The 144179-nt window shown below is 44.7% G+C and overlaps 2 protein-coding genes across 12 annotated transcripts in view; one reads left to right on the top strand and one right to left on the bottom strand.

Moving 5' to 3' along the window:
• Nucleotides 1–28614, top strand: part of KIAA1217 (KIAA1217 ortholog) — a 750771-nt gene extending 722157 nt beyond the window's left edge. For 6 of the 11 annotated variants that reach the window (XM_056132179.1, XM_056132185.1, XM_056132171.1 and 3 more), the window contains 12 exons: nucleotides 46–221; nucleotides 6912–7042; nucleotides 8054–8201; nucleotides 9958–10357; nucleotides 11797–11980; nucleotides 14328–14491; nucleotides 16434–16595; nucleotides 19333–19452; nucleotides 23548–23625; nucleotides 23738–25309; nucleotides 25827–25949; nucleotides 26722–28614. In XM_056132179.1, coding sequence (XP_055988154.1) covers nucleotides 46–221; nucleotides 6912–7042; nucleotides 8054–8201; nucleotides 9958–10357; nucleotides 11797–11980; nucleotides 14328–14491; nucleotides 16434–16595; nucleotides 19333–19452; nucleotides 23548–23625; nucleotides 23738–25309; nucleotides 25827–25949; nucleotides 26722–27207 — 3744 coding nt within the window. In that variant the 3' untranslated portion in view covers nucleotides 27208–28614. Of the gene's footprint in view, nucleotides 1–45; nucleotides 222–6911; nucleotides 7043–8053; nucleotides 8202–9957; nucleotides 10358–11796; nucleotides 11981–14327; nucleotides 14492–16433; nucleotides 16596–19332; nucleotides 19453–23547; nucleotides 23626–23737; nucleotides 25310–25826; nucleotides 26176–26721 lie in introns of those variants that run through there. The other 5 variants (XM_056132215.1, XM_056132208.1, XM_056132172.1 and 2 more) reach the window with 4 other exon arrangements.
• A 13843-nt stretch (nucleotides 28615–42457) lies between these two features.
• On the bottom strand, nucleotides 42458–136798 carry ARHGAP21 (Rho GTPase activating protein 21). Its single transcript, XM_056132155.1, is given in 26 exon segments — nucleotides 42458–44562; nucleotides 44564–44860; nucleotides 48062–48093; nucleotides 50054–50159; nucleotides 50470–50511; nucleotides 50731–50856; nucleotides 53430–53519; nucleotides 53598–53671; nucleotides 54748–54826; nucleotides 54919–55074; nucleotides 55889–56031; nucleotides 58111–58247; nucleotides 58331–58395; nucleotides 61758–62042; nucleotides 63838–63963; nucleotides 66127–66163; nucleotides 69237–69339; nucleotides 69472–69630; nucleotides 74070–75939; nucleotides 77191–77220; nucleotides 83289–83343; nucleotides 86348–86426; nucleotides 87994–88086; nucleotides 106864–106888; nucleotides 111015–111194; nucleotides 136781–136798. Coding segments are annotated over 23 exon segments (5454 nt in total). The 5' UTR covers nucleotides 88061–88086; nucleotides 106864–106888; nucleotides 111015–111194; nucleotides 136781–136798; the 3' UTR covers nucleotides 42458–43266.
• Between the last annotated feature and the right edge of the window lie 7381 nt (nucleotides 136799–144179).

Raw genomic sequence — 144179 nt, 5'->3', positions numbered from 1 at the left:
CATTCTGCCACCACCCACTGAGGTCCACTTGCTTTTGTTCCACAGCTGCAGAACCAGGAGCTGCTGAGGGCAATGATGAAGAAGGCCGAGCTAGAAATCAGCAGCAAAGTGATAGAGACGATGAAGAGGCTGGAGGACCCGGTGCAGCGGCAGCGTGTGCTGGTGGAGCAGGACAGACAGAAATACCTGCACGAGGAGGAGAGGATCGTCAGGAAGCTGGGGTGAGTGCCAGGTTCAGGGCAAACAAGACTTGGCTGCCAGCAGTGAGCCTTTCCCTCCCTCTTTATTGAGCACTTGTTGTATACCTGGAAATCTGTGGCCCTTTAGTGCTTCTTCCAGCCCCTTATCCCATAGTCCCACAACCCTCGGGTCACCAAGCAAGTTCTATTCAAAGTTGGAGTGTCTTGGGGCGAAGAGAATATAGCGGGTAGGGGTCTTGCCTTGCGCATAGACAAACTGGGTTTGATCCCTAGCACCTTATATGGCCAGAAGTAAACCCAGAATACAGAGCCAACAGTAAGCCTCCAGCGCCATCAGATGTGCTTCAAATTTCAAAATAAAACAAAATTTTGAATAAGTTGGAGCATCTATAAGTGGAATAAATGAACTAAAGTCAGCAAGTAGACAGTCACCAGTGAAAATAAATCCTGAGATAGGGTCAACAGAACAGTGAACTGAGGCGGCAGAGGTAGAGTAGGGAACTTCCTGTCAGTGGTGGCCGGAATGGATATGCTGGTGGTGGGGGTGGTAAAGCCACCTTGCAAGGATAAAGCAGTAGTACAGACAGTGTTGTCAATCATAGTCACTCAATAAAATACTGTTTTTAAAGAGAGAAAATGTATGGAACCTTGGGAGCACTCAATAAATATTCGTGGCTCTTCACTTTTTTCATCAAATTAGAGCATAACAGAGTAAAGCATACAATGAAAAGGAGCAAAGAGGAAAACCAAGTGATAAATGGGTGCCTGCACTTCATTTTGGTAAAGGAATAGCCAAAACAACACCATGCCAAAAGGACCTCCCCATGTATTCAATTGTGGTTAGAATTCACTAAAGGATTTCGATGCTGTGTATGTGTCATCCAGAATGAAAAAAAGCTCCTGGGATCTGCTGTGAGTGCTTATTGAAAGTATCTGTCAAGTACTGCTCCTGAAAGGGCTGTTGAAGGGCTCCAAGAGTGCCAAGTCCTGGGGTGGGCCGTTTGTTATGGTTAGGTTTACTTTGTTATGCAATGAGGAGGCATCAGAGAACTGTTTCACCTCTTAATGAATAGTAAATTCAGTTGGTTCTTCTGATGTTTCTTGGAAAGCTTTAAAATCCCCAATCATAATTGTTAGGGAACCACTGGCCCATGGTTGCATTTAACAGAAGTCTCATGAGAGCTGGAGCAGTAGCACAGTGGGTAAGGCATTTGCCTTGCATGCGGCCAACCCAGTCAGCCCAGGTTCGATTCCTCCGCCCCTCTCGGAGAGCCCAGCAAGCTACCGAGAGTATGCTAAACACAGTAACAACAAGTCTCACAATGGAGACATTATCAGGCCCACTCGAGCAAATGGATGAACAACGGGAGGACAGTGCTACAGTGCTACAGTGCTTATGGTGTACAGTGATGGACGCCAAGGTCCCCCAAAGTGGCCAAGTTAGGATCAGTGTCACACTCCTCAGTAATTCAGAAGGGGAAAAGTCCATGGGACTTACTATTTTTACCTCCAAAAAATCAAGTTTGATACCTGTTCATTGATACCTGAAACAAAGCTTCTAAAATTGTATTTAGTTCATGCATTTGCAGATATTAATCATCCACCATGAAGTAATAAGATTGTTATTTGTCTGAGATGTTTTTGTGATAGCCCAGTTGTCTAAAACTAGGTTTCAAGAAGTGAAAGATACTCTTAAAATGCAGCTTTTTGGATCAAAGAGATGGAACCTGCTGGTTCAGATTCCTTTCCCCGGCAGGCGTCTGGGTGTCCCAGTAGACCCCAAGTTCCCTTCTGAGCACAGAGCCAGGAATCATCTCTGAGCACTGCAGGCTATGGCCCCCAAACCCAAAAACTTATAAGTAAAAATGAATCAAAATACTGCCTTTTACTAAGCATTTTGTAAGTTTTCTAGTTAAACCAGGAGGAAGCCATGCAATTCCCTTCCTTTAAAAGTTGTGTTGAGGGGCTGGAGCGGTAGGGCGTTTACCTTGCACACGGCCCACCCGGGTTTAATTCCCAGCATTCCATATGGTTCCCTGAGCACCGCCAAGAGTAATTCCTGTGTGCATGAGCCAGAAATAACCCCTGTGCATCTCCAGGTGTGATCCAAAAATAAAGAAAGAAAGAAAGAAAGAAAGAAAGAAAGAAAGAAAGTGGTGCTGATTGGTCAGCAGAAGTTAACTGTTGGGCCAGAGCAATAGTACAGCAGGTAGGGCATTCACCTTGCATTTGGCTTACCCGGGTTCAATCCCTGGCATCCCATATGGCCCCCTGAGCACTGTCAGGAATAATTCCTGAGTGCAGAGCCAGGAGTAACCCCTGAGCATCGCTGGGTGTGACCCAAAAGAAAAGCAAGAAATAAAAAAAGGTTAACAGTTGTTTCTCGCCCCTTCTTGAAACAACACCTTGAATTTTAGCGGTCACTGAGCCCAGTAATCTAGCATAGGAGTGTGATCTGATGGCTTGGGGAAGCACGACACATCAGCCAGAAGTGACCAGGCCCCACGTGGAGACTTCCGATGGCAAAACAGAGACTGAGTTTATGTGTCGCAGAAGACAGGTGACTTGTAGGGTCTCGGGAAATCCGCATACAGGTGAGATTGCCTCCTGGCCCAGGAACTGGCCTGAAATGACTTAGTCTTCAGACGCCTCCAGCCATCCACTGCGAAGCGACGCGTACATGGGAGGGTCTCAGGAATGCTGTCACTGCATTGAGGTGGTCTGGCAGGCAGCAGATTTTATCCACAGAGACCAAAGGGACAGTCGGGGGCAGGGTGAGGAAGGAGGTGGAGGAACTCAACAAACCAGCGAGTCTTGAAGAAGGAAGGTGCAGAAGGCGTGGGAAGTTAACTGTTGTTTACCTTTGTTAACTATTGTTGCAAGATCTAATTTTGTCTCGATTGGGGTGTACCCTCTGTGTAGGCAAGGTGCCTTCCGATCTTAGACTGTATTTGCATCCTGCTTGACGGTTTCATGCCTCTCTGGGCTGTGCTGAGATCAGAGCCCAGACATCTGGAGGTCTGTTTTTTCATGGAAGTGTCTGGGTCTAGCCCCCAGGAATTCAGGGTTTCACTGGATGGAGATTAGGAATATGGGTTTTACAAAGAAAGCTCCAGGGGAGAGTCTGAAGCCTCTTCACTTCAAAGAGTGGTTGCCCTGAGGACATCCCTGATGTGATTTTTCCGATCAAGGAACTAGTCCGAGCTGGACTCCAGATGGCCCCTCTAGTGATCCTGGGCCAGAGCAATGGAGGGAATGAGGCCGGCCTGGTGGAAAGCGGTTGAAAGCAACTGTTACTGTCCAGACAAAAATCATTAAGGCCTGAATTGAGCCATCAAAATAATGATAAGGAAATGCAGAGTGGCTCATGGGGTGTGAGATGGTACCTGATATGATAGACAGCTGAACATCTCTGGAAACTTAGGAACAGTTTGATTTTCCTGCCCACCCCTTCCCACTCTCCTTGCCTCCTCCCTAACACACGCCCATTCCACCCCTCCCCCCCCCATAAACATACACACTCAGGGAAATACCTTCCCTTCCAGTAGCCCACTCAAAGTGCAGAGATGACATTTGGGTCAGAACTAAGGAAACAAATCATTTTTCAGGGGACTAAGGATGTGGCTCAGTGGTTGAGGGAAAAAAAATAGATTGCATGATTGAGGTCCTTCCTCAGTTCAATCCCAAGCATGCAAAAATAAAACCAATCACTGTTCTTTGATGGGTTTCTATGTGGGGAAAAAAATGGTTGAATTTCTAGGATATATATATATAATATATATATAATATATATATATATATATATATGCAAACCCACTTCAACAAAGAGAGCAGCTTTACCTATAAACAGTAGCATCTGTGAATGGGTGAAGGGCTTCCCCAGAGCCAAGTTGATTGGTTAATATTGAAATTATGTTTCCACACCCAGGGTAGCTCCATGATCTCTTTTACATTTGGGGGTGTTTTGTTTTTGTTTGGCTTCAGGGACCACAGCTGGCAGTACTCAGGGCTTACTCCTGGATTTGTGCTCAAGGACTCTCCTGGTGTGCTCCAGGGACCATATGGGATCCTGGGTTCAAATGCGTGTCTACCACATGCAAGACAAATGCCCTCCCCACTATTCTATTGCCCTCTTTTACACCTTGAATAAAAAAAAAAATATTTTGTTTTTGTCTAAAGGCTTTCCTCATAGCAAATATCCTAAAGGTGTGACAGAAATTGATGGTGCTTGGTGCTGTCATCTCATATGTGTAGGTACCATGACTAACACAGGAGAAAAAAAACAACATATGACTTAATTTCAGTGTTCCCATGTGCAAAGCAGCGCAGTCTAAGAGGTCCATTGTGGAAACAAGAGGAAAATAGAACTTCAGGCAGACTGGTGTGGCTCCCTGGAGTATTCATTCATCGCGACTGTGTGAGGTTATGGGCTGTTAACGGAACCTCAATATTTGTGTCTCAGCACTGCCCTCAGAAAGACCTTAAATGGGCCAGAGTGATAGCACAGCAGGTAGGGCGTTTGCCCTGCATTCGGCCAACCTGAGTTCAATCCCCAGCATCCCATTTGGTCCCCCTAGCACCACTAGGAGTAATTCCTGATTGCAGAGCCAAGAGTAACCCCTGAACATCTCTGGGTATTACCCAAAAAGCAGGGGGGGGGAGATCAGATTACATGTCTACGTGTTAAAATAATTCTGTCTAGGGTGGGGAGCGGGGAGAGATCATTCAGTAGACTAAAGATTTGGGTTCAGTCTATCCCTGCTATTGCATGGTGACCCCAAGCACCTCCCGGACCAACCCCCACCCCACCCCTGGGCAGCCAGCTGCACCTCTGAACAAAACACAAGTTCCATTTGGTTATGAAATGGAAGAGTTTTCCGGCAAAGGGCCCCTAGTTGGAGTGTGAGGGTAGAACTCAGCCCTTCAACTCGAGGAAGTACCCCACCGTCTTTTGCAAATGTGGGTAGTCAGTGGACAGGGCTTTCTCATAGGGTTCTGGCATCACACCATTTTCCCTGAAGTGCTCTGAGGCAATTTGAGTCCATTTTTCATGACAGCAGGAATCACAGGGAGCCTGGGAGATGTCCCCAATAGAGGGAAGACCTGTTTGGCATAAGGGAGCCCTGAGTTCATGGTCCCCTGAACACCACTCACAAAAATAAGAGGGAAAATAAAAGAAAATCCTCCCCCCAAAGTCTATCATTTCGTGGAGATGGAAGGCTTTGCCATTTGCCCCCTAGTCCTTGTCGGATGTATGTTGCCCTGCCTGCACCACCTCTCCCACCAGCTGCCCTGCCAATCACAGCTGCATCCCGGGTCCCCTGGTGGAAGCTGCCAGCTGCATCCAGGTCCCCTGGTGAAGCATCCGAGTTGCCCAGCTCTGCAGACTCATTCCCCTGCACCTCCTCACTCCGCCTCCCTGGGCTGCTCCCGAGCACTAGCCTTGCTGGTGAAGCGTTTTCTGCTACTGCCCCCTAGTGGTCTTCTATCTCAGTTTTTTTCCTGTTTGTTGGATTGTTGGATTGAGATTGGGTTTTTTTTTTTCCTTTTCTCCTCCCTTCCTTCCTTTCTTCCTTCCTTCCAATTTTTTTTCTGGGGGGTGGGGGATGTGGGAATCCACACCCAGTAATCCTCAGGGGTTACTCCTGGCTCTGCACTCAGGGGACCATATGGGATGCTGGGGATCGAACCTGAATTGGTCGTGTGCAAGGCAAATGCTCTACCCACTGTACTATACCCCCCACAGCCCCTCTTTTCCTGTTTCTTTTGGAGGCTTTGACTAGGAGAAGGGATTGATCTTCGTCTCTGTGTATAAGATCTTTCTGGTTCTTTTGTAATGCGCGCACACACAGATCACACAGATGTGTGATCATTGCTTCTCTTGATCGCTTGAAGAAGAGAATCAGCCAGTCCTTAGAGGATACACAGAGAAGCAGAGCTTCTCTAGCAGGGCTTCACTCTGAGGCCCTCGGACATTTAACAGTGTCAAGCTGGGGGCTGGAGAGAGAGGGTAGGGGTAGGGCCTTGCCTGGGATGCGGCTTGAGCCCAGTTTGATCCCTTGGCAATGCAGGGTCACCCAAGAACCACCAGGAGAGGTCGAGATCAGGGACATCGATAAGTATCCTAGAGCAAAGAGGAGAGTGTCCTCCCAACCCCAGCTAAGAAGGGCCTAGCCCCAAAGGCCAGGTACAAGGCTGGGAAGCCTCAGGTGCTTGCCCCAATATGGTGAACGTTCTCTCCCTCTCTTTCTCCGTCTCTCTCTCCCTTCCCTTCCTCCCTCTGTCTCTCCTCTCTCTCTCTCCCCCTTTCTCCCCTCCTCTCTCTCCATCTTTCTCTCTTCCCTTCTCTTTCCCTCTCTTCTTCTCCCTCTCTCTCCCTCTCTCTTCCTCTCTCTCCCTCTCTCTCTCTTTCTTTCTCCCTCTCTCCTTCTCTCTCCCCCCCTCTCTCTTGCTCTCTTTCTCTCTCCCTCCTCCATCCTTTCACAATGCTCCACTTCTCCTCCTTGCTTGGGGGCCACTGAAGTGGGAACAGGTATACCATCTAACAGCCACTGGCCTCGCCCCCAACCCCCAGATTCCCCAGACAGTGCCCAGGCAGCTCGTCTTAGCTGTACTCCCACCATGGGGGTTGTGGAGGCGGGGGGGTTGATGGGGGCTTGGCTGTGGCATCCAAAGGCCCTGTCTTCACTGCGCCTGCTCTGCCCCCTGCAGCGAGCTGGAGGACTTCGTGGAGGACCTGAAGAAGGACTCAGCCTCGGCAGGCCGCACCGTCACCCTGAAGGACGTGGAGGACGGCGCCTGCCTCCTGCGGCAAGTCGGGGAGGCCGTGGCTGCCCTGAAAGGTGAGGGTCCCCGAAGGGTCTGCAGCACAGCCACGCAGGCGATTCCTCTCTCCTTTCTCCCTTCTTCCCATTCCTCTCTCCTCCCTTACCTCTTCCCTCTCTTTTTCCTTTCCCCTTCTTTGTCTCTTCCTCTCATCCCTCTCCTTCCTCCTTTCCTCCCTTCACCCTGTCCCTCTCTCCTCCCCTCACCCCTTTCCTTCCCTCACCCCTCCCCTTCCTTCTCTAATCCCTTCATCCTGTCCCTCTCTCCTCCCCACCCCTTCCCTCCCTCCTTCTATCTGTCCCTGTCTCCTCCCCTCACCCCTTCCCTCTTTTTCCCCCTCCCCTTCTCTGTGTCTTCCCCTCACCCCTCCCCTTCCTTCTCCTCCCTTCATCCTGTCCCTCTCTTCTACCCTCACCCCTTCCCTCTCCTCCCCTTATCCATTCCCTTTCTCCTCCCCCACCCCATCCCTCTCTCCTACCCTCACCTCTTCTATCCCTTCTCTTCTCCTTCCTTCCATCTTTCCTCGCTCCTTTCCCTTCTTCCTCCCTCTTCCCTTAGTCTTCTTTCTCTCCTCCCCCGTCCTTCCTTCCATTCCTCCTTCCGTCTTTCTTTACTCTTTTCCTCCTTCCCTTTCTCATTGAATAAAATCAGCCAGCAAATGATGGGGGAGGAAGGGAAGGCCTGTTGTTCAGAGGGAAAGCCGGAGCCTGCATGTGGCAGCCCAAGTTCCGTCCCCGGCCTCCCTCCACCAGAGAGAGCAAACTAGAGCAGAAGCTGGCCGGTGTTGAGCTGACATCCCCTCGGAAGCTGGGAGATTTCAGCCTGGAGGAGACTAATCAGCTCTTCTTGGGGCTGAAATACGTGGACCCCTGAACCAGCCCCAGGCACGACACCCCCCACCCTAGACAGGAAATGAGGCCCTGGGGAGTGGTGCCCCCACCCAGGGGCCTGGTGACAGCCCAGCAGTAGGGCAGGGCGGGGCAGCCAGCGGCCAGTTGGTCGGTCACTCCCTTGCCCATACCCCACAGGAGAGTTCCCGGCCCTGCAGAACCGCATGCGCGCCGTGCTGCGTATCGAAGTGGAGGCCGTGCGTTTCCTGAAGGAGGAGCCACACCGGCTGGACAGCCTCCTACAGCGAGTCCGGAGCATGACTGATGTGCTGACCACACTTCGGAGGTACCCAGGGGGCATGGGGGGAAGGGCCGGGGTGCGACTCTGGACTTCCAGACTCTTTTCTCCATATGCCTGGCTCTGGAGCCCCAGGCCAGACACACAGCGGCTCCTGCTGCTGCCTGCGAGCCCGGCCTCATTGCCATCTCTACTCTCCCGTTATAGCCCCATGCCAGGCCCCCCGCAGTCTCACCCCAGGGAGACGCCTGGGCACATCCTGAAATGAGTGGAAGCTGCCAACCTTTTTGTTTGTTTTGTTTTTGTTTCTATTTTTTGGGTCACACCCAGTGATGCACAGGGGCTACTCTTGGCTTTGCACTCAGGAATTACTCCTGGCGGTGCTCAGGGGACCATATGGGATACTGAGGATTGAACCTGAGTTGACCTTGTGCAAGGCAAACACCCTACCTGCTGTACTATTGCTCCAGCCCCGAAGCCACCAACATTCTGGTGTGAAAAAAAAACAATTATGCCAAGGTGATTCTTGTAGTAACATTTGAAGTTGCAGAATGTACCAGGATATGTCATGAGCTTCGGCTTCAAAGTCAGCTTCACTGACTTCATTAGAGGGAGACAAGTGGACGAACGCAAAACCTCTCTTGCATTCCCTACTGAGAAAATGCTGGAGCGCTTGCTAGTCCTTCTAGAAAGAAAACCTCCCCCAGGAGTGTTTGGGTTCTAGTCATCTGCCCACCTGAAAGGGGCACGGTGGATGAAAGGCTGAACAGAGTCAGTGGCTCATCCAAGGAAAGAAAGTTCCAGAACTCCATTGTCACAGTAAAAGCACTACCAGATATACATGCAGGATGTGGCTTGTCCTTGTGAATTCTGTCTTTGGAGACTTCTGGATTTCTTTCTGCGGAGTGGGCACTGAGCTGAAACTGCTGATGCCAACAGGAGTCTAAAGCCGAGGCTTGAGATGCCAACAGGGCAGGCCCTGAGATGCTTGTTTGAAAGATGGAAGCAGAGGCTAGGAGGTCAGTGGTGGAACTTGGAGAGGAAGCGTTTCCTGCAAACTGTAAGATTTGAACTTTTCTGATCCACCCCTGGGTGTCGGCACCCTCCTCAGCTTTATGTAGCCTCCTCTCCCTCAGGGGAAATTTATACAGCCACCAAAGTTAAGGACCAGAGTGATAGCACAGCAGGTTGGGCGCCTGCCTTGCTTGTAGCCCACCCAGGTTTGATTCCCGGGGCATCCCATATGGTTCCCCAAGCCTGCCAGGAGTGATTCCTGAGTTCAGAGCCAGGAAAGTGATTCCTTAGCACTGTGGGGTGTGACCCGACTACCAAATTATTTTTAAAAATTAATAAATAATAAATAAGAAGATAGCAGGGATTGAAGCTCTTGCCTTGCCTGTGGCTGACCCAGTTCCGTTCCTGGCACTGCATATGGTCCCCTCAGAGCATCACCCAGTGCATCATTAATTGTAGCCCCGGAAGCTTCGGGATGAGCAGTGGGAGGCGTGGCTCAGGTGGAGGCGTTATTGGTAGCAGGGCACAGCAGTGCTAGCTGGGATAGAATGGCAGCCTCTCCAGAAGGGCCAAGAAAGCGGTTGCCAAAGACCACCGGTGGGGGGGGGGGGGAGGGCGATCCCCGGGCCTTTGATTTTGCTATGGAAACTCGCCCCCGCTGAGCGGCTGCTGTGCCTTCCAGCATCTTTCCAGCTTGCAGCCAGACCTTGCCCGGCTGCGAGATGGCCCCGTCAGGGTGCCGTGGCCAGGCTGACAGGCTAACGCCAAGCTCTGCTCACTTCCCTCCCAGACACGTCACCGACGGGCTCTTGAAAGGCACCGACGCCGCTCAGGCTGCGCAGTACGTAGCGATGGAAAAGGCCACGGCCGCTGAGGTCCTGCGGAGCCAAGAAGACGCGCCTCCGGGCAGTGCCGGGGTCCCCGGGGACGTGAAGTCAGAGGTGGTGCCCCTGACGGTTCACCACGCGCAGAGCGCCCCGGTGGTCATGCAGCCCTCGCAGCTGTCGTCGGCGCTGCTGAACCCCACCCAGCACCTGCCCCCCGGGGTGCCCGGCGCTGCCCCCGCCAGCCCCCCGGCGGGCGCCCAGGACACAGCCTCATCCCCGCAGCTGCCGGTGAACGGTGCCACTGTGCAGCCCTTGTTCATCGAGGAGATCACCAGCACCAAGCACCGGGCTCTGTCCATAGAGGTAGCGTTCCCGTTCAGGTTGTCCACGCACGTGGAGAGGGTGTGACTCATCGCGCGCTTTGTTGCGAGAATTAAGAGGAGAGATCATAGTACATCAGACGGTTCTGAAGTCTGGGGAGGGGACCGGTTAGGAAGGAGTTGGGTCACACTTGGCCTTGTCCAGAGGCTCTTCTTAGCTCTATGGACAGGTGGTGCTCAGAAGCCCATTTGCAGTGCTGGGGATAGAACTAGTGCTGGCCGTGCATAAGCCAAAAGAACTGGGGGTGCTGCTGGGGTGGGCAGGGGGTGAGCAGGGATGGAGGGATGGGAGGACATTCCAGCATAGCTGCCACAAAGTCTAGGACCACAGGCAAAGCTCTGTCACCAGAACAGAAAGGAAATTAGGGGGGCTGGAGAGATAATACTGAAGGGCTGAAGGCTTTTTTGCCTTGCTTGCAGCCAGCCATGGCTCAATTCGTGGCACCACATGTGGTCCCTCAAGCACTACCAGAGCCACAAGTAATCCCTGGGCACTTCTGGATGTGACCCAAGCCTGCCCCCCTCCTTAAATAATTGAAAAGATCAGGCTGGCCAAAAAAAAAAAAACCCAAAAACGCTAATTTGGAGTGCTTAAGATCTAGTCCTGGGGCCTGGAGCTATTGCACAGTGGGTAGGGGGTTTGTCTTGCACGTGGCGTGACCGGGTTCAATTCCCAGCATCCCATATGGTCCCCTGAGCACTGCCAGGAATAATTCCTGAGTGCATGAACCAGGAGTAACCCCTGTGCATCTCCAGGTGTGACCCAAAAAAAAAAAAAACTAATCCTGGAAGTGGAAAATCTATTTTTCAGGTATCAGAGAAAGGTGGTAGATTGGACACCAATAATTAAAGGTTCCATTGGAGCAGGAGGAGATAGCTCAGTGGGCTGGAGCACAGGCTTTGCAAGTATGGTTGCCTGAGCACTGAGCCAGGAGTAGCCCAGAGTGCTACTGGATGTAACCTTGAAACTAAACAAAGCGGCAGCGGTAGGAAATGTATCTGGAAACAGCAATCAGAACTGAAAATGGAGGAGGAAGGTCTGGATTTTAGGGGATGGATGAGAATTTATAGCGGAAGTCTCCGAAGCCAAGAAGAGGGGTGTCGCAGTGGGAGGCCAGGACAAGTTTGCTTTTTGGTGGTCTGCATTTCATGGAATGCACAGGTTTTGTGCCAGATTTTTAAACCAGGGAGTTGAATGTGAACATTATGTTAGAATTTCTTTTTGAAAACCTGTGCTAATATTATTGGGGGGTGGGGGACACCAGTAATCCTGCTGTGAAACGTGACTTCTTACACCCCAGAGCTGGGCATCATTCCCCACCTTCAAGGTGTGTCATGCTGCCACCCAGTCTGACCTGAATTTTAGGGATCGGCATTTCCCTTGGGTTTTGAAACTTTTCTCCACTTGCTTTTTCCCTCCAGAAAGCAGAAAGGAAGTGGGAAGAGAAAAGGCAAAATCTGGAGCATTATAATGGGAAGGAGTTTGAGAAGCTCTTGGAAGAAGCTCAGGCCAACATCATGAAGTCTATTCCAAACCTGGAGATGCCGCCCGCCTCGGGTCCACAACCCAAGGGTGACACACCTGTGGACAGGCCAGAATTTTCAGGTGAGGTGCTCACCTGTCCCTGTCCTTGTCCTCCAGCCCCAGTATGGCAACCCACTCAGGTGCATGCTGGCTAATGGAATCTGTCTCTGGCCTTCAGAACCCTCCCCGTTCCCTTCCTCTCATTCCTGTGGTGTCCACACGATGGTACTCACACAGTGCCACAGTGTTTGCAGGGGGTCGACCTCGTTAGTGGTGGTGCTGGCACACATTCTGGGTATCGTGCTGATGCAGGAGCCCTGCAATGCTTGCTCCCTGACTCAGGACATACACATCTTTTTCGTCTTGCTAAAAAGGATGCATCTCATTAGCTGTGGTCGCTCACACACATGTAGCTGTGAGGTAGCCAGAAACCCCTTGTGGCCCCAGAATAACATGCAGTAGAGCTGCCAGGATGCTGCTCGGCACATCTAGTGGCCCCAGGGATTGAACTCGAAACCTGGTGCTTGTAAGGTTGGGACTCCCCACCACCAAGCTACTCCTCAGACACTCCTTTAAGAACTGAAATGAAGGGACTGGAGCAGTAGCTTGCCTTGTCCCCGCTAGGTGTGGTCCCTGAGTGCAGAGCCAGGAGGACCCCATGAGCAACCACCAGGTGTGGCCCAAAAACAAAATTTTTTTAAGAAAAAAAAGAATTAAAATTGAAAGAACAAGTCCTCAGGTGTTTCTGAACCTTAGTACTATATCTTTTGTTTTAGTTTTCCTTTGCCCATCCAGCAGTGCTCAAGGCTTACTCCTGGCACTGAGCTCAGGGATCATCCATCTCTGGCTGTCACTGCTGGGTCTGCCAGGTCCAAGGGCCCTCCCCACTGCACTCCGGCCCACAGCTTCTTAACTATAAGCATAGCAGCACACTCAGAAAATGGAAAAGGAAAAATAAACAAAAAAACAAGATTTCTGGATTTCCCAGTTTCTGCTTTTCCCATAGATTTATGACACTTCACAGCACCAGCTGGGACAATATGAGACCTGCATTTCAAATGAGAGTTCTTTCTTCTTACACTGTGGAAAGCAAATGCCATTTTATGAGCTCCCAGAGGGATATTAGATCATAAGGCAAAATTGCGTTGTTTAACGTAAAACCACAGTGTCATATATTTCATCGTTAACCATGGACGTTAAGTAGCTCAATGTCGACAACACTATGAAATAACTTTCAAAGAACTCAACCTACTAGATCTCCACTTACAAGCCTTGTGCTTGAGTCTACTCTTAAAAGTATACACAGAGATGTAATTTTGCGTGCAGCCCTGTGCCTAAGTCAGCAAGGCCATGTCTAGCAACCAGAATGAATAGGCAAAAGATTTCTCATCTTGATTTGCCTGTCGATCATGAAAGTGGGCATCATTTAGGGCCCCAGTGATATGCTACTCCCCAGTGTGTATCCCCCAGAGTTGGACTCAAACCACACACAGACTCAATTCTCAGTCCACCCACATCTGCCCAGAGAGGCAAGGGCCTGGGCAAGACAGCACCGGTGAAACCTGGAGCACTTCAGAGGGGCACAGGGATCTGGCACTCTGGCCTGCTCCTTCCACTCTCCCACTGATTTTTCTCAGCTAGCCCTTTGATGTTTACCACTGTCAATAAATAATCAAAACAAGATTCATTTGGAGCTGGAGTGATAGCGGATAGGGCGTTTGTCTGCCATGCAGCTGACCCGGGTTCAGTCCCTGATCCTCGTCTCATCTTTGAATTGCTGTCTCCTTTCATTAGCAGAAAACCTTACCCAAACGTAACCAGGACACCAAGACCACTTCTCCTGGCTTTGTTTTCTGTTCTCCTCTGCTTCCCCTATTCTCCCTCTGGCCCTTTCCAGGACAGATCTTACTGAAACTTACCCCACTCAAGTCCCTCCTGTTAACAGCAGCTTCCCGAGAGGCAGAAGAATCCTTTGTAGTCCCTCCGGGGACTCTATATTTGCCACTAAGTTCGGATCTTTCATCTCTTCAAGGAATAATCAGCTTTTTTAATTAATTCTTGGCATAGCAACAACATTTTAATAATAGCAACTAATGATTGCTTAAGCATGTTAAAAAGCGTGTCATGGCTTGAAATGCCTTTGCTCCATTTCCTCCTCAGTCTTTGCCACCTCCCAGAGGAGAGACTATTAATACAACATCCATTGAACAGATGAGAAAATGGAGGCTGAGAGGATCATGTGGTGCAGACGTTTTTCCTGGAAGTTCATGTCAATCTGAGGGCCGTTATTAGGCCTCAGGGTCTGTTGCAGGGCCTTTCCTCTGAAAGAAAGTGACGTTGAAATGATGGAGTGGGTAGGCGGGCACTGAACTTCCTAGATGTTATCTCAAAAGAGATGATTGTGTGCAATGGTGCCATGTTTTTTCAGAAGATTCTCCAAATTCAGAACAGGATTTGGACAAGTCTGGGGGTAAATCACCACCCCCTCCACCCCCACCCCCAAGACGGAGCTACCTGCCCGGAACAGGGCTCACCACCACAAGGTCCGGCGACGTGGTCTACACCAGCAGGAAGGAAGTGATCAGCACTAAGGTCTGGTGGGCTGTCCTAGTAAGCTGGGCTGTGGGTGGTGTCCGGTCCCCTGGGCAAGTCATCTCTTCTGATGTAGTCACTAACAAGCACTGCATCAGACAGTCAGACAAGGCAGTAGAGAGTAGACTAACACATTCACCAGGATGAGAAAATGCCAGCCGCTATTGGATTAGATGCCATACCCCAAGTTGGACCCTTCTCTGACTTGGCTGCAGCCAAAGTGAAATGCAGAGTGCAAGTCTCTTCCTCTGAGAGGTGTCAGACGATTGGAAACGATGGTGGGAGGGGAAGCCAAAGACAGACTTTCTGGTTGAGGTAAGGGAGATGAACTAAGAACAATTGTGCCACTTCACAGGAAGATGCTGGGTAAACTCAGGCTTCTGCTCGACTTGGCACATTTTCTCTTTTCCGTTCGGTTGTGGATACAATTTTCATGGCAATGTAGTTTGCCTGGCTGAAAGGCACTGAATCTGGAGGGATTACGAGAGGCTTAAAATTCTTTCTTCACTCACCAAACTGCCAATTGATAGAAACAAATCCAAACTGAATGTAAGAGGACCTTAGGGCCTTTCTCCTTGGTGGGATGTGCTTGGTAGCTGTCCCTGTTCCTGGGTAAGTGGGTGGTCACTGAACCACCCTTGGTGACCCAAGGGTCCCCTGGGTATATTAAAGACAAATTCACTGCCTCCCCAGCCAGTCAGTGGTGATGGATGAATGAAGGAATGGAGGCTACCAGGCTGGTTGGTGATCAGTGATCATTTATTCAAGTCTCACAGCATTATAGAGAAATCATGAAGATTTGGGGGTAGCGATTGCACATAGGTGTGGTAGAACATTATCATAACAACAAACAGATGTAAAGTCCTTTCTTCAGGGGAAATTCTTCTTGGAGATAACTCAAGGACAAAATCTAAATGGTTAGCACTTTAAATTCCTGCTTGGAGATCTGCCCAAGGGCAGAATTCCATCTAAGGATGTATTGCTTTCTCCTTTTCTTAGTATCCATTTAAACAGTCATCTTAATTTTACTTAATAATATTTCTAGTCATTTTGTATGGACACAGTAGAAGCTATATTAAGCTTAAAGGGTCGCTCTTCCTGGGGGCATCTTGTATGGACACAGTAGAAGCTATATTAAGCTTAAAGGGTCGCTCTTCCTGGGGACATCTTGGTATATATCCCAGACTAAAGTCTTCAGGCCTGGTTAGTCTTTCCTAACCCCAGCAGGGTCCTTATTCAGTCACTTCTTTTTAGGTCATGACAGTTTGTTCCATGACTGTGCTCTTAACTTATACTTTTTTATGGCACTTAGCCTGTCCCCTTACGGCTTGTCCTGAGTCCATCCGAATCCCTCACTGGGACCCTCCTTTTGGAGTGTTAGGAACTAAGGGCAACTGAGGCTTAAGTCAAGTAAATATGACAGATGTCCAGGAGTAAATATTTGAAGTCAATTTACTCCCATGTTAAAAAAGCATAGCATTAACTGTCTTCCTGTGTCTATACAAAAAGGACATTGCTCTAAAATAAACTGTAAAGAACATAAAGGAAAGAGAAGAACAATATATCACTTACATATACAAAATCTAGAACCCCCAGAAAAGTTTTTTTTCCCTCAGAATTTGACTTTACAAGTCACAGAGTCTGATTTGGGGATATAAGTGATTAACAGTTAGGAGGCAAAGAGCACAAAGGAGAGGTTAAAGATAAACACAGAGGATTGGGAGTGCCTGATGGAATTGGCATGCCTCGGGAGCACTGTGGTGGGAGTTGTGCAGTAAATCTAAGTTCCCTGCAGGGGGAGAGAGGACAAACTAATGTTATTTCTTAAATGCTTAGAACTGAAATCCACCAGGAAGCCATTCATCAGGCATGAGAATTGAACCTCATTTTTGCTGGGACCTGGAGGTGCTAAGCCTGTATATTGGGTTTGAATCTTCCACAGGTGAGCAGTGAAGAGGCTGGAGCAAGCCCACAGGCTAGAGCCACAAAATGCCCAACGGAGGAGCCTGCGTCAAATTGGACCCCACCGCCACCACCACCACCTGTTTCCTCAAAGGAGGATGAAGAAGATGAAGAAGGAGACAAAATCATGGCTGAACTGCAGGTTTGTGGCTGAGTGTGGCTTCCTGCTTCCCGCTCTGGGCTCCATGGCTGCATCTCTCGCACAGGCATTAATTAGAGCTGGCAGGAGCACCAGGGACCCTCGCCATGAACCATGCATCTTCTGGCCTTGGTCTCCGGTTGTCCAAGCTGGTGCTGGACTGAGCTCTCAGGGTGCCAATAGGACCAATAGGTCTGAAGGAGGATTGTTTGAGAACACATCCCAGGTGGATGCAGAAAATCAGTTCCAAGCTTTCCTAGTTCGGACTTGGCTAGGTTTGCTTGCCTTTCTTTGAATCTTAATCATTTCTGCTCTATTTCAGAACCAACTAAAGTGGGCATTAGAAATTGTGCCACTGGGGGTTGGAGCCATAGTACAGTGGGTAGGAAATTTGCCTTGCATGTGGCCAACCTGAGTTCAATCCTCCGTGTCCCATATGGTCGCTAAGCACTGCCAGGAATAACCCCTGAGCACTGCTGGGTGTGGTGTGACCCAAAAATAAAGAAAATCGTGCCACCATCTTTTCCTTTTAAGGTTTGATTAAAGTCCTTGAAGTGGCTGTTGTATTTGAAGACTTTAGGATTTCCAGTGGTTCTCATTTGGTGTTAGCATGATCTTTTCCCAAAGGCCCCTCTCACTAAGATCCTAGCATGTCAGGGCTGTTTGTTGGAGAGAGTTCTTCTCCTGACATATAGATGGGATGGGAACCATCTAATGTCACCTCTCCTCACACCCTACTACGATGTGTCTTGATACAACCCAGTTTTGTCCAACTGGGTGACAGACTATCAGATAACTCTAACCCTAAGTCTATGCAAGTCAGTCACTCATAATGTTCATAGTAAAAGTATTAACGTTTAGACTTGAGCATGGTCTTCCACTGGCTCTCTCAGTAAATGAATGTCTTTGTTCTGGCCACTTAGAGACCCACTGTTCGAAACTATCTCCCTTCATTGGAGTCTGAACTGCTGTGGTGCTCTTTTGACTGAAAGTCAAGGGCAGAGTACCTGGCTTCTTGTTCTCTTATAGTCAGCAGGGGAGTGAAGTTTTAACCAACCCTGTGAACTCACTGGCTAGGGGACACCCCACACCACCAGACAGACTTGCTGCATAGAAAGTTAACTGGTGGCCTGTGGCCAGGCTCTGCCTCACCAAGCAGTTGGGTTAGATACCTTCCCCTTACACACACACACACACACACACACACACACACACACACACACACTCCTGTGTGCTCTGGAATCTTAGTGGACACGACAAAGTGCCTAACTCATCCCTTATTAGAGTAAGCTGGGTAGCCCTGGGCATCTCCAGCTGAGAGCACTGGGGCTTTTCAGGGGCCTCACGGCAGGAGCTGGTGGGGCAGGAACGGGGCATATTCAAAGGGCAAGGATTGGAGTTATTTTTCCTGCCTGCTGGGTTCTTTCCAAATGGCAGCATTTGATATTAAGAAAATGAGGCAATTACTAGAGATTGTCTAAAAAAAAAAAGTGGTCTTTAATCCTTGTTGCACATCAGTATTACTTGGAGAGTGTTTTTTAAAAAGCCCACAGTGTAGCCAGAGAGAGAGAGAGAGAGAGAGAGAGAGAGAGAGAGAGAGAGAGAGAGAGAGAGAGAGAGCGCACAGTTGGTAAGGTACATGCCTTACATGCAGCTGACCGGAGTTTGATCCCCGGCATTCCACTTGATCTCCCAAGCACTACCAGGAGCAATACCTGAGAGCAGAGCCAGGAGTAACACTTAAGCATTTCCAGGTTAACCAAAAAAGTGAAAACATAAAACCAAAAGCCTGCAGCCTGGTGGTTCTGACAGTTATTCTCTGGGAAACAGCATTTTTTTACCTGGGTGATACATAGCTGAATTAAAATCACTGATTTCAATGAAGGGATTTGGATAATCAGTCTCTCTTGCTTTCATGGTTGTATTGTTACTCACCTTCAGCCCCGGTGCTGAGAACTGGCCTCCACATTCTGCCCAGGAGTCAGGCTTGGGCTCAGAGAATTAGGATCACAAGTTTTCAAAGCATATTTCTGGGGTTCAGGCAGCTGCTGGCCACACGGAATCACATGGGTATTCAAGTGCGCTGCACTGTTCTAAACCTCCAAACCCCATGAGCACACATACCCGTGCCCAAGATGAATCGGTAAGGATCACTTTTATTTTGTGGAGTCCATGTTTACAATGTCTTGCAACCCTCCCTGCCCCCTGTAATTTCAATAAAACTGTTTTAAAATGAAGAACAGGAGTTGGCGCCATAGAACAGTGGGCAGAGCACTTACCTTGTACATGGCCGACCTAGATTTAATCCCCTCCCTGGAACCTCATATGGTCCCCCAAGCCTGCCAGAAGTGATCTCTGAGTGCAGAGTCGGGAGCGAGCCCTGAGCACTGATGAGAATAGCCCCCCAAAAATAAATAAAATGAAGAACACAGAAAGCATCAAGTTTTCTACTCATGACTTAACTTACATAATGTTTGTTTTGAAAGGTCAAAGGGAGAGGCCCAATCCATGCAATGCAGGCACACCCAGAGGGGCCATCTAGGGCTCTGTGCATTTCACCTTGCGGAATTACCCACCCCCAGCCCCACCCCAATTCAGCCCCCAACCAACCAGGTGGACAAGGAACAGTTTTGGCGCTGCTTGTAGAACCAGATGGGTCTCTCCATCTCCACATTCTCTGTTGTCCCTCTTTTCTCGTTCCACTTGAAGCCCTGTTAACCTCAGTATTCTAATTCCGTAGGCCTTCCAGAAGTGTCCCCTTGTGGATGTAAATTCACACAGTCATGCGGAACAGTCCCGGGCTGACAGCCACCTTAAAGACCCTAGGCCGGGGGCGCCAGCCCCATCCAAGGAGAAGAAGGTAACGTGGCCACCGCCTGCCACGCGCTCGGACGTTCCTTCTTTCCTGGCTCTCACACTAACCCACTGTCACGCTGCCCCTCTCTGTCCTTTGTTCCCTCTGACTTTTTTTTTTTTAAACTAATGGAGAACAGTTTTAGGTTTGCTCAGAGATATCTGACTTGGGTTTCCAGTGGAAACTCTGTCCCTATGCACAATAGCATATGCAGGATTTGGGAAGCCTCTTCCCAAACTAAATAATACATATTGGCGGTGAGGGGGGTGAGTTCCAAAGAGCTGGAACTCATATTTTGCATGTTGGAGCCCAAGTTTGATCCCTAGCAGTGCAGATCACTGAGCACCCCAGGAATGGCCCACCAGATCCCCTACTCCATTCTCTAAAAAAAGGAAAGGAAAGGAAAGGAAAGGAAAGGAAAGGAAAGGAAAGGAAAGGAAAGGAAAGGAAAGGAAAGGGGAAGTGGAAAGGAGAAGTGAAAAGGAGAGGAGGGAGGAGAGGGGAGGGGAGGGGAGGGGAGGGGAGGGGAGGGGAGGGGAGGGGAGAAAAAAATACAAGAGCAAATATCTTGCAGGAGTTTTAATAGAGAAGGGGCCAGAATGATAATACTACAGGTGAGATCTTGCACACAGCCGATCCATGTGCAAGCCAGGAGTAAGCTCTGAGAACTGCTGGGTGTGTTCCCCTAAAAACAAAACAAAGAGTTTCTAGAACATCTGTAGGAAATGTGGAAAACCTTAGTAGTTCTAGCGGCTCTAAAGGAGGTGCACAGCAGAGCTGTATACTGCCACCACGTGGCTGCTCGTGGAAACACACGTGTCTTTGTACACATGCTCTACAAGGCCAAGCAGGCTAGGAGTTCAGAATGACAAATTCTCAAAAGCAAGCTCCCAGAGGCAGTTCAGTCTTGTTTTTAGTAAGGAGTACCTCGTACCATACACTGGATTCCACTCTGAATCAGTGTTTTCTGTCTTTATGTACTTCAGGGAAAGAACTTCACAATTAGATCTAGAGACTCTTTGAGGTGTGGATAGAGAGCCATCTTATTTGAATAAAAACCTGTGTCAAAATTTCAGAATGAGAAGCTTATTATAACCAAATCAAGCATAGTATGAATTTTAACCAGGAACTGGTATTCCAGAACTCCAAGTCTCTAGCTTTTCTTAAATACAGTCAAATAAACCCATGGCCACATAATTCAGTCACTGCTTCATCTGGGACCGCCACCCATGTATAGACTCAGCGAGGGGAACTCAGGATCTGCCATGGAACGATTCATGAATCCAATTACAATGTGACCAGATCTCTCTTTGTACCAGGGAAGAGAACGAAAGTGACAGTGATAAATCCCATGATGAAAACCTCCTCTTGGATTTGAGAGGAACCCAGAGGATTGGCAATACATTGCTTTTCCTGTGGAATTTCCTGGTATGACCTTTTTAATACCAGCTCCTGCCAGGCACATCCTGAGTGCTGAGGCATAATCAGAACAGTGTGTCTCCCTCCAAAGACCCTGCCACTGGCAACTCTGCAAAGATCTCTCTGAAATCCATCGTTGACTCGTTGAATTTTGCCATTGACTAGAAAGTCACATGAGATTTCTTGCCATATGGTAAGAGATTCCTGTCTCTTCAGTCTCATTTCTCTCAATATGGGGACATCAGATAATAGACTGGTCTGTATTGATAACCCAACAAGTCAACTAAACCCTACACATAGGTTGGGTTTAATTGTTTAAGTGGGGAGGCGGAGTTTACTAACATTTTCCTGGTCTATTTAACTTCTCAAGTTGAATGTTTTCTTAAAATGTTTGTCCTCATACCATGAAGCATAAATCTACTATTTTCATTCCTTCTTATCACTGGGTCCCCAATTTAGCCTTACTGTCCATGTTCATGCCACGGGTGCTTCGCCAACTGTTGAAACAATTCAAATCTCAGGGCCTATAAATTGATATGGATGAGGATGGATTCCTTTGAAGCAGTCTTGTTGAAGACTGTCTTTAACTTGTGAAATTACATGATGATTAGGACCTAGTTACCCTAGGTAAAGTTATAAACTTGTTTATTAAAGCAGTTTTTCCAGCCTCACAAGAAAATAAGAAAAATGTCAACTAAGTAAGTGAAACCTAAGACTGGCATCTTTTTTCATAGTGAATTTCTATCAGAGATCCTGTCATCCCATCCATTTTAAAACATTCAATGTTACACAGGGTAATATTTGAATTGTGTAGGGCCAGAGCAATAGTACAGCAGGTACGGAGCTTGCCTTGTACACAGCCCACCCAGGTTCAATCCATGGGATTCCATATGGTCCTCTGAGCACTGCCCGGAGTGGTTCCTGAATGCAGAGCCAGGAGTAACCCCTGAGCACCGCCTTGTGTGGCCACAAAACAAAACCCCATTTGAAATGTGTGACAGTGGGTATGGCAAAGACCCTGATGATTCCAGCATGTGCTGGCCTCAAACACCAATAGACAGGGCCTGCAGAACATCAGCGGGTAGATCTCTTTGGATTTTATGCCAATCCACTCTGATGTGAGTCAGTTCTTACTCCAGTCCTAGCAAGAGAGACAAACTACCATCTTTAGTGGAACCTCATTTATTTTTCCTTTAAAAACTTTGATATTTGTTTAATCTTCTAAACTTAAAATACCCCCAAAGAAATCATGTCACCCAACCTCAATAGCTGAATCCTTGTCCTCATAGGGCAGTGGGGGATGGGGGGTGTTCTTGGGGGAGGGGGGTGTCAAGGGAAGTTATATGAGAGGGGTTTGAGGGCTCACATGGCTTGCGTCTTGTGTGATATTTCCATGTGATTCATGCTGACTTGGTTGTTAGTGTGTAATTCCTTGAATGTGTACGAACATTCATTCCGTGTTGGACAGAAGCTGGGAATATTGCATTGGGTTGACATTGGCTGGGCCCAGCTGATCATGCTGTGTTAGGTTGTTACTGTTTCCACATCAGCATTCTGGAGATTGTGTCATTCCATGATGATCACCTCTTCCTCTTGGGTGTTTTGCAACTAGAAGGGCAGCAGTGTTGGTGAGGCATAGCTAGTATGGCCCAGCAGGATGTTAGGGCCAGTGCAGCACCTGGCCAGTGAAGGCCATGTTTCCATGGGAAGGCCTCTCCTCACAAGTTCTCACCAGGAGAGCCTCGCAAATGCATCTTTGTTCTGCCTCCAAGAATGTAGAGAAGAAAAGCCAAATGGTGTGGTAAAAGTCACCACGTTAGCCCAGATAGCTTGCTTTGTAAACACTCAGATGTGCTTCTGACTGTGTTATCACTCTGAATTTGGAATGGACTTAGTTGGAAGCTTCTAATAAGCTTGAAGATCATATTAGCTCGAAGGTCAATTTGAGACTTTTCTTGGCAAGAACAATTACAAATGGAAAGTGCATTTTCAATCTGTCATGGGTCAGGAAAAATTTATTTACATATATTTGTGTGTATACATGTGTGTTCACATATATATTTCTTCATTTCACAATAACTGCACTCAATACCTGCAGATATCCTTAGAGGACAATTTCCATAAAGGAAACAAACATAGGACTAAAAGAAATAGCTAGAAGAGATGTAAAAAGGCTTCTGGTCTAGTTTCTCAGTATATAAGCAAGAAAACTGAGGTCCAGAGAAGTGAAATTACTTCCCTTAAAGTCACCCAGTTGATTGGCAGTTCTGGATTAGATGCAGAAACCGCCTGCCTGCTGATACGCTGTCCTTTCTCAACGCCACACACCCCTTCTGGTTTGAGTGCACTTAAGTTCCCAGTCCAAAGTTGGAAAGAGGACGGATGGATGCAGAATCGGTCCTTTTACTTTCTCAGCTGCTCCCCCCGCACTACACACACAGAATCCGAAATGCTTGAATTCTTTTTCTAATTGAGATTTTCATCTTGTACAAACACAGGGCATTTTTGGAAGTTGGAGAACAAAGCAACCCCAGGTAAACAGAGCTGTAGGCTTTGGACTGTTGTGTAGCACATGTGCTTGGCTCGCATGTTCTGGAAGTATGATTACAGGAACACTTTAGTGCTAGTCCACTTTGGGGGTTGTGGTGGTGTTGGAGTAACATGTCCTACATATCCTACCAGAACTTGGAATTTTTCCATGAAGACGTACGGAAATCTGATGTTGAATATGAACATGGCTCCGGAATGGAATCCGGAAAGGTGAGTTGGCCAGATCTGTGTTTCCGGGGATCTGAGGTAGATACCTTGTCTTCCTCTGCAGGTCTGTATCTAACTCATGCGTGTGCTTTCCCTCCTCCACTGTCATTCTCAGGTTCCCCCGGGGACTCTCCCACCCAGTGCTCGTCCTGAGTGGGAAAGCAGAGGAGAGAACAGTCTCCCTGATACATCAAGGACAGCAGAATACAGAAGCGATAGCCTGATGAAGGAACATGCATTGCCCGATCCCATGCTCAGAGACAATAGAAACTCTTCCCAGAAAACTGGCCTCGGGGTCAACTCTGGGGGGAGTTCATTAGAAGAAACGAACCAAGGGCCAAAAGCCTCTGAGCTGCAGTCCCCTGCCGCCAACCCTGAGCATCAGAAGGTGAATTATGGGAAGACAAAGGAAAGGAATCAACAAGGAGAGGAACATACGGATTGGGGTCTCCTTCCCGTTCCCCCAAGATCCACCGAATTCAGTATTCCTGAGGTCAGCACTCAGGAGCCAGAGGCTCCCAAGGCTGAGCTGGGCCATGTTGTACTAAGACCCAAAGTGGCGAGGACAGCACCCATAGCCCCTGCCGAGGAAGGAGAATCCACAGCGGGTTCGCCCATGGAAGAAAACGCAGGCCCTGACAACATCGCCTTCATGATCACCAAAACTGCCGTCCAGGTCCTGTCCAGCGGGGAGGTACGAGATATAGTGAGCAGAAAGGGAGAAGATGTGCAGACCGTGAATATTGATGCCAAGAAAGCAACGGATTCCCCCCAGGGAGGGATAGAAAGTGAGGAGCCCGTCGTGTGCCTGGACAAGAAACCTGTGATCATCATCTTTGACGAGCCCATGGACATCCGGTCCGCATACAAGAGACTCTCCACCATATTCGAGGAATGCGATGAGGAATTAGAGAGAATGATGACAGAGGAGAAGATAGAGGAGGAAGAGGAGGAGGAAAACGGAGACACTGTTCAGAACAGCACTTCACCCTGCACTGGAAGGACAGTCACATCCGGCAGCCTTAGCTCTGGACAGCAGGCTGGGGGCCCATCAGCCCCCAGCTCACCTTCCAGTGAGCCCAGGGGTCAGGAAAGGAGTCAAACCCAGCCTCGAAAGTTCAGCGCAGGCGAGTCTCCGGGTTCAGAAACCAAGGATGACACCCCCGATGACCAGTTTGAAAGCCCCAAGAAGAAGTTCAAGTTCAAATTCCCCAAGAAACAGCTGGCCGCCCTCACGCAAGCCATCCGCACTGGAACCAAGACGGGGAAGAAGACATTGCAGGTGGTGGTCTACGAAGAGGAAGAAGAGGACGGCACCTTGAAGCAGCACAAAGAAGCCAAGCGCTTCGAAATAACTCGCTCTCAGCCTGAAGACAGCCCAAAACACACATCCAGGAGACTCGAGTCGCCCGGACCCGAGAGCGTGGCCCCGGTTTCCAGAACAGATGAAATCCGAAAGAACACCTACCGTACACTGGACAGCCTGGAGCAGACCATCAAACAATTGGAAAATACCATCAGCGAAATGAGTCCCAAAGTTCTAGTTGAGTCCTCCTGCCCTACCAGCAGAGATTCAGTGGCAAGCGCCTCCCCAGGAGTAGGGGAGACGGCTCCCCGCCCCATGCTAGTGCTCGATGCTCCCTCTGCCCCCTCGTCCCCCTCGTCCATACCGTCAGCTTCACGTAAGGTATCTTGACCAGGTGGAAAGTGAAAAGACCCACAGCTGCTTTCCTCAGTCTGCAATAATCACCATTCCCCCAGGGCCTTGTGATTACTTGCTTCCTTTAAGGTGGCTCTCGTTGTTGTTGTTTTTTATTTTTTTGGTCTGTTCCCCATGACTCCTTTCTCACACTTCCTCCCTCACCACCCAAACAACTCCCAGGTGTCTAACAGCTAATCAACTCTGCCGTGATTACCTCTGGTGCTGACTGGTGTGGGGCCAAGGCCAGGATGCTGGGTCAGCCACTGGCTGTTGACAAGATTGCTCTCATACATTAAAATCGGTCCAATCAGTAGTGGGGGGCAGTTCTTGTTCTGTTTGATTCTTTGAATTAACCCCGTGGTGTCTCCTGATGTCCGGCTCAAGGTCTGTCCTGCATGTCGGCCTGTGGCTTCTCACGCTGAGCTTCTCTCCGCACACAGGGCCCGCCTCAAGACCACCCCTAATACCTGCCTCCTCTTCTCTTCCCATGTTCTTCCCGCAGGGCTCGGGTGCCACCCCACAGACCAGCAGGATGCCGATCCCCATGAGCTCCAAGAGCAGACCCGGAAGCCTGGACAAGCCTGGCAAGCAGTCCAAACTGCAGGATCCACGCCAATACCGTCAGGTAGTTTTACCTTAAACCCGATTTTGGATGGACACTCTTGACGTTAAGAAGCAAGTCACTGACTTAATTTATACCAAATACTGTGTTTTCTTTGTAAGATACGGTTTCCATAGACATCCTGGATCCGGGGGGAGGGAGGGGGCATGAAGAAAATAAAAAAAAACTTTTGTTGAACTTTTCACCCCGCTCTTGCATGCTGGCAATAAAACATCTTTTTACTTTGTGACTCCAAATTTCAACGGTTAACCCATGGTGCCAGACCTGGCGGCTTTTCTCGGGTAAACATAGTGGTGCATCAGAATAGCTCGAGAAACGGAGACAGCCAGCCCAGCACTACTCCGAGAGTCGCCCAAGCAAACTAACATAGATGTTGAGCCCCTGCGCCTTAGAGGCCCGTTAACCTGCATCATGATGCCCCGGCCCCTAGTGACCCAGACGCATGGTCGACCCGGAAGCGGAATTGGGATGATGTGCCTGTTCCTCCTGGTTCTTTTCTGTTCTGTGCCTCCTCAGCTCTGACTGGACTCGGTGTGGGGCGGAAAGTGAGGCGGGCTGAGGTGGGGGCGGCGGCGGGGGGCGGGGGGTGGGAGGTGTTGTTCGACCAGCTCCTGGCCTGCTGCTCACCAGAACGTCTAGCTCAGACTCGGAACTGGTTCGGTGTGGTTTCTGTGTGCTGGATGGTTCTTGGAAGGGCGGTTGTTGCCAGAGCCTGTGGAAATGGATGGTGTCTGCAGCCCTCTGACGAACTGTCTCCCGCCATCTCTGTTCGCAGGCGAATGGAAGTGCTAAGAAAGCTGGTGGGGATTGTAAGCCTACTTTCCCCTCCTTACCTGCCTCTAAGATTCCAGCCCTTTCTCCCAGCTCGGGGAAAAGCAGTTCCCTGGCCCCTCCCGGTGGTGACAACGCTAACCCCCCTCCCGCGCCTGCTACTAAACCCGCCGTTGCTTCTAACCCTCTCAGCCCCCCCGCAGGACGGCCGGCGCCCTCCGCCTCCCTCATCCCCTCCGTCTCTAATGGCTCCTTGAAGTTTCAGAGCCCCCCTCACGCAGGTAAAGGCCACCACCCGTCCTTCTCACTGCAGACGCAAAACGGCCGAGCCGCGCCCCCCTCCGCTTCCGCCTCCCCGCCCTCCCCCGCCTCACCCACGGCCCCGAGCGGGGCCAAGAGCGTCAGGCCGCAGCCCCCGGGCCTCACCAGCTACAAGGCGCACAACGGAAGTTCCGGCAAGGCCCCGCCCACGGCCAAGGAGATCGCCTAGAGCCGCCCCTAGGCACCCGCCGGAAGTCCCGGCAAGGCCCCGCCCACGGCCGAGGAGACCGCCTAGAGCCGACCCCGTTAGGCCAAGCCGGAAGTTCAGTTGGGGGGGAGGGGAAGGAAGGGAGGTTGTTTCTTGGTTTTCTGCTTTTTAATGTTGTTGTTTTTTTAAGTCTTCAGCAACTGTGTTCACAAGAAAATGTAACCTATTGCTGTACTGTTTTCGGCTCCATGCTAAGATGTGCTGAGTATTGAATGAATAGATCTCAGTAAAGCTTGTGGTGGTTTTTTTTTTTTTTGGTTGTGTTTGTTTTACTTTATTGCCGTTGTAATGACATCACGTGCGCTGTCTAGCTAGATTCGATTCCTGTGCAATGAAGTAAGCTTGAAGCGTGGCGGAAGAGATACGCGTGCGGGAGAAAATGTACTGAGCATGTGAAACGTGTACGAGTCCAGAACTTGAGTATGTTTTTGTATAAAACTATTTTTCATTACGGAGACTAAGAACAGAGAAATACGCGAGTGCGACTATACGAATTGTAAAACAGATACTATAATATTTCCTTTTATTTTCGTGTTCTTTAGCTTTATTACAGATTTCTATTTTTGTCAGAACTTCATGGTTTCTTTCAATATCTTTTTTGCCAAAACATTTTGATACTATAGCATTGTACATTTGAACGTAGTGTGCTAGACTAAAAGAAAAGCCAATGAACTTCTACCATGCCACCACAGAGGCCTATGTAGAAGGCAATTTATCAAACTTATTGCACTGCCATAAAAAATTCTGTAATCATTTGCCAGCCCAAGCAATTTAGATTTTTTTGCTCATTTTTTTTCCAATTTTGTCATATTAGGAGTCTCTGGTTGTTTTCTCTACAGAATCCCTTTCCTTTGATTTCTGAGACCAGATAACCCACACTATTGCATTGTGGATTTTAAAATGTACACTTCTGTAAACTGGTAACCTTTTGTAAATATATAAATAGACAAAAAATATACTGTATGTGACCACACATAGAGTAGTTTTCCCACACCAAAGTTAATTTTTATGCATGCTTTAAAGAATATATCTTGGGATGGGCAAAGATGGGACTATCCGTACATTTTTAAAAAACAAGTTTGCACAGCTAGAGTGTTTTTGTAAATAAATGTATTTGTATAACACAGTCATGTAATATACAGAACTATAAGCAGAGACTTTGCAAAACTAAATAAAGGGCTGCATGCTGATTATTTTTTGTACCTTGTCACTATAACTACTCCCTGGTCATCAAACAAAAGGCAGTGGTTACCAGGCTATATGGTTATGCTCTGGGGGCTTTATAAGTAGCGGGTAACCAGACACAAACTATTGTCTGAAAACTCTGGGATGACTCCTAATAAATTCATTGCAAGTGTGGAATTCTCATGTAAGAGGTTGACTGTCTTCTCTCTAAATTACCATTTTTTAATTCTCCCCACCCCCAAAGAAACTCTAGGCATTGACTAGGTATTCTGAGGCCTCTTGATTTTCTCTTTCTTTCTCTTTCAACTGAAGTAGAAATAAAATAACCTTTATGATTAGAATGGTTTTTTGAATTCTCAGTTAAAAAAAATATATTGTCAGAGGAAAATATATGTGGGGCTGGGGAGATAACTCCAAGGATTGAAGCCACGTGCAGTTCCCAGGTCTGGCTCATGTGCACTGAGTGCAGTGGTATCCGCCCCCCCCCCCCCACACACACACACACAACAAAAACAGCCCTGGGGGAGCTCACACTCACATCCAGACCTTTATTTCCAGAGGAACAGGCCTGGCATATGGTGCAATGGTTAGAGTTTAAGCCTCACATGTGGGAGCCCTGCACTTTCCCTATCAGCTCTGGAAGAAATACAGAAGTCAGCAGGAAAATACCAATCCTGCCAGCTGACTACAGGAGCAACTGCAGGAAGCTGCTTATCATTCATTTTTGTTTTCAGATCATTTCTATTGGTGGTCTCCTGTAAAGTATAGATATTCTTAACATTTGTCACTGGTAGCCTGCATCTCGAAAGAACCACCCAAGCCTCAGGCAGCAGAGTTAGGAGAGGTGGCTACAGGGAGTGGCATTCGGGTCTCAAGGGTACAATATTGAATGTGTAGGAATTTGACCACCTTTAAGAGACTGCTTTCCTGAAGTTCTTAAAGGGACTGGGAGATAATACAGAGGCGTTGGTGCATGCAGCTCACTGGGTTTGTTCCTGAGCATCATCAGTTGTGACCCTAGAATAGCACATCCTCAGACCTTTGCACTGAACTGATAGCCTGATTGGCCATGAGTGACCAGTGGAGCCCCCAGACTTCTGAGCACCATTTGGGAGCCCTCCACCCCCACCATAAATTCCACAGACTGGGTGCTAAGCCACAGCCACAGAATTACGGTTATAAGAGGGGGTGCAGTGTGACCCCAAAACAAAGGAAGAATGAGGGTGCATTTTTAGACTTGGGAGACTGGACTCCCCAATCAACCCCACCCTGGCCAGCTGAGGAAAACTGGAACTGTTTACATGGGAGCCACAGGTCTAATCCCCAGTTCTGCATGGTCTACCCCCGCCACCATCACAGGATTACAAGAATTGGCACCAGCCCAGCACTCTAAAAACCAACCCCCTGAACAATGCTATGGTTGGCCTCTGAGTAGCAGTGGCCTTTGGTGGGGACCCCTGAGCACAGGGGCCAGGAATACCACTCTGCATCTCTGGGTGAGGCCCCAAAAGCCAAAGAAAAGTAAGAATGAAGGGGACAAACCCATACCTGGTAAGAGGAGAAGGTGCCAGACTCTGTCAGGGGACTTGTAGGCTGCCTGTGGGTGGGGATCCCTCTGGTTGCCTCTTTGAAAGAGATTCACACGGATCAAATATAATGGGGTGCTTTGCTCTGGGAACAAATACTCTCACCCAGCAGCGCCCGGAAGCAGAATAGGGACTAGGATCTGGACTCCTTTCTCCCAACCAGGGGAGCTAAAAGCAGAGAGAAATCAGCCCCAGGTCAACAGCTGCGCCCCTGGGAGCTATTTAAATGCTGCCCCTTTGCCCCGTGCATAGCCCCTAAAGGCATCTAAAGCTCTGGGCACAGGCTAGTCAAAGGGCGGCTCAGCCCAACTTTTCTTCGTGAAGCAGAAATGCCTCTAAGTGTGGGTGCTTCTAAACAGGTTTCTCAGTACCAGGTCCTTCTGGAAGGGTCTGGCAGCTCGTTGGAGGGCACAGTGTACCCACATGTACTAAATGCCAAAGTGGTCACCATAGCTTGTAGACAACTAAGAACTCCCTAGAATACCCACAGTTGCCTCTGTGGCATCAAACAATGAACCCAGACTTCACTGTTGAAAAAGTCTGGACAAACCCCAAAGGCAGAAGGGATCCAGCCTGGTTTAAGAATCTGATTTCTGCAAAGTTCAATGGAGATACTCCTTCACCTCTGGAAATCCAGACGTCCCAAGTACCCCAGTTTTACAAAAAGACTCCGAGGGGTCCATCGCAGGAACTTCTGCAAGCCAGGAATCACTGTTTTTCTGTGGAAACACAGAGTGGGGTGCTACTTCCAGGATCCCCTACAATCACCCCTTCCTAAATGCTGTGTTTTAGGAACGCCTGTTCACTTGCTGCCACTTGGTGGCCATTTCTGGAACTTCCTCTAAGTGACAACAATCCCAGCTCTTCACTTGTCTCTTAACTGCCTTCCTTTCAGCTTAGAAAAATAGCTGCAAATAAATCGAACACCAACACACACACAGCATCATCTTTGTCCCCAGGGCCCTTTTCAGTCACCGTCACCAGGCCCTAGAAAATGAATGCTCTCCGACAGGCATTAAGAGCCAGAGGAAGATGCCGACTTTAAACCAAGACACAAGTCTCCCTGGGGGTCGGAGGGAAGCACTATAATGGGAGGAATATGGTGGCACCCCCAAACCGCATCAGCTGAAGTCCTGCACCTAAGTTCCACAGTATGCGGAGAGAGATAGTGAAGGGTGCATGGCAAAGCCTTCAGGCTGAGATTATGTCCTTATAAGAAAGACGGCAGGGCTGAGAGAGGGGTTTAGGTTCCTGCCTTGGACCAGGTCAACCCTGGTTCCATTCTGAGCACCGCACTTAGTTCCCTGAGCACCACCAGGGGTCACTCCGAGCACAGAGCCAGGAGTAAGCTCTGATCTCTGCTGGATGTGCCACTTGCCATCCATACACACCCCAATACAAGAAAGAAAAGACACAGAAAGCAACCAGGGCATGAGCTCTGACTGAAATCCAACTTTTCAGGCACCAGGTTCCTGCGGCTCAGACACAGGTGAACCTCTAGTCTGCCATGGTGTTCCGGTCACCAAGCCAACCAAGATAAAAGCCAAGTGGGACCCCCTTTCCAGTTCTTGGTGGAAGTGGGCTTCCTGAGAGGCAGCCCTCTGCCCACTCACCACCCATTGTCTCTGTTCCCCCAAGAAGTAACTGTTTACATCTCTGAATTCCTGGAGGAAGTACTGCTGTCACACACACCCCAGGGGGCTTGGGGTAAATGTGGGGTGAAGAAGCTGTGGGAACTGAGGTAAGTACGGGATGATGAGCCTTGTCATTCTGAGGGGAGCAGCCTCAGCTCCCTCGGGTCTGTCAACAATCTACTGCTGCTGCCACCACCACCACCACACACACACACACACACACACACACACACACACCCTTTTATTGGGTGCAAACAGTGATCACCTGTGCAATTAATGTTCTGGGCCTGAGCTGAACCTCTGAACCCCAGTACGCACACTCCAGGGATGTTCAGACCAAACCCAGGAGCCTGGGAGCACACGCTCAGAGCACCCATCTTGCAAGGCTCAGGCTGAGTATTCAGTCACTGGTGCCAGCTCTGCTAGCTGGGTCCTGGACACGGCGGCACTGCACCACTCTCAGCCCCAGCAAGTATGGGCATGAGCTCCCAGTGCCCCATGGCTAGAATGTGAGTGGGCATGGCGGAAGGGGTGTTCCGCCTGGCCTGGGTCAAGACATCAGCAGCCAAGGGCAGGAGGGTGCAGGATGCTGGGGCTGGGGGGAGGTTAAGGGCCCCTCCTACCGACCCCCCTGCTTGGGACACTCCCTCTTCCAGGAACAACAGGGCCAGTAGGCCCACAGGGAGAGACCAGCGCCAGCTCACTCACTTGGGGGTATGGATGTCCCAGACATCCTGGCCTGTTCCCTTCCTAGTCTGTTTCAGTAAAAATGCCACCAGGGGGAACCCAGACTTCAGTCCTGGAGGCTGGGCCTGGAAGAAGGTGAATCTACTATGGGCACCTGGCACCTTCCTGTCCCCCGCATCCCTCACCTGGAACCTCCCTGGCCCCTACATTCCACACTTGGGCATCTTCCTGTCCCCCGGACCCTGCACTTGAGCACCTTCCTGTCCCCCACACCCGACACCTGGGCACCTTTCTGTCCCCTGCATCCCTCACCTGGCACCTTCCTGTCCCCTGCACCCTGCACCTGACACCTTCCTGACCCCCATACCCTGCACCTGGCCACCTTCCTGACCCCCCCCCATACCTCTTCTCTCTCTCTCCAGTGCTCCACAATTTAGTCTTTCAGACTTGTGTTTCTTCCTGTTCTTTTTTAACTGTAGCTCATCCAGGAAAATCAGGATGAGAGTTCAGAGCCCCAGGCCACATCAACATGTCAGCGGTCCCTGTAGCAAACCCCGTCTTCTCACAGAGGAAGACCCAGTAGCCATCCCAGAGTCCCAAGCTGCAGACATACCTGGCACCAGTGGACACTGGGGTTATTTCCGGCACACAGGGGACCTGAAGAGGGGACCCTCCATGCGAAGTTAGCATGCCAGCCCTTCTCACTATCTTCCCCACTCCGTCAAGTTTTCACTGAAGTGATGAGACAGTCATCAACTACAGGTTTATAAGCAGCTTTCTCAAAAAGCCGTTCTGAAAGGAAGAAATTTCCAGCCCCACCCCACTCCCTGCCTTCTCCTGAACATTTCCCAAAGTCCCAGAGAGTGATCGAAGTTGGGTGGGCATCTTGCCAAGGAGGCAGGGAGCAAGTGGCTTCATGGGGATCCCTGGATGGCAGGGGAGCAGGGGTTCCCATCTGCCCTTTGTCCAGAACACTCCTGTGTTCTGCAAAATGAAAATACCCTGTAGAGAAATAGTACTGCAGATTCGGTGTTTGCCTTGCCTGTGACCGATCCAGGCTGTATCCTGGGTACCCCATATGGTCCCCCAAGGCCTACCAGGGCTAATTCCTAAGTGCAGAGCCAAGAATCTTCCACCACTAGGTGTGGCCTGAAAACAAAAACATGTAAATATTCTGATAGCCCATGACTGACATTCAGGAGAAAAGAATCTTTGAAATCTATGGCCATCACCTGCTGAAAAGGCAACCAAGCACAGTTCCATCATTCTCTGCCATAGCAACACTGCATGCTTCTGGGGGAGGGAAGGAGGCAGGGAGGGAGGGAGGGAGAATGAAGGAAGGAAGGAAGGAAGGAAGGAAGGAAGGAAGGAAGGAAGGAAGGAAGGGAGAAAGGAAGGAAAGAAGGGAGGGAGAGAGAGAGGGATAGGGTACTGGCATTGCATGAGGCAGACCCAGGTTCAACCCCCAGCGTCCCACAGTGTCCCCCAAGTACCACCAAATGTGATCCCTGGGCATACAACTGGAAATAAGCCTGGAGCATTGCTGGGTATGACCCCAAAACAAAAACAACCAAAGGAACATTTGGGACCAGAGAGACAGCACAGAAGGTGAGGCACTTGTCTTCCATGCTGCTGGCCTGGGTTCAATCCCCACGGCCCCATATGGTCCGGAGTCCTGCCAGGAGTGAGCCCTGAGCACAGAGCCAGTTGTGCCCCAACAAAAACAACAACAACAAAAAGAAAATTTTGGTTTTTAAAAATTGATGACCAACTTTCTCAAACATTAGCTTCTGTCCAGTCCCCACACACACAATGCTTAAAGGGGAACAGGGATTTTCTTGATGCCACCCCCCAAGTTCTCAAGGGACCACTCTTCAGGGTGACAACATACCAGCCACCACCCCGGGCTCTTGGGACATCTCTGCTGTAACCTTTTCAGTTCTACTTGCTTCTAAGTGAATGTCACTGCACTATGCTGGGGACAAAGCTTGTTCTGGGTAGAAGCAAACAGTCCCCTCAAAGACTTGCGGGGTGTGCCACCAGCTGATGTGCAGGCTGGCACCCCCTTCCGGTTCCAGCCATCTGTGCTTGCTCTGCCACTCTGCTCTTAAGAGATATCAAGTGCAGTGAGTTACTGCTTGGAGTGGAGATAAACATGGAGCCCGAGCCGGTGCTGTTTGGCTTTGAGTAATTGAGGTTGTGTATCTTCTCTCCCTAGGAAACAATTTTTGATAGCAGGAGATGAAATTAGCTGGAACAGATCAAGGCCTTCTTCTGAGAGAGTTCCATAGTGCAGACATTTATTTCCAAATTTAGCTTTTTCCGAAGAAACATGGACTCTGCTTCTGAAAATGTCCCTGTGTTAGAGCTACTTAAGTCACATTTATGAAGGACACATGTCAGAGAAATTAACCGCGCTTAACACAATGATGCCACCTGTGGCTTACCCTTCACTGTGGCTGATTTAGTACAAATTGCAGCCCAGGTGTGAATGTTTTACCACGAAAGAGTTATGCCATGGGTCCTCCCCACTGCAAGCCCCCGACCCAGCAAATGGTCTTGTTTTGCAAAAGCCCTACATAGTTCTCTCTTTTCTCTAGAAGAACCTGTTATATCACAGTCCAGAATCTCCCATAATTAGTAGCTTGTTATTTATTTGGGGGTCACACAGAGGACTTACTCCTGCTCTCTACCTGGGGATCACTTATAGTGGGGCTTTAGGGAACCGTATGTGGTGCCAGGGATCGAACCCAGGTCAGCTGCATGTGAGGCAAGCACCCTACCTGTTAGACTACCTCTCCAGCACTACTGAGTAGATCTCTTATTCTGATGAATAAAAAGAACCATGATTTCTCTTTACTTTTGTAATCCTGGCTTATGAAGGGATAGAAACCCTTGGCTTTGTAAATTCTGAGTCTACGTTACTAAAACAGCTGGAAAAACTGGCACCAACTGGATGGACTCTAAACCTACCAGTAGTGAGGGACCTCAGAGAGCGTGTGAAGTGGTTGCGTGGCAAACCATGTCACTCCCCAGCCTCACCTAGGCGAAAAAACGAATAAATTGCTTTCTGCCTCAACGCCCACATCTATAAGAGGAAAGATCTTATAAGTCTCTGTCATCTGTCATTTGATAAAATAACTGTCACTGTCACTGTCCTCCCATTGTTCATTGATTTGCTTGAGCGGGCCCAGTAACATTGTGAGACTTGTTGTTACTGTGTGTGGCATACCGAATACGTCGTGGGTAGTTTGCCAGGCTTTGCCATGTGGGCGAGATACTCTCCGTAGCTTGCGTGTCTCTTCAAGAGGGGAAGAGGAATCGAACTCCGGTGGACCACCACAATAATAATAACAATGACGACGGCTGCAGCGACGGCTTAAACCAGAGAAATAATCTCACATATCCAAGCTGCTCTGGGGAAGGGTCCGGGAGCATCGGGGTGCAGGTTCCATCATCGAATCCACCTCTCCTAGTTCTCGTGCACCAGGATCTGCTCGTGAAAAAGGAAACGAGTTGCTGGGCGTTGCATAAACCACAAGCGCGTCCCTCAAATACAGGGCCGGGAGAAGTGCGGGGAGCAAGCAGGGCTCGGAATAGCTGGTGCCACTGGCCACTGTGCGACTGCACAGTGTGGAGGCACAGAAAACGCTCGTGACCGAGGCTGGCCAGCCGCTGCTGGCCTCCCCCGGCGCCTTGGCAGGCGCGCAGCTCTGCAGCTCAGCGGGATGCCCATGAACGTGCCGCCAGGGCTCCCTCTTCCGGCCTGGGGAGTTATGACATGGGAGAAAGCGTTTGCCCTCCGCCAGGCGCGCAGCGGCCCCATCACCGCTTGGAGCCTGGACCAGTGGGTTCCGTGTTATCAAATCCTCCAGTTTTTTTTTTTTTAAAGTGCGTTTTCATGTCTTCCTTTTTGTTCACTTTGAACACTCCCCGCGCCCCGCACCACCCCCAACACACACACACACACACACACACACACACCCCTAATGGCCACAGGCTAGTCATCAGTGCTCCAAGACCCAAGAGAGGAAAATAATTAGGTCAGCCTGCTGGCTGCAGAAAGTAATCAAGATCAGGGACTGGGAGGCCTCTCCTGAGCCTTAGGAGACCAAGTAACCCAGGGACAGACTTATTAAGGAGGTGCGTGGGCAGGAGAAGGCGCCTGAGCTGGGAGAGAGCGAGTGTTACTGTTTATGCCTCAAAATCCTTGGTGAAGAGTTGTTTGCTTGCCAGCGCTGAAGTGGGCTGAAGGAAGGGTAAGGTGCCTGTTACCCAATACTTAAACCATTTGTACTAGAAATCCAAGAGTTCATTAAAAGCACTCACATTTATTTATAAGGTTGCCCTATACTACATTAAGAAAGGTATGTTTACTCCAAGCTTGCTAAAGGATTTTATACATTTCTAATGAGCAATTATCGCCTTTTTATTGGTTAATATCACTTAGCAATCAATCACCACAAACTGGCTTTTAATTGATTTATTTTCTGATAATCCTACTTGCCATTCCATTAAGTATCACTGGAGCAAGTAATATGAAAGAAATTTTGTTATATTCCTGTCAAAGGGGCAGGCTGGGGGATGGGAAGGAACCTGGGAACTTTGTGAAGGGAGAGGGACACTGATGGTGGGATTGGTGGTGAATATTGTATGCCCAGGACTGTTCATTTTGAACAGCTTTATATTCAGAGTCTTCATAAAAATTAAAAGGAAAAGAAAAAACCCTCTCACATTTATGTTATGTATTTGACTGCGCGAAGCTACCTGGTTTGAATTTTTGTATGGGTTTTTGTACAGATCATTAATGGAAATAGAAAAGAAAGTGCTTGGGTATTTCCCATGCTAAAGAGCCAGGAGAAAGAAAAATTGGGACTATTAAATCAGACAGATGGCGACATTGCTTAAGGGAAACTTTAATAGACTTCTTCAAATCAATCCCCTTGGACAAAATGAACACATTACAAATTCAAAGCACTCTGACTCCTTGGAAAAATGAAATGAACATGTATGTATTTTGCAACAGAAACGCCTGCTGCCTGCATTACTAGGCTGTCATGTCTTGGTGGTCAAAATGAACCAGAAAAATGGAGTAAGCAGAAGTCACTGGTTGGCTTTAGTTACTGACAGATTTCTATCCTGTGTTTTTGTTTTGGGCTTGGGGCCACCCCCAGTGGTGCTCAGGGCTTATTCCTCCCTCTCACTGTAGGTAGTATGCAGAGGACAACCCCCAGTCTGTTGCAAGCAAAGCCAGCACCTTAATGCTCTGCCATCTAACAGCTGTTCTCTGATTCTTCAGATAAGGTTTCTTTCAGTTCTGCTTTGAGGGCAGGGTAAGGGGTTTGGGATGAAAACATCTGAAATATGCTGGTGGGAAAGTGTAATGGTGGTGGGATTGGTGTTTAAATATTAAATGTAAATCAATTATTGTAAACAACTTTATAAAAATAAACTTAAAAAAACGATTAGGTCTCTTCTGTGATTCTGCTGCAGAGGCATCTGTGACTAGGTATCTTACAATGAATTCTAAGCCACAGCAAATTGGACATCCAAATGCTGCTTCCTCTCCTCCTTATTCTCCAAAAAGCAACCTTTAGAAACAGAGAACATCATCAACTGTTTATATTTATTGACGTGTACCATAATGTTTAATTTTGGTAGCTTGTTTTAGGGTCACATCTATGGTACTTAGTGCTACTCCTGACTCTATGTTCAGGGGACCAGGTTTGATCCCCAACATGACCTGGTCCCTGAGCAGGAGCATGGACTTGGCCCACTGTTTATCTCCCCAGTCCTGTTAAATGTTCATCTTCTGTTCTGGCACAAACTTGACAGGATAAAATGATAAATCAAATATTCTGACTTGTGTAAATTCCCATGAACTCTAGAAGAAAGTCCTGATGTGTGCCAAAAAAAAAAAATCAATGAAAATGTTAAATATTTAAGTAAATCAGACCATTGATATCAACTACATAAAGCAACAACACACATGTCCTATTTGCAGAGTAAAAATAAAATTCTGGAAAATAACAACATATAAAACTACTGTCTCTATCCCCAAAATGACAGATTTTAATCACTGTGTAACCATGCCCTGTCAGGAAATTATAGCAATCCTACATTGGTAAGGTAGATACAAATCCAAGAGCAGAAACAGACAAAGACCAAAAATAAAAACAAGGAAGAAATAGTCATCCACTGAATTGCAGTGATAGGGATTCCTTATACGGGATTTGAAAGCTCAGTGACTAGGGGGCCGGCGTTCTGGGTCAGGGGCTTGGGTGGAGCCCACTACTGATCCCTCCTCTGTAGAAGGCCAACACTCCTGAGGTAGGGCTTCTAGGCCACCATCTTTTGGGTTTGGAAGGCAAGAACAGGCGAGTGAGACTGAAAAGAGCATGCATTATACCTATAAAGTATCTCTATAGATGGAAAAGTATCAGACCCAGAGGTGAGGATTTACACGTGGATATTCTTTCTTCTTTGTTGTTCTCTCTCCTGAGAGATGGGACCTCATGCCTCTCCTCTTACTTCCGATTCGACTTCTGTGCCTATTGGCTAACAGATAAGAAGTTCTGGGCTAGTGGGACTCCCTGCAAGCATCTCGGTGACATTGGTGCAGGTACGCTTTTCCAGTGGTCAGGGAGCGCCTAACAGGAAGGGGCAGAGGCAGCCCCCTGACCTCTGGCCCCCCGCATAGCTGTGAGCACTCATGAGAACCGGCACAAACCAAATCCCACTCTCCCAGCCCCACAGCCACGAAGGATCTGAGCTGTGACCCTGGGCGACTGCACTTGTTGAGAGCATACAGGAGCATGCAGCTTTAGAGGTGCTAGGGGATCTCTGAGTTGGTATCACCACTGAGTCACCTTCTGCAGTTGTCAACTTGTTTTATTTTTAACAGCTGGAATCAGGATTCTCATCCTCAAATGGAGATAAGAAATCCAAGTCTGTGGGGCAAAGGATAGCACTCAAAGAAACGGAGAGATGTGTGGCATGTTTGAGGACCAGTACTGCCTGGCCTCCAGCCACCACTGGGGATCCCAAGTGTTCACAACACAAAACAGACTTCCTTGGACTATTTCCCCCGACTTTTACCTGTTCTGTAATTAGAATGCTTAAATTAGAAGAGATTTGATGGAACTGATGAAAATCTCTAAATACCTGGGTTAGGGGTTGGAGAGATAGTAGAGATAGAGAGGGCAGGGGTCTTGCCTTGCATAAGGCTGACCTGGGTTCAAGCTCTGCCATCCCATATGGTTCCCTGAGCACTGCTAGGAGTAATTCCTGAGCACAGAGCCAAGATTAACCCTTGAGCAGGGCCAAGTGATCCCCAACACAAAAAGTTCCTCCCTGTAACTTAAATGTTATAAACAAGTATGACTTCAATTTAAAAAAAAAACCTAATGTGAACATTATTACACAATTCACTATCACTATCACCCTATTGTTCATCGATTTGCTCGAGCAGGCGCCAGTAACGTCTCCATTCATCCCTGTCACGTAACAGTAACAAGATTATCCCAAGAAATATCTGAATTTATAGAGAGCAGGCAAGAAATTTCACGAACTGGGAAAACACATCCATGCCCAAAGCCTAATGTTGGCTAATTTATGCAAAACCCAGAAGGTAGCACATGTGGTACTGTGGTACTTTACTTTGTTCTGTCGGTAGATTTTCATAACCGTCATCTTGAATCTTCTCAAACATAAAGGTTTACAGACATTGCTGGTGTTCTGTGAAGGCGTTCCTCAGAAACTCTACAGCCCATCTGGTTGCTGACTGAATCCCTATCTTCACATCTGATCCCTCCTCCAGAACTGCTTTAAGATGGGAAGGCAGGAGCACATCTCCGAAAACTTCAAGCCTCTCCTTGCCAGCGGCTAAGCTCCTGTCTCTAAGATCCCTTTCTTGCTCTCCTCTCAGCTTTCATAGCAGGGGTACTGGCAAGCCCATGGAGCAGATGTCCTTCCCCCGTCCCTAGCCCCCCACATCTGTTCCTCTTCACTTAGTTTCTAAACAGCAGCTGAGATGCCTATATGACAACCAGCACCCACTGCTGGCTGCTGGCACAGAACAGACTGCAAAAGCATCCCTGCTGGCTTTCTGTACCTCACCACAGGGAGTGGCAAGGGCGAGCTTCTTGTTATCTTCATTTCTGTCTCTAGAATTTCATATACAAAACCCTCAGCAATGACTACCAGAAGAGAAAGAAATGCCACTGTCTAAATGGCCCATCAGCACCTTAAACTGAATCCAATTCAGAAACAAATAAAGCTTATTCTTGGGCCAGAGAGATAGCTTGGTGGCCTGCATGAGCACCTAAGTACTCTGGGGCAACTTCCAAACACCAAGGCAGGGGTAGCCCCCAGCACCACTGGATGAGACCCCCCAAAAAATGGCAGACATAATAATAATTTACTCTCTTGCACATTTGTAAACGTGCACATTCAAAATTCAAATGCACATTCAAAATTCACAAAGAAGTTTACACATAAGCTTACTCTTTTACTCTAAATAAGTTTACACATTAAGTTTAAACTGGATAAAAACAAAAACAAAAACAAAAACAAACTGGATTCAACAAAAAGTTATCATACAATGAAGTTAATACCTTAAAGTTAGCATAAACTAGAGCCAGGCCCGCGCGAGAGTACAGATAGGGCACTTACCTTGCATGCAGCTGCTCCAGCTTCAACCCCTGGTATCCCTTATGGTCTTTGGGACCCCCACCAGGAGTGACTCCTGAGTGCAGTAAGGAGTACGCCCTGAGTACTACTGTCCCACTGGTGTGGCCCAAAAACAACAACAGAAATAACGAAGACAGATGAAGTACCAAAAGAACAGAAAAGTTTGAAAAAATTCGATCAAGTAAACATGATACAAGAAAACAGAAATGAAGGAACTGGAATTATCTGGGCCTCTTGAAGCTTCTTTTTCCACATGTAAAAGTATTGGGTTTTGTTTGGAGGATCTCACTTGTGAGAGCCCGAGAGCACCTTCCAGGGGTGGTTCTGCAGCTTTGGGAACCACTGATCACAAGCTGCCACAACGGAAACCCTGGGTGACAGCCCTCACACTGTGTCCCTAGGCCTCTGTAGTCTTTTGGTGATTTGGGTACACAGGTTCATAAACGCAGAAGTTACCCAGATGTACTGTGAATTTTCTCTTAAGAACTGTAAAAGAGAAATAATAATACACAGGTTTTTCTAGCAATGAAACTGCCAGGCGAACTAAAGCATATACTCGTTTGGAATTTTACTAAGAATCATACATCAATTTAGAAAATCCCAACCATGAACAGCAAAACCATTCCTGGTAGATCACTGGTGACTCTGCATCCTCATAAAAAGACCTGGCAATTTCACTTATCACTTATATTTTTGTAAGTCACTTCCCTATTGTTCTAGATGGTACCGATTTACAAATCCCATGAAATCATGTTTTTGAATATAAAGTCATGTATGCAGAAGTTACCCAGATGTACTGTGAATTTTCTCTTAAGAACTGTAAAAGAGAAATAATACAATATTCCTATAGAAAATTTATATTTCAATAGAAATATCCCTATAAAATTGAGTTTGACAGGGAGAGTGACTGCATCGGGACGTTTTTAAGGTCCCCTAAGTCTTTTAACATTGTAAGATTTAAAGTATTGTTTGTGAGAACCCTTATTTTTGTGAGCGCCTATAGTGTTCAGGGTATCTGAAACGGAGGCTGAGTCTCTCACATGCCAAGCCTGTACTCCAACCCTCTACTCTCTGCGCCATCTTCCTGGTCCCTAACACATGTCCACTTTTACATAGCTAGGAAGGATAGAGGTACTTTGACATTCAAATTTATGTTCTTTTCACTCAGCTGAGTGAACACGTGTTACTTTATCTGAGAGTTAACTATTACCCCTATGAAGATGTTGACAGTAGCTCTCTGCCTGCTGTGGCAGAGAGACTGAGATGGAGAAGGAGAGGGAGAGGGAGGGAGACAGAGACAGAGACAGAGACAGAGACAGAGACAGAGACAGAGAGAGAGAATATGTAGAGCAGGCAATCTGTTGGTCAGGAACAAGGATTTTAAGAAGGTAACATGCAAACCTATCTTCAAATAAGCTCCAGGCCATGCCAAGTTCACCCAAACAATTTTATTTCCAGTGTTTAATTGGGTATGCACAGAGGCAAGACACAGGTTTGGATTCATTATGTCCTCATGCAGAATTAGATTCTTCTCGAGGAAGAAGCAGTCCCGCCAAGTTGCTATCTACATACCTATGTTACAAGAGTTCTATCAAATCTGGTATCTGAAGAAAAGATACACATATAATACGGTCATTTAAGTTATGTATTTTACAGAAAGATTAAAAATTCAAGTCACACAAAACTCAAAAATGTATTAAAAGTTGGAATATAAAACGCAGAGGTTGACTTGGAATGACTCAAAGAATGGAAGTTCTGTATCTGTCTGTGTTAAAACTGGCAAACTGGTGTGGAATTTGTTACCAATAAAAGGCCTTCATTCATTCCATGGAAGATATCTAATTTTAACAATATGGCACCCTAAAAAACCAAATGTGTTTTCAATGATGAGGCACTTTTGTTAGTGATGAAACCCAATGGACAGAGTTCCTGCACACTAATGCCAGCTAGTAATGGTCAGGAATTCTGGGAATATGCTATGTAAGTTGCAACAAATACCTTGCTCATTTGTTTACAACTATCCAATATATTTTTAAATATATATTTATATATATATATTTATATATGTTCCTCTGGCTGTAGGAATGCACTGTAAACCTATTTCACAGTGCAAAAGGATGAAACCAGCCCAAATGAAGGCTGCATAATAACAATTCTGGTACAAGAAAATATTTACAGAGTTACGGCGACATGTAACAGTAGCTTCTGCTGTGCTCGCGCGGACCCGCCGGTGGGGGTTAAAGACAGGGGTGGAAGCGGGCGGGGCTGCCTGGGGCTTCCGACGACAGTTTGTGAAGGGGGCCCGGGGCCGCGGGGCCGGCGCTGGGAAAGCTCTCTCCGTTCACCTGCTCGGGGGACTGCGGGGGCGGCCGGGGAGTGGGCTCCAGCGGGCTGGGGGGGCTGCCCGCGGGGGACGGAGGCGTCTCGGGGCCGGCGCGGCTGAGGTCGGACGCGCTGGTGCGCAGCCGCTCGCGCGCCAGCCAGTCGGCGATGCTCAGGTCCTGCGCCGAGCACTTGGGCTTGAGCCGGGTGACGGCCGACAGCTCGGGCTCGCGCTCGCCGCCCGCCTCGGCCGCTCGCCATAAGCCCAGCACGCTGAGCTCGGCCGCGTCGCGGTGGCCCCCGAGCGTGTGGCGCCGCTTGATGTTCTTCCTGCGCGCCGGCTCGGCGCCCGCCTTCGGGCCACCCATCCCGCCGAACATGTCGTCGGCGGCGGGTGCGCGGGGCCTGAGTTTCAAGCGGTCGGCGATCTTGGTCCGCCACGTGGGCTCGGGCCGCTCGGCGTCGGCGCGGGCGGGCGACAGGCTGCCGGTGGAGCGGCCCTTCTTCATCACGTCCAGCACGCGCGCCAGCCCCGCCGCCTCGCGCTCGCCGCCCAGCACGCCGCCGCCGTCGGACTTGAGGCGCGCCGATTTCTTGCGCGACAGCGTGTCGCACTCGATGAGCTTGTGCGAGCTGAAGGGCTGCCGGCGGCCCTCGAGGCTGGGCGTCAGGCTGCCCTCGGTGCCGCTCACCTCGCTGCCCTCCGAGTCGCGGCGGCCGGCCTTGGGGACGCCCCCGCGGGCCGCGCCGCCGCCGCCGCCGCCGCTGGAGAACACGGGGAAGTCGCTCTCGCTGTCCGTCTCCACGGCGCGGCCCTCGCTGATGAGCTCGCTGCGCTCGTCGTCCGCCTCGTCGCCGCGGCTCTCGGCCACCGACTGCACCTCGGGGCTCAGGCGACTCGAGTCGAGGCTGGCCGCGTAGGCGGTGGACGACGTGGTGGAGTAGTCGGAGGTGATGGTGCTCACCTGCGCCAGGAAGTCGCCGCCACCGCCGCTGCTGCCAGGCTGCGCGCCCTCGGGGCTGCTGCCAGCCTTCCGCGGCACGCACCGGCCCAGCGACGCCTGCGAGGAGGTGCTGAGCAGGGTGCCCGAGTCCGAGCCCGTCTCGTCGCAGGCGGGGGGCCGGGGCGCCCCTCGGGCCCTCGAGCCATCCTTCAGGGTGGCCAGGCGGCTGCTCAGGGTGGGGGACTTGTGTTTGGGGGCGCGCGGGGGTGGCAGGCTCGTCGGGGCGCCGGGACCCCTTCTCCTCCTTGGCGCCCTCCTTGGGCCCGGCCGCGGGCCGCGCCTTCCTGCCAGTGGCCGCCTCGCCCTCCTTCTTAGCCTCTTCCTTCACGTCGCCGTGGCCCTGCTCCGGGTTTTCCTTCTTGTAAAAGACATTGTCCAGTTCATCTTCGGAGCTGCTGGGCTGAGCTTTCTCTTTGGGCTTTTTCCTCTTGCGGCTGGCGGCTGCGAAGATGGAGGACACGAGCAGCTCCCGGCTATACTGATCCTTCCCCGAGCCCCAGGAACCCTGCGGAGCGAGCAGAGAGAGCGGCTTAGAACACGGCCTCTTGCCCACCCCCAACTGGCACCCGGGCAAGTCACTGTCCGAAGGGCCCGTCTCCTTCCTACTGGGCGGGGGTGCTGCAGGCCGGGTCAGGGCACAGTTTGGCGCTCAGGGCCCCCCTCTCCTGACTCGGGTTCAATTTCCGTCTCCACTGATTTTCCCTGTTCCTGCCTTGCGCTTGCTCACATAAGTGTGAGGTCCCTCTGGAGGGGGCGTTAAGTGTGGAGTAAGGTGCTTGCCTTCCACGCTGCGCACCTGGGTTTGATTCCTGGCACCACAGATGGTCTTCAGAGTACCACCAGGAGTGATCCCTGAGCACAGAATTAGGAGTCAGCCCTGAGCACTACCAGGTGTCCCCTTCCCCTAGTATCCCCTTCAAAACATTCCTACGTCTTTGAACACAATACAGTGACTCAGGCTAGCTGGTATTTTATGCTTCCAAGCTTACTTCAATTTTTTTTTTTTTTTTTTTTTTTGCTTTTTTGGTCACACACAGCAATGCACAGGGGTTACTCCTGGCTTTGCACTCAGGGATTACCCCTGGCGATGCTGGGAGACCATATCGGATGCTGGGAACCAAACCCGGGTGGGTCACTTGCAAGGAAAACACCCCTACCTGCTGTACTATTGCTCCAGCTCCTGACTTCAAATCTTTTATCCCAATACCATACCCATCACCAGTGGGCCTGCCTCCCTCCGCATCAGATACAGATGTTGGGAGAGGTACTCTCAGATCTTCCGTTCAATATGGGGCTTGCCTTCCCTCAATCAGGCTGCTGATGTCTTTACCAAGTAGTGCTGAGGAGGTAGTGGGGACGTGGGCACGGGCGCCTCCCAATGCGCCCCACTTCTCCCACTTGAAGTGGGAGACCCTGCAATGCCAGGGCGACTAGGGCACCCAGCGGGCTCCCGGCCTCCTGGCCGCTACCATTAGGTGCGGGGGTGGGTCACACTTGGGGTGGCTGCATGCGAGACTCTGCTATTTCTCTGGCAAGGTAATGGCAACATTTGAATAGCAAACAATTCAAACAAGGTCATGTCCGTGAAAGAAAAGTGCTGGGAAGTGTGATGGCAGCTTTTTGTTGCTTCTGTGTGAAAGAACACTGCTTCAGTATGGGGCTTAGTGCTTAGGGAGTGGTGGGGGCAGGGGTAAATACTGACTTGAGGTTTACCAGGTGCCATGTTAGACAGGCAGGCAGGCAGGCAGGCAGGAAGTATGCTAAGTGTAAGAGCAAGAAGCATTATTTCTCTGCTGCCATAAAAATTCTAAATATCCTAACACTGTCATGCTGAACCCTCAAAAAATAAACTTTAAAAAGTAAAAAAATTTAGGGCTGGAGCACACGGCCAACCCAGATTCGATTCTCAGCATCCCATATGGTCCTCTGAGCACTGCCAGGAGTAAACCCTATGCATCGCCAGGTGTGACCCGAAAGAAAAAAAAAAAAAAAGCTCTGATTCAGATGCCAGAGAGCTAGAACAGAGGTAAGGCACTTGCACACAGGTGGTCCCAGTTCCATCACTGGCCCCTGCACATGGTCCCTTGAGCAGCACCAGGAATGATCCCTGAGCCCCAGTCCTGAGTGCCATCAGGTGTGGTCCAATCCCCCATGACCTCCCCAAGGCGAAATCTGCCAACACATGTTAGAGTAAATGACTACCATGTTTGAGAAAATTTACTGTTGATTTAACTTAAACTCTATTTTAATTGAGTTATTTGGATATTCATCATATTACAGGCAAGTAAAAACACAATAATTAAGAGGAAGGTGCTATACAAAGTTGAGAAACATGTATCTCGTAGAGAGAAGGAGGGAGCTTCAAACATGGCTGCCTGATCTAAAAATCTTATCTTCTGCCAAAAGAAGATGGAAACTGTTTTGGATTAATGAATTCTACAGAGACATGACAACTAAATGCAAGGTGTGACCCCGATAGCATCCTGTAAAAGAAAAAAAAATTCGAATAAAGAACATCACTGGGACAATTGGCTAACCCTGTGTAAACTCTGTATATGTAATGCTGAATTGTTCTTACTTTATTTTCTATAATTACACTGTAATGAAGAGAATGTTCTTGCGCTCCAGAGGTATATGATGAAGCAGAGAATGTGTTAACATGTCTACAAGTAACCCTCAACTTATTAAAAAATTGTACACCAGACTTGCCAAAGGATGAAATATTTTTTAAATATTGAAAAAATTTGTACTGTCATTCCAGTAGCTTTTCTGTAGTTTTGAAATTTTTCAAAATAAAAAGTTGGAATAAAAAGACTGAAAGTTGCAGTACTAGTGACAGTAAAGAATAAATGATTTAAATATTTCGCAATGTGTTGAAAATAATTATAATTCTATTCAACCCAATTATCCTCTTTCATATATGTGGAATTCATGTCTGCCCACCAAACACTGTAATGGTTTAAGAAATTTGTTGACAATTCTACTTGTTTCTGCCTTAAATTTTGGACAAGCTCAATAAAAGAACTTCCTAATTGTTACCCAAAACTGTATGCTTCCTTTGGTGGTCAAGAGAACATAAGTTATGTAAGTTATATTTGTCACATATGACACATATCTCTATACATATATCTATGTACACATTTTATAAAATTATATCAAATACTGGGGCCGAAGTGATAGTATAGTGGGTAGGGGCTTGCCTTGCACATGGCTGACTCGGGTTCAACATCCGGTACCACATATGGCTCCCAAATACCACTAGGAGTGATCCCTGAGTGCAGAGACAGGAGTAAGCCCTGAGCACTGCTGGATGTGGCCCCCCAAAGGAAAAAAAAGCCAAATATTGATAAAAGATCAGTGATACTTCTTGATGTATCGAGGTGTTTGGGAACTCCCATACAAGGAGAAGGGATGGATGAGCAGCTCGGCCGCGTGCTTCTCTTAAAGACAGAATATGCACACAGACTCCTAACACTCCCCACGTGGGAGCAGGTCAGAAAGTTTCCCCATACTTGTCTGTATCGTGCTAAGCTACGCTGACAGAAACAGAACATTCTGACTCCAGCAATCTTCTACCAGATTCTACTATTCTCTCCCATTATTAGACTCCGTGGCCCTGTGACGCATTTGTATCCTGGTGACACTCAGCACCCTCCAAGCAATTCCCCAATAAGAATTTTTTAGGAAATTGTTTGAAACGATTTACCTTAGATTTTGTTGAGTCACTAGTAGCTGAATCTGTGAGGAGTGAAGCAGAATATGGTCAGAATCAATGAGTCTTGCCTGCGTTCAACAAACAATGCAAAACTTATGGAAAAGACAGGCACAGAACAAAATGGGAAAGCAAACTCAAACAAAACGAGAGAACACAGTGGATAGTCAGAGCTCACAAAGATGCAAGCCGCACCACAGAAAGCCACCGCCATGAAAAGATGCTGTGAATTGTAGGCAGAACCAGCTCAATGACAGGAATGGCAAAGGAGCCCTGTGCTAACCAAAACAGAAAGACTAGTGTTTAGTAGATTTTCTACAGGAAGTCTAGCAATGGAAAAGCTTGAAGACCTTGTAAAGATTTGTACTAGGTACCACATCCTGTATCTGAAACTGATACACAATGTAGAACTTTGAAACAAAAATTATTGGCTGCCCTTTCTACAAATTGAGACTGTAAGTGTAGCCTCATTGATTTTTGTCAGACCATCAAATGTCAATTTTATCAGCACACACAGTGCGGAGGGATGTGCAAGAGACATTAGCATAACCCCGCTTCCAGGTCTCTTCGGTTTTGGAAGAAATCGTGTTGATCACTGCGCTTGAGACCCCAGGTTCATGATCTGGGCAGGCAGGGATCATTTTGGCTAGTTTGGTTGCATTGCTACCAGTTTGGCAATTAGCTATTAACAAAAGCTTTTATGGAAATGAAAAAATGGAGACCATAATTTTACTGTCTGGCAAAAAACTCAGATTATACAATTAAAAAGAGGGTAGGAAGGGGCTAGCACCGGTCAGAGTAGTACCAATTTTGAAATTTTAGCTTGCCACTTCAGGGAAATTTTGAGTTTCAAAATTAGTGAGCTGAGCCCCGTGCCACGCCCCTTTCAACACATGGCTAAAATGCTGTATGACTTTAAGAACTGGTAGACCATACCATGCTATTTCTCCTCACGGTCTGCTTCAGAAATAACAAGAAACAGCAGAGAAACTTTTAAGAAAGTAGTATTGATCTGTTCACAATAATCTTACGAGAAAAAAATGTACACCACAGATCAACTCGGTTGGCATTTACAGGAATCGGGGGTTTCTGCAGACAAGGCAGCTGCAGTGTGGACAGCAGTCCTCCTTCTTCCTACAGTTCCAGCTGTCCATCAGGGACACCACGGAATCCACTAGCGACATTACCGTGTGATAGACTCCGCCCACTTCGCCTGTTCAACATCAGTATAGAGTGGCCAGTATCAGTTAAGTGCGGAGCAAACCCTTTAAGTCTAAAACAGGAACTCGAGACAAAGGGAGAGCATCGTGTGCAACAACATGCTACGTTAGTGCAACTATTCGGCCGGAGGAGACTGGCGTCGAGCGCGCTTTTGAAACCCAACACTTCACCGAACGTTAGGGTGGCTAAGGAAGAGAAAAAAACATCAAATCGAATGCCTTTTACTGTGACAGCTAGAGTGACGAAGAATATACTGCATTGAAGAAAAGGGGGCACACGAATGCTTCAGCACACCCAACTCTGAGGCTTGGCGACAGAGCCCTTGGCTCTGAATGAGCGTGACTCATACAGTCTAGAACATTCTTTCTGCCATCACAGCAACCACATACTCAGCAGCATAGATCTGTTTTACCTTGTGATGACTATATTACATGAAAACTGTGAGTCAAAAAAAAAAAGAGGGGGGAGGGGGAAGAAAAGAAAAAGAACAAAACGGTGGTATGCATGCTCATTTCCCTCTTATGTCCGTTCTGACAAGCATTACGACTCCATGCACTGCCAATGGCATTACAGTCACTGGAAGATAATTAAGATCAATCAGAAAAGAAAGATTTGGTTTTGTTCTTTATTAGTAGAAAGGGGGATAGGGGGAAGGAAAGGAAAATAATCACAGTGAATTGTTACTTAGGATTGAACTGATTGGCTCTTCCACATTTTAGGAAATAGCAGTTAGCCTGGTGGTGAGGCTGTCCGGGAAAGCGTTACCTGACACATCTCCAGGGGAGACTCCTGTCCTTCCAATGTTGGTGAGTAAATGATCTATGTTTGGCACTGGCTGCGAGTCTACCGTGCTTTCCTCCTGCACTGCTGTCTATGGTTAATAAACAAAGATCTCTTCATCATCTCTTCACAGATACTTTCTTCAAAATTCAAACAACATTTAGTAACAGACACAGTACTGAGCCGAGCGCATGTCCTTCATTTTCTGCTTTACAATGTTGGCATAGCTGACTACAAAATAGGCAGCATACTCATGTATTTCCATTAGCTCAGAAATGGAGCTGCTCTGGCCCTGCTTCCAGGGTGCCGAGAGCGTGCAAAGCAGGAGATTGGCATTACTGCAGCACCAGGTTTTCAGGTCCCAAAGAAAACCACAAGGAATGCCGACCCCCAATACTTACAAGAGGTTCTTCTGCCCCTTCTTCTGTGAAAAACCAGTCATGCTAAAATTTAAAATAAAAACAAAGGTGAAACAAGGAAAAAAGTAACTCCCCCTCTATGTATTCTGGAGGATAGTACAGAAAAAGAAAAAGAAAAAGAAAAAAAAAAAGGTCATTTTCTTTGAAAAAAAAAAAAAGACATTTTAAAGCCTGATTCTATTCTACAAGTCATTAGCTGTCGAGGCAGATGAACCTCCTTGCTGCGCTGCAGCTGGAACTTACGTGCTGGATCAGTGTCTCGACGATCTTGTACTGGTCAGGCATGTGAGTGACCATGTGGGTCATGTTATCTTCCGATGTTCGAACCAGAGTGGGACCAAACACAATTGCCAAGTTTCTTGGTTCCATCTGCAACAAAGGATGACATCGCAAACGCTCATTGTATGATACCACCTGGCCCCACCAGGGCGCAGCTACTGAGTGGACAGAATGAGCTTAGTTTTTTTTTTTTGTTTTTATTTTTTGTCTCTGCAGTAACCTCCGAAAACTAGGAACTAAAGGCAGGTTCTTAAGCTTGAAGCAGTCTGTTTTCTGTCTTCTTCAGAAAACCCAAATTAATATTTTAAAAAGCAGTACAAGCAATGTCAGAAAATCATCATTTTGCGGTCTCTAGCGGTAGAATGGATTTAAGTACCAATCACCAGTGACCGATTAAAAGAAGTTCCCACTATGAAGTATGGACAACACACAGATGTTTCATCAGTGACTTAAATCCCTGCAGGGACCGAGACTCCAGCCAAGAGGGACAGCATGTCCTTGTATGCAGATCTGGGTTAGACCCCTGGGACCACCCCAAAGAAATAAAAGACCCCTACAGGAAGACATTTCTTTACATCAGGGAAAATGGGCATGAAATATGAGTCAGCAGAAGAAATAACAAAATGTTGGTATGTTTGAAAGTAATACTTAGTAAAAATAATTTTTTTTTTAATGTGAAGGCTAAAACAAGCTCCTCACCCCAAGAAAATGTTTGTTTTCACTATATACCACTTGGTACATTTTGTATTCTTATTTGGGGGCACAACTGGTGGTGCTCAGGGACCACACGGTGCTAGAGGTTAAACTGGGCATTTAGAACTATCGCACTGACCCCATTAAAGATGTTCTAAACTGCTGTATCATTTATGAATGATATTTATACAAAGGGGCTGGAGCGATAGCACAGTGGTAGGACATTTGCCTTGCACGCGGCCAATACGAACAACCCGAGTTCAATTCCTCCACCCCTCCCAGAGAGCCTGGCAAGCTACTGAGAGTATCTTGCCCGCACAGCAAAGCCTGGCAAGCTCCCTGTGACATATTTGATATGCCAAACACAGTAACAATGCAGTCAACATGGCCGATCCGAGTTCGATTCCTCCGCCCCTCTCGGAGAATCCGGCAAGCTACCGAGAGTATCTCGCCCGCACGGCAGAGCCTGGCAAGCTCCCCGTGACGTATTCGATATGCCAGACACAGTAACAACAACGTCTCCAAGAGACATTACTGGGCCCGCTCGAGCAAATGGAGGAGTTACCGGGCCTGCTCGAGCAAATCGATGAACAATGGGAGGACAGTGCTACAGTGCTATTTATTCAAAACAATATTACAGGGGCTGGAGTGATAGCACAGGAGATAGGGCATTTGCCTAGCACTCAGCTGACCCAGTCAGCTGACCCGGGTTCGATTCCCAGCATCCCATATGGTCCGAGCACCACAAGGAGTAATTCCTGAGTGCAGAACCAGGAGTAACCCCTATGCAGCACCAGGTATGACACTCAAAAAGCAAAACAAAAAACAAACAAACAAACAAAAAACGTAACAAAAACACAAACAATGTTACGTATTTGAAAAATAAAGAAAATTTCAATCTTTTCCATTTTTGTTGTTGTTGTTGTTATTGTTAAAAACATTAATTTAAATGTTTTTCCTGGGGGTGTGTGTTTTGAGGTGGTGATGCTTGGGGAGTCACATGGTGCCAGGGACCTGACCCTGACTCTTGGCATGCAAAGCATGTGCCCAGCCCTCTGAGCCACCTCTCCTGCCTGAAAATATTTTTTTTGTTTTGAGGCCACATCCAGCACGGCACACTCAGGCTGTGCTCAGGGACCACTCCTAGCAGGGCTCTGGGGACCAAACCAGGTCTGGAGTGTGCAAGGAAGAGCTTTACCTGATGTACTATGGTCTCTCTGGTCCTGGATATGTCTTTTTAAAATAGCGACACTTAAATGTTTTGGTATCTTTTACTTTTAAGAGTGCCTGTCAGGGCCTGAAAAATAGTACATCGGGAAGGGTGCTTGCTCTGCACACAGCACACTCTGATTTGGTTTTTGTGTTTTGGCTTTTTGGGTCACACCTTGTAACGCTCAGGGGTTACTCCTGGCTCTGCACTCAGGAATTACGCCTAGCAGTGCTTAGGGGACCATATGGGACACTGGGAATCGAAACTGGGTTGTCTGCGTGCAAGGCAAACACCCTACCCACTGTACTATCGCTCCAGCCCCCACACACCAATTTGATTCCTGACATCGCATCCCACATGGTCCCTCAAGCACTGCCAGGAATGATTCCTGAATGCAGAGCCAGGAATAACCCCTGAGCAATGCTGGGGAGACAGGGAAGGGGAGGGGAAGAGGGAGAGGGAGAGAGAGGGGGGAAGGAGAGGGGGGGAGAGAGAGAGAGAGAGAGAGAGAGAGAGAGAGAGAGAGAGAGAGAAAAGAAAACAGAGGTAAAGAGAGGGAGGGAGAGGGAGAGAGAGGGAGAGAGGAGAGAGACAGAGAGAATGACTGTCAGAGGGTCTGGTGAGCTAATATGATGCATGCTAAAACTTTTGAATTTAACTGCTGAATTGAACTGTTTTTGACTATTTGGCATAAAATCACGAAGGTTACCTTTGTCAACTAAGACTGCTTAAAAGACATTTCAATATGAACTTTACATACCTTATTTTTTTCAGAATTTTCTGCTACTGTCTTCAGATGAGCCGAAAGAAATTTAAGGGTTTCATAATGATGTTCAGGCAAATCATGGATCTGAAACATATTATTTTCATGACAGGTTTATATGCTGAATTTAATTGCACCTCCAGAAATTTAAAAAATAATACCTACTAGTCTCTTCAATGTTCTCAGACGGTCCAGAGGGTCTTCCTTCCGATTGGCTTCAATGAAATCAGCATATTTATCTGACAATAATAAGGAGCAATATCACAAACTCACCTCAATTGTTGAGTCTATATCCCTAACACTGCTGCAGTTTTAAAATACTCATGCATTTCATTAACAAACAGAACATTGCTTAAAATGCGATTTTTCTGAGAATACTATTCTACATTGTTTTCCTCCCCATCTCCCCTACCTCTCAAAATATAGTATAGGGTCTTACAGAACACCTGAATATCTAGTTTGGCTGAAAAATGTTTTCCTGCTAAATGAACCCCATGATGCATATCTAAACACTTGTTAAATGAAAGCAAACACAAGCAGGCTTTTTCATGTGCATTGCCACAGATTCAATCCAGGGCTTTACACATCCAAGGCATGTTCTCTATTGTTAAGAGCCTCATCCAACTAAACGGTACAAAAACCCATACAAAAACTCAAACCAGGTAGCTTCTCACAGGTCAAACACAAAACATAAATGTGAGTGGGCTTTTTTTTCCTTTGGGGTCACACCTGGTGATGCTCTAGGGACCATATGGGATGCTGGGAATCGAACCCGGGTCAGCCGCGTGCAAGGCAAACACCCTACCCGCTGTGCTATCACTTCAGCCCCCAAACAATACATTTTTGTGTGTTTTGGGGGTCACAGGTGGAGGTGTCAGGAGCTATTTTAGGTAGGTGCTCGGAGTCATACTTGGCAGTGCTATGGGAACCTTGAGGGATTAGCGACTGAGCCTAGAGCTGGTAAAATCCAAGCATGAGCTCCAGCCCATTGTATCTTTCACCATTGCCTGCTACACCCCAACCCACTCCCCACTTCCCAAACAATATATTTTAACTTGACAGGAAACTTGGGTAAACAGGGCAGTATCTATTTTACTAAACCTGAATACCTTCTTATAATCATTGGTATTTATCAATAAAAAAACTAAATGATTTTTAAAAAGGACCCAATTATATTTTGTATATAAATAGTAACTAAACAAATTTTTGCTTCTCTCCTCAAAGACATTTCCTCCTGCTTCCATTTAATATTCTCTGGCTTTCAGCTCTACAATTCTGCACCCTTTCATCTGGGTCTACTACGCAGTCAACTCACCATTTGTGAAGAGAGGTTCAGGGAGTTTTCTGAAGAAGGATTTTAGTAAACTGCTTATCACATTCAAATCTCGCCATTTCTATGTACGCAAAACACAAACACAGTATTTTTATAGTCCATACCATGAAAGAACAAAACATGCGTTAGTTATTCACATAGAAATAAACTTACATCATCTTGTATATCGATATCAGCCATTCCCTTGTTGAGTTCTTCCTGCATACTTGAGATGGCTGCATTATTTCCAGGAACTCTGTAAATACCTGTATATTCAAGACCTCTTTCTTCAACTAATTTGCAACATATGTCAACTATTAACGGAATATACTGCAAAACAAGAAACAAACACTTTTACTCAATACCACTAAAAGGTTTATATTTAGTTTGCAGATGTGTATCACAGCTTAAAAAGACCATTTGAATCAACAGGAAATCTGTTGATTTATTATCTAGCTGTTATTAAATAAATAGCTGTTATTTATTGATAAATAACAGCTACTTATTTATAGCTGTTATTTAATAAAGAGAAACTAAACACTGTAGAGATGCAGAACTGGGCATGGATAAAGCTAGCAAGAGATAGTGAGGTAGCAAAAAGGGAATGAATAGGCCAAGACAGAAAGGAAAGAGACCGCAGGGAAATATCGGCTTAAGAGGAAACAGGAGGAGGTAAAGAGGAGAGCAGCCCAGTGGAGTAAAGAGGACAGAACCACAAAAAAGAAGGGGCGGGGAATAACATCAATCAACTCATAAAATAAATGCTTAATGGGTCACATGCGCACACATACACACACACACACACACACACACACACACGCTCATTTACAATTATACTTTCTTAATAAGATCCTTGTTCTCATCCTCCTTTTAAGATTCTAAAATCAGAAACACATTAGAAGATGAAGTCTTAATAACCATTTCAGATACATTTCACATTCTTTCCTAATGGTTCAACCTTCTGCTTCAGAGTCAATGCACTAGAAAAAAATCATTATATATCAAATCATTCAACACAACCCTCCAGGCTGAAAATGCATAGGGCCACGATGATTTGCTGAAAGGAGGAAACCACAGTGCAAGGAGAACGCCACGATGACACGCACGTCAGGGACTCAGGGATTCGGCCGGCAGAGGCTCCTACCCGGTTGGTGTGTGCTGGCGGGCAATCGTCCAGCCTGACACCGAATGTTCCTGTCGCTGTAGGCTTTTTCTCAAACGTCTTCCTCATAATACTTGGGATGCCTTTTCTCCATGTGCCTTTGTCTTTCGGGGGACTGGTATCATCTTTTGATTAGTATTCAAAATAAAATGAGAAAAGATACAAAAGGGAAACAAGCATATTTAAATCATAACTTAAAAACAAAAACGCTTTATCAGTATTTATATAAATGGGGGTTCTGTACTATAAAATGCATTAGTTCCAAATAATGTATTATAGTCTTTAATAAAGAGCTCCTTACAACCTTTCTTTTACTAAGTATTACCTGTACATCTTCCCTTTCTCAGTCTGTACTTTTTCACAAACTGGGTCTTTATTGGCCTCTCCCTGGTGCTGGAGACCACCATGTCCTGCTGTGCTGCAGAGGTCACGAGGTGCCTGGGATTAAACCCAGGGGACCCACATGCTCCAGCCAACATGTCGTATGAATGATCTCCCCAACACTGTATCATAATTTTCTTAAAAATGGTAAAATAGTGTCATCTTCTTAGTGAGATTTTTACCAAAAGTAAATAAAATGGTTTTCATCTCAAAATAACACCTGGGTTGCCAGAGTTAAATCCGAAGCACTTCGTATGACGTTAGTGTTGTATTTTCTTCACACTCCCTTTATTATAAGAACTGTTATCTTGGATTTCCCCATAAGGGAAGCCCCCTCAACACAACCAAGCCTTCTTAAATTTTTTTTCCCACCTGCCATGGCTTTTCTCCTCAGAAATGCAACATTGGGCTAGTGGCCAGAAGTTCCTCAGATTCTTGATATGGTTACTTTTGAATTACTTGTTGGTGATTGTGGGGTCAGAAACCTTACTGCTGCTAAATATTTTCAGAGCCCAGCACTGAGTTACAAAACCCTATCAGAGGCCTTGAGCCCTAGTTTAAGGAGGTGGGGTCTAGGTCAGCGATCCCTGAGCTGGCAAGCACTGGGTGCAGATCATCAGAAATGCAGTCCAGAAATGCATCAAAAGGCAGGAGGGATAAGACCGTGGGCAGGGTGCTTGCCTTGTCACCAATCTGGGTTTGATCCCCAGGATGCCAGAGGGTCCCCCAGCACCACCAAGGGTGACCCCTGATCACAGAGCCAGGAGGAAGCCCTGAGCAGCGCCTGATGTGGCCCCCAAACAAAACAAAACAAAAAGCATCAAAAAGCTTTTTCTATCTCCACTTAAGGGCTCGAGAAACATAACAAGACTTGCATGCTGCTGAGACTAATTCCACTTGTAGCACTGAATATGGCTTTCTGAGTACCTCCGGGAGTGACTCCTGAGCAGTGTGTCAAAATTAAGTATCCATTTAAAAATCAAGGAATAGATTAAATCCGAGCCTGCTCGGATCGGGGCTGAGCATCCTCCTCCCAGATCCACCATCTTCCAGTAGGCAGGGGTCACACCCACCAACTGACCCCCTGGCGTCATGCAATCCCATCAACGGCCAAGACCCAGAGACTACAAAACCCAGCTCCCGCAAGAGAGCAGTGCAGAGTCTCCTGCTCCCATGCCTGGCTGTCCTCGCCAGGGCCCCTTTGGCGGGGTGGGGGTGGGGTGGGGGTGGGTGTTGAGTTTCCCTCCCCGCCCCAACCAGAGCTCTGGCAGCCGAAGACCTCCAGAACCAGTCACAACCATGCTGAGACCACTCTCCACACGCATGAAGGTACTGGCAGAGGAACAAAGGCATGCAGGTCCCAGGGCTGAGATCTCCAAGCCTGCTCAAATCGGGGCTGAGCATCCTCCACCCAGATCCTCCATATTCCAGTAGGCAGGGGTCACACCCACCAACTGACCCCCTGGCGCCGTGTAATCCCATCAATGGCCAAGACCCAGAGACTACAAAACCCAGCTCCTGGAAGTGTTCTTCTAACATCGTATTATCTTTCTTACTTTTGGACAAACTGGCAGGCTACCGAATGTAACCTGCCTACATGGCAGAGTCTGGCAAACTCCCCGTGGTGTACCCAATATGCCAAATACCAGTAACAATGATGGGTCTCATTCTCCTAACTCTGAAAGAGCCTTGAATATGGCCCTTTAAAATCTCAGGGCTAGGACGAAGGGGACATTACTGGTGCCTCCTCGAGGCAATCGACGAACAACAGGATGATCGTGATTGTGATCGATTAAATCCATCCATGAAACCATCACGGGTACCTTTACTGAGAAGTTTCCTCTCTGACTCCTCCTTGGGGGAGTGTGGGCTCTGTGTCTTTGGCTCCGATTTCGTACCAAGCAAAGTCTGCCGGATGCTGAGACTCTGACGAGGTGTTTTTGGCAACTGTTCTGCTTTGCTGTTGAAAGAAACGAGCCCTTCTTAGCCATGCCCTCTTTTACAAGTAAAGGGACCTGAAGGTGTGGCTGGCGGGAGTCTCACCTCATCAGACTGTTGTATTCTTTGATTCTTCGACTAATGAGATCCCTGTTTGTCACTCCAGTGTCCTATAAAATAAACAGGTGAAATTGGAGAGGCAGCTCGAAACACAAACAGGTGACCTCGACTTCATCACGCCATGGAGCTTATTCTCTGATTATTCTCCTCCCCCTACAGGCCCGAAAACAGTGCCAGCTGGGAGAAAATGCTTGAACATATTGATCTGTTGATTTTAATAAACGGACAGGAAGCAGAGAGGCGGTTTTCTTTTCCTCTTGAAAGAACAATCAGCATTTGAAAGATGTTGAACAAAATGCTGCTATGATTTGTTAATGATTAATTTACAGGGGCTGTGCGATCAAGGCACAATTAATATCAGAAGCGATAAGTTAGAAAGAGAGGAAAGCTCAAAACATTTTGTCCGCATGTTTGAAGCTGCAACTGGCATGTTCAGCCTCCACCAAGCTTGGTGCTGTGAGTTTGGTGCTGGGGATCAAATGTGAAGTTCCCAAATACAAAGCATGCGCTCCGTCCTCTGAGCTATTGCTCCAGCCCAAAACTCAGTTTTATTAAACCTCAATTTTTTTTTAATTGGCAGTGGGGGAGTGGGTAACTGTTCGGAAGTGGGGAAATTTGGACTACAACAAATGATGCTCAGGGCTAACCCCTGGGTTAGGGCTCAAACGGGGGTCAGTCTTATGCAATAAAAACACTCAACCCTGTCCGATCCCTCTAGTCAAATAGTTTAACTTTTATAATGTGCTATATAGCAAATTTGAGAGTTCACCACTGTGATCATTTTTTTTCTTACTGATTTCAATCATACGCTTACATGTGTGCTTACTATATGTGTTTTATTCATTTTCTTTTTACTATAATGAATAACACTGTACTTTATAAATACAGACTTTGGTCATTCTTTAAATTCAACTGGATCCTCCCCCACTTACTAGTTAAGCAATCATATGTTAAACTCCAAATTTTAGGTTTAGATTTAAGATTGCCTGCATTTACATTCTAGCCATAATATCTATCAGCTAGGTAACCGTGGGTGGAAATTCCTTAATCTCTCTTTGTCACCTGGTCTCCTTATTTGTAAAATGCTGATGATAATAATAGGATGCATTCCTATAGTTGCTGAGATAATTCATGAAAACAGCTGAAAATACTGCCTGCCATATGCTCTATGTTCAGCCAATTATTATAATCTAATCTATAACGCTGGGGGAAAACTACCTGTGTCTTAAGATTAGATGATGATGGTGATTATGATGAGATAATGGTTCACATAAAGTAAATGGTTACTGTCCACATACTATGCTGCATTCTTCAAAGGCATTATCTCATTCCATCCTTAAAATAGCCACAGTTCACAGATGAAGTCATCTGAAGGAATTTTAAAAAGCGACACTCTACTGACTCGTGGAATACTTGACCTCCTTAGGTGTTTATTAAATACATATTCCCTTGACCCGTTCCTTGTTCCTTAGAGCTAAAATCTATATTCAAGTCCTTGTTCACCCTGTTTACATTGCAAAAAGTCTCACGCTCTCTTTACAGGGTGGTTGTAAAACAAAGGTTGTATAGATAAAGATCTGATGTTAATTTTTAACCACAGTCAAGGTAAAGGAGAAAGGATCAGAGGAAAAAATGGTGCAAACATTTTTTCCCTATGGTACAAGTTTTCACAATTTGGCTATAGTGGAAGTGAGCAGGGAATGTAAGTTACCTCCTGCTTTCTAAAGGGGAAAAGATCATAGTGGTTGTGTGTGTGTGTATGTGTGTGTTGGTAGGGTGAGGATTACAATACTGGGCAAAAAAAAGTAAAATAACACATTAGAAAAACGTAATGGTATAAAAAAAGGTTCTCTTGAACAAAAAAGCTAGACTTCATTGTTGAATTTGTACAGTATATAGTCAAGTATGTACACTTAAAGGAACTACCTTACCTAATGAAATTCCTTTGTGTAAAAATATCTTGATGGTTGAGAGCCAGAAATGCTCAAGTTGCTAAAAATTCACCTTCATTAGGAGAAAAACTACTAATAGTAAGATTTGCTAATGCAGGTTTTCTTAGAAGTCTATTATTATATCACAATAAGCTGTATTATGTTCTTGCCTGTATAATTCCATTACCCCAAACCATAATATCAACTACTCTTTGCACTTACACAGTCATTTGTTTTGATAAGCATTTTCACTATACCTGAAGCCCCCAACATTTCTGTTTCTAAGAGGAGGTAGTAAATCTGGAATTACTTCGGCATAAAGGTAATGAAAGGACTATGCAACCAGACCTTCACCGCTTTGGGGAAGGTACCAAAGAAACTGCTGCTCTGCTTAGCAACGGTCATTTCCCTTTTTCTTTCCCCACTGACTTATATTTACTCAGTACCTATTAATGCCAGGCTTCGTGGCGGAAGCACATTCTGGAGGCAGAGAGCAGTGGCTGGCAGGGAGTTGCCATCACACTGGATGAACAGCACTGTGCCAAGTCCTCAGCCTCATGAGCCAGGTAGTCTGGGTTTGAATCCAGGATGAGTCACTTAAGCGAGTAACTAAACCTCCCAAGCCTCACCTACCAAGTGGGGCTACTAATGCACTTGCAGGGCTGTCTCAGCAACAGGCTTTCTCCACCCCCAAAAGTTGGATGTCCTAACTTGATAGTAAATTGGTTGACTATTTTGGAATTCTGGAAATGCTATTATCATAAATCAAATTTGGAAAAAATTAATTTATGAGTGTGCTGAGACCCACAAATTAAGTCATATTTAATAAAAAAAAATCCCACTTTCAGATGGTGGGGGAAACTAAGAGACGAAAAATGTTTTAAATACACACACATAAAATATATATTCTAGTTTTTTTGTTGTTGTCACTTAGTCAAACCAAAACAAAACATAAACACAGACAGCAGTAGCCTGGGATGTAGTTCAGAGGGCAAACAGCTTATTTGTATTTTTTTTAGTTTGTTTTGTTTTGGGGTCACAACTCTTGAGCACAAGAGTTACTGGTGGCAGGGCTACTACATGTGGTGCTGAGGACTGAACCGGGGTGAGTCACATGCAAAGCAGCACCTTATGCACTCTCTCTCCAGCCCACTTATTTTGAATTTCTAAAGAAGTGATCTGTTTCTTTAGGTCTTCTTAAGAAACGCACTGTGAGGGCTGGTGAGAGGACAACAGGTAAGGCGCTTGCCTTGCATGTGGCCAAGCCAGGTCAGCTCCCTGGCATGGTAATGATGTCCCTGGAGCCCCGCCACAAGTGATTCCTGAGTTCAGAGCCAGAAGTTAGCCCTGAACACAGTTGAGTGTAGTTCCCCAAACAAAACAAAACAAACAAGCTCCCCCTCCAAAAAATAAAAATAAACACCCCCAAACAGAAACATGATGCAAGGGGTGCGGGCGCCTGTGCAGTGTTCTGGACATACTTCCTCATTTAGGGTGCTGCTCTCCTGGATGGTCTTGATCCATGCCAACATATCATCTCTGTCTTCAGCCTGAAATAAGCATTCACAGTCGGATGTGGTCAGCCGAAACACATTTTTCCTCTTGGTATCGCTATAAGAGATGTCTATTAAGCAAGCATTAACACTGATGGGCTGTTCTTCTTCTGAGGGCGTCATCTGTTCTCGTTTATCCTTGTACAAGTAAAGTGAGTGGCCCCGAAGCACAACATACATCTGTTTCCATGGCCGAATGCTTCCACCAACTCGCTGGAAAACATGAAACCATTCAGGAGTATTAAATTAAATTCTGACTAAGTATTTCTGATAAGCACATTAAACAACATGTTTAATGTACATAGTGTATACCCAATAGAGATCTGTCTGATTTACATTAAATATATAATTATTATATATATGTTACATGGGCTAGAGAGCGATAGCACAGCAGTAGGGCGTTTGCCTTACAAGCGGCCAACATGGCCGACCCGAGTTCGATTCCTCCGCCCCTCTCGGAGAGCCCGGCAAGCTACCGAGAGTATCTCGCCCGCACGGCAGAGCCTGGCAAGCTCCCCATGACGTATTCGATATGCCAAACACAGTAACAACAAGTCTCATGATGGAGACGTTACTGGGCCCGCTCGAGCAAATTGATGAACAACGGGAGGACTGTGATATATATTACATATGGGCTGCAGCGATAGCACAGCAGGTAGGGCATTTACCTTGCATGTGGCTGACCCAAGTTCAACTCCTCCATCCCTCCTGGAGAGCCCGGCAAGCTACCAAGAGTATTCTCCCTGCACAGCAGAGCCTGGCGAGCTCCCCGTGGCGTATTTGGTATGCCAAAAACCAGTAACAAGAAGTCTCACAATGGAGACCTTACTGGGCCCACTCAAGCAAATTGACGAACAATGGGAGGACAGTGCTACAGTACTACATGTATTACATGTATAAACACACATGTATATATGTTGGGAGAGAAGGGGGAGAAATTGTGGGGCATAAACTCAAGTTAGGCAACATTCTGGGAGTACTGACATTGGCAAGGGAGCAGGGACGCGTGAAGGGGTTTTGGGCCATGCCCAAAACTGGTCCAGGGCTACTCCTGGAGGCACCCAATGGACCTTATGTGGTACCAGGGATCAAAGCAGGGTTGGTCGCATGTAACTAAACTCCTGTAGAATTTCTCTGGTCCCTGAAGGTTTTAAAATAAGCTACCCAAATAGTACAGGAAAATTTTATAGCAAAGTTCTTACTGCACTTAAGTCTACTTAATGAAACACAAATAATTCAACTGTTATTCAATTGAATTGATGCTTTATATAGAATATCAATTGGCAATTAATATTCAGTTGCATAACTATTTATAAAGTAACACTGTAGCACTGTAGCACTGTCCTCCCGCTGTTCATCGATTTGCTCAAGCGGGCCCAGTAACATCTCCATTGTGAGACTCGTTATTACTGTGTTTGGCATATTGAGTATTTCACGGGTAGCTTGCCAGGCTTTGCCGTGTGGGCGAGATACTCTTGGTAGCTTGCCAGGCTCTCTGAGAGGGGCAGAGGAATTGCGGAGAAATCGAACCCAGCTCAGCTGGGCCGGCCGCATGCAAGGCAAACGCCCTATTGCTGTGCTATTGCTCTAGCCCTTATAAAAGACAATTTAAAAGACTTAACTGGGAAATCCAAAATTTAAATTTTTAATCGCTGATACTGAAAATTGCTATTTTTCCTAAAAGTAATAATCTCTGCTTATTTCATAGAGGTGAAAATCTCTGCCCAAATAACAATAAGAAAAGCAAGTTCTTTTGGAAATACTTTGATTTCTGTGCTAATTGCTCAAATACGTAATGCCTCCCAGTTGATACACAGGATAAATAAAAATATTAAATTAAGTCTGTGATCAGAATTTCTGGACAAAAGATCTTTCCTTTATATAAGAAAGTAGTTTAAATAATAATGCACAAAAATAGTCCCAAAATTGAAAAACAAAAACCAACAAATCAATGCTCTTTCTTTTTGCTTCTGGATATGCCACAGTTTTCTGGCCGCACCCTTCCTACCTTGCCCTTCTCAGTGACCAGGGGCCGGAAGTGGAGCCAACCTTCTTTGGCTGCATCACTGAAAACTTCAGAGGAAGAATCTTTTCTGGACCCAGAGTCTTCGGATGATTTCTGGCTATCGGTGATCTATGGGCAAGCCAAGAAAACAAGACAATGGGAACCTTTTCTTTTATAAATATTTGTATGTTAAAATTGCTTTGCAAGGGTGGGGTGGGGGGTGAGGAGCCTTCTTAAATATCCTAAGTGAAAGCTAGTTCTGAAAAATCCTAACTTTATAAGTGACGTTAAGAAATTCTCTGGTCTTATTTAAAAAACAGAGGTACTGGGGTAGACAGAGTGAGAGCAAGAGAGAATGAGAAAGTAACTATCAACGGCACTTTTTTTAGTGACCTAAAGGAAAAGCTTAACTTAAATAAAACCCTAACTATCAAAAGGGGTCATCTTCCTGCTCTCAGGAGCTCACATTTTAGTGGAAAAGGAGAAATGATAAATTTTGAAAAAACAAGGATATGATCAGACAGTAGTGAATACCGTGTGGAGAATGTCAACTGTGAGATGCAATAATGAAAGCGTGAGCAGCAGCAATAAACTGGTGCCCCTGAGGCCAGCTCTCTCTAAGAAAACTTAAAAATTAAGTGGTGAGTCAGGAGTACCCTTACCCTTGCTAGCTGCTAGGGAGTGGACTCTGCAGGGCCAGCCCTGAAAGAGCGCCTCATGGAGGAAGGGTGGGGTGATGACATGGAATGGAAAAAAGTGTCAGTGCAGATAGGGAGGGAAAGGAAACCTTAAGGTATGTTCTTGACCTGGGGAAGGTGAGAAGAAGACAGATGAATTCCAAGATTTGGGGCTCAACAACTGGATGGACGGAAAGGAACTTAGATGGGAATGACGGGGTGGGGGGTGGGCAGTGAACCTCTGGCAACCAAACATCCTTGATTATTAGATATTTAAATGAGATTCTTATATAACCATCATACGTCAAGGCTAGCAATGCAAATTGGGGGAGGCATCTGGATAAGACCACCAAGGACACGAGAGCAGATAAGACGGATGAGAATCTGCTTTGGGCGTTTTGACAGTGAACTGACTTTGGGGCTCTCAGTTAGTGCTCAGGAGAACCAGTGTCCAGTCTCTCCCCTCCACCCCCTCACCCCCCCCACCCCTCCCGCTGTGATTCCTGGCCCAGCAGGCAGGTCAGTGCAAAGGCCTCAGGATATGATGCTGCTAGTGCCAGAACTTTCAACATTTTGACTGTCAAACAGAGGCAATTAAAGTTGCTAGCAGAAAAAATGCTTCAGGAAAGGAGAGGGAAATTATGTTGAACACAACTGTAAAGGTCAAATGAGTTAAAAGGGAAGTAGCTAGTTGTTTTGGAGCAGGATGTCAGGGTTCTTTGGCCTGAGTAAAGCCACTCTGCTGTGAGCCTGTCGAGAAAGACGTGATGGATGAAAGTGGGGGCTGTGGACAAGTTATTTCAAGGCGTTTTCAGGAAAAGTGGGAGAGAAATAGGAGTTGTAAACTAAGAGGGCTGTGGAGCTGAGAGCATTTAAAATAAATAAATAAATAAAGGAAATAGTTGAACTTGCTCATATGGGACAATCACTGCGTCACTGAAGAGAGAGACTTGAGAAAGTGAGAGCTGATGGAATGGGAAGAAGAACGTGGCTGCTTTGAACACGCAAATGGTCCAATGCGAAAATACTTAAGATGGGAGTCAGGAAGGCAGGAAGCGTGGGCATAGTACCTGCGGCTGTATTGCATAGTATTGCAGGCGATGGAAAAAGAAGGAAAATTCCTGCCACTGTGTCTACTTCTTTCAAAGTCTGAGGGAAGAATGGAAAAGACAGGCTGTGGGAGATAGGGTGGTCTATGCAGAAGGCAAGAAGTAACAATTCTAAAGTAGAACCACAAATACAATAAAACACGAGGACTGCTGGGCAGTGAAGAGCTCTGCCATAAATTGATGTGGTGAAACAAAGCACATTCCAGCTGATCTACCAGATAGATATGTTCTAAAATCATAAGTTTATAAGGAATATCTTCCAGATGCACTTGAAACAGTAAGGTTATACTTAAATATAAAAATCTTTGAAAGATCAGTAAAGAAATAAACTAAGGTAAACAAAAGTAATAAAAACTTGCTTGATTTTTTAAGAATATTGAATCCAGGGTTGGGGATGTTGCTCAGTAGCAGAGCATGTATCTTACTGGGGGAGGCAGCACAGGTGTGTGGGGGCGGAGGGGAGGAGAAGATAAAGAATTTATATAGGTATATGTATATATACCAACCTTGATCCCCTTCAGGCTAGACACGTGCTTAAAGGCCCTGTTGGAAAAGAAGTACGTAAATATCTTTAATACTGTACAAAATGCTCTAACAAATTTGCACTAATGAGCTGACATTTCAGCATCTCCATGATAAAATGTTCACTGTCTAATGGAAGTCAGAAAAAAACAGCTAACTTGGCAAGTACTTAAGAACTTTGGATTCTGTGAGACGCTTCCTAGTTAGTGACTTGATCAATGAAAAATATTTTTTTGCAGGGTGAGAGAATGTACAGGAAGTAAGGCACCCGCCTCGCACACGGTCAGTTCAATCTGTGGCACTGCATGTGGTCCTCTGAGTACCTCCAGGAGTGATTCCTGAACACAGTCAGGTGTGACCTAAGCCCCTTCCTCCCAAGTAAATGTTTAAAATTAAATACAAATATATCTTGCATAACATTAGAGTATTTTTTAATCCTTTTTGATAGAACAAAGAGAAATCTAGACAGCTAACTTTGTCTTATTTGTTAATCCAAGTCTCAAACTTGTATTTTTAGTTAACCATACTTGTAGTTACTTCAACAGTTATGAGTGACAAAGAGTTGGAGCACATGCTTTGTATGCAGGAGATCAGATTTAACCCCTGACACCACACTGACAAGTGTGACCCAATACACTGAACCAGGAGAAACTCCTCAGCACCGCCAGCTGTAGTCCAAATCCCACCCCACCCCACCCCAGAAAAAACAAAAGGAGCAAAGATATATCTATACAAGCCAGAGGTACAGTGAATACCAGAACACCACATCTACCCAATTCAACTTGTGGACAATGAACCATAAATGTGTCCAAGGAGCACTGAAGGGGCTGGATATGGGAAACCATGCACCCCGCCAAGCACATTCTCAGGGAGAATGACAACTGCTGTTCCTGGAAATGTTTAGGGCTCTGGGTTCACATTCATTATTCAAAATCATTCAACTCTAGAAGGAAAATGTGCTTTTTCTGGCTATAGTTTTAGTCCAAATTTATTTTAGGAATCTTAAGGATTCTGAAGTTTGACTGAAGAGGGCATAGTCGTCCCTCTTTCAGAAACCATTCCAAACACAGTCGCCGGAAATGCTATGCAAACCCAGTCTCCAAAAGTCATCAGGAGAGAGCCGTAACTCTGCCAGAGGATAGACAAAGAAGGGTGGTGAGAGCAATGAAGTTACATGACGGAGACAGGAAGAGAGGAACCCCACGGCTGCACACGTCACATAAAACTGCACCCCACTGTCCACCTGACAGAGTGATAACAACTTTTGAAACAACAGGAGACAGGGAGCCATGGCCAGTGACAGGCACCTCCATCATCACCTCCAAGTATCAGGGGAGGTGAGTGCAGCAGAGGCAAAGCAGAACCTGTGTAGCTGGTGCAGGGGGAAGGACACTCCCAGTGTGGTGAACGGCATCTTTTAGGGAGGTAAAGTCAAAGTTAAAAGGAGAAATTCCCACTACCTTAGGCCAGTGCCTTGGCCACACCTTGCACCTCACTCCTTATAGCCTGTTGCCTTAAAGAGCTGGTACAGAAAGAACTTATTTCATCAGAATGGAAAAGCCAATGGGAAGACTTTAAAACGTCTAGTTTAAAAAATACTGTAGGGGCTGGAGCAATAGTACAGCAGGTAGGGAGTTTGCCTTGCATGCAGCCGACCCGGGTTTGATTCCCAACATCCTATATGGTCCCCTGAGCACCGCCAGGAATAATTCCTGAGTGCAAAGCTAGGAGTAACCCCTGTGCATCACCAGGTGTGATCCAAAAAGCCAAGGGAAAAAAAAAAACTGTAACAAAAAAGACAAATAACCATTCTTTGAAGGAAAGCCCAATATATACTGACAATGTCAATATTCCCTAAACATTGTGTCAATGAAAATGGGCAAAAGAATTTAAGTATTAGGTACTAAATTTTAAGTTCCAAAATGTAGGATAATTAAATACAATGAGAATTCTCAAAACACCCCAAAAATTAATGAAAGAGATTACCTTTACCAAATGTAAAAACACTAAAAAACCACTATCATAACATTGTATGTGGATAATTAGAATACTAAATAGAACAGTCCAATGGAGAGATACTGGAAAATCTCAAGTGGACTATTTATCACACTAATCAGAAGAAACTCTAAATGAATTCAAAGTAAAATAAAATTATACACATTCACCAAGTAAACATGGAAGGATTTTACTGCTATTCTGAAGGGAAGATTTTTCCAATGTGACTCAAAATCCTGAAGCCGTAAGAGAATCCTTAAATTTTCCCAAATGCACAAATATAAGATTAATGTCTTTCTGTGACTAGAAAATAGAAAATCACATTAAAAAAAATTTAGGATGAAAAGAAGACTTGGTACGCTTATTGCAGAAAGAACTATTTTTCTTACTCTCAGAAGTCAACAGAAAATCTAGTAGGAAAATGTGCAAAGTATATGAAGACACAGTTAACAAAAAAGAAATAAGTATCTTAAGCATATAGAAAATGAAGATCAATTAACAAGAAAACTGCAAAACAATGATACCACTGACACTCATTAGATTCACCAAAATCTAAAGTTAAGTACCACACTATGTCAGGAGGGGGCAGCAGAGGCCCCGTTGGTAGGAATGCAATTAGTTTGTGGAGAGCAAGTGACAGAAAAACCATGAAATAATTCTTGATGCAGCAATTTGTCTTCCTTCCCTCCTCCTTCTTTCCCTCCCTCCCTCCTCCCATCCTAGGACTACCCCTGGCTCTCTGCTCAGGATCATGTGGTGCCATGGCTTTAACCCAAGCATCTCACAAGCAAAGCCTGTGGTCAAATCAGGCTACCCTTCTAGCCTGAAATTCATTTTTCAGTGAAATTCATATGTGCTAAGTGAACTGTCTACAAATAGGGCTACAGAAATACCATTTACCATAGGCTTATAAAAAACAGTTATTTTTGTGTACTACTGATTTTTAAAATATTCATCTTTTTAAATGCAAGGAATGTATTATACCAAGGAACAAGTCAGAAAACAGAAAAGACATCATTAAGTTCAGCACTTCCTTATGCTTCAAAATTAAGCTTATCAGCCACAAACTTATGTTTGAAACAAGAGGACCGAGACTTACAATTTTGCGTCTTCTCTGTAATCATCCAGGCCTTCATCATATGATTTTGATCGTTCTGTCTTGGAGCTGGGCTGGCCATCCAGGCTGGGGGGTCCAACAGATTCTGGAATTAAAAGTCAACATTTACAAAGGGTTTCCAGATCCTTTGACTGGTGAGAGGATGAGAGCGTGTCCTGTTGTTTAAGCTCGCACGCTCCCTGAGAGCTGCTCTGTGAAACCACCTGCAGATATGTACCCTGATCATGGGAGAGCTGGCGTCGAATCAGAGGAGCGGAAGTGGTGAGGCTGGGAGGAAGAGTCGCGATAGAGGCCACGTGGCAGGTGGAGGCCGAGATGACAGCTGAAGCAGGGATGTGGGCGAGATCATGATCAATGCTGGGGCTAGTTGGCTCATCTGTAAAAGAAAGGGAAAAAAAATATTGGCATCTGATGACCTCAGTATCATTGATGACTTAATAGAAGAATTAATAAATGTTTACTACTAAAACAACCAGATAAAAATTTAGAAGTTAATCACTAAGTACATGACATATTCACTACGTTAAAAATATGTATTAAGGTCCAAAGTGATGATAGTACAGCAGGTAAGGCCTTGCCTTGCATGCAGTTGACCAAAGTTCAATCCCTGGCACCCCCTATGGTCCCCTCAGCACTACCAGAGTGATTCCTTAGTGTAGAGCCAGGAGGAACCCCTAAGCATTGCCAGCATGGTCCCTAAACCAAACAAACAAAATCTACATTAAGGGCTGGAGGGCTGGTACTTGACTTAAGGTTCTTGCCCTGCATGCGACTGACTCTAGGTTGATCCTTGGCACCATAGATGGTCACCCCAGCAACCCCAGAAGGAATTCCTGAATAGAGCCAGGTGTGTCTCCCAACCCCCAAACCCCTATAGCACAGCGGGTAGGGCGTTCACCTTACAAGCGGCCAACATGGCCGACCCGAGTTCGATTCCTCCGCCCCTCTCGGAGAGCCCGGCAAGCTACCGAGAGTATTCGATATGCCAGACACAGTAACAACAAAGTCTCCAATGGAGACGTTACTGGGCCCGCTCGAGCAAATCGACGATCAACGGGAGGGCCTTTACCTTACCTTTACCTTACTCAGGATAAATCCAAAGAACATGATATTATAATGAACAAAATGAGCTGCTACTTATATCAATCCATGACTACCTTCAATAACTGACAAGATAACAACATTTACAGGCATTCAAAATCTTAACTTATCAGAATGGTGACAAACAGCGGGTAGAAGGTTTGCCTTGCACGCGGCCGACCTGAGTTCAATTCCTCCGCCTTCGATTCCTCCGCCCCTCTCAGAGAGCTCGGCAAGCTACCGAGAGTACCTCGCCCGCACGAACAAGTCTCACAATATTACTGGCCCTGCTCGAGCAAATTGATGAACAATGGGAGGACAGTGACAGTGATTCTCAAAGAAGTCATTTCCAAATTCTAAGTTATTGCAAATGATTGTTTCAGGATGCTAAGCAAGGCGACTGGGGTTGAGGCTTCATTTTCAAAGGATCAACTCCCCAAACCTTACCTCTCCCCCATCCCCCCAAGAAGCATCTGCGGTTTTTGTAGAAAAATGAGAAAATGTGGTTTCTAGCTGGCAGATAAACATACCCACAACAGAGGGCACTGTAGTAGGTATGATGGCTGTGTGTGCCCAGGCACACCTTCCCAGCTTCCCCCCAAATTCCCAACTTGCAATGGCATTCCTGACAAGAGGGAGGCAGGGCCCGGGGATGTGAGCAGGCCCTTCAGCGCTGGGCTTGGGGTACCTCTAAGAGACCCATAGAATCCTGCGCTCTCCCGTGAGCAGTGGAGACAGGGCAGAGGGGACTCAGGCTCCAGAAGTAAATACATGTTTACTTCTCAAGTCAATGGTGTTTGGAAGACCTGCCCCAGGTCAGCACCTGCACTTAGGGCAAATCAGGCAAGGCCATCCTTTTCAGAGAGACAGAAGCTCTTACTCAGGAGAAACCTCCTTTTGCCCATGTCAGTGCCCCTTCTTCTCTTGGTAAAACTGGAATTATTCAGATGATGTGAAGTTCAAGTTTCCCCCCACGAAGCCTGTCACTGTCAAGGGTAAAACTGTGCAAATGAATGGAGCTTCCAACAGAGCGTCTTAACGGTGGGGACTGGGTCCAACACTAGGCTTGAGGATTAACATACATTATTTCACTTCATTCTTATGGAATTCTGCGAGGTACCGCTTCATAAATGAAGAAACCAGGAAAGAGAGCTAAGTCATCTATGTGATGTCACCAGGCTCCAAAGATGGAAGCTGAGCCCAGAGGGACTATACTCGAAATCCTGCCCTTTAAATGTATCATCTTTGTTTTCCAAGAATAACTGCTCACATTTCTCACGTTTTAAAAACATCAGTGCTGTTTAGGCCAAGGGAGATAAGATGCCAGAATTATAATCTTGATATAAAACACCCCAAGACTTATAAAAAAAAAAACTCTTCAAAGAACACACTATGTAATGAAACAGCATTTTGATTGCTTGATTTAAAAAGGTCAAACATAAAAATTTTGACAAAATTCTAAGAGTTCTTTATCATTTTAATTGTCAGCATTGTAATCAAGTTGTTAAAAATGTTGCAACATTATAACATTTCCATTTCCACTTTATGGCTAAAATCAATACATGCTATTTTTTTGTTTGTTTTGTTTGGGGAGCCAAACCCATTGGTGCTGGGGGCTTCTCCCAGTTCTGTATTCAAGAGTCACTCCCACCACTCAGGGGACCATGCAGGGCTGGAAATCGAACAAGGGATGACCACACAACCGCTCAACCATCTCTAAGAACCGATTCTGACTATTATATAGTCCCTTATTTTCCCTTTCCACCTATTTTTTTTTCCTTTTTGGGTCACACCCAGCTATGCTCAGGGGTTATTCCTGGTTCTGCACTCAGGAATTACTCCTGGCGGTGCTTGGGGACCATATGGGATGCCAGGGATTGAACCTGGGTCAGTCGTGTGCATGGTAAATGCCCTACCTGCTGTACTTTCGCCCCAGTCCCATTCACCTCTTTTTTGAAAGCGGCAATTTACATTCTAGCAATAAAGTATTTTGAAACTTCTCTGTGAATCAATTTTAATCAGCATATAATAATAATTAGTTTTTAGTCTATCTTGGGCTGGAGCGATAGCACAGGGGTAGGGCGTTTGCCTCGCATGCAGCCAACAAGGCCAACCCGAGTTCGATTCCTCCGCCCCTCTCAGAGAGCCCGGCAAGCTACTGAGAGTATCTCGCCCGCACGGCAGAGCCTGGCAAGCTACCCGTGATGTATTTGATATGCCAAACACAGTAACAACAAAGTCTCCAATGGAGATGTTACTGGGCCCGCTCGAGCAAATCGATGAACAACGAGAGGACAATGACAGTGACAGTCTATCTTATTTCCATTGGTGCAGAGTAAGTGATACATCACATAATTGCAAGCTATATAAATTTTAGAGGGAAATACCTATGTCTGAAAGTCACAATTCACAAATCATTCATTAGAAACTAGGAAGGAGACTGAAAATTGTTACAAGTAAATCTAATCAGAATAGTATTTTCATTTTCAATGAATAAACAAAATGGCTTGTTTAAAATACTTTGATATATCAATACTTAAATTGGCACTGTCCTCCCATTGTTCATCGATTTTTCGAGCGGGTCCAGGAATGTCTCCATTGTGAGACTTTGTTGTTACTGTGTTTGGCATATCAAATACGTCACGGATAGCTTGTCAGGCTCTGCCGTGCAGGCGAGATACTCTCTGTAACTTGTCTGGCTCTCCGAGAGGGGTGGAGGAATCGAACTCAGGTTGGCCATGTTGGCTGCGTGCAGGGCAAACGCCCTACTGCTGTACTATCGCTCCAGCCCAATACTTAAATAGAATTATATATTGGGGAAGGGGATGGAGGACAGAACTGGGTATGAAACTCAGGGTCTCAAGCTGAGTTATATCTGTGGTTCTAGAAGTTATATAGTATTTTATATTTTAGCCAAGTTCTTTCATTAGTAACATAACTGACTTTTGTTTTATTCCTGTAATTAGGAGTAACTATGAAAACATATGATGCTGTTATTCTGCTTAGACCTCACAGAACTATGAAATAGACACAGGCTATAGACCTTTTGTATTTGGAAAAAAAAATACACAATCATTATTTAGCTGTTTCCTATAAAATATCTGGAGAATTGTAAGGTTCCATCTACAGGAAAGTGTCCTCCTGAGTTTGCCCTTAAGAGCACAGATATGAATGCATGCAATTTAGTTTGTGACTCCTCTTAATGTTTGCAAACTTGAATATTTTATACTCTTTAAAAAAAAGCACTTTGGTGGTGTGAGGTATGGGGCAGAGCTCAAACCCATAGTCAGGCAGCACATGAATGCTCATTGCTACAGACTTTACCTGGTTCCTTTGGTCAAGTGGACCACAGCAGTGGCTGATACAGACCTGCATTCCCCAGGGTAACTGTTATTGGTCAGTGGGTAGTAGGAGGGCAAAGGCTCCAACCTAGCCACAATTAGCAGGGCACTGCCCCTAATACTCCTCCATTGACCTGAGGGAACCAATATACAGATAGATAGATAGATAGATAGATAGATAGATAGGTGAGTGCCACTATAAACATGTTACCTATACTACAATAGTTCTTTGAAAAGGATACAAAAGAAAACACTTAAATGGGTACCGAATACATGGTTTGTTGAAGGTACAATGGCATTTTGGGCGCGTATTCCAAAATCGGAGTGTGAATGTACGTCCCCGTGGGATGTGTGTGGTCTGTGCGTGCAGACCACAGGCTGGGCATGGGCTCACCTATGAAGGGGATGGAGGCCAGCGAGTCCCCGGGCGGACTGCTACTGGAGCCCTTCCTCTCCTCCAGCCGCTTGATCTGCACCTCGCGGCGCGCGTCGTTGGGCAGCCAGCAGGTGGTGTCCGAGCCCGTGTCTTGGTCGTTAACAGCCAAGATGTAAGACTGATGGCGGAGGGGCTGCGGGGTCTGGCGGCCCGACGGCGGCTTCTCTCGCAGGATGACGGCGTCTTTGTTCTCGCCCGGAACCGACTGCGGGGGCTCGGCCTCGGGGACACTCAGATCCTGAAGCCCGGACAGCGACGCGGTGCCAGGGCTGTCCCTCACTGGAGGGCCGGGCCTCGGGCAGGCGCCGGGGAACGGGGCCACCTTGCCAGGCTCGGCGGGAGGCTCGGGAGCACCGTCGGCTCGTGCCCAGGACTGCGGGCTCAGGAGGCTGTTGGGATGCAAGTGGTTGGCGGGTCTTTGGTCTCTGGGGGTCGGCGCGTGCTGGGCGCAGGGCGGCTTGGCGGCGGGCGTGGAAGGCGCTTTCAGGGAGTTACTCTGGGCTTTCCCCAGGGTCGAGCGCTCCTGGGACAGCCCTCGAGGCAGGGCCGCTCCCCCGGGCGTGTGCAGGGCCCGGGCGGCCGGTGGGGCTTTGAGGTCCGGGGGCAGTTTCTTAAACGGCGGCCCGCGGCTGCCCAGTCGCCGGTGGTCGGAGGTGACCGCACTGGGCGCCACGGTGAGGTTGGCGCCGCGGAACGCTCGGTGCACGTCGGGCTGCCGCGCCCGCTCGTAGATGCCCCGCCGGTCGTCCTGCTCCGTGAAGCCGCTCCACTGGTAGGTCTGCTTCCGCTCGCCGTTGGCATCAGGCAGCTGCCCGTCGGAGCTGACCGCGTCCGCCGGCTCGGCCTGCCCCTCAATGTAGTCCCAGGAGCGAGTCCGGTGATTGCTGAACCCGATGGCCGGGGCGGTCAGGGCGCCCTGCGACGCGCTCCTGGGGCAGTACTTCATCAGCACCGAGTCCTCCAGCCGCTCCTGGGACACGCTGCGCTGGCGGATCTGGGCCGCCTGGGGCCCCCTGTCGTGTGAGGTGCTGCGCCGTCGTACCTGCTGCGCCGTGCGGTTTGGTACCACCTGGTTATAGTCCGTTGTGCTCTGAGATGCAGCTCGTAAACTATCCAGTCGCTCTTGAATCGTCCGACAACCTATGTGCAATCGCCTGTTATCAATATACTCTTTGTAAGTTTTGTAGTTTTTCCAGTCTATGTGCTGATGGGAGTTTGGAGAGTAGTGATTAACGGATACAGACGGCGAATCCCCGGTGAGCGACCGACTGCCTGAGATGCCTTCTGCATGGCCACTGTAATTGCCGGACTTAAGGAAGATCCCAGGCGCTTCCGGGGGCCGCGAGCCTGCTGTCTGATGAATCAGTTGGGCAGTGGGAACTGAGGATGGCGGTGATGTGATCCTTGACACGGTTTTTAAAGGGGTCTGCTCGTTCACGCCATACCTGACTTCTTCAGTCCTATGTGAAGGGACGGTGTGGTTGTTTCTATTACTTAACACATCTACAACCTTCTCAGAAGGTACAATGACAGTCCTCACACTTTCACTGCAGACACACACTGCTGTGTTGGACTTTGCAACGTCGGTTGGGGATGGAGGCACTTGTATTTCCATTCGATAGGCCCTGGCGGGTTGCATCAGTACGGGAGTCCCGGATTGCTGCTTGCTCGAGGATGAGTCTGGAGGAGAGATTTCAGCCGGCTGTTGTGCCACGGCAGAAGGGGCAGATGGCGTCCGGGGATAGCAAACTGGCGGGGGTTCGGGTATGTTGCGGGCATTGCCGCTGTAGGCTTCATTGCCTTTCAGGTAGGCATCTTGAGAATAGGCCTACAGGGAGATAAAATGGGGAAAAAGTCATTTGAAATTCATAAAAAGGACAATAACATCCATTCTTGCTGCCGATCTTTTACTATCCTACCCCCCTACCTCGGTCCTGAATCACAATCACTCTCAGTAGCATGCAGAAACAACATAAGGTACTTCCACATGGTTAGATAAGGGCTGGGCTCTCAAAAAGCAAACAAATGGTAGGTTTTGCAACATTCATCAGTTACAATGGCCTACTGCCCAAAAGATTTGAACTATGCCAAATCCCACCCCTCAGTCAATTAGATAAAGTCGTGTTGATTCTAAAATTTTCCTCATTCAAGTTTTATGATTTTCCAGCAGTTGGCAGGTTAAATAGCTGCCCGATAAATTCCAGCTAAAGAGATTCTAATCTTTTGCCAGAGAGCAGGTAAAAATATTAAAAATCCTTGCCAAACACATTTTAAGCACCACTGTAGTCATAAATTAAAGAAAATTTATTGAACAGGTCTCATTAATTAATGGCTGAGTCTCTGAAAATAATTCAATTTCACAAATTAAATCTCTCAACAAACATGCTGATTTCTTTAATGTTTAAGAGAATATGCATGTTTAAGAAGTAAAATATTATGATCTAAAAAATAAAAACAGGCATCCATCATGTCTTATATAATTTGTATCTTTTATGCTAGTCCAAGATTATATTGTATAATTTTTTTTGGTCCCTGTCACCTATTATCTGGGGACATTTCCCTATATAGGTAGGCATGCAGTTCAAATCATTTTTATCAACTGGAATTACCTGGCAATATTTTTAGAGCTTAAGAATAACTGAAACTGAACACAAAAACTATAAGACAGAGCCAATCCACGAAAATCAGGTTAGATGTGGGATCATATAACATATTCCCCCCCAAGCAAAACAAGCATAATTCAAGACTATCATTATAGCCTGTCTTTGCATTAAACAGCTTGCAAAGCTCAAGTGCAGCCACAAACATAACAGCAAAGTACCACAGAAAGAAAATTTTTTTAAATGCAAATAAACATTGTGTTTTCACAGCAGTTATACACAGGATACAAAAAAAAAAGGACACACAAAAATGAAAAATAAAGAAAACCAAATATCACAAATACATTCTGCAAAAATTAGTAAGATTAACACTAGAGAGGGGCTGTTCTATGCAAAATCAGTTTAATAGACTGACTTTTGACAAAATCCACAAGACATGACTTTAAAAAGCAAGGCAATGGCTTCTGTGCATTTCTTACCAGCGCTGTGACATCCTTTGTAAACTGTAGCTAGCAGGAAATAGGAAAACATAGTAGAAGCTGCTTACTGATATAAAGACAGAATCATGTTGTCATATTGATGCTGGAAACAGCAAGCTAAAAATACATCTATACTGATTTCTCTGGAAGGTACCAAGAGAGGTAAAGGGCAGTGAAGCAGAAAGAATAACTTCAGTATCCTTCTACGCATCTTTTCTCAGGCTTTTTTCTGCTTCTTATGTGATTTGTCTATCATTCTGGAAGGCAAAAGACATCTGCTGATGTGCATTCCTAACAGATTTCTTCTTCCATCTGGTCTACTGCCTGATAACGTGCTAGAAGGCTTCCCTTCTACAGGAGCAACACTGCTGTCTCTCGCTTCCCTGTGCTGCTCCCATCTCTGCTTCCAGATGACGAAACGAATGCCCTATTATGCATTTAAAATAGTACAACCTCCTCCTTCCCCTGTAAACGAGAGCAGAACCGTACGCTGTCAGCTGACTGCAGCTGCCTTGTACACTATGATTTGGGGAGTGGGGTGGGGGCGGCAAGAGTGACTTAAAAAAAAAAAGATTTCACTCAAAAATTGGAATTCTTTTTCAACACGATGCTTTTTTTTAAAAAAAAAAATCCTATTTTGTTAGATTACAGACGTAACTGCTAAATAGACACAAACTACCACTTGCAATTTTTTTCAAGACATTTCATAAGTGTCACAGAACATAAACTAGAATTCAATCAGGAACTAAAACCAAGTAGATCAAAGAAAACAGGCATGTTGTAATATTATTTTTTACAGGATGAATACAGTCAATCCAAAAATCTATTCTTGGTTATTCGTCCTGATCCAATGTGGATGATATTGTACAGATATTCTTCCATGAACTGAAACCTTATCTGGATGAGCAAACTCTGATTCAGTACTTGCCACTAAGTGTTTGTGTGGTTTGTTTAAGCATCACCCGTGTGGCCAGTAAGGGAGGGAAAGTCAAGCACAAGCTTCAAGACCTCCACTACCTTAACATATACTGTGAAACTAACAGGGATCTTACAGTCTTACTGCCCTTTAAACCCTTTACCTTCCTGCAAAGTTTTAAGAGGAATAGAATTTCTATTAGCAAATGTCCCAGCAAATGTCCCATTTTAAAGACAACTTCCATATTCAAAACTGGGGAAAGATATTATCTTTTAATAACAGAAGTATATGGCTTGAACTAAAAAATGCTTGACGCCCTTTTTAGGACATTTTTAAGATTACAAATAGCAATCCTAAATACAAAACAGGCTATAATTCAGGGATTTTTCCTGGATATAGGTCTGAATGGGGGTGGAGGGCACATACATACACAGGAACCATACATACACAGGAACAGCGGGTTGAATCAACAGAAGGTCTACAAGGTACAGTACTACTGTTTACTGTCAGCAGATGTACTAGAGATAAAAACAGTATGGTCCCCTAAGCACCGATCACCAGGAGTGATCCCTGAGCACAGAGCCAGGAGCAAGCCCTGAGCACTGCTGGGTGTAACCACAAACAATAACAAAACTCAGGTTCAGCAACAAAGGATTCCAGCAATGGAGCACATACCTTCTGCTTGTGTGAAGCCCTAGGCTCGATCCCTGGCAGCAGAGAACAGCTGGAAGTAGCCCTGGGCCCCTAAGCACTCCTAAGAGCTGCCCACCTCTCTTATTTTCAGGCCACATCACATACGGGAGCAATAGCACAGCAGGTAGGGCTTTTGCCTTGCATGCAGCCAACATGGCCGACCCGAGTTCGATTCCTCCGCCCCTCTTGGAGAGCCCGGCAAGCTACCGAGAGTATCTCGCCTGCACTGCAAAGCCTGGCAAGCTACCCGTGACGTGATATGCCAAACACAGTAACAACAAAGTCTCACAATGGAGACGTTACTGGGCCCGCTAGAGAAAATCGATGAACAATGGGAGGACAGTGACAGTGACAGATCACATACTCCCATAGTGGCAACTAGAACAACAGGTCCTATGGTGAGACAGAGAAAGAGCTCTGCACTAGGATGAGAGGCCACCACTGCATCTTCCTCAGTGGCGGCCCAGGGCAAGGGTGTGGTCTAGAGAAAGGGCTTTAGTCTCACAGCTGCCTGGCTCCAAACCAGTGCCACTGCTTTCCCCCAGGGAAGGCTGAAGGCAGTTTAACCTTGCCTTTGACAAAGACCAATGCTAAGAAGGCTCAAAATGCCCTGGTCAAACATTAGCAGCACTCACTCTCTGGTGCTGTCAGAACTGACCTATGTAGGTATAACTGAGTCCTCTGAGCAACATGATTAAAACACTATTTGGGGGCATCCAGTAAAAACCACGTGAGAGCTAGTCCTCTCACAATAGATGCTCTTTCTCTCTCTCTCCTCTCTCTCTCTCTCTCTCTCTCTCTCCCTCTCTCTCTCTCTCTCCCTCTCTCTGTCCTCCTTCCCCATATGACAAGTTTGAAAAATGCACTTTGTGGCACTATTTAAGAATGCTTTATGGATGAATTTTTAGAAAGGATTATGCCTTCATATTTTGCTACTTTTGACAGTTTATCCTTACTCAAATGTAACCAAGCCAATGGCCAATTAATCCAGTTGTTCACTGGCCACATTATGAGAAAATGATTCCTTCCGCTACTGCCACTTCCACTGTTGCTTTCACCAACCATACAATAGCCTGTGATGATCATTCTGAATCTGGTTCCTCCCCAAGAACTCAGAACACATGCATCCATTCTGTGAAAGAGCACCAGAGCCTTCCCTGGGGCCAGGAGAGCACCTACTCCCAATGAGGAATCTGCTTGGTCTGGAAGCACCCTCGGTGTCCCAGTCATCAGACACCAGAGCGGACTGGAGGTAAAGCCTCCTACCATAGACTCCCTACTCCTTTGCAGAATGAGGGTACTGCCAGAGAAGTCCCCATTTCTCCCAAATCTGGTAATCCCCATTGCCTCTTGCGGCGTTCTGCCTGCTCTTCTTTTTATTATTATTATTATTATTATTATTATTATTATTATTATTATTTTATTGACTCACCATGAGATAGTTATAAGCTTTCATGTTTCGGTTACAATCACACAATGATCAAACACCCATCTCTCCACCAGTGTACATTCTCCACCACCAATATCCCTGGTTATACCTCCCCCTTTCCCACCCTTCCCCTGCCTCCATGGCAGACAATATTCCTCATACTCTCTCTGTACTTTTGGGCATTATAGTTTACAATACAGACCCTGAGAAGTTATCATGTTTGGTCCTTTATCTACCTTCTGCACACATTTCCCATACCGACCGGTTCCTCAAGCCATCATTTTCTTAGTGATCCCTTCTCTATTCCAGCTGCCTTCTCCCCTTTGCTCATGATCTGCCTGCTATTCTTACACGATGCAACCCAACAACTAGCAGTTGGCCTGGGGTAATTACTGCAGAGAGCTGCACTTTCTGTGCTGAAGGGAACTGAACACTAAAGAAAGGTAATCTGTCATCAGTAAAAAGCCATTCCTAGATAAAATCACCACAACATTGTAAAACACAGGGTACACATACATGGATTTCATTAATTATATCTTCCATGTCAGTGAATGAATCAAATTATGATCATCAACTTGGGTGTTTTGTTTTTTTGGGGACCTCATATAGCTTACTACCGGTCCTGTCCTCAGGGATTTGGAGGTACTTGGGGACCATATGAAGTGCCAAAAATTAACCTGGGGTCAGCAGTGTACAAGGCAAGAGCCTTAATCGCCATACTATCTCTCCAGCCCTTGAACCAAGGGTCAAATAGTTAGAGCAAATGCCTTGAATATACAAATTTCCAGGTTCAATCCCTGGTCCTGCATGGCCTCTTAAACACTGCCAGGTGTACAGCACTGGCAGTTTCCAGCAGACTGGGGAGTCGCCCAAACAGAATAAAATCACTTGTATATAACCACAATTTTAAAATTATAATGAAAAACAAAAAAATGTTTACAGAAGATTATTTAGAATGTTTGGTAAGCTAAGTTCAAATTAATGCCTTTCAAATTAATATTACCATTTCTATCCCCTTCTCAGAGCTCCATTTTTTTTAAAAAGGTGCTTAGGGCTTATTTCTAACTCTGCACTCAGGAATCACTTGTGGTAGGACCCAGGAGGACCACATGGGATACTGGGAATTGAACCCACCTCAGACACCAAGGCAGGCACCCTACCAACTGTCCTATCTCTCAGCCCCCTCCCTATTTTTCTTAACTAAGAAAAATCCCAACTAGTCACGAAAAGTAATTTAAATACTTCAGCGGCTGTTACCATTTCTTAGAGCTCACTGTCAGCTTTCAAGTGTTAAAACATGTATACTGTTTTCTAATGCTAGACTGCAAAATCTGGGGTATTCTTTTCTATCATCAAAGTAACATTTTGTCATCTGTTTTCAGTAATATTTAAGCTTAATGGAGTTAAAGGTAAAGGTAAAGGTAAAGGCCCTCCCGTTGATCGTCGATTTGCTCGAGCGGGCCCAGTAACGTCTCCATTGGAGACTTTGTTGTTACTGTGTCTGGCATATGGAACACTCTCGGTAGCTTGCGGGGCTCTCCGAGAGGGGCGGAGGAATCGAACTCGGGTCGGCCATGTTGGCCGCTTGTAAGGCGAACACCCTACCGCTGGAGTTAAGTTTATCATAAGCCACTAACATACCATACTTTCCCTCAAATTGCACTCTCTTCACCTCTTCTTGAACTTCCCTTCTCGGTGTATAGGTAAGGGGTTGCTGCTGGTTTGGGATCATACTCAGTGCTACTCAGAACACCATACAATGCCGGGGACTGAATCAGGTGTTCTCATATGCAAAGCATGAGCTCCAATCCATTACCTGCTTGGCATGATACCTACTACTGAGGTATATCACCCACCTTTGATGTCTCACTTCTTTTTTTTTTTTTGATGTCTCACTTCTAATGTAATGAGATGAAATTGTTATCAAACTGTTAGGTGAGCTGACATACAACCTTGGCTAGGTAAGGAATATTTATTCGAAAATCAGGTTTGAGGGAATTGGCCTTCATAAAACTGTCTAATTTTTAAAACAGATTATCTTCTTGGGCATGTGTACTTGTAACCTGAGCCTTTGTAAGTTTTAGTCAAAGGACTACCTAAATTACAACACTGGGGGTGGGGTTACGGGATGGGAAACGCTTTAGAAGTCTCATTCTATGTGGCAATATTGAAAACTCACTCTGGGGGCTGGAGTGATAGCACAGCGGGTAGGACGTTTGCCTTGTACACGGCTAGTCTGGGTTCAATTCCCAGCATCCCATATGGTCCCCCGAGCACCACCAAGAGTAATTCCTGAGTGTGTGATGAGCCAGGAGTAACCCCTATGCATTGCCAGGTAGCACTGTCCTCCGATTGTTCATTGATTTGCTTGAGCAGGCACTAGTAACACCTCACAACAAATTGTGAGACTTCTTGTTACTGTTTTTGGCATATCAAATACATCACGGGTACCTTGCCAGCTCTGCCGTGCGGGCAAGATATTCTCGGTAGCTTGCCGGGCTCTTCAAGAGTGGCGAAGAAATCAAACCCAGGTCGACCGCGTGCAAGGCAAATGCCCTACCCATTATGCTATTGCTCCAGCCACATTGTCAGGTATGACCCCCCCAAAAAAAAGTAAAAAAAAAAAAAAGAAAGAAAGGGAAAGGAAAACTCACTCTGTACTCAAAAAATTGTCCTCATGCTATTTAATTACAAAAGAACTGCCAGAACCCTTCTGTGGTAAGATATAGAGAATTCTAGACTTTGCTCAATGAACCTGAGGTTTGTTGTCCTCCAGCTAGAAATCTGTTTCCTCCACTCGCCTTCATTTTTTTCTTTTTTCCTGCTATTTGGGTCACACCCGGCGATGCTCAGGGATTAGTCCTGCTCTGCACTCAGGAATTACTCCTGGGAGTGCTCTGGGGAGGATATGGGATACCGGGGATCTAACCTGGTCACCTGTGTGCAAGGCAAACACCTCCCCGCTTACTATTGCTCCAATCCTTTGCCACCATCTTTAAAGAACTTTACAGAGTTGTGATTGTAAAACAATTCATATTTGAATAATAAAAAAAACCTTACCACTTGGAGAATATCTTCATCTTTTGGCATAACACTAAGTTCCAAAGTTGTATCACTGAAATTAAATACATACACACTATTTAGAAGAGGTGGACACACAGAAGACATCAAGGAAAAATCATTAACTTGGAAGTACTTTAAAATTTATTTGTAAGTTTAAATTTTAGTCTCTAAAAATCTTTACTTTCCACGTCACAAAACATCAAAATGCAGTAACTCTGATAGACATAAGACAACTATGTACAAAGGAAGGTTCACTGACACAGGTTTGAACTGCTTAAATCAGACAAGTCTTCTTAATAATATCTTTCTTATTCAGAAATGTCAAATATTTGTTACTTTTATTAAAAGTCCTAGAACAAAGTTCATCGGCATCTAACTACATTATTTTACTTCAAGCCATAGTACAAATTCCAATTTATTTTTACCAGATATTCTCACAAATTTTCAAGTTAAAAATACACTAACTTAAAATAACCAATGAACTTTTATTAGATTTAATGTTTATGCACTACTGAACACCTTGAGTTTGAAACAGTCCCTTTTGGCCTCAGGGATCAGGAGATCAGTGCTGACTACTGCAACCGCCAAAATCACTCCTTTTTCAGGGAAAAAAAAAACATAGAATGTAACATATGTCCTTTCTTTTCTATGATTGAAATTTAGCACCATTACAGGAATAGCTAAATCTCTTGTACTATAAATTTCCTGGAGGGGGTGGGGGGAGAGAGAGACAGAGAGATAGAGGGCCAGAAAAAGAGCTCAGAGGTTAGAGTGCTCACAGGAGCCTGATTCGATCCTCTCCACTGGATGGTCCCCCAAGTACTACCAGGAGCAACCGCTCAAGCAGAGGGCAAAGAACTGCTAAGCACCACTGGGTGTGGCCAAAACAAACGAAAGCTCATAGAGAGGTTTCCCTAGGCTTAAAGAAAGTTGGAAGGGCAAATTATACTGAATGCTGTGATCTGAAATTATATTTAGAAAGGTAAGACTTGTGGCACCATCCCCAACAGGATGTCAGTAGCCAGCCTAGCAGTATCAGACGGACTTTCCAATAATACAATCAAAAGAACACAAAATCTAATGATTTACTGGCATTATCATTTTAATAGATCCAAATCTTCGCTTTCAGGTTCATAAACACTGAGAGAATAACAAACTCCCTATGACCACAGGTTCAAATCAGTTTAACTGGTAGAACATGTAGGTACTTGTATTTCAACATTTAGAGTTGGTAGAAAATACATACTGATGTTTAGATAAATTCTTCTGCAAGGATACATTTTTACATTAATACACTGCAGAATCTCAATGGCTTTGTGCTGCATTATCCATTTGCTACCAACTGCAGACAAAAGGAACACAATTTTTTAAAAGAAAATAAGATCACAAAAAAATCCCAACATTTCCGTTTTTCAATTACTTTAAATTGAAAAATGTAAGACCGTCATTCCAAAGTGTTAGGACTCTGAAGATGAAATGCACCAACAACTCAAAAAAAGAAAAAAAGAGAAAAGAAAAAATAAGTGGATTTTAAGGAAAACAAAGATTAAGTTATGGTTACTTGGAAGGATAGTAGTTTAAAAGAAAAAAATGCTAAAAATTACACTAAAATCCTCAAACATTGAGGTTGATAAAAACATATTGGTATATTTTCCATGAGCTAAATTATTGCAAAGAAAAGAAAATCTGAGTAGATCTCCCACTGTCTCCAAAGAGGGTTTACGTTCTTGGCCAAGCCTCATGTCTCCTTAACACTTTTAAGATCAAATAGGTGTCAATGACAAGAATACTAAGGATCCAACAATAGAGCCAAGATTTTAAGACTTGCTTTTTCTAGAAATCTCATCAAATATTTAAACAGTAAGGAGAATACTCTGACATCAATAAACCACAATCACATTACTTAATTGTAAAAATGACAATGTAGTAGGACATTAATGTGAACACTTTAGGTTATAAAATGAACTGCTATAAACATAGAAGATCTGAATTTTAAAGAAACACACAAAAAACTTTGGAAAGCAAAGAACTTGGATTCAGTTACATACAGGATGTATGGCTAATGTAAAGTAATAAATAATCCCAAAGTTACTCTATTTGAATCTGAGAAGACTTTCTTTAAATAGTGATGATCTAGGAAACAGACCTTGAATTAAACATAGCTTGATCTTTACGGAAATTCAATATGGCAACATTTTTTTTTTTAATGGCAACACTTTTTAACTTTTCTCTCTCACTTTTTTTGTGTTGTTGTTGTTGGCTTTTTGGGTCATACCTGGTGATGCTCAGAACTCAGGAATTACTCCTGGCTCTGCACTCAGGAACTACTCCTGGTGGTGCTTCAGGGCACCATATGGGATGCCAGGGATTGAACCTGGGATGGCCACTTGCAAGGTGGCCCTATCCACTGTACTATTGTTCTGGTCCCAATTTTTACTTCTCTATTTATTATTTAAACCATTATTTTAGGTGTGTGATAGCATGCAGAAGCAAACTGATTCTGAGGTCACATTTCATCATTCTGTAGAATACAAGCAACTAAATGATTAAAAGAAACTTTCTCATTCTCTTTATTAATTAAAATGAAGAAAACTATGTCAGATTATACACAAAGTTTTTAAAGGTATTGGAACATTATATGCTCAAAATCCAATCATGAATAACTTTGTAACTGTATCTCACAGTGATTCAATTTTTTTAAAATGATCTAAAAATAACTTTTCTCAGCAAAACATTGCAAAATAAATTCAATGTGCAATTGTATATAAATAAAATTGTATTTAAAAAATTTGTGCCTATCAGATTCTAAAGGGATTTTTAAACCCACTAAAATGATACTTGTCAAAGCAAAATCACTAAGCTGTCCTGAGGAAATTCATTCTTGACAACTCTCAAATGAATTATCCACTTTGAGGAAAAGTTTCACAACTTCAATATCATCCTAATCCCTTGCAGAAATAGAATATTGTCTTACATCAATATTTGAAAGATAGTTCTACTAACTTATATAAAGAATTCATATTGGGCCCCAAAAAGTCACATTTCAAGTATCTTACCTGTTCTGAATTAAAGCAATTACTTGGGAATAGGTCTTTCCAATAACACTTTCACCATTAACTTTTATAATTCGGTCACCTTCGAAGGAATAAAAAACACATGAGGAATTCCTTTTAAAAATTGCTTCTGCTCCTGATTTAAAACTATATTACAAACCAATGGTCATCAAATAGTATGGTATTGGCATTAGATATATAGGTCAGTGGGACAGACATGGAGCCCTCATAGGAATAAGCTCACACGTATATAGTCACTTCAACTAATTTATGATTCAAGAAAATACACACTAGGGAATAAAACAGCCTCTTTAGTAAATGGTGCTGGGGAAAAAAAATTTTAAACCACATGCAAAAGAGTGAAACTGGACCATAATCTTAGAGGATATACAAAAAATTATGGTGATCTTGGGAACTTTTTTCAATTTTTAAGAATATTTTATACCTGGGGCTGAAGTGATAGTATAGCGGGTAGGGCATTTGTCTTGCATGCGGCCGACCCGGGTTCAATTCCCAGCATCCTATATGGTCCCCCAAATAGCCAGGAATAATTCCTGAGTGCAGAGCCAGGAGTAACCCCTGTTTATCACTGGGTGTGACTCAAAAAGCAAAAAAAAAAAAAAAAAAAAAAAGAATGTTTTATACCAAAAAGAAAAGCAACAAAACACAAAAATAAACAAGTGGAACAATGATCATGATAAAAATTTTCCATATAGCCTAGGAAAACATTTTGGAAAAAAGAAAAAAGTGACATGATTAGGGCCAAAGAGACAGTACAGCAGGCCTTGCATATAGCTGACCCAAGTTTGATCGCTGGCACCCCATAAGGTCCCCTGAACCCTGCACGAAGTGACCCCTAAGTTCAGAGTCTGAAGTAAGGCTTGGGCATCACTGGATGTGGCCCCAAAACAAAAAATAGAAAAAGTCAAGTGGCAACCTATTAAATGAGAGAAAGTATATGTAAATCATGTGTCTGGTACTTAAAATATGTAAATAACTCATACAACTCAACAGTAAGAATAAGAGGGGTTGGAGAGATAGCTCAAAGCAAGCTCTGAGTGCAGGCCCAGTTCAATACCCAGCACTGCATGGTTCATTTTAGCATCCTGGGAATAACCCTTGAGCACTGCCAGCTATTTTTTAACACCATGCCAAAAAGTCAACAATAAAAAGTAAAGCAAAAACTGGCAAGAATTCTAAATAAGATTTTTTTCCCAAAGAAGATATACAGATGGCCCACAGGTACAAGAAAACATGCTAAATATCATTAAAAGCCACAATAAAGAAGCAACAACTGGTGGCAGTTCAGGCAGTAAGAAGTCAGACTTATAAGAATATTGCAATTGTGTCAACCAAAAATCAAACTTGTGTTTGGTAAATACTGCATATCATTTTATAAAGTACAGTGAATGCTGCACAGAAAATTCCAAAGGAACTTATTTTTCCTAATCTATTCAGTTATTACTTTTGAAGTTATGTGAATTAAAATTAAAAGCACTCACAATTTATTCATTTTTAAAAAATTTGTGCTCAAACCGATCAATTGGGATATCAAGAAACATAAAACTATGTAGGAAATTAAGTAGGAAGCAGAGAGAATAAAAAATAAATGGAAAGCTACCGTGTAAGAAAAAATAATGAGAACTTACCTGTGCACAATCCGGCTTCAAATGCAGGGCCACCTTCTTTCACCTGTTTAACAAATATGGTGTCCATTGGTTCCAAACGGTTTCTTTGTTTCCCTGAGGAAGAGAAAACATTCCAGACATGATTTACGTTAATCACATTTTATTAAAATACCAAAAAATAAAATATACTCAAGACAAGCAAAAATTGGTTAATGAAGTGTTGTACACATATCCTGAACTTTGGGTTCAAAATTGTAATTAATGAAATGGGTTTTCATTAATTCAAACAATCATCTTGTTTTTCCAGTAGTTTTACTGCCACCACTACAATAAGTAATGATTTCCGTTTAATGGAGTATGCAAACTGCTAAGAGTATTTCAGAACTAACTTTCACTGCAAATATCTGCCACTGAATAAAACAGGAAACTCAGGTTCTGAGAGAGAAAATAAATTCTCCAACATCGTACAGCAGGGTGACACGGGCAGCACTCCTTCTGCTTTTCAACACTGCTCTGTGGCAAACAGGAAGACACAGATCCTCTCTCCCATGGATTCTGGTTCAAAAAAGACATAACACAGAACAACACCATAGTACAAAAAACAGAGAAATGACAACACAGCCATGGCCAGGAGGAATGTATGAGTGACCCATAAGTTCATGACTTTATAATCTATGCATTAAAATCTAGGGTGTTGGATAAAAATAAAGGTTTCTGGTTTCAATCTTCTTTGTGAACAAGTTCCCAAGTGATACTCTATATACCAAGAGTTGAGAACAGCAAACCATTTCAATAAAAGAGAATTCAAGGGAAGGTGATGGATGATAGGACAGTCAAGACAAAATATACCATCAACTGTTATGGGCAGTGTGTGCAGAGGCTGGACAAAAATGAGATAGCAATTTGCAAAGGGTGGTCCCCAGGTTAACCAGAAACATCAAGATGGCCTGGGGAGGTATCAGAAGTAGGAAATGTGGATCTCACCTCACATCCACAGAATTGGAAACTGTGGTTATGGGAGGCACCTTTCAGCAGTGAACCTTTGAAGCAGAAGCTCCAGTCCCTGAACAGACCTGAAGAATAAGGCACAGACATGCGTGGAGCAAGAGGATTCTTGCTGCAGTACATGCTGGACAGGAAACAGGTATCAAATATAAGGAATTTATAATCGCTGCCACAAAAAACTGAAATTTTAATCCCGTAGGTATTACAAAGGTGGCTCAAAAGAAATTTCTTCATAAAGGACTATTTACCATTCGCATCCCTTATGTATTGGGGTTTACAGAAAAAAATGCTCCAAAGCAACAGGCTAGAGGGAAATCACTAGTGTTTTTTTTTCCTTTTTGGGTCACACCCAGCAATGCACAGGGGCTACTCCTGGCTCTGCACTCAGGAATTACTCCTGGCAGTACTCCTGGCAGTGCTCAGGGGACCATATGGGATGCTGGGAATTGAACCTGGGTTGGCTGCATGCAAGGCAAATGCCCTACCTGTGCTATTGCTCTGGCCCGGAAATCACTAGTTTTAAAGGTCAATAGATATGGAACCAAATCCTTGCTTTGCCATTTGATAGTCCAGTTGTAATTAAGAAAGCTTAATTAAATGATTTTACTTTGAGTAATTCATTCACTTTTCTTCTGTACTATAGAGATCATTATTCTATATTTGTAAGCTCTTGAAGACTTAATGAGATCATGTGAAAGCATTCAGCACAGCATGTAATTGGAATTATTATTCCTTGGTAAATGTTTCCACTCTTCACAGTGCTTAAATTAAATAAGGGGTAGTCTCACATTTGTAAGTTTTTAAAAAGAGTAATAAAAACTTACTTGCAAACATATTTATTATTATATTTCTATAATTATATCTGCCACTTCATTTTCAAATGATTTGGAGGGAAAAGTTTTTCCAGACATATCTATGACCAGAGAAATACAACTAAATGGCAACATGTTAACTGATGAATTAGGATGGACATGTGCTTACTATATCTTTAAAATTCTAACAAAAATTCGAAGGTTTAATTAAACTTTGTATCTAAAGCTGAGAGCTTTATTTATCTTCATGGAATTTATCACTCACTACATCAAATTACATTACTTGCTTCCATGTTGGTTGCTAAGGCTTTCCCAATGAAAACAGCAACAGGAATTTTGTCATATTTACTTATATCAGTAACAGAACAATGCCAGGCAGAAATGGGCATTCTAATTATCTGATTCATTTATCTGCTCTTTATTGCGATGAATTCTCATAAGAAGTTCACAAATTTATAGTGATAATACTAATGCCATAACACTGAATTCAATAAGGCTAAACTGGGATTTGAATCCAGGTCCAAATTCAAAAAAGGTGTTTCATGGTGCTTCAAGAGTAAGAAACTATTTATTCATTTGACCAGTTAGTTTACAAATAGATTGTATGCTTAATTAATTTCAAAGGATAGTGATTTAAAAGAAAGAAAGCTTCTTTTAAATGGAAGTCAGTTAAAGGCATAGGCTTACCTCAAATTAAGGTAATAATTAGGCTAAACCCCTCTGCAGTCAACTCAACAGATGGTATTAGAGGAAAGTCATTAATTTTTTCTTGGCTACAGATTAGTGCTATTAATAAATTTTGAATAAAAGCACAGAGATTGGAGAGACAGGATAGAAGGTAAGGTGCTTGCCTTGCATGCAGTGACCCAGGTTCAATCCCTGGCATTTTACATGGTCCCCTGAGCACTGCCAGGATTGATTCCTGAGTGCAGAGCCAGGAACATTACCCCTGAGAATTGCTAGGTGTGGCCTCAAAACCAATAAAATAAAACAAAAGACACACTAACTGTAAATGACCACTAAGTGGTTTTGCAAAATAATTAGAAGGGTAGCAAGACAGTGATTTGCATGCATACAGAACAGATGTGGTCCAAAATAATTAATTTCTACGAAGAAAATACTAACATTGAAAAGACTGTCTTTATAAACTGAGATATTTGGTCACTAACAAACCTTTACTACAGTATGCCTAGAAACATATGAAGTTGGACCAGTGTAATAGCAAGCACTATTACATCTGCCAAGAGTACTTGTGGTTCTTTTTTATGAGGGGCTTCTCCCCAACTGTGCCAGGGTGGGGGACACCAGAGCAACACCGGTGGTGTGGGGGAGCCTGAAGTCAAACCTGGGGTCCTGTGAAGGCCAGGCACGTGTGCTAGCTTTTATCTCCTTGTCCCTCAAATTTTTAAATCGTGTTCACTTTCCTGAGTGTAATTTCTTCAAAGTTCTAACTTGTTGGTACTATGAATTATCGAATTTCTAGGGGACAAGAGAAATTTTCATGGTAGCTTCTTCATTATTTTTTTCAATAAAAAGATTTTATTAAAGTGTCATAAGGCCCTCCCGTTGATCGTCGATTTGCTCGAGCGGGCCCAGTAACGTCTCCATTGGAGACTTTGTTGTTACTGTGTCTGGCATATTGAATACTCTCGGTAGCTTGCCGGGCTCTCCGAGAGGGGCGGAGAATAATTTAGGCTAATCCTAATCCATGTTCTAGGTTTACAGAGCTACCGAACGGCCAGTTTCCTTACTGACACTACCTGGGAGACCTTCCTAAAGGGGTATTAAAGCAACCTAACTTCTCACATATTGCTATTCGCATCTCTCTTCAGACCTACAAGTAGTAGCTTTGTTTTATATTTTCTCATAATAACCTTAAAAGATGGTTATTAACATTAATTCACATTTTACAGTTGAGGTAGCACTGCGGGTAGGGTGTTTGCCTTGCATGCGGCCAACTCAGGTTTGATTCCTCCATCCCTCTCAGAGAGCCTGGCATGCTACTGAGAGTATCCTGCCCACACGGCAGAGCCTGGCAAACTCCCCATGGCATATTTGATATGCCAAAAACAGTAACAAGTCTCACAATGTAGACGTTACTGGTGCCCGCTCAAGCAAATCGAGGTCAGTGCTACAGACTCAGTACAACAGTGTATAGTGCTGCATGCATTTCTGCCATGTGTTTTGGGGCCTCCAGGGTATATTCCCATAAGTGGTATTGTTAGGTCATAAGGAAGTTCAATTACTAGTTTTTTGAGGGATGCCCATATTGTTGTCCAAAAAGGCTGGACCAATGGGCATTCCCATTCCCTCTGGTCTTGGTCTGCTACTTCAGCTAAATAACAATGGAGAGTCCCTTTCTCCCCACAGCCATGCCAGCATTGGTTGCTCTTGTTCTTTTTGATACATGCCAGTTTCTGTGGTGTGAGATAATATCTCATTGTTGTTTTGATTTGCATCTCACTGATTAGTAATATAGAGCATTTTTCTTTTGGCCATTTGTATTTCTTCTCTGAGAAAGCTTCTGTGCATTTTTTCTTTCCATTTTTGATGGTGTTGGATGTTTTATTCTTATAAAGTTCTACCAGTGCCTTCTATATTTTGGATATTAACCCCTTATCAGATGGGCATTGGGCAAATATTCTCTCCTACCAACTTGGCATTTTGGGGCCACACCCAGTGGTTGTTCAGGAGCCAATTCCAACTTGGTGCTAGGGGGCAAAGGATGGTACAAGGGACCTCCTCAGCCCCCATAAGATATTTTTAAAGCAAATCCCAGATGCATGTCAAGCATTCAAGATAAACTATATTAGTGTCCAATCATCAACAAATGAGACTTAACTTTTTTTTAAAAGGCAGAACAACAGCAACAAAAAAGTCCCCACAAACCCCCTCCCATGATTCTCTACAGTGTTCAGTATTATGCTTATTGTAGCAGATAAGAGAAAATATAGGATAAACATGCAGCAGAGAACCAAATGCAGCAGGGAGTGGTGTATACATTTCATATCTTGGAGTCCCAGGTTCCATCCCCGACACCACATCAGGGGAATCCCAGAGTCAGGAATCGCCCCTAAGTATTGCCAGGTGTGGTCCCCCCAAAAAAAAATAACTAACAAGAAAACCTTCACTCAATCCTATACTCATCTTCTTGTATACCAACTTAATGTTTTAATAGGCAGGACTTAGACATGGTGGCAGAAAAATTCTATCATCAATAAGGAAGGTTTCAGACATAAAATTACAACATAACTCTAAATTAAACTCCCCATTCCCAATGCATTCAAATTCAATGAGCCTGATATGCAAGAGAACATGAACCAATTGAAAATTTCATTAAGTATCTTATTGCCAACTAATTCAAATAATAGTCTCAGAAAGTGCCAACAGTTCAACTTCACAGAGACAACTTTGAAATAAGTTTCAGAAACAAATCACCATGCTACAAGTGAGCTATACAATTTCCCTCCACAAAAAAAAAAAAAAAAAAAAAACAATGCTGCCACTGTAAAATAATGAGTATAGTACCACTAGGTGTCAGATGTGAGCCACTATTTTTAGCAGTATAAAACTATCAAGACAAGACTAGGGGAGGGTGTTATTCATTCAATAAATATTCACTGAGTTCTCACAATTTGCCAGGAGCTCATTGTTCAACAAGGAATAAAATAGTCCTGGATCTAACCTCTGAGTATTCGAACTTTATGCAGCATCATTTTTTTTCTTGGTCTAAAGTTTCTGGAGCTTACTTACCAACCATGAATCATACATCTAGACTCAGATCCCTGTTACTCTTGTATTAGATTTTAAACATCTCTTCAAATCCAGGGGTGGGGGGGGGGGGGATTACAAAGCTACAATCACAAGCAACTAACTTTCCATCCGCAACCTCCCATCAACTCAAGCCCCTCAATCTATTAAACTTGTTACTTGATTTTATCAAGCATCTCCGGTCCCCTTAGCACACTATAATTCTTTTTTTTTTTCTTTTTGGGTCACATCCAGCAATGCACAGGGGTTACTCCTGGCTCTGCCCTCAGGAATTACTCCTGGTGGTGCTCAGGGGACTATATGGGATGTTGAGAATTGAACAAGGGTCAGTTGCGTGCAAGGCAAACGCCCTACCTGCTGTACTATGGCTCCAACCCCACGCTATAATTCTTTAAGATGGTTTGTTTCCCTCTAGAAATCATTTTCGTATGAAGATTACCAGTGAATTAATATGGTAACCAAACTTCCCCAGCAACCTCAACATCCTTTCACCCTTGTCCTTGGAAAGCATTCAACTTGCCAACTCCAACTACAGCAAAACCCAACGTTGGCCTGGCACTGCTCTGGTCTTGGTCTGCTACTTCAGCTAAATAAAACAGCATACACCAGACCCCATGCTGGGCTGTTTCATTCGGACATCCTGGAGTGGGATGGGTGAAGTCCATCCCCACCCCAAGTAGCCAGCCCTGGCAGGTTAAAGCCTCCAGAACTCAACCGCCACCATGCTCACAGCTGTTCTCCGAATGCTGGGCCTAGCTTCACTTATGAGTGAACCTATTCCTGGACGGCGACATCTCATACCTCACACCACCACTAATATTCCATGAGTAGTGCACCACAATTGATGGGTTTAAAGTATAAAGCAACCAATCTTAGAGAGAAATATATTTGTGTACACACACACACACACACACACACACACACACACATAAACCTCAACCTTTAACAACATGCGATTAATCTCTAATAGGGGGGCTTAATGGCTCCTAGGTGAAATACAACAATCTTCACACACTTTCCTCTAAGGAAGCTTTTTGGGATCATTTTCAGCAGTATATTCATAACAAACAATACAAAATAAATTATTTTTGCTCTGCTTTGTGGTAGGAGTTGGAGTTCGGGATGGAAACATGTGAAATATGATTGTGGGAAGGTATAATGGTGGTGGGACTGGTGTTCAAATATTAAATGTAATCAAATATTGTGAACTACTTTATAAAAATAAAATAATTAAAATAAATAAAATGGAATTAACCTTTGATTTATAGCCTCAAAGTTCAGCTAAATGCTTGATAATGCTCACTAGACTATTTCAAGTTCCATTCCCTCAAGGAGGTCATTTCAAGTTTCTAAAACCTGGAACTTGCCATTTTGTCCTGAGTTCCAAATAGTTTGGAGACTCATCTGTTACTTGCTTCATCTCCACTGCAGAATCCTCATTTTACAATCTGTGCCCATCCATCCCTATACGCTTCTGTCCTGACTCAGGTATCAGTATTAAGGAAGGTTTAGCTGCTGGTCTTCACAGCACCTGGCTCCGCTAATTGTATCTTCTCAAACTTAAATTTTCTTCTCTCTATTCTTCCTGCCAGATTTCTCACTTAGAAGTTTCCCAAACATGAAAGAACAACCAACTTTCTTTTGATTCTTCCACAGAGTTACCAAATCTTATTCTCAACCCTTTCATTATTTCATGCCTCTTACCTCTAATTCAAGGCTTCTTAAATGAGGAGTGACAAATACCTTGGAGGGTGCAGTCCCCTCCCCCCTTTTCCCACCCCCCCACACCTCTTAGTGTCTCATGTTCTAATTTATGTTCCAGCTCACTAGGCCTTGCCTTCCTCCTCCCTGCCCAATGTACTACTGAAAGTGTGTCTAAAGAATTCTACCAGTTTTTAAAGAAACTTTGGTTCATCTACACAATGGAATACTATGCAGCTGTCAGGAGGGATAAGTCATGAACTTGGCTTATAAATGGATAGACATGGAGAGTATCATGCTAAGTGAAATGAGTCAGAAAGAGAGGGGCAGACATAGAAGAACTGCACTCATCTGTGGAGTATAAAATAACATAAATGAGGCCAACTATGGAGTAATCTATCTGTCCCATGTATCTACTATCCTTAGTGGACAGACAGATTACTCCATAGCTGGAAGCCTGCCTCATGAGCAGAGGGGAGAAGGCAGCTGGAAAAGAAAAGGGATCGATAAGAAAAAGATGGCTGGAGGAATCGGTCGGGATGGGAGATGTGTGCAGAAAGTGGATAAAGGATCAAACATGATAACCTCTCGGGGTCTGTATTGCAAACCATAGTGCCCCAAAGTAGAGAGAGACTATGGGGAATCATGTCTGCCATGGAGGCAGGGGGAGAGTGGGAAAGGGGTGGTTTACCGGGGATATTGGTGGTGGGGAATGTGCACTGGTGGAGGGATGGGTGTTTGATCATTGTGTGATTGTAACCCAAACGTGAAAGCTTGTAACTATCTCACAGTGATTCTATAAAATTTTTAGAAAGTAAAAAAGAAAGAAAGAGAGAGAGAGAGAGAAAGAAAGAAAGAAAGAAAGAAAGAAAGAAAGAAAGAAAGAAAGAATTCTACCAGTTTATTTGGTCTGGGGGCCAAGCTTCTCTATGACAAATGAGTTAGTCACACCCCCTTTTTAGCATCACCACCTTTTGAATTCTCATCCACTGCTGGGGGGAATGCTGCCTGGTTCCACCCCAATGGAAAACAGTATGGAGGATTCCTGGAAAGCTTAAGAATAGAGCTGGATGCAACCCAGCAATTCCACTTCTTGTGATCTATCCCACCCAGCCAAGTCCACTTCTTGTTAATCCACTTCCAGGCAACAAAAGCATTCATTCAAAAGGACATATGTACACTATTATTCACTGCAACTCTCAGCATGGTAGCTAAGATATGGAACCAAACGAGGTGCTCAAAAACTGATGAGTGGATAATAAAAATGTGGCATGGAACTAGAGGATGTCATGTAAAGTGAAGTGAGTTGGAAGGACAGATACTGGCTGATCTCACTCATCTGTGGTATACAGGAAAGTAACAGAAGGAAGGAATGAAAGGTATCAAAAGCCCATGTTATCCCTGATCCTAGACTGCAGGAAGTGAAGAAAAGGAAAGAAATTGAAGGGAAAGAAAGGAGAGATGGATGGGGGGAACAGGAGCAGGGGCAGGGACTGTGGGCATACTGGTGGCGTAGACGTGTGATATATGTGTATCTCTAAACTACTGAGTCAATTGTATTGTATTGTATGCAGGAGATCCGAACCATAATAACCAAACTTTAAAAAGTGCCTGTCAAGGATGCAGTCTGGGGAGTAGGGGGAACCTGGTGACACTGGTGAAGGAAAGCTGGCACTTGGGCATGGGACTGGTGTTGGAACACTGTATGCCTGAAATTCAACTATGAATAACTAGGTCAAGCCTTAATCATAAAAAAAAGGAATGAATTAAAATATGTAAAAATAAAATAATCACCTTTTAATTAGTATTACGTCTTGTTACCTCATACCTCTCACAGGATTTTATACTGATTTCCTATCTGATTCTCTTTCTGATTTTCATCTCTTATATGTTACCCTTTTGGGAATGCTCTCTTGATTCTAAACTCTTCCTTCTGTTTATGGTTTCATACCAGGACTTGACCATAACAGAGATTACCAATGAGTTCCCAATCTATTTTCAATATCCACTTCTCCCCATGAGCTATACACTCAAATTTTCAACAAAGCACTGAAAATCCTACAGTCACCAGAAATGCAAGTCACCAAGCTAAGCTCATTGCCCTGGAGAAGAAGGTGAACATGCTCCCTCTCTAGCACCCTCAGCTCCTGGCAGCTCCATTCACCCACCCACCCATCCGTTCAGGTTGGGAAATCTAAGTAGAGGCCCCTCCACAAGCCATCTGTAACCAACCCCAGGTTCTACAGCCCCGTCTGGGCAAAAATACCTTCTGAATTGCTTTCTAATCTGTCCTGGAGCTGTAGTTTTCCTTCTTCCTGATGAAGTCCTAGTCATCTGTCAACAGCACAGAGGATGCTCAACCTAAGAACTTCCCAGGCAATGAGATCATCCTGTATCTTCATCATTGCACAACTGTCCATCTGTCTATATGGATGCTATGAAATACATTTACTAGAATAAAGTCTATAATTACTAGAGTAAATAAAGATTAATACATGTATGCATATCTGGTTAAGATACATGAAAAAAATGTGAATACATGCAGAAACTATTCTGGGTTTTAAGAAGAATAATAAAGATTCTGCTTACATTCCATTTGAGACAGAAAAATGTTTGAAAAGAAATAAGCAATATGAGGGACTGGAGAGAGCACTGGGGCTAAAGTGCTTGCCTTATAGGCGGCCAACTGTGATCTGACACCAGTAGCGATGTGGTCTCCTGAGCACTGTCAGGAGAGATCCCCTGAGAGCACAGAGCCAGGAATAGCCCCTGAGCACAGAAGAGTGGGAGGAAGGGAGAGAGGGAGGGAGGAAGGGAAAGGGAGGTGGAGGGCAGCAAGTGATTGCAGGAAAGAGAGTGAAGAGCAGGAGGTGAAAGATTAGAAGCAGGAGGACAAGGCCACTCTCACAGGTGACTTCAGAACAGCTCTCTGAAGGAAGTGAGGTCAGAGGCCATGGAGCTCCTTCCCAGCAATTAGTCTGCCAGTGACTCAACAAATGTTTGCTAAGTGGAGGAAGAAAAAACAGGAAATGTATTTCTAGAGTTAATGTATTTAGCATTCATGTGCAAATATTTTTATTCTGGTTTGATGCCAAAGATGAAAAGGTTATTTGTTAAAACATCAGCGGGGACCCTAACTGCTACAATTCCATTTTTTATTAGCTGGAACCCAAACTATGAGGGAGCAGATGGAGTGAGACCCCACCCCCCCAACTCTCCAGTGAAGTGCTGTCTGCAAAATCAGGTGTGCAGTGAGGGAACAGTGGGAAACAGGCAGCCTGGGCTCCTTTAAAGAGAGAGAAGCTAGGGGTGGGGGGTCGGGGGGAGGACATGTTCCTGCACTGTCCTTTGCAGACCCAATGTTCAGGATCTCCAACAAGTCCTCTGAAATCTTAGACTGCTTCTTGGCGGGCTTAGAACACTCAAGAGATTCTTTCTTTAAAAATTCCATTATAGAGATGCAGATCAAAACAACAATGAGATATCATTTCACACCACAGAGACTGGCCCACATCCAAAAGAACAAAAGCAACCGGTGCTGGCGTGGATGTGGCGAGAAGGGGACCCTCCTTCACTGCTGGTGGAAATGCCAACTGGTTCAACCCTTTTGGAAAACAGTATGGATGATTCCCAAAAAATTAGAAATTGAGCTCCCATTTGACCCAGCAATACCACTCCTGGGAATATATCCCAGAGAGGCAAAAAAGTATAATCGAAGTGATGTCTGCACTTGTTTGTTCATTGCAGCACTGTTTACAATAGCTAGAATCTGAAAAAAACCTGAGTGCCTGGGAACAGATGACTGGTAAAAGAAATGGTACATTTACACAATGGAGTACTATGTAGCGGTTAGAAAAGACGAAGTCATGAAATGTACATACAAGTGGTACTACATGGAAAGTACCATGTTAAGCGAAATGAGTCAGAAAGACCGGGATAGACACAGAAAGATTGCATTCATCTGGGGAACATAAAGTAACAAAATAGGAGACTAACACCCAAGAGTGGCCGAGATTAGCACCAGGAATTTTGCTCCATGACTTGAAGGCCAGCCACACGTGCTGGGGGAAAGGGAAGCTCAGATAGAGAAGGGAGCACCAAATAAAGGGTGTTGGGAGGATCCTCCCAGGATGGGAGAAGCATGCTGAAAGTAGACTATAGACCAAACATAATTTCCACTCAATGCCTCTCTTGCAAACCACAGGACCCAAAAGGAAAGAGAGGGAACAAAAGGGAATGCCCTGCCACAGAGGCAGGGTGGGATGGGGGGGATGGGAGGTAGGAGGGATACTGGGAACCGTGATGGGGGAAAATGGGCACTGGTGGAGGGATGGGTACTTGATCATTGTATAACTGAAACCTAAACACAAAAATTTGTAAGTCTATAACTGTATCTCATGGTATTTCACTAATAAAAAATAAATAAATAAATAAAATAAAAATCCCATTATAGGGGCTGGAGTGATAGCACAGCAGGTAGGGCGTTTGCCTTGCACGCTGCCGACCCTGGTTTGATTCCCAGCATCCCATATGGTCCTCTGAGCACCGCCAGGAGTGTTCCTGAGTGCAGAGCCAGGAGTAACTCCTGAGCATCGCTGGTTATGACCCAAAAAGCAAAAAGCAAAAAATAAAAAAAAAAGAAAAAGAAAAAGAAAAAGAAAAGTCCCATTATATTTACTGGTCTGCTAAACTAACTTGAGGCACTGCGTGTTTCAAATTCTTAAACTCAGTTCCTATAAACAGGATGGCTGATACGCCTGCCTACTGGAAGTCGGAATCTCTTTCCTTTGGTTATGGTTTCTCTAGACATTTAAGGAGAAGTTAGGGTTTGGGAGTGAGGGACAACGCTGGTGATGCTCAGCCCAAGCTTCTAAATCCCCAGGTCACCCCAGCGGATCCAGGCAGTCACCAAGCCACTGCCTGGGAGTGCTCTGGAGGGCAGGAGACTCCCCAATATGGGCCATGGAGCCGAGTGCATGTAGGCACGCTCTCCTGTCTTCTGAGCTATCCCCGTCACCCCTTCTTTTACAAAGAGGATGCTCAATTTCCGACGAAGTCCAGGACTGCCATGTTTTTGTCATTGCTGTCCTAGATGACACACTTGTGAAGGACACCTCTGAAATCCAAAGTCAGTGGTGCTTTGTGTCGAAGGGGCTGATGGAGAAAAGGTCAGAAGAACCCACAGTTTTCTTCCAGGACAGCAGAAGTATAGGCACTCACAGGCTACATTCCGCCACTTTATAATAATCAGGTATTTTGTAATAAAGGTAAGAGTGAAAAACATGTCATCAAAAAGATCTGGGCTACTACTAAGTCTTCAGTACTGATCAGACAGTGGGAAGTCAACAATTAAAGCTCATCCTGAGGGGCTGAGGATATGGCTCAAGAAGGAATGGACATGTAGGGCTCCAAGTGTAACCCCCAAGCCCACATGCATCCCACTCCCTGACACTATCAGGTGTGGTCCTAATAAAGAGTCAGACCTTCATGGCTGAAAATCACTAGGAGTGACCCTGGTCACTGCTAGGGTATGACCTCTTAAAACAAAGGGTGACCTTTAATGATCTCTGTACTTAAAGTAATACATAATTTCTTTTTGATAATCATAATGAATACTCTGGCTATGTCAGAATATCTGCCTTTGCATATCTAATGAATAATCTTTGAAGAGACATATAATTACTCTTCTTCCCTCCCCCCCATCTTGATTTCCTCCTATCACATCTTCATTTCTGTCCCCTGCTCCCAGGAACAGGTAAATCAGAGAATAGAAAGTCTCACTTGCTCACCACCTAGCATAAATAATCCCTTTGGAGACAGAAAAATGTCTCCAAAACAAGAGGAAGGGTTTCCAATAGAGAACTGGAAAGGGCATCTCTATATGCCTATTTATTATAATTTCAAAACTTATACAGCTCTATATACCTAGAGAGAGACATATATATGCTTGCCATCTCTGTCCTCATATCTATATGGGACTTTGCAGTGTTTTGATCATATCTTATATTTAATCAGAAGAAGATAACTGGCACCCTCTTTCCCATACCTCCTCACCTGTCAAATGGAAAAGAACAAAATAAATTATATTGAAGCCAACCTGTTACTAGCAACATATAGTGGTATTTAGTGTCTTTGTGGATAGGAAATACTGCTGCAAAAGCAAATACTTATCATTTGTTGACCTTAAGTGTCTTGGTAGGATATTTGTAGGATTCTTTCTGGTTTTGACTTTGACAGTTCTGAGGCTAGAACCCCGGATTTCACACATACAAGAAGTGCATTCTACTGCTGAGCTGCAGTCCCATCTAGCTGGTAGAGTATTTCGAGGTAGTTTACTAGGACAAATACATGGCAGCAAATCATCCATCAAAGGACGTATGCTCTAGAAAACAAGCAAACTAACCTAGTAGAGAGGAATGTCTAATCATACTTTAATAGAAAAACTATACTTCCCAGTACTATGAATACCAAATATGCATGTCCAGGCAGGCTATTGAACAGGAACTCCTCCCCTCTTCTTTTTTGGAGAAGGGGTGATGTTCAGAGATAACTCCTGACTCTGAACTCAGGAATCACTCCCAGTGGTGCTCAGGAGATCATACAGGATGCTGAGGATTGAAGCCAGTTCAGTCGTGTGCAAAGCAAAGGATCAAACCTGGGTGAGCCATGCACCAGCCAAGTGCTCTACCCACTGAGCTATCTCTCCAGCCCCCTGAACTTACATTTTAAAGGCTTGTGCAGCCGGGATGGAAAAAACCCAAACCCTGCCTGGGGGCACTCTTTCCAGGGTCTCCTCCCTCCTAATAGGGAGGCTGGTATTAGTCAGGTCCCCACCAACCCAGAGGAGCCTCAGTGGGGCTACCCGGGGCTACACTGGGGCTCAGCAAAGTAGGGGGAAGAGGAGGGAAAACAAATCTCCAGGAAGTGGCTGCGTGCCCAACTTCGCATGGATTCTCATGACAGAACCAAGGAACCACCTGGCTCTGGGAAAAAGAAAAAACCTTTCTACATTTGCCTTGCACACAGCCAACATGGCCAACCCGAGTTCAATTCTTCTGCCCCTCTCAGAGAGCCCAGCAAGCTACCCAGAGTATCTCGCCCGCACAGCAAAGCCTGGCAAGCTACCCGTGATGTATTCGATATGCCAAACACCGTAACAAGTCTCACAATGTTACTGGGCCCACTTGAGCAAATCGATGAACAACGGGGGGAGGACAGTGACAGTGACAGTGACGCAAGGAAAAATTTTCAACTTAAGATCTCAAAGAATTTTTATTCATTCGTGAGAATTGACAGAAAAAAAAACTGAAAAAAAGACAAAGAATCCCACATAGGCATCTTATAAAGAAATGAAGACAGACATATTATGAAACAACTACTTACTACACTTGAAGAAATAAAATCAGTCACTAGTCTCGCATGCAACTGATGCTGGTTAGAACCCCTGTACCTCATATATCTCCGAAAACATCTCCAGGGGTCACTCCTGAGCACAGAGCCAGGACCAGGTCTTCCAAGGGCCTCTGCCCACCCCAACAAAGAGGAAAATTCAGAGAAATAGCCCCAAAAGACATAGGGGGGAAATCAATAGTCATGAGACAGTCCAATTTCACAGGCAAGAAATTCAATTATTTAAATATTTAAATATAAACAATTCAAAACCAATAAAAATTGAGTGGGGTTATTTGGAGGGCAGGCATACAAACTGAAAAACCAATTGAAAAAAATTACATTATAATGCAAATGGACACAAACAGCCAATCTTTTCTTGAAAACAAAGCCAAGCCTTTATTCTATCTCAAAGCATTTTCTAAAGCAAAAACAAAAACTTTTATTCTATCGAAAAGCAATTCTCTACAGCAGCAGTAATTAACATTACAGACTCACTACAAAGAAAGTGACCAATGGTATAGGATTGAAGAGGTTAGCAAACTTTTTACAAAGAGTGAGACTGAAGTTATTTTAGACTTTACAGGACACATAAAATCTGTCATCTTCTCTTTTAAACAAGTCTAAAAAAATACAACTATTCTTAGTTGTATACTCTGTACCTCCCCAAAAAAATCAACCATGGAACAATTCCTAGAACAGAATAAAGTTCTGAAACCAACTTGTACATACACAGCAGTTTTATGATCAAGATGGAACTATTCCATAGCAAGAGGGCAGGCACAGAATCTCCCCTTAACTGGGCCAGGGGCAAACACACAGCCACAGGTGAGAAAAACTCCCCCTGGCTTCAGGCCACTTGTAAAAAATAATTTCACATGGATTATAAACTTCATCATAAATGATAAGACGATAAAGCATCTTGAATACAGGAAAATATTTTCACCATAAGGACTAGAGAATTTCTGTCTCACTTTTTTTTTTCCAACTCCCTTTTTGGGTTGCTTCTAGCGGTGCTCAGAGCTTATTCCTGACTCTGTGCTCATCACTCCTGGCAGGTTCAGGGGACCATATGGGGTACTAGAGATGGAACATTGGTCAGCTATGTGCCAGGCAAATGCCCTAGCTGCAATACTCTCTCCCCGTCTCCCTGTGCCTAATTTTTTAATGCCTGAGCAAATCTTCTGGCTTAGATCTAGAGCATCTAGTTTTCCCTTAAAGATCAGTTTATACTTTCCTCTATAGATCAAACATGATTACTACTCAATGCCTCTTTTGCAAACCACAGCACCCAAAAGGAGAGAAAGAACAAAAGGGAATGCCCAGCCACAGAGGGGGGTGGGATGGGGGGATAGGGGGCTGGGAGGAATACTGGGATCATTGGTGGTGGAGAATGGGCACTGGTGGAGGGATGGGTACTCGATTATTGTATAATTGAAACCCAAACACAAAAATTTGTAAGTCTACAACTGTACCTCATGGTGTTTCACTAATAAAAATTTTAAAAAAAAGATCAGTTTATACTTTTCTATCAAAGCAAATGAATAAATCTGCTCACTTCAATCAGCTATGCCAGACATCAGGCACATAATCATCTGCATAAAGGTTTGTTAGCATAAAGGCTCATAAACTAAGTCCTTCTATGTTTATTAAATGTTTACTTCTCAGTGAAGACGAGAACATGGTGGGCATGGAATTCTAGAAGTGGGGAGCCCTGTGGTTTGCCTAGGCATGAGCACTGTTGGAGAGCACCCACCACACTCTTCTTTCTCTTTTCTCTAAGTTTTCTCTTCCCCCACCCAGGCCTATTTCTCAGCAGGCCAAGTAATCTTGGGGATTTATTCTGAACCCCACGGCGTGAGAGATGGTGCTGCAGGAGTGGTCCCTCCTGCGAACAGGGCCATCCAGAGGGCACTCCCCAGTCCCATGCTCTCAGATTGATTCCGACCATGCTACTTTTTTCCCATTTTAATCTTTAACACAGGCATTACAAGACTTTGATCTGACAGGATTCATTAATGAGTGAATAAACTATTTGTGATGTTTTCTTCTTCTTTTTTTAATTTTTTTTTTAAATTCTGATGTTTTTATATAAGGGAAAATACTCAGCAAATAAACAAATGCAAGTGAACAATAATATTAAAAAAAGAGAAAGAAAAGAAATAGGGCTAGAGAAAATGTAAAGGGGTTAAGGCACAGATTGATTACAGTCTGCCCTCGGTTTGATCCCCAAGATGGCACAGTCCCCTGAGTACAAATAGATCTAGCCCTGGAGGCCCCGAGCACCACTGCGGTGATCCAAGTAATCCCTGGCACCAGGGGGCCTGAACAGCATCCCATCCTATGGCCAAGAGTCCTCAGGCCCCTTAGAAGCTCTTCCGCAAAGATACTACTACTGCTATCTATACATAAACATGGTGAATGCCCAAAACGTGCCCAGTGAAAGACATCTTAGACAGTCACAACCTCAGGAGCAAGGCAGAGTCAAGCCTGGTTAGTGCTTGGATGGAAAGAAAACATATGATGAGATTGTATCATTTTAAATACAATTATAGAAGAGCCAAAACTAAGCTACAGTGTCAGAAAGCAGCTCCCTGACTGTCCAGGGCTGGTAGGGTGCCAAGAGTTGAGGGACACAAGGGACACTGGGGAATGAGGGCAAGGTTCGCTTTGATACTGTAATCCCATGGAATGTTGGTCTCACAAATTACATACTTGGCAGAATAAAACTGTAAGTGTAACTACACATTTAAAGAGTTGCCAATGTGGTATTTTTGCTGAAATGCAGAACTTCAAACTGTGATGACAAAAAAGCATCAGATAAACTCATACGGAAAGACTTTCTACAAAAACATTGGCCAGTATTCCTCACAACCATAAAGATCATGAGACACAGGGAAGACAGGGGCCCTGTCCCACACCAACAAGGCAAAAAAACTGTGGCCACTGAATGTAATGCAAAACCCTGAAACGGAGAAAGGACACGTAGAGACACAAACAAAACTTATAAACTGTATCATGATTAATGCAAGTTTTTCATACTAAGGGAAATTGATTGAAGGAGACACAGAAGTCATACTAATTTTGCAACTTTGCAAAGTCTAAATCAGAATTTTTTTTTTCTTTTGGGTCACACCTGGCAATGCACAGCGATTACTCCTGGCTCTGCACTCAGGAGTTACTCCTGGCGGTGCTCAGAGAGCCATATGGGATGCTGGGAATCGAACCCGGGTTGGCCGCGTGCAAGGCAAACACCCTATCCGCTGTGCTATCTCTCCAGCCCCAGAAGTAAAATATTTTAATGGGTGTATTTTTATGTGTATAAAATTTAACTTGTTAAAATTCATACAAATATAAAGCAAAAACAAATGAGAATGCTTAAGAAATAACTATCTGTGGCCCAATTCTACTTTTGTTTTGGTTGAAGTTGGTTTTGGGTTTGTTTGCTTGTTTGTTTGGTTTTGGTTTTTAGGCCATACCCTGCAATGCTCAGAGATTACTCCTGTGTCTGCACACAGGCATTATTCCTGGCAGGGCTTGAGGAACATATGGAATGCCAGGATCGAACCCGATTCTGCCTCTCATTCAAGGCAAGCACCCTATCTACTGTACTGTAGCTCCAGACCCCCAGTTCTCCTTTTGTGCACATTAAACATAATGTTTAAATCAAGAGTAAGGGTAACTATAGGGACCAAAACACACTGTTTTAATATTTGAGTCAATAAATCCAATGGCAGCATTCCCGCATCTGAAAGTATCACTGCATTTAAGTTTCCTAAGAGAGGGGCCAGGAGATGCCCCTTGCATGAGCATGGACCCGGGTTGACTCATAGCACTATATGACATCCCCTAACCCCCAGGAATGCCAGGACTGATCCCAGGAGCCCCCTTAGTACTGTGTGGGAGCCCTTGGCCCTGTCATTAAAAAATATTACTACTCCTAAAGAGAAATCTCAGAATTACATCACTCACATCACATATTCCCTCCATAAACACTAACATACAGCACCCAGTAAAGTTATCACAGACAGATCTAAATTGGCTGAGGCAGTGAGCAGCTAAAACTTTGAGAAGGAAAGGTATTTCATTTTTCTAACTCTCACATCTAAGAACTGCAAAATATTCAAATTTCATCTCAATCACTGAGCACTACTCAAGAACTACAAGACATTATAAAAGCATTCAGAATACAACGGAAACTTTCATACTGTACCTCCTCTGTTGCCATTTTCTTCATCCTACAAAAGAAAAAGATATTCATCTAAAAATACAAGTTTATAACTGGTAAAGTCATAGCAAGGCACAATTCAGCTGGAACTCCCTCCCGCAATGTGCTGTTACAATCTGACTGGAAGCATCCTGTACCTTAAGGAGGGAGCACTGAGAGCCCAGAGAGGAAGGCCACGGGTGAAGCTGGGCGAGATTTGATTTCTGACATGCAGAGGGGAAATGTCTCATAGCGATACTCGAGTATGATTGTCCAAAATAGGTCACTGGATAGAGGAGCCTCAGAAGATGGGAAAGTGGACTGGGCCAGTCACTATCATTTTACTAGAAAACCTGCCTGCAGGGGCCAAACAGAGGACTCAGAACTGGATTTTCTATAATTGTCTCCAAATTGCTATTTAGGTAATTTCTTGTATTCATTTTGAGATGAGGTATGTTTACCTCTATGGTTCCTTTCAAGCCCCGGGTTGTTTTGTTACCTTAATCTACTCTTAGCTAGGCTATTAGCAAAAGCAACTTTTAAAATAAATATATATATAGCACAGCAGGTAGGGCATTCACCTTACAAGCGGCCAATATGGCCGACCCCAGTTCGATTCCTCCGCCCCTCTCGGAGAGCCCGGCAAGCTACCGAGAGTATTCGATATGCCAAACACAGTAACAACAAAGTCTCCAATGGAGACGTTACTGGGCTCGCTCGAGCAAATCGACGATCAACGGGAGGGCCTTTACCTTTACCTATACTCATATTTAAGCTCTATGATAGGAAAGTTACAATGTTCTGTAGAAAGAAAAACTGACATTTAGTAGTCCTGTCCTGTCCTCCCGTTGTTCATTGATTGCTCGAGCGGGCCCAGTAACATTGTGAGACTTGTAGTTACTGTGTTTGGCATATCCAATACATCATGGGTAGCTTGCCAGGCTGTGCTGTGTGGGCGAGATACTCTCAGTAGCTTGCCGGGCTCTCTGAGAGGGGCGGAGGAATTGAAGGTGGAGGAATCAAACTCGGGATGGCCTGCTCGGTTACGTACAAGGCAAATGCCCTACCCGCTGTGCTACTGCTCCAGTCCCGACATTTAGTAGAGAGCTGATAATTCACTGTTAAAAGTAAAGGTAAAGGCCCTCCCGTTGATCGTCGATTTGCTCAAGCGGGCCCAGTAACGTCTCCATTGGAGACTTTGTTGTTACTGTGTCTGGCATATCGAATATCTCGGTAGCTTGCCGGGCTCTCCGAGAGGAGCGGAGGAATCGAACTCGGGTCGGCCAGGTTGGCCGCTTGTAAGGCGAACGCCCTACCCGCTGTGCTATCGCTCCAGATAATTCACTGTGTAACCATAAAATTTTATTTGCCCAAATACATTTTCTAGTTCTAGCTCTATACTAAGTCAGGGTATTGTTGCCAGCTAAGTCACAAAATAAGAATATTGTTGTACTAATTGCATATTTTCCAAAAGTTATTTAATATTAAATTAGTTACAACCCCTTTGAATTAAGCAAAATTTTATAATTGAAGGGAAAAATTGATTATTTATTTCCCACATAAGGTGCATAATATTGAGGCCAATATGAAACAATGTGTTCAATAGCTAAACATCTAGTAAATAGTAATTACGCTATGTCATTTTCTGTACCGTTCTATATGTATCATGTCATTAGGGAACAGAAACTGTGGGGAAGGGGCCATTATTATCTGCTAGGCAGCATGGCCATGGTCACAGAGAGAGAGAGAGAGAGAGAGAGAGAGAGAGAGAGAGAGAGAGAGATGGGATTCACACTCAAGTTGGTTCCATTCCAATGACTACCATTTATAATTATAGTAGAAGTAGTAGAATAACAGTCATAATGCACTTTAATCTGTTTCATAAAATCATCTTATAAAACATACACTACCAACATGTTGAAACTCAGAATTCCAGCCCAGAGAGAGAGCAGGTATTTGATTCGAATGTGGCCAACCTCACTTCAATCCCCAGGACCACACATGATCCCCTGAGCACCACCAGGCATGACACCTGAGCAAAGAGCATAAGTAAGCTCTGAGCACTGCCAGGAATGACTTTCCATTAAAATAAATAAATAATTTTTTAAAAAAGGCTCAAAACTCTTTTTAAGAATAAAACGAAAGTTTGAAAAAAATCAGTCTTGGATAAGGTGGGTAAGACACACAGCTTTCACACAGCTGGCCCAGGTTCAATTCCTGGCATCCCATATGTTCCCCTGAGCACTGCCAGGAGTTATTCCTGAGCACAGAGCCAGGGCCAGGAGTAAGTCCCAATCACAGCTGGGTGGGACACCCTCCTCAAAAAAATTTAAATAAATCCAGCTTTATAATTTAATCAAAAAGGGTCTTTTACATTTTCAATTGCTTTGATACATAAGTAACATAAGTACAGATAAAGTAGATTCTTAGGAATGTAGCTCGGCAGTTTCACAGACATTTCAGGAAATACAAACTGGTAAAATTTACTCCCCAAAATACCAATTATTTAAAAATTTTTAAAAAAAATTTATTCTGGACTGGAGCGATAGTACAACTGTGGGACATTTGCCTTTTGTGTGGCTGACCCGGGTTCAATCCTCAGCATCCTATATGATCCCCCAAGTACTACCAGGAATAATTCCTCAAGGTAGAGTCAGGAGTAACCACCCAATATGGCCCAAAAAGAAAAGAAAAAATATACATATATATTCTACATATCTATTTAGGTTTTGTTTTTAGGTCACACAAGGTAGTGCTCAGGGCTTACTCTAGGCTCTGCACTCAGGGACTATCTGGTGGTGGTGGCGTCAGGAACCATATGAGGTGCTGGGTAGGCCGCATGGTAGGCAAGTGACCTACCCAGTGCACTACCTCTCTTGCTTCATTCTTTTAATTTTTATTGCTATTTATAGGAATAACCTTCAGTAGAACTGGGGGAAAGAGGACAGACAGTGCCAAGGGTTGAACCCAAGGCCTCAGACATGCTAGGCCTGTCCTCGATCACCCAAACTATCTCTCTTAGGTTCACAGTCTTAGGTTCACAGATACTTAAAATTAGAAAGCACTTTCTAATCCTCTCATTCAATTCTGTCAGCTTAGCTCACAAGTCTCTGAATATCATTCTTTCCTTTCCATTGTGGTAAATAGTCAAGTATCAGGGATTCTGATTGGCCAAGTTCCAACCCCAGGTACATTTTCACTCATTTTATGACTCAGGCAAGTTTTCCGATTCATTCATTCATTCTGATGAGGTGAGACAACGTTCATCTAGGGCCACCTGGCATTCTGTTCTGTGTACAGCACTGTGGTACCAAGTCCACATCCTCCTTCACTGGCCTGTTACTACAGACCAAGCACTTCAGCACACGCACTCTGCTGATAGGTTGGACTTTTGCCTTCTGACTTGCCTTCATATCATCACTGTATCACTGTCATCCTGTTGGTCATCGATTGCCTCAAGCAGGCACCAGTAACGTCTCTTTCGTCCTAGCCCTGAAATTTTAAAAACTGCCACATTCAAGGCTCTTTCAGGGTCAAGAGAATGAGACCCATCGTTGTTACTGGTTTTTGGCATATTGAATACGCCACAGGGAGTTTGCCTTCATATCATATATCTGAAAATTCAGAATTATTCACCTTTAGTTGGGTTGACTGGTTTGGGTTTGAGGGCCACACCTGGTGCTGCAGGGCTTACTCCTGGTTCTGTGTTCAGGACCATATGTGGTAGTGGGGACTGAACTAGGGTTGGCTATGTGCAAGGCAAACATCTTAACCCCTATACTCACTCTATACCCAAGAATTCAATCCCAGTAACTGGTCATAACAGTGAGTCATTTTAACATTTTCCTCTGCATACTCTCTGAAAAACTCTCCACCTTTCTAGAGAGTAGAAAAGTAGCTCCGACTAGGGAAAGTAGAACAAAAATTTGGAATAAGAAGTTCCAGTTAAGACAGGGCTTTATAATTACTATGATTTTTCAGACAAGAAAAAGAGATTGGCTCTAGAAAGTGATATATACATTTATGTATATGTATATATATATATATCTATCTAAAAGGATACATTTCTATAACAACAATACAAATATGACACTTTTAAGATAGAAGGGTGGAAGAGAAAAAAAGAGCTGAAGAGACTGGCAAATGACTTCTCTCACCTTTAATGAAAATTGGATGGCAGACTCGGGGGGATAAACTATAAAATGCCGCAAGGTAAAACCGAAGCCTTGAGATGTTCTTTTCAGTAGAACTGTTTTGGGCCCTGGCCAGGAGAATGTTTCATCTTCGGACGGTGATACAGCTTCACTTTGTTCTTTTCCATCTTTATTTTTCGATACCTAAAAGAAAAAGACATTTAAAAGTTAACTAGATAACAACATCTACTTCCTCACTTCAAGGGAAAAAAGTTATATGTAAAAATATAGGGCTGGAGTGATAACACAGCGGGTAGGGCACTGGCTTTGCATGCTGCCGACCTGGATTCTATCCCTGGCATCCCATATGGTCCCCTGAGCACCAGCAGGAATGATTCTTGAGTGCAGAGCCAGGTGTAACGCCTGAGCATCGCTGGGTGTGAACCAAAAAGCCAAAAAAAAAAAAATACTGAGGGCAAATAAATGAGGGGAGAACCGTATTCTGGGGAGCCAGGGCTATGGATAGGCAGTAGGCACTTCTCTAGCATGTGAAGCCCTGGGTCTGATACTCAGCACTGCAAAAAAATGAAGGGAAGACCATATGCTGATACACACTCAAAAATTTAGAAAGGGCTGCAATGAAAAGTTAATCCAAAGTGAAAAAAAAAAAAACCTATTCAAAAGTAAATGTAATGGCTAAAATGTTTAATGTAGTAACAGAAATGAAAATTGGCATCAATAGAACTATGTAGAGCACTGAGGGCTAATAAAGAGAAACTAAGGCAGAAGCGATACGAAACTTGACTGTATCAAGTCAAGCTAACCAAAGCTGCCACCACATAGGCCGATGGTTACAAGGGAAATCAGACAATCAGAGCCAAGGCCTTCAGGGGCTGTGTGCAAATCTAGCATCACCACCACCAATAACCTGCCCATCCCCTGCTCTCCTCCTCCCCACTCGTGGCTTCTTTTAGTTTATTAGAACTGAAAAACCTTTTACAATTCCAAACCAAGGGCCCATTCATCATTGTCTCTCATACCCCAAGTCCTGAATTCTCCTATCTGAGGTAATCTTCACCTGTCTCTCAGCATCCCAAGATCTCACTTCCCTTCTCAGCCAGCTCTCATGTAGCCAGTCAGCTTGCTTTTACTTTCTCCAGGCCTCTTGCCAAGATGCGACTTTCGATCATCTACTCCAGGCCGAGCACAAGGAGAGAAGAGCAAACACTACACTGGTCATTCCCACTCCTGGTTTATGTCAACTGACCTTGACAGCCTTCCACATAGCCTGTCAATAACACATTTTTTTCTGGTCCATTCATCCATCTCTTCCCCACCATCCTTACCTTTAGCTGGATGGCCCTGCTTTCTATTGCACAGAAAACAGAGCAATAGGATGAGAATGTAAACGTCTGCCACATTTTACCCACCCACCTGCAACTGTGCCTGTGCACTCTGTTCCTTACCCCAATCACAAGGGCAAATTGTCTATTCTTCTAAGACCACACCCTTGGCACTAAATTCTATTTCCTCTCACTCTTCAGAGAGCTGGTTCCTGAAATCTACCCCCCCCTCCACACACACACACTGCATCATCTATTTTTCCCTTACTGTATTATTCCTACAAACATATGTTTCTAAGTTCTTTCATCTTAAAATGAACAAAATCCTCTCCTGACCACACAGCTCTCTCCAATTATAAAACATCTATCTTTAGAGGAAAAGTCCCCAAAGCTGTCCACATTGCTATCTCTTTTTCTCCCTTTTTCCTCCTGCATCTCTGTAAACAGGTTATCTGTCTCGAAGTAATCCCTGAAACCACTCTTGATGAGGTCACTGATGGTTTCCATACTGATAAATTAGATAGTCAATGCTCAGATTTCATTTTACATTCCTGTCATTTGGAAGAGTGATCACTTCTCCCTTAAACAAGGTCTCTATCCCATTCCCCACACTGATTTTCCTCCTAACTTCACATGGTTCCTATTCTCAAACTGTTTTGTAATTTCTTCATCTGCCAAATATCTCAATCTAAGAGCACTCAAGGCTTAATGAAATAAGGAGTGATTTCATAAACACACATTAAAACACAGTCCAGGGGCCAGAGCAATAGTATACAGGGCAGGGTATATGCTTTGCATATAACTGATCAGGGTTCAATCCCTAGCACCACATATAGTCCCCCAAGCTGATCCCTGAGTGATCCCTAAGCCAGGAGTAAGCCAGGTATGGTCCCAAAACAAAATATATATACAAAAATATCATCTATATACAGATAGCTCCCTAATTTTTATTTCTAGCCCAGACATCTCCCCAGTGTAATAGGTATCCCATAATTAACAGATCTGTTCTGCTGTTAAGATTTTGTATTAAAATCCAATTTATCTCATAGGGATAGAGATAATACAGTGGGTAGAGGGCTTGCCTCACACCAGGTCTGATCTTCAACACCACATATGGCACCCCAAAAACCCTCCAGGAGTGATCCCTAAGCAGAGCCAGCTGGAAGACCTGAACACTACTAGTGGCTACCCTCCAACCCCCAAGTCCAAAGCCATCTCAGCAGATTTGGAATGTGGTCACCTTTCTCATGTGGCAAATACTTGAATATGCTTAAGTCTATTACTTATTTAAATTATATTACACTACTGAAATCTGTATTTCTACAATGATCTGCTTTGTGTGAAGGTGCTGAAACTTAAAAATACTCCTGAAAGCAATTTTTGCATGATGAAAATACATTATACTCCAACCAAGAGACTTGAAACTTCTCAGTGCTGACCATGCTCATCATATAGTCAATATTGGAACTGTCACTGTGACATTAGTTTCATTTTTTTCCTTTCTGAGAAAGCAATTAGGAAGAAAATGAAATTACTACCATAGAAACAGTACAAATGTTGACTATCTCTGCGATTTGATACTTTGGAGGGCCCTCTCAAGTGCTGATGGGGGCACAGGGGCCACTCCCAGTAATTCCAGACCAACTGAGTCGCAGCTGAGTGGAAGGGGTCCAAGAAGACAGTGCTGGAATACCTAGGCCACCCCAGAGGTGCTGGGGGTCTCCAGGGTCATGGTGAGAGGTGTTTCGGGGCCTCTAGAGCTACACTGACCAATGCTTAGGAGAACACGTGTTACCAACGCACACACAGGGGGTGAGCACGAGCAAGGAATGCATCTTAACCCCTGTACTCTCTTCTCTCTCCTTCCCCTCCGCAAACTGATTTATATACTCAATGAAATCCCAATTCAATGCTGATTTTTTTGGAGAGAGGTTGACATGTTCTTTCTAAAACTCACCTTAAAATGAAGAGGGCCCAAACCTTGAGAATGAACAGAATTACATAAGATTTGTAAGCCTGATAAGACTACAAGTAGTCAAGACACCAAAACCATCGGTGAAAATTTAATATATTTGAAACTCAGTTATCATAAGTGCATTTTATTCTACCCTTAGGGACATGGCTCTCTATGCACCAAATTTTGTTTAAAGGGCCTCTGGGTTTCTTCTACTTTGGGGCTATCATTGAATTAATGTGGTATGAACATTCATGAACAGGTTCTCATATGGACATAATTTCCACTTGTCAGGGATAAATGTCACAGTGCAATTACTGGTGTGTGAAATTGAATGTTTAGTTTTGTGAGAAAGTCCCAAACTATTTTTCAGGAGCAGTATGAGTTTTTTATTGTTATACAGTTTCTTTCTATCCTCAGTATTATTTGGTATTGTCTCAATTTTTATTTCAGTCACCAGTCAGGGCTAGAGCGATAGCATAGCGGTAGGGCGTTTGCCTTGCACGCAGCCAACATGGCCGACCCGAGTTCGATTCCTCCACCCCTCTCAGAGAACCCGGCAAGCTACCGAGAGTATCTCGCCCGCACGGCAGAGCCTGGCAAGCTCCCCGTGACGTATTCGATATGCCAAACACAGTAACAACAAAGTCTCCAATGGAGACGTTACTGGGCCCGCTCGAGCAAATCAGCGAACAACGGGAGGGCCTTTACCTTTACCTTTACCTTTATTTCAGTCATGATGATAGGTGTGACACATACACACATACACACACACACACACACACACACACACACACATATATACTGATACTGTGATCATATGGGCTGGAGCAATAGCACAGCGGGTAAAGCTTGCATGCAGCCGAACTGGGTTCGATTCCTCCGCCCCTCTCAGAGAGCCCAGCAAGCTACCGAGAGTATCTCGCCTGCAAGGCAAAGCCTGGCAAGCTCCCCATGACGTATTTGATATGCCAAAAACAGTAACAAGTCTCACAGTGGAGACTTTACTGGTGCCCGCTCGAGTAAATCAATGAACAATGGGAGGACAGTGCTACTGTGATCATAATTTGCATTTCTAAAGGTTAATAATCTTTCCATGTTTATTTGTTCTCATATTATTTTAAAGAACAAAGGAATCAAAATTTAATTCATATATGTGACCCCTTTAATGTTATACCTGAAATGAAGGCCCAAATTAATTGTTTTATTCAGTATTAATGATCGTTACTATTAGGGCAAGAATTAAAGTGGTGGTTACCTAATATAAAGTAGATTATTTCCTCAATGGCACATAGTTTTCACGATTTATCTTTATTCTGTATATCTTCTTCCCTCCAATTGCTGGCTTTTTTTGGTTGATTTGTTTCTGGGTCATATGCGGCAGTGCTCAGGGCTTAATCCTGGCTCTGTGCTTGGGATCACTCTTAGTGGGAATCAGGGAACTGTGTGTGTGTGTGTGTGTGTATGTGTGTGTGTGTGTGTGTGTGTGTGTGTGTGTGTGTGTGTGTGTGTGTGATGTCACAGCTCGACCCGGGCAAATGGCATGCAAGACAAGTACCTTACCTGAAGTTCTATCTCTCTGGACCTTCCAACTGCTATCTGACTAATTTATTATATTTTTTAATTTCCTTTTCCAGCAGGACTCACATTTTAGTGCTTCTCTATTGTTTACAGATACTGATTTCTGAAATTTGATTTTTTCTCATAGCTTCCAAATACAATTTACCTAATTTTTCTTTTGTTTTCTATTGCTTCAAATCAAAAGAACTTTCTCAAGTCTCAGCTTTAAGCTTTTAAGGTTTCTGTGAATGTGCTTCCTGTTTGTCTACGAAAATGGAGAAGCTGGGAGGAAGAGTAAGCAGTTTCTTTTTTGCTCCCTGTAGTTATTTAAGGGTTTGGGATAAGTTATATCTCAGCTCACAGCTCACTGTCACAGTTATTCCATAATCCCTGGTCACGTTACATGACATCCCCTCTAGCCACTACCTTGCCTTTCACAGAAAGATGCGAAGAAAGACATCTATGCACCTTCTTCACCTCTATTTGTTCACAAAGCCTTGTGATCTGCTGTTCGCCAGTGCAAACTGTGGGCACATGGCGAAGGAAATGGCAGATTCTGGTTTCTCTAGGCAGGGACACCCCTTAGTTCCAGCTACACACACATATGATTTCTCCATCATGAACACCAGTCATAGACCAACAACAGCATCACAGTCGAGGCACCAACCAGTGACCGGAATAATAGCACCTAAGTCCCTGGGGACTGCCATTTGAGTCTCTTACCAGACTCCATAACAAGGTCAAATGAATAGATCAAAGTTGAAAGAAACCAAAATACGGGATAAAAAACAAACCTCCCCAAAACTAGATATAATGACTAGACAAAGCAATCCCAGAAAAGGGAAAGAAAGAAAGGGGAAACACTCACCATTTCACAATAAGGTTAATAAAAGAACCTCCTGTGAGGGGAGAGAATGCAAACTGGTGTGAAGGGGACTTTTATGAAGAAGAGAAATAAAATGTCAGCATATTGTGAGGACTATTTCACAACCATAAAATTTACTACAAAGCACTGAAAAGTGTAACGCGTAAAATAATAGAATAAGCGAACATAATGATATGAAAATGAGAGCTCAATAAAGTTTTTTTTTTAAAGCTCAGAGAACTTTTTTTTTTTAAGTACAAAGTCTAAGTGTTAGCCAGAGGTGAAAGATAGGGGGTTGCCATGAAAGTAAACACAGATTATGCAAGAATGAATCCCTGAACTACCTTTTATACTTAAGTAGTATATTCTAGTATATGGCAGGAACCCATCATGATAAAGCGTAAGAAAATGAGGGCTGGAGAGATAGTATACAGCAGGTAGGGTGCTTGCCTTCCAACTGGGTTTGACCAGTGTCCCATACACCAAGGTCCCCCAAGTACCACCAGGAGTGATCCCTAAGGGTAGAGCCAGGAATAAACACTGAGCATTGCCAGGTGTGGCCCCCAAACAAAAATAATAATAAAACATAAGAAAACACTCCTATTTAGCTAGTATAGCTCTGTAAAGAGTCTAGTATAGGGCTGGAGGTACAGCACAGCAGATAAGGTCTTGCCTTGCACATAGTTGGTCTGGATTTGAGTCCCAGCACCATATGGTCCCCCAAGCATAGCCAGGAGTGACCCCTGAGCACAGCCAGGTGTGTGCCCCAAACTGAAAACCAACAATAACAAAAAGACCCCCAAAGAAAACAAGAACAAAAAGAATCTAGTATCAATTCCATCCCCCAGAATACCTAAGATTATGATGCCTACTCCAATGGAATTGTTCAAAATATTGTTTTTAGCTCACCTCTGCCAGTTAAGTGCAGTGCCAGTGGTTGAAATAAGAGGTTGTTTCTTATTTCAGGGCCAATCTCTTTGATGATGATGCAACACCTTCAGAAGATGTCACTTGCGAAGGAAGTACCATGTGGATGGATTTGAACATGTGCCCGCAGGGTTTTCTTATGCTTTATTTCATTTTTTTGTTTTCGCTGCCTTGCACCTCACTGCAGAGTACACATCAAACATGTGAGGTGAGGCACCACGCACATGTAGAGGTAGAGGCAGCAAAAAATTTCAGTTAATTCAGTTAACTTTTAAAGACCCGGAGATATGTTGCTTTATGATGCTATTTTTAAGAGAGGCAACTCCTGAATTAGTGCTTTCTGTATCTCTTCCTAAAGATGCTTGAGTCTTCACAGTTCCTTTCCAATCCATTTTGATAATTACTGAAACTAGTCACATTTAGTAACTAAATATATAATAATGCATTCTCCCAAGAATTATGACATTTGGTGGCTACTTTATCATTTTCTAAAATCTATTTACTTTTTTGGTGAAACAAAATAGTTTTTATTAAAACTTATTTAGAAAGATGTGAGGGGAGAGAAAGGCAGAAGTGTCTGAGAGAACACGGGCTTCTCCAGAGTGTAAATAAGCAAGCAGAGAAACAGACAAGTAAATGAGATAACATTTCAAGGGGGAACATGGGCTTGAAGAGCAAGCCTATTTTACCATTTGAAAGATAAAATATAACACCCGATGAAATCTAATACTTTTTTTGGTTTTGTTTTGGGGTCACACTTGGCAGTGCTCAGGGAACCATAAGTGGTGCCAGGGATTAGAATGGGGCTAATTACCAATAAGGCGACCCACTCCAATTCTAATAGTCTTTTTCCTTTTTTGGGAGGTGGGATGGGAGGGAGGCTGTGTGGGGGTTCCACACCTGCTGATGGTCAGGGCTAACTCCTGGTTCTGCACTCAGAGATCATCCGTGGCAGTACTCAGGCACAACATGGGGTGGCAGGAACAGCACAGGTTGGATGTACGCAATGCAAGCACCTCCACTAGCGCTGTACTATCTCTCTGATCCCCAATTCTACACTCTTACAACTTCATGTTAAGAAGTCTATATGACTCTACTCCAAACTATTTCATTAACATCTCTCATTAAGTTTAAGATATCTAATTACTCAACGTTTTTAAATGTGAATCTTAATTGTAAGAGGTTTCTTGACTTGGAAATTTATTTATAGTACCTTTTGTTTTAAGTTGAACTACTACTATGGATCTTTCCTGCTGCTGTGTCTGTATATTTTCATTTATGAACTATTTTGACTTGGCTGTTATTTTCCTAGAGGGTTTCCTTCCTTATTCAGGCTTCTGGTTTGAGGGTTTGTTTGTTCTAATTCAGAAAAATGTTTTGAAAGAAGGGAAAAGAATGAAGGGGAAGGGAAGAGGGAAGATTCCCAAGGCAGGGGAGTCAAGGGGATCTTCTAATCAGGATTCCCTTGAATTAAGGGTTTTGATATAATTTTTACCCTAGAGAGCATTTCTCTCTCATATCACTCTGATGTATTTTATTTTCAGACACTGTGATTTCAAAGAATGAATTCTTACTCAATTTCACAACATTGCCCTCACAGAAGATGCCTATAATTTAATCAGAGTTCATTGGGGGGAAAATGTAATGAAACTTACAAAGTTTCCAAATAATTTAATAGCTTAGTTTTAATGACTATTATGACTTAAAAAGTTACTTCTAACTTACTTATGACAGACAAGTCCACCAAATGACAAGACAGTAAAAACCAATGCACTTTCCTTCACAACCAATGGCCCATTCAGACCCATTTCCTGAGGAAGCTCTTTGAGTAGTTTTATTGGTAGTTATGAAGGGCTAAGATTGCACTTAATTCTTGCTTCCTTGTGACTAGCAATAAAAGTCTTCATGATAACAGGAAAAAGTCTGCTCTTATTTATTAGAATAGAGAAACTTTTAAGATAATTCTTGTAATGAGAATTCTCACATTCAAACTAATACTTGTAATAAGAATATTTATTTAGTACTGGTATTGTTCCCACATGGCTGAAAAAATTTCTCTTTATTACTTTGATTCCAGAAGCAAGTATGACTGAATCTGATGTGTTTTCTGCACTCACTCTTTCTTCTATCATGGCCTCTGACATAATATACAATTAATTATCTCATAAAAAATACTCAATGAAGAGGCCCAAGTGGTAAAGCCTAGGCAGAGCCTATATAAGGATTTAAGTTCAATTCCTGGCACCAGTGGCCCCTGAAGCATGACCAGAAGTGGCCCCGGTGCTGCTGAGTGGGATCACTATTTTTGAAAAATCACTACAGTCCGGGAGGCTGGTGAATATAGTTGTTTGCCAGAAAGGGCTGATGAACAGCTAACTGACATCTGCTGCTTGTTGATTTTATTTCATATATAAAATTCCATCAAGATTATTCCACATTCATTTACTGACTGCCCTTTAAACGAAAATGACTTTTTCTGTTATTTACTATTACCCCCCAAAACATTGCAAAACTTCTGAATAAACATCTTATTTTTTTACCACAGTTGTTTAAATTACTATGTAAAAGTTTTATATAGTACTTGCATGTCTACCATGGTAATTAGATTGTTCTTTATGTCTCTAGAGCTAGTGCCAGATGACTTGCTAATATATAGAAAGTTTCAAATGTGTCATTAGAATCTTGATTTGAACTATGTCTGCAAGCGGCCACTACTGTAGCCTGTCCTATTCTCCTGCTGCCACCACAGGAACACCTGGCTGGGAAACCACCTACTTCATCCAGCACTGCTTTTCCTTTTTAAAGGGGCAGGGTGAGACCCAGTGGTAATGTGCATGCCTTGCATGCAGGAGACCCTTCCATCCCCAACATCACGAAAGGAAAAACAGACAATGCTTCTCCAGCGGGCCCAGTAACGTCTCCATTGGAGACTTAGTTGTTACTGTGTTTGGCATATCGAATACGTCACGGGGAGCTTGCCAGGCTCTGCCGTGTGGGCGAGATACTCTCGGTAGCTTGCCGGGCTCTCCGAGAGGCGCGGAGGAATCGAACTCGGGTCGGCCAAGTTGGCTGCGTGCAAGGCAAACGCCCTACCGCTGTGCTATAATGCTTCTAAGCCTTAAAATACAAATGACATCTAAGTAATATTTATTTCATTTCTTACATGTGCAACAGTCCGTTTATAACCAGCAAATGAAACTAAGTTCTTACTTTTAACTAAGCACATTTAACTAAGTACTTATTTAGCTTACTAATAAACTATACTCCTTAGTGCCTACCGCATACAAATCCTCACAGAATGACAGACTTTTTCCTGGAAACATTTGTTAAATGAAACCTTAGGTAATTGAGATTATCAAAACCAAAAAAAAACCCTTAGGGTTGGAGAGATAGTACAGTGGGTATGGTACAAGAGACCCAGTTTGCTCTCCAGCACCCGATTTGGTCCCCTGAGCACTGACAGGAGTGATTCCTGAGCACAGAGCCAGGAGTAACTCTTGAGCCCATCTAAGTGTTGTCCCCATGCCCCTCCCCCCACAAAAAAACCCCTACACTAAATATGTATGAAAATCAGAACTTCCCAGAAGTTTATCAACTTCACTGTAGGAATCTGATGAGAACAGCAAGAATGGGAATACATTAGAAATGCCAAAATTATTTAAATTCATATTACATAATTTTATTTCCTGTAAAGAAGTGCTGAACACAGGGCCAGAGAAGATCAGTGTGTAAGGCACTTGCCTTGAATGCAGCCAAACTGGGTTCAATTCCCAGCAACACATATCACCCCTGGGCACTGGCAGGAGTGGTCCCAGAGCACAGAGCCATGAGGTAAGCTCCTAGCACCACTAGGTTCAGCGCAAACATCCTCCCCCACCATCAGAAAAAGGAACACTAAACAGAATGGCTAAAATTTTTAAATTATGTAATCAGAGCCATCCATTTAGTATTTCCCCAGCAAAATGGGTAGCAGTTCTTTGATAAGTATGAAATTAGCATTAAAATTTCCCATTTAAATAAATAAATAAATATGGAACATCCTGGGGGCCAGAGAGATAGCACAGTGGGTAGGGCATCTGCCTTGCACGTGGCCAACCCAGGTTCAATTCAACCCCTGGAATCCCATATGATCCCCCAAGCACCACCAACAATAATTCCTGAGTGCAGAGTCAGGAGTAGTCCCTGAGAATCGCCGGGTGTGGCCTGAAAACCAATAAATAAATAAATATGGAACATCCTAAAGGAAGGAAGAGAGCCAAATGGACAAAAGAATCTGATAATCTACTAAAATATGTAATCAACTAAAATATGTCTTAATAAACAAACATACAATGCACTAATTGAACATTACGTCAATGTAGGTATTTTCAGTTTTCAATTTAGGACAACACTGGGTCAAAAAGACATTAGTGGGCTGAGTGCACCCTTTACATGCAGAATACCTGGATAAGTCCCTCAAACACTATTGGAGTGACCACAAACACACACCCAGAAGGACTAACTGGGGGTTGGATGTAGCCCCAAAACTAAGGGGGGAAACTGCAATCCTCGAACAAGCATTTTGCTCCACCCTCCAAGTCTACCTAACTCTAAATGGAACCAGTAGTTTATTCTCTTTTAAACTGTAGTACTGTAATACTGTCCTCCCGTTGTTCATCGATTAGCTCGAGCAAGCCCAGTAACGTCTCCATTTTGAGACTTGTTGTTACTGTGTTTGGCATATCGAATACGTCACGGGTAGCTTGCCAGGCTTTTGCTGTGCGGGCGAGATACTCTTGGTAGGTTGCCGGGCTCTCCAAGAGGGGCGGAGGAATCGAACCCTGGTCGACCAAGTGTACGGCAAACGCCCTACCTGCTAGGCTATTGCTCTTTTAAACAGGTCTGCCAAAACCTGGGATCAGAGTTTTAATTATATTCCTTTTTGCTGTGAATTTGCCACAAAGCATCAGCTACTAAAGGTACAGTGATAGAATGATCATGCATGCAACTACTGCTAACTGGGTGATAGACATATCTTCTCAAACACAAAGTAAATCAGTTCCTAAAATACCCTTCCACAAGGTTTTCAAATCATAATGGAATGACAAAGAATTTCCGAAATATGTTTTTTCTAAAACTTTCTGAAGGAATAAATTACTGATCTCAAAGTCAGTTGGGAGCTGGAGCTATAGTACAGCAGGCAGGACATTTGCCTTGTATGCGGTCGACCCAGGTTTGATCTCCAGCATCCCATATGGTCCCCTGCGTACTGCCAGAAATAATTCCTGAATGCAGAGCCAGGAGTAACCCAGGTGCATCGCTGGGTGTGACCCAAAAAGCAAATAAATAAATAAATAAGTCAGTTAAGAAGCAGAGTAATATATAGCTCAGTGGTAGAGCACTTGCTTTGTACGCATGAGGCCCTAGGTTCAATTTTCAGCATCTCCTCCTGCAGGGTAATAATAAAATATAATACAATTTTGTCTCTTGCTTAAAATGTTCTCTTTGAACAGAGAGATAATAATACTAAACTCATCAGAAGGGACCAGAACTCTTACACACTTTGACCGGCCATCCCATCTTTTGGTAACCCTGCTTTGCCAACAGTAACCAAGCTTTAAATTTCCTATGCTTAAATAGAGCACCCACTGAAAATGGTAAGACGGCCAAAGATTCCTGCTAAGAGATCTTCATCCCAAGGGATGAGAAGGGACCTAAATGCACAGCAACAGAGAGGAGCAGTAAAGCTGGGTATGATATAAACTAACCATGATATGGGAATATGGGTGGGAGGGGGAATAGTGTAAGTCACCATGATTAAAATGATTTCAGTCTTCTGTTCCCCTCCCAACCCTCCTCCACCCTGCATACAGGCCGCAGACGTCTCCCCCATAGGGGCACATGCTACTTGGTCAATAGCCTATGCCACTGTGGCAGCATCTCAACACTCCTGGCTGACAGCAGCATGGTGCAAATGTCATCTGTGTGAAGGGAATTGGCTTCCGGTTCCACTCGGTGTTAAGTGTCACAGCAGTGCATCCTGGTCAGTGTGCTCCACACTCCAAAGTGGCTCCCAGGCCCTGTCCAGGAGCATGCAGCAAGGCTGACTGTCAAGGGATAGGGTTGTTTGTATGTCTATCTGCAAGCATCGGGCAGCCTGAGAGACAGCCCAACACAAAGTCTGACAAAGACAAGGGCATAAAATAGAAATCAAATCTGGAAAAAATCACGAGTCAAGTTTACCTCACTCAAGCACAATGATTTAAAAAAAAGAAAAAAAAACACAAGCCATTGTAAGGTCAAAGAGACCGTAGGGTGAGGAGGGCATTTGCCTTGTACACAGCAGGGTTCAATTCCCAGAAAGGCACGGGGTCCCTATTCCTGTCCCCAGCACCGGCTGCAGTGATCCCTGAGCACAGAGCCAGGAGTAAGCCCCAAGCACTGTCAGGTTGTAGCTCCCGTCAAGTGAAAATAAAAAGTTTATTAGGAAACCACTCCTGAGGCCTTATTCCCCCATTGTTCTCATTTGGGCAGTAAATGTACATAGCTCTACTTCATTTCAAAAGCAGAAAAGATAAAGAGACAAACTCAGATACAGGTGTCTATCTTAAAAACATTATTTCCTTTTAAGAAGCTCTATTACCAGACAGCTCTGAGAAGCTACTTATTTCCTGATAAGGAGTAAAAACCTGTTTACTCTGAATGAAAGAACAGATTGTAATTTGAGGCTTAAAAACAATCATCTCCTTGCCCTCTGGGCAGAGGGGTTCTCCAAATTAAGAGTCAAGCTGCATTTCAGTCTGCCCCAGCTACTGAGGCCATAATGCAATCTCGCAATCTCACAATCTCGACAGACACATGGGCGTGTGCAGAGGCTAGAAGACAATCCAGGTGAAGGAGGTCTTACCCCATCAAGTGGTCTCATGACTTTGTGATCGGCTTTTGTCTTTGTTTCTTGAGAGGAAGCATACTTGGTGGTGCTTGGCGAGGGTGGGAGGGGTGTGCAGTGCAGGAATTGAACCCAAGTCATCAAATGTGGGATGCATACACCCCACCACCTGAGCCCCATATCCCACTCTATCTTGTTGGAATCACTGCAACAAGTGGCACTTCTCAGCCTTTCTCTCCATCAGGGAACCCTGCTGACTATGGTTCCTTCTTGCCTTCCCCACCCCCACCCCACCCGCCACTGGTCTTACCAACTAGGGTTGGCCCCCTAGTCTTATGCCATGCCCCCAACACCAATTTATGAGATTTTTTTTACCTACCTGTGACACTATTGAAATATCCTGGGGGAGCCCATGGGGAATCCTACGGCCCCAGGCTACTAACATATTATCAGAAACTCACCTTATTAACAGGTAAAAAAGTAGGAAGCAACAGTAATAAAACCCTGAAAACCAATGTTAAGTGTTAATCTCCACGTCATTAGCTTGTTCTATAGAGAGGATGCAATTTCACAGAATCTTGAACTAATCTGAAGGACACCTTAAATATAGAATCCAGTTGAATATTTCAACATTTCCTGGGACCAAATGCTGAGGCTCTGAGAGACTAACTTGCCAAAGGTCTCACAGTCTGGGGTCTCCAAGCTATTCATGAGGGTCAAGGTGAAATAGAAAATTAGAAACAACTATTTAGAGAGTGCCCTTCTTCTATTATATTTTTCTGATTTGTTTTGTTTCATGAACCATACCTGCAAGTTCTCAGGGGTCCTCATGGTGGTGCTCAGGGCACCATTTGTGGTACTGGGGATTTCAACCCAGACATGGCGAAGGCACATGATCCTGGACTAGATCGCTTAACTTTGAAAACAGCATGTCCAGTACTGTTCTAGTGCTACCACCACTGGCAACAGCATCACCACCACCACACCCCCGCCCCCTTCAGAGCAATCTCAATTCTACAACAGAAACAGAAACTGCAAGTAATGACAGAGGGTAAATTTCCAAGAATGGAGTCTCTGGCTCAAATAGTTATTTTTTGTTTGTTTTCAGTTTTGTATACACCATTCCCAAGTGTCATCTATAAAAACAGAAAACCAACTCACAAACCACTGACAGCCTCCGAGGCTGTTAGATTCATATTTGAGCCAACCGTGGCTATTTTTAAATCTTTGCAAATATGCTAAGATGAAAAATGGTGCTTTATTTTAATGCATTTTTTTCATTAGGGAGGCCAAACATCTCGAACGTAACATTCTATTCCTGAGGATCTATGATAGAAATAACATCAAGAAATACATATGTGTGTATATACATATATATGTATATATACACATATATATGTATGTATATACACACACACACACACACACACATATATATATCCTCCAGCTTGTCTAAGACTGCATTACACAAGAGCATGCTGCTGCTGCTGTTTCAAGCACAGTTCTCTGACTAAGTTATAAATGAGGGTTGACAGGAACATCTTGCAGCATAGAAGTAGAAGCCCAAGTGAAGTCCCTGGGAACTGGAATAGGGACTTTTCAAAACACAGGGACCCAAATGTGACCACCTGGGAAGCCCAGGTCCCAGATCTCAGAGAGGAAACCATGAGACCCCTCCCCCCAAAAGAATGGGGCAGGGGGTTGTCACTGTCTCACTCCGGGTTAATCTGGCAATGAGATGCGCCCTAACTTTTGGCAAAAGCACAGCAAGGATCCAGCAAAGGCACAAAACATGACGGGAGCTAACAGCAGCCACAGTCCCTAGGGAAGACAGGGCTTGAGAAAGCGCAGTTTGTCTGCTGTTGTCCTGTCCAAGGCAGCTCTCTCTATGGGGACAGTCCACTGTCACTTTTGAAAACCCTGGTATGTAAAATATATTAAGGCAGGAGGTCCTTGTATTTTAATTCATTCAAGAAAAGTTATAATTGGGGGGGGGGAAGTTTTGACACAGTTTAGAAGCACTGAAGGAGCTTACAATATAAAGGAACCCTGGAATAAAACCTTTTAGAAAGCAATAGCTTACTTTAATCACTCCATAATTTGGGTTCTAAAAATACAACTACCTTCAATATAATATACGTCTAGAAAGCACATTATAAATTGGATCACTTTAATAGAAAATATTTTTTCATGAAAGAATACTATAATTGACTAAAACACAGAAATGGCCCAATAGTACATCAGAGAAACAATGAGCAATTTAAAAACTTCTAAAACCATTTGAGTGCCAACTGCCACAGTCTATAAATGTATAAATATACCTGTTGCATATTATAGCTAATCATAAAAATACAAACACGGCCGCCCCGAGTTCGATTCCTCCGCCCCTCTCGGAGAGCCCGGCAAGCTACCGAGAGTATTCGATATGCCAGACACAGTAACAACAAAGTCTCCAATGGAGACGTTACTGGGCCCGCTCGAGCAAATCGACGATCAACGGGAGGGCCTTTACCTTTACAAACACAATATACTGTAAATTTTGCTGAAATTTTATGTTACAAAGGAACCTGACTGAGTCTTGCATTACCACGCACTCCTTGCAGGTGTTCATGTGCAAAGCACGCCGAACTCTCCATCTGGGATTGAGATGTTTTGTGTATCTCAGGATTTCTAATCTGAATAGTCCATGGCTATTCTGACATGGCTGCACTGGGCACATCGACACGCGGGTCCCCCCATCCCAATGCCCCTACCAAAGTTCCCCCAGAACAGGCAGGAATACCCCTCCCCTTCCTCAGGGCCCCCACAGCTGGTCAGGGTCCCCTCACACCTCTCCCGCCATGCCAGGGCACCCGCCACTCATTTCTCTGAGTGCCCTTCGGGCTGCCCACCTCTCCCCATTACTGGACCTGGTTCTCTGCAGACCTCTTCCCCAAGGGGGTTGCACTCCCAGACTGCAGTCAGGACTCTGCTCAGGTCACCCCAAGACAGCATGGCTTCCAGCACATTCTTTAAGGTAGTTTTCCCACCGCCTTGCCCGCTGTCCACCTGTCTTCACTGCTCCAAACAAAGCAACATCATTTGCTGACCCTCCTCTGCATTCAGATTTGGAGATCAAATATGTATTGTGATGGAATCGTCAGGCGCTCGCCTTACATGTGGATGACCCCTGGCATGGCATGGTCCCTCAACACCACTGGGAGCAAGCCCAGGGCACAGCGCCTGCTGTAGCCCCCATGCACCATCGGGCACATACTGACGCCCCCCCACCCCCCCCACCCAAAGAGAAATGTAAAATTCTTTGTTTTGTTCACACCGGAGTTGTAGCGCAAAGTAGGTACATAATGATTACGGTGAACAAACAGAAATATCAGCATTTTTCCTGCAAAGGAAATGTTACAACTGTAATGGCCTATTTCCGTGTTTGTATAGCACCTGTCTCCCCCACTCAAGGACAGACAGACACACTCACTATAACGTGGCTGATACCGGGCACAGGAGTCATGCCCAGGTGCTGAGTCAATGATTATAAAAGTGAAAGAGCAACTCAGTGCTCAAGTGAAACTTAATTTTTCTTCTCAGGTCACTGCAAACATATATTATAGCATTTTTTCAGTAGCTAAAGATTTACTGCCTTAATTAAATGACTTAGTTGTGCTGTTTGATTTGGTTTGGTGAGGTGGTTGGTGGTGGGAATCAAACCAAGGGCAACACACACATGCGCGTGTACACACACACATACACACACACTGCAAATCTTCTACCACTAAGTCACATTCTCAGTCCCAGTCACTTGCCTTTCTTGGCATCTTTATCCCCTCATGACTGTGTGTGGGCCCAAATTCATCAATTTAATAAAACATTTTGATCGAAGTCAGAGAGATAGAACAGGTAAGCTTGCCTTGCACACAGCCGAGTTGGGCTCAAGTCCCAGCACCGCTTACTGAGCTTACTATTGAGCCCTGCCAGGAGTGATCCCTGAGCACTAAGCCAGGAGTAATATTTGAGCACCACCAGATTTGTCTCCCCCAACCTTCAACAAACGAACAAGAAACATTCTGGCAAAGTGAAACATTCCCATTGCCTCCTGTGTGGGAGAGTTGGCAGAACAGAAGAGTCAGCTGCTGCCTTGGGAAGGGGCCAGTTGGTTCCTGGTTAGCTCCTGAAGGCTTGGAGGGGGGATGGGGGAAGCTCCCACCAGCCCTCTGTGCCCACGAGGGGTGCCACTTGCAGAGCCTCTCTGTCCTACAGGGAGAGAGTTTTATATGTCTGGCCCCAATAAAAACCTTGCCTTCAGGGGATTTGCTGGTATACAACACCCCCTGAGACCAGCATTTATTCTGCTGCTAGAGGAATCAGGGGCATTCTGTCCCCTCAGGATGCCTGGAAACTGAGTCTGTGCTCTGCCCCACGACCTCTCTCCCCAGCAAAGTTTGCCTTGACTCACTCAGCCATGATGACTCAGTGGTGTGAATTCTACTCTGTGCAGATTCCTGAGTGTCCCCGTGCTCATCACTGAGCCAAGGAGACCCTCTGATCAATTGTCAAGTGGATTCTACTGAAACACAGTGGTTGGAAAAATTGCCTGCCTTCGGGTACTCCTGCCGGCCATGGCATAGCCATTTGCTCCTAATGAATGGAATTCAGCAAACATGATGGATGTCACCTCCAAGATTAGATTATAAAACTCCGTGACCTCCGTCGTACCCGCCCCCTCTGCCGTGTCTCTGGCCTCGGCCATGTTGTGAGCTGCCCCCAGCAGAGGCCCAGCTGGCTGGGAGGAAGAGGGCACATCACCCCCCACACCCCCAGATAAGGACTGAGACCCTCCCCCCTCAGGCTCCAGGGAGGAACTGAGTCCCATGATGCCAGCCCAAGCTGTAAGCCCTGTGACGCAGGGGAGGCCACACCTGGAATTTCTCACTCTCTGGAAACTCTAAGATAAAAAATATTGTTGCAAGTTGCCCAAGAGCGTGGTGAACAGTGAACAGTGAGCACAGAGAGGTGAACAGTCACTGCATGGCTGAGCATAACAAACTCTGATACCTCAAGCAGCTCAAAAGTCCAGTGGAATGCAAACAAGGAATGGGTCTGTCACTGAACATCAGAACAAGCCAGGACAGCGATTCCTGGCAAGACGGGGAACCAAACAAACGCCCCAGCCCCAACATGTGGCACAGACACACAAGGCCAGGGCTTGCAGCAGGCACCTCGCCGCCTGGGCCCCGTGAGACCGTGCTCCCACAGGCGCCCGCTGCCCGCCACCCCTCTGCTAGGACAGTGACCACGGCAGCTGGCGCACAGGGAGCGCTGGGCTGACCACTCTGCTCTCACTGGTCTCGCTTAAAAACCAAACTACTGAGGCTGGAGCAATAGCGCAGCGGGAAGGGCATTTGCCTTGCACACGGCAGAGCCGGGTTCAATTCCCAGCATCCCATATGGTCCCCCAAGCACCACCAGGAGTAATTCCTGAGTGTAGAGCCAGGAGCAACCCCTATGCATGGCCAGGTGTGACCCAAAAAGCCAAACAACAACAACAACAAAAAAAAACTGCTGGGAGCTAGAGCAGGAGTGCAAGGGGCCGGGCATGCACCTCGCACGAAGCTGGCCTGTGTTCAGTCCCCAGCATCCCAGAGGGTCCCTCAAACCCTCCAGGAGTGATCCCTGGTCACTGAGTCAGGAGAAGTAAGACCTGAGCATAGTTTTTAAAAAGAAAACTCTCTAAAAGACCTTTTAGCCCAAGCTTTTAAGAAATAAATAACTATTCAATCAATAGTAATTGAACTCCAAAGGACAGGATGCAGGCCAGGCAGGCCAGTGCTCTGTGTGGGAGGGCTGGCCAGGAGGGGTGCTGAGGGGGGCCTGACACAGAATAAACCCTGAGGCAGGCCATGCCCGGGGCAAGGCTGAAGGCTCAGGCTCTGCCCACGGCACCAAGTCCAACCAGCACACAGAGGGCCAAGGCCAGCCTGCCAGTCAGTCTGCCAGGAAATCTACCTTTACCCTCAGAGATTTCTATTTTGACCTTCCTGTTCATTGAAACCTCCCCTTCACCCGCCCAAGCCCCTGAGCACAGCACCAAGGCCCACCATGGGCAGGGCAGCTGAACTCCACACCAACATTTCTCAACCTTCCTCCTACCTCGTTCCCGTCCTGCACCTCTTCTCCTCGTGCCCGTCCACCTCCACCCGTCTTACCAGCTGGCCATCTAGCTTCATGTCATGAACCCCTTTGCCCCCATTTATATGATCTTCACCTATGGACCCCTTGAGGGTGGGGACTCCAGGTTTGCTGCACTACACTGTGGAGCTGGAAGGCTGGAAGGCTGGGTGAAGGAAGACAAAGAGACTCAGATATTTACACTAACCACTGACCATCAAAGATAATCACTTTTCAGTGCAAAAACAATTAGTTATGTTAGTTGACACTATTTTTCACCTTTATTTCCCTGTTACACTGTGCTCCACACAGCTTGGTTTATAATAACGTTGCTTCTAGAACAGGGTTACCAGCTCAATACATTCACACAGATATGTCCACTGGCCAGGCTAAAGGTTTCAGCTTCCAAAGGCGCTTAGAAAGTGACTCATCGCTAAGGAGCATTACAAAGGACACAGCCAACAGTTAATGCTTTCTTACCTTTCTTGATTGCGCTGTAACCTTTTATCTCTCTCCCTCAGCCATGTTCTACCATTCCAGACATTCCTACCACTTTCCCCCCCTTTCCCTGCTATTATTCCATTTCCCTCCACAACTCCGTAAATTGGCATCAAGAGGAAATAGAGAGTTTCACTGGTTAGCACTGACTTGACCAGTGAAACAGCTTCAGCACGGCCAGTGTTTGAAAGCTGAGCAGTACTACTCTGTCCTTCAGGAAAGAGTTCAGGGGGAGACGGACATACTAGAGTTTGTGCCTCCATCCGCAGTCCCAAATTCTGTTTCACTGGACAAGTGATTTAACCCCTTGTTTCAGGTTCCCTCTGTCAATTCACTAGAATTAAAAAAGGCTGAACAAGTGCCTGCCATGGTAGTAATTCCCTAGTTTTATCTCCCATATACTACAAAATAAAGTTCCTTGTGACACATTTCCGCATTTCTGGAGGTGCGGCGGTCACAGGGCACAGGCCTGTTTTTTCAAATCTCCCTTGCTCAGGCTGATAATTCTGAGAGTTACAATTGCAGCTTTCAGTCAATCGCTGCACCAGTGAAGGGGGCAAGTGGTCTGGATGCATTTCTCCTAACAATGATTAAGAGGTTTCTGTCGGTTCATTCTCACAACGCACCTCCTCCCTCCTGCCTCCCCACCCGATTTCACCTGCAAACTCTACCTGTGGAAAATTAGCCATCTGTGCATTTTGGCACTGTAGTATTCTGGCACACGTGGTTTTGCTAATCCTGTGCCACTCAGCCTGCCAGCAAGTGCCCATTCCAGCCACCTTCGGCTTCCAGTAGAAGACAGGATTCAGGGAGGCGGACAGGGAGAAGAGCGAGGAGAGGGATGTCCAAAACAACACAATAGACAGAGAGCTGTCCTGCTGGTCAGTCAGGAAAAATCCCTGGACCCTATTCTGTTTACCAAGGCAAAACCCACAGGTGTGGGTTCCAATCTCCCTGATTAAAATACCACTAAAGACAAAAGCAAAAAAGCAAAACAAGAAACAAACAAAAATCAGTAATTGCAGTTTGAGTCTTCTGCATCAACAATGAAGCATCATGCATGGAAAACTGAGATCTTTTCCTTATGTTCTGTTCAAATATTCTGGATTTTGTCCATTCAACGGGGCGGGGGGGAGGGGGTATTGCTATCACTTTAAATAAAGATACAATGTAAAAATTTCAAGAAAAGCAATTAAATCAAGCATCTCAAATAAAATGCAATGGAAATTTAAGAAATAGCACAAGGGTTAAGACACTTGTCTTATTTGAGGCAACCCCAGCAGAATCCCTAAGCCCCCTTAGGAATGACCCCGTGGTTCCGTGAGCTGGGTGGAGCCGCTGAGCACCTCTGGGTATGGCCCCCAAACAACAAAAAAACAAAATTTAAATAATAAAATAACCCCTTTAACTCTCCATCATCAACAGCAAAGTTCTAAATGCAGGACGATGACCAGAACAAAAACTGATTTGGGGCAGTCAGCCTTTCTTACAAATTTCGAGCCACGCAAAGACTGCTCATTTCTGAGCCACACTGAAGGGATCAAGAATTTAAGGTGTCCCATTCGAGCCACCAGGCCCAGACCCACTTTCCTAGCTTATGCATAGAAGTCTCCGAGTGGTAGTAGAAGTAGGAGCGGATTCTAACAGCTAACACGCAGGGCCTGTATTTGAGCTGGGAACCGGGCTTTGTCTGTACTGGCACCTGGAAAACCCAGAATATGATTCCATCTGTATTTGCACAGTCTAGCTTCTTTTGTGTAGGTTTGTAGATCTCTGCAGCCAGTTGGATCCAGATAGATGGGGAACAGGTCCCAAAGACTGCTCCCGTCACTCAACATACACTCCTCCAGTGTTTCCCCCATTTCTCAGTGCCCCTAATCATTCATCTCTCCTCACACAGGGCAGATACAGGCAGAGTCAGGGTTCTGTTTCTCCCTGAAGCAAATATAGGCAGAACCTGGATCCAGTCTCTCTGGAGCAATACAGAAGAGCCTGGATCCCAGATCCCCTGGCGCAAATACAGACAGAGCCTGGATTCCAGATCTCCCTGGCGCAAATACAGACAGAGCCTGGATCCTAAGTCCCCCTGCTGCAAATACAGAAAGAGCCTGGAACCCGGGTACCCCTGGGGCAAATAGACAGAGCTGGGATCTGGGTCCCCCAGTACACAGACAGAGCCTCAAATAGACAGAGCTGGGATCTGGGTCCCCCGGTACACAGACAGAGCCTGGATCCTGGGTCCCCCTGGTGCAAATACAGACAGAGCCTGGATCCCAGGTCCCTCTGGCGCAAATACAGACACAGCCTGGATCCTAAGTCCCCCTGGTGCAAATACAGAAAGAGCCTGGAACCCGGGTACCCCTGGGGCAAATAGACAGAGCTGGGATCTGGGTCCCCCGGTACACAGACAGAGCCTGGATCCCGGGTCCCCCTGGTACAAATAGAGACAGAGCCTGGATCCTGGGTTCCCCTGGCTCCCAAGGCTCCTTCCCAGTTCCCCATTCTGTTGCGGGAGGTTTTGCTGTCAGTAGATTTTCAGGAAAATCAAGCCTTGGATCAAGGAACATGTCACTTGCATGAAACCTTAACACCCAGTTTGGTGCCCCTGACTTCACCACCAGCACTTCATCCCTGAGTTTTAACACTGATAAAACTATCTGAAATGCCTCAGACATCTAAATAAAAAGAAGAAAGAAACAAGGTTCTTTCTTCCTAATGGTACTTTGGGAATGAACAGTATTGCAACCTGTAACAAACTTCACCCCTCTTAACTGAATTCAAGAATATATTCATCACTAAGATTTCCTTAATTAATATGGAAAAGTATTACTGCTGAAGGGTGTGGTGTTGGGATTATGTGCACAGAAAACCATCATTAACAGCCTAACAGTAAAATAACAGAACCTCAATTTTAAAAAGGGTTTTAAAAATCAGGCTGAAACAACAGTACAACAGGAAGGGCACTTGCCTTGCATGTAGTGGATGTGGATTCGAGACCCGCACCATGATGGTCCCCTGAGTCCTGCTGGGAATGACCCCTGATAGGAGAGTCATGAGTGAGCCCTGAGTACCACTATAGTGTGGCTCCTAAACCAAAAAACACAATCCAGTTTTCAAAAATAAAGAAATGTGTTTTGGGGCTGGAGCAATAGTACAGCGGATAGGGCATTTGCCTTGCACGCGGCCAACGGGGTTCAATCCCTGACATCCCATACGGTTCCCCCAAGCACTGCCAGGAGTAATTCCTGAGTGCAGAGCCAGAGATAACCCCTGTGCATCGCCAGGTGTGACCCAAAGAGAGAGAAAAAAAAATGTTTTGTAAAGTCCCTGCTTTAAAGATAGTACCACTCTCTCACCTGAGATTCTATCCTATCAGAGCCAGACCTGCTCTCACTCTCTATCACACACCCTTCTTTCCATCGGTCCCCTTCCGTCCAGTGCCCTCGGTCCCCATGCTGCCCATGCATTTACTCCTTCATTTCTATCCCCTCCTATACCATCAGCTCCTCAAGTGCACCCAGTAGCACACAGGGCACCGCTTAGTGAATAAAACCACCCAAACTGAAGCTGCCCCAAATCTTCCTATACCATAGCAGTTACATACCAAAAGCCCTAAGACACATGTGGCCACAGAGGTGCTTGGTTTAGGTAGCCATGTTTTGAAAATACTAGAATCAGTCACGAACACTTTAAGAACTAGGCTAAATTCACACACAAATGCAAAATCTTAGCTCCTTTACAAAATAAAATGACTTGCCAGCAGTAGGTCCAGCATGTTGTCATTCTCCTGTCTGTCTGTCTCCACCCATTCCCCACGGCCTACACCTTTCTTCAGCTCTCTAAATTATTTTCTAGAATCCACCTAGATCCCAGAGCACAATGTCCCTCAATCTCCACCAAATATTTCAAAGGACAGCATGGAAGTCAGAGGAGATGTCATCATTTACCATTATTGCTTTATGCTAGAACCTGCCAACTTGGTGAGCAAACCCCAGGGTCTACTGTCAGATTTAATCTGGAAGAAAGAAGCCCTAGCTGCCCTGCAAAGCCCCTAGCCCAGGCCTGTCCTAAAGCACTTTCTGTTGCAGGCTCACTGGATCAACTGATTCCTAGATCATGGCGCAATGCAAATGTCCCCTTGGGATTGGCCAGGATGAAAAAGAATTGATAAAGTACTGGATCATAAATAAGAGAGTTCCTGATGAGGAGATCAATTCCGTAATGACTACAAATGAATTACTCAACACCAACACATTTTTCTGTTAGAAGTTTCAACCGTGGTGGGCTCCTGATATGAATTTTACATGCGATTTACCGCATCTGTCTTCTTTTATTCTCTAAATAGCCATTCAAAATCCATATTTTTTTATGGTAATGTAATTCCATTAGGGAGAGAACTAGAAAGTGCATGGAGGGATCAATCTTACGCTGAAATAAAGAGACTAAATGACCTTCTCCTTCTCTAGTTTCTCCCACAGATTGGTCTGTTGTGCTCAAATTAAACTATGAAAAAGTCTTCTCCCCACTGCAGCTGAGAGAGGACAGGACATAAAGAACCCCAAATGCCATCTGAAACTAATTTCATGTCTCAAACTTCTGTTCAGACCTGGGTTTATGAATACAAAAAATGATGGGGCCATGGGGATTGCCTTTGAATTCACTGCTTTTGAGCTCTTCACTTTATCTTCCACATTTCAAACAATAAATTTTTTTAATACGGAAGATGAGTACTCACAAAGAAATTAATAACCATTCCGCATAGTAAATAATTAATAGTTCTGAAAGATTCAGTGATAACTGAAACAAAAGCTATCAGTTTCCTTTCTGTTTTGTAAGAGAAATCATTACACTGAATATAAACAGCATTATTCAGGAATTACAAAAACAGTCTGTGCCTGATAATAAAAATGGTGATTACAGGCTAAAGGGGGAAAAAGTTTTTGCTTCTTAAAAAAAAAACACCCTCAAAAATATATAACCATTGTTAAGAAACATGCCCAGCAGTTTCTCTCTACTGCAAAACAACTATTTTCTCAAAACCTTGGCTTATTACAAGAATAGGTTCAAAATAGAATGTCCATTTATCTCGAGAATGAAGGCACCATGAACCATATTTCCTTGAAAATAAAATAAGCAAAAAGAGACACTCCTTCCAAACCTTGCCAATCTTCCTATGAACATAATATTAAATGTCTCAAAAATAGGTAACACTTAAAAAATTTAGTCAGTTTTAATTTTTGCTAGTTTAAAGTCATTCGTGCCCCCTCCCCCATCACAAAATCTCCCAAAGTCCTTAGTCAGTGCAACTTAAGAGCTCACTTAATTCTTTCATAGAAAGTCAGATGATTAGAGTTGAGATACGTAACCCTTAAACAAGTATTCCTGCCCCAGCCCTCCCCCCAGTCAAAAAAAATAATAATAAAAATAAGTCTAAAAGATTACTTTCTCCTGTCACTGGAAGAGAGTGACTACAAAGCTGGCAATGGAGCTGATATCTATTACATATATGTATACACAGGCACTAACCATATAGGGAGTTACATACATCTCTAGACTCTTTTGCTTGTAACTTATAGGAAGCTTGAGTTAAAAAGCAGAAGGATACGTGGCACAAACCTGACCATTCCACGCACAGTACAGATTGCATAGTAAACTCCAATTGTGGTTGATCATGCAGTCGAAAAGCCTGAAGTGGGCCATGCCGGCCTCTAGCGCAGTCGCCACAGCTTCTCTGACTCAGCTTTTGTCAGCCGGGAGCTGCTCCGGGGCGCTGCAGTGATGTGGCTGGCAAATCGCATCGTCTCCTCCCTTCCTGTCTCAGCGGCCACAGCGGGCTCACTGCACTGCACCATCTCCCAAGGCCCTGGGGTGTCCAGAAGACTCGATGGCGAAGGTAAGACCTCCTCATAAGGCTTTTCTGTATTTATTATTATGTGGTTTTGGCTGGAGTGGTGGTGGGGAGGGGGCTGGGGAAGTGTGGGGAGGGCTGGCCACACCCAGTGGTGCTCAGGGGCTACTCCTGGCAATGCTCAGGGCACCATGCTGTGCTAGGGAAATCAAACCGTATGATCAAAAAAATTTTTGTTTTATTTTTTTTTGAAGCAAAATAGTTTTTGCTGAAAGAAACTTTCTTATAGAAATGTGCGGAGAGAGAAAGAGAGATACATGTTCAAGAGAGAACACGGGCTTCTCCAGAGTGGGAGGCAAAAGCCCCAAGCTTGATTAAGAATACTGTCTTGGGGAGACAGAACAGCAGGAAGGACCATGCAGCCTGGATCCAATCTCTGGCGCCCCGTATAGTTTTCCCAAGCCCACCCGGAGTAGTCCCTGAGGACAGAGCCAGGAGTAAGTAAGCCCCAAGCATCACTGGTGTGACCCAAAACAAAAATGAAACCCAAAGACAGAACACTGTCTTGCTCTTCTTTTGGAGTTTCAAAGACTAGCACTGACCCACTCGACTGAATGAGAGGAAGCCTAGGTCTCAGCAAAAGAGACCACTTTCTCACGGCCCAACGGCCAGATGGAGAACAGGGAGCCTCAAGGCCAGGGAGCTTCCCCAGGTTCGTTTATATAATGGAGATAAGAAGACTTGCCCTTGTGTGGTTTTGCATGTGGAAAAAACAAAACAAAACAAAACACCTGCAACCTGATGAAAACAGTGGTGAGGCCTGAAGAGATGGTAAGGGGTAAGGCAAGCCGTGCACAGGGCCCACCCTGGTTCGAGCCTGGCATCAGTTCCCCAGATCCAGTCAGGAGTGATCTGAGCAGAGTCAGGATTGAGACCCCAGTACAGCTGGGTGTTGCCCTCAACAAAATCAAAACAACAACACAAAGTGTCTAAGAGCTAATATGGCATCGATGCGGCAGCCGATTAATAATTATTAATATCCTTAGAATGGGCTTCCTTCCCGTCTACTTCACTCCTACTCCTTATGCTCTCCTTCCATGATGTCATCCTCAAGGCCAGGGATTTAAAGTCTGAATGATTTCCAAGCCTCTCTCCAGCCCCACCCTTGTCCTGGCTGCAGGCTGCCTGCCTACACTCAGCACCTCAGCTGCACTCCCTGACCCGCCAAACTGGCCGCTCGCTGCAAGGCACTCTTTAGTTCTCAGTCCCCAGGAGTCCCCCAAACAGAAACCCCAGTCATCCTGGCTCCCTGTTCCTGATGCCTCCCACCCCTTTACCACGGAGCCAGGCCTTTCCTACTCCCCATCCATCCTGCCTGTGTCCTGCAACTCCCACAAGCCGCCCCCAAGCCTCGAGCCTAGTACCTCTACCCCTCTCACTCCTCTGTGGGATCCCCACTCCTCCGCCAGCTACTCACACCAGAGAGGCACAGAGTCATCTTGGTGCCCTGCTGCCCCCTCTCCCAGCAGCTCCTCTTCGCCTACAGCAAAGTTCCTCAAAGGGTGTTTCTACTTGTTCTACGAGATATAGAACATGACTGAGTTGGGTGAAAGGTATTCTATGGCAAAATAGTTTGCAAAGGGCCAGGTTAAAGAAAGATAAAGACAGGCGAGATGGCTCAGAGTCTAAACATGATGGTCAGGTTTGAGCATCTTGACATCAAACAACGAAGGGTCCTGTCCTGGAATATTGGTCTCCAACTAGTCCTTTCCTGACATCTTCGGCCGCTTTGCCTTCTTTCTGTCCCTTATTTGGTAACCGGGGTTCTCTTCTCTCTCCATCTCCTACTCCTCCAAACTATAATTACAGTCTGCAACCAATGAGAGAGACCCAACTGTTCAATCCCCACCTGAGTGTAGACTTACCCTATGGTTGGCTCAGCACTCGTGTTTGGGAAGAGTCTCTGCTCACTTCATCTGACTGAATCAAGGACACGAGGGGACTTTTTGTACCAACTGAGGTTCACAGTTAAGACAGCTTATCTCTGTACAAACTTCTGTGTCCTGTTTTATATGTTATTGTTATTACGGAGCTTAGGCAATACGGAAAGCGATGAACTACTGAGTAAAGAGAAGAGCTTCGTTTCTACTGAAGGTCGGGAAAGATGCACTCGAGGCAGCTGCTTGCCTGCAGGTTTTTCCCGTCTTTGGTCTTGTTTTTTTTCCTCCAGTGATATAAAAACCGTCTCTCTCCCTGTAGCCACTATGCATATGCAGCAACATATTTCTCTTCTTTTACTGAGCAAATCCTTACCTGACTTAGCTAACACAATCCTCCCAAGTTAATAAATGTGGAGGACAGTTCTATGCATAATAGGACTCTATACCATCAGACTTAAATCATTTTAAAATAGAATGTTTTTTACTAGGGAGATCAAGGGTCATTATCAGTTGTAAGCAAAACACAAATTGCTTCCTGAAATGATCCCAACTGAGCTGTTAGAATAGGTTCCATGCCAGCAAACTCACTCAACTCCAACTCTTCTGTCTCCACTTTAGGATTTGGGAAACTCTGGAGAGGAAGGAAATGAATGAGTATTTAAAGATTTCAGGTATTTAAAGATTTTCAAAGTTTCCAAGTAATTCCAGTAAAACTGAGTACTTAGAACCCTAAGCTAAATCATCTGTCCAACTCCCCACACCACCCCCCACCAAAAAAATACTCAGCTAAAGGACTAAGTACAATCCACTTTTTTAAAAACCATTTCTAAATAAAATGTGTAAATAAATAACAATGTAGCAATACTAATTTCCTGGTTTTGATTATTGTACACTGGTTATTTAAGATGTTTACATTAAGGAAACTGGGTAAAGAATATAAGGAAGTTCCATAGTTTTGCAATTTTTCTGTGTCTACAGTTATCCCAAATAAAAGGTTAGTATGAAAGAACCCTAATCAAGTGCAATCCAGTTGCAATGAACAACCAGATGTGACCTTTAAACACTGATCCCAGAGTAAGAAGCAAGATTGCTTGGAGAAATGGTTGACTCTAGGTCTGAACTGGATAGCATACGTAAAAGATACTAGACGGTAATAACCAAAGACAATTAGGTTCAACATTTCTAGAAAGAAGGATAGATAACTCAAGAAAACCTGACCAGGGACGAGTCCCAACAGGTGTTTTCCCTGAGCACAGAGCCAGGAATAAGCCCTGGATTTGACCCAAAAAAAAAGCAGAAAAAGAAAACTTGAAGTCACCACTTTTAAAATTGGCACAATTAGAGTTAAGAATGGGAATGTGTAATTATGTTATAATACTAGAGGTATGCTTACATATAAACATACATACATACATACATACATGCATACACATAGAGGAGATTCTGTCAAAGATGATCAGGGAACTCATTTATTTCTATACAAAAAAAAATTTAGGAAATAATAAAGTGCTATAGGACTACTAGATTTTTTACCCCTCAAGATCTAGTTTAAACTTCTGAAATGCTATTACCTATCTCTAACCCCTACTGACACTTCTGAAATTTCAAGAGATCTGAATCAAATTTTTTTGTTACCTCATTGACAAAATCTGAACCTTTTTAAATTCTCTAGAGTACATATGTGTACATTTTATAGTTCCAGACCCTGCACCACTATATATTTCTTGGGAAAAAAAAAACCTCCTGGACCATGAGAACTCCCAGGATCTTGATAAAGGAGGAAAAGTAGATCTTAGACAGTAGATTTCAGCAGGAAAGAAGAGCTTGGAGAGCAACACTATCTTTCCTGGAAGCATCTCTGTTCCCTGGATGCCTAAGTCAGTTTCTCGACTGACTACAGAGATACTTAGGGTACCAAAGACCAGCTGTATTGGCTTTGAGTCAGTTTCAGGTTGGCGCATAAGACAACATCAGAAAGTATATCCTGAGATGGTTTTCAATAAACCAGAGGTGTTCTTCAGGAAAACAACATGTATAGATGATCAATCTATTAGTCTGGGAAAGGAGGAAGCAGATAGTTTAGAGGCTTAGGGCAAGCTGTCTTCCAGTCTTCCTCATAGACCCCTCTGGCTGAATAAATTCAGCATGACTTTTACTCACTAATTCAACACAGTAAAGTAAAAGATTTCACAACCATTTGTGTAGCATATCCATAACTTAACATCTTGAAAACATCAAGACACCAAATTGCCTACTTTGCCAAAAGACATGGCTGATAAATTTTTCAAGCTGTCTATTAATTTGCTATTGAATTGCTCACCACTTAGATAATTGAACACAAAACCATTTCCATCTATATGAAGCCAGTAAATATGGGTCAAAGTGAAGGCTTTTTTCTCCCTGAGGCTTTTTTCCTTCTTTCTACCAAAGCTATTATGGTTCAATGAACACTTGCCATTAAATTACTCTTTCCTTTCTGGCTGAGAAAACCCTTGGACATCAGTTCCCACATCTTTAAAATGGGTATATGACTACTACATGTCTCGTGCAGTTGTTCTGAGTATGAAATGAAGTAAACAGTATGTGTTGAAGCAGTAAATAAGGGTTCAAAGGTCTTCCTTAAAACCCTAGAAAACATCTAAAATCTGGAGCAAGGGCAAGCTGGGGAAACAGCTCCACGGGCTGGTGTTCATGGCTAGCAGGCTGAAGCCCTGGTTCGATTCTGGATTTGGCGTGATTTTTCCAAACTACTGAGGTGGCCATTCCAGTGTTCATGCTTGACCACTGCTGGAAGTGACCCCTGGGCTCCAGAACACTGTTCTGCCTTGCCCCAATTACTATAATCTATAATCTATACTCTACTCAGCCACATTGATCACTCCAGAAAACAGACATGGCATGCAGCACTTACAAATGACTGAAAGTTCCATCCAGAGCACCTGCCTATCAGAATTAAGGCCACTGGGTTCAATCCCCCACCTCATGTCACATGCGAGTGCAATCCTGCACTTTGATCCCTGGTGTCACAATAGAAATTATATCAGCCCTGGTGAGCATCACAACCAAGAATGGAACCCACCATCACCATCATCATCACTGAAACAACAAAGAACAACCCAAAAACAAAACACTGACACAAAAACAATTCGTATAGCAATATCAATAGCAGCATCGATCACTATAGTTAAAAGGTAAAAATAACCCAAGTATGCATTAAGAGATGACAGGAAAAGGTAATATGGCATGCATATATTATCTATTCTTGAGGTATAGGAAGGAATGGCACTCCGATTCACTCTATAACATTAATGAACACTGAAAAAAATGTTTTAAAGTGGTAAATTTGTTCTTTGTATTTTATCACTAAGATAATCAAAATATCTTAATCATAAATTTTCTTTTTAATTAAACAAAAATTACCATATCAGGGATCAAACCCCAGGCCTCACACCTGCAAGGAGCTACAGCCCCAAGACCAATTACACACTTTCAAATGCATTTAGAGGATTTGAGAGTGAGAGATGATCTAATATTCTAGTAATGGGGAATATATTTATGCCTTATCTAATCTTTTGGGATTTTGTCCTTTAACTTCTTGTTTTCGGAATTTTGCATTATTTTATCCTTTACAGATTTTGAGTGGGGCTTAACTAGCCGGCGGCAGGCACAGGTCTCAGCGAAATGTCACAATGCAAGCCTAAATAATTCGTACCTTCAAGAAACATTTCCACTGGCCCCAAGACACTTCCTGTGTCCTCCCAGTCATCCTGAAATCCTCTTTCTCTCCCTTCTCTTACAGCACATGTGTGCTGCCTACTCTACAACTTTTTTTATGAATGAAATCACACATGTATACGTTTTGTCTACCTTCTTTTACTTAGCATATGTTTGATGTTCCTGTACATTGCTGTGTATATTGGGAGTCTACTTCTTATTGCCAAAATGGATTGGACTGTAAGAATCTGTGACAACTTTGTATCCACTTCCCTAGTAATAGACATTTAAATTGTTTCCAGTCTAAGGCTATGCTAAATAAAGGTAGGGAAGTCCCCCTTTAAGCCTTTTGTGTGGCCATATGTTTTATTTCTCTTGGGAAAGTAGCTAGGAATGAACATGCCAGATCATAAAGTAGGGATATGGTGAACTTTGTAAGAAACTGCCAAAGGTTGTTTTTTTTTTCTTTCTTTTTAAGTGTCAAACTAATGTGTGATCTCAATTCCCACCAGCAATAAATCTGAGGTCCAGTTGCTCTACATTTTCCCTGAAATCTAAGATTGACAAGCTTTTTTATTTTGTAAATTCTAGGGGCTAGAGAACCTACGAGGTAAGAAAAACCATAGCCTTGCACCTGATTTGAATCCCAACACTTCATACCATCCCCCACATATCACTGGGATCATTTCTAAGCACAGAGCTAGGAAGAGGCTCCAGGCACCACTAGTGTACCCCACAAACACCCCACACATTCTAATGAAGTTTAATTTACATGCAATCCATTCAAAATATACAGTCCAATGAATTCTGACCAATGTTGACATCCTGTAACTACCACTACCACACAATCAAGAATGGAACAGAACAGTACCATTATCCCAAGCTCTTTCACGCTTCTTCATAGTCAAGGACCCTGTGCATAGCAACTGTGGATCTGCTTTCCGTCATTACAGGTTAGCATACTCAGTTTTATCATTTTAGAAGTGAACGCAAATATTATGCACTCTTCCAGGTGACTCTTTTTTTCATCAATGTTTTGAGGGTCATTCATTTTGCTGTACGTATCAGAGGTTCATCCTTTCTGTAACTGCCAGTAGAATTCCATCAGGGAGTCCCAAAGGCAGAGTTTAATGGACAGAAAGGGTGCTTGGCATGTGGGAAACCTGGGTTGGATCCCTGGTACTGCATGGACACCCAAACCCCACCCGGAGTGAACCCCAAGCACATAGCTGGAAGCAGACCCCAGAACCACTGTGTATGACCCAAAAATCAAACAAAAAACAAAAATATCAGAGTATGACAATAAGGAATGAATATCTTTCATGCATCTTTAATCAGCTTTTTGCAGTCTTTCAAGTTCAGTAAGACTGAAAATGAATTTTTGTGAGTTTTTTGGTAGATACTGTTTCCATTTCCCTTGAGTTAAAAATACCCAGGAGCAGAATCCCCTAAATCCTTAGATATAATTTATCTATCTTCCTTTATGGAGTTCTCCTTTTGCTAATCTTAGAAA

Source organism: Sorex fumeus, unplaced genomic scaffold (assembly GCF_029834395.1).
Source record: "Sorex fumeus unplaced genomic scaffold, SorFum_2.1 ptg000007l, whole genome shotgun sequence".
Taxonomy (NCBI): domain Eukaryota; kingdom Metazoa; phylum Chordata; class Mammalia; order Eulipotyphla; family Soricidae; genus Sorex; species Sorex fumeus.
This window is presented reverse-complemented; position numbering and strand designations above follow the sequence as displayed.